The 144,179-nt window shown below is 39.9% G+C and overlaps 1 pseudogene and 3 gene segments (V, D, J or C); 1 reads left to right on the top strand and 3 right to left on the bottom strand.

Moving 5' to 3' along the window:
• Positions 1-29,488: 29,488 nt before the first annotated feature.
• LOC110566547 (immunoglobulin kappa variable 3-15-like) lies at positions 29,489-30,856 on the bottom strand. The segment is given in 3 exon segments: positions 29,489-29,519; positions 30,296-30,605; positions 30,773-30,856. Coding segments are annotated over 3 exon segments (417 nt in total).
• A 24,433-nt stretch (positions 30,857-55,289) lies between these two features.
• Positions 55,290-62,478, bottom strand: LOC110541864 (immunoglobulin kappa variable 4-1-like). The segment is given in 3 exon segments: positions 55,290-55,391; positions 61,918-62,219; positions 62,403-62,478. Coding segments are annotated over 3 exon segments (480 nt in total).
• A 20,627-nt stretch (positions 62,479-83,105) lies between these two features.
• LOC110541862 (RNA guanine-N7 methyltransferase activating subunit-like) lies at positions 83,106-83,462 on the top strand (annotated as a pseudogene).
• An 11,809-nt stretch (positions 83,463-95,271) lies between these two features.
• On the bottom strand, positions 95,272-105,712 carry LOC110543260 (immunoglobulin kappa variable 4-1-like). The segment is given in 3 exon segments: positions 95,272-95,414; positions 105,111-105,452; positions 105,638-105,712. Coding segments are annotated over 3 exon segments (534 nt in total).
• Between the last annotated feature and the right edge of the window lie 38,467 nt (positions 105,713-144,179).

The raw sequence follows: 144,179 nt of genomic DNA, 5'->3' as shown, positions 1-144,179 counted from the left end.
GTTAAATATAATCTCAAAAAATAAGAAGTAATAAAAAGTTGTATCTTACTACCCTAATAGGCCTATTAGTTGCATGTGACTTTATGAGTTGTAATATAACTTGTATGTGTGGGGATATATATATATATATATATATATATATATAATTATATAGCATGCATAGAATTTTCCCAGATGTCATATTTTTTCTTTTTTTTATTATTATTAATTACACTTTATTCATTTTGTATCTCCCCATAAGCCCCTCCCTAATCCCCCTCCCCCTCCCACCCTACCTCCCCTTTCTGCATGCATGCTCCTCCCCACGTCCACTGATGGGGAGGTCCTTCTCTCCTTCCTTCTGATCTTAGTCTATCAGATCATATCAGGAATGGCTGCATTGTCTTCTTCTGTGGCCCGGTAAGGCTGCTCCTCCCTCAGGGGGAGGTGATCAAAAAGCAGGCCAATCAGTTTATTTCTGAGGCATTCCCTCTTCCCATCACTGTGTAAGCCACTTGGACACTAAACTGCCATGGGCTACATCTGTGCAGGGGTTCTAGGTTATCTCCATGAATAGTCCTTGGTTGGAGTATGAGTCTTTGGGAAGTTCCCTGTGTTCAAATTTTCTTGTTCTGTTCCTCTGCTTGTGGAGTTCCTGTCCTCTCCAGCTCTTGCCATTTCCCACTTCTTACATAAAATTCAATTCACTCTTCTCAACAGTTGGCCATCAGGCTCAGCATCTGTTTTGATAGTCTGCATGGCAGAGGCTTTCAGATGCCCTCTGTGGCAGGTTCCTAGGTTGTTTCCTGTTTTGTTCTTCTTCTGATGTCCATCCTCTTTGCCTTTCAGGATGGGGATTAAGCGTTTTAGTTAGGGTCCTCTCTTTTGCTTAGTTTGTTTAGATGTACCGATTTTAGTGGGTTTATCCTTTGTTGTATGTCTATATGAGTGAGTATATACCATGTGTGTCTTTTTGCTTCTGGGACAACTCACTCAGGATGATCTTATCCAGGCCACACCATTTACCTGAAAATTTCATGATTTCCTTATTTTTCATTGCTGAGTAATACTCCATTGTATAGATGTACCACAATTTCTGCATCCATTCTTCAGCTGATGGGCATCTGGGCCATTTCCAGCTTCTGGCTATTACAAATAAAGCTGCTAGAAATATGGTTGAGCAAATGTCCTTTTTGTGTACTTGAGCCTCTTTTGGATATATTCCTAGGAGTGGTATGGCTGGATCTTGCAGAACCTCTATTCCTAGTTGTCTGAGAAAGCACCACATTGATTTCCAGAGTGGTTATACAGTTTACATTCCCACCAGCAGTGGAGGAGGGTTCCCCTTTCTCCACAACCTCTCCAGCCTGTGTTGTCACTTGAGTTTTTCATCTTGGCCATTCTGATGGGTGTAAGGTGAAATCTCAGGGTTGTTTTGATTTGCATTTCCCTGATGGCTAATGAGGTTGAGCATTTCTTTAAATGTTTCTCTGCCATTCCGTATTCCTCTACAGAGAGTTCTTTGTTTAACTCTGCTCCCCATTTTTTAAGTGGATTACTTGGTTTGCTGTTTTCAGCTTCTTTAGTTCATTATATATACTGGATATGAGTCCTCTGTCAGATAAAGGGTTGGTGAAGATTCTTTCTCAATCTGTATGCAGTCGCTTTGTATTGATGACAGTAACCTTTGCTTTACAGAAGCTTTTCAGTTTCAGGAGGTCCCATTTATTGATTGTTGCTCTTAGAGCCTGTGCTGTTGGCGTTCTGTTCAGGGAGTTCTCTCTTGTACCAATGAGTTCTAGGGTATTCCCCACATTTTTTCTAGCCTATTTAATGTGTCTGGTTTTATGTTGAGGTCTTTGATCCACTTGGACTTCAGTTTTGTGCAGGGTGATAAGTATGGATCTATTTTCATTTTTCTACATGTAGACCTCCAGTTGGAACAGCACCATTTGTTGAAGATGCTATCTTTTTTCCATTGTATGGTTTTTGCATCTTTCTCAAAGATCAGGTGTCCATAAGTGTGTGGGATTATTTCTGGGTCTTCTGTTCAGTTCCATTGATCCACCATTCTGTTTCTATGCCAGTACCATGCAGTTTTTATAACTGTTGCTCTATACTACAGCTTGAGATCAGGGATGGAGATACCTCCAGAAGATTTTTTATTGTAGAGGATTGTTTTATTAATTCTTGGTTTCTTGTTATTCCATACAAAGTTGAGAATCTTTCTTTCCAGGTCTGTAAAGAATTGTGTTGGCAATTTGATGGGAATTGCATTAAATCTGTAGATTGCTTTTGGTAAGATGGCCATTTTTACTATATTAATCCTGCCAAGCCATGAGCATGGGAGTTCTTTCCATCTTCTCATATCTTCTTCTAATTTTTTCTTCAGAGACTTGAATTTTTTTTCTTACAAGTCTTTGACTTGCTTGGTTAGGGTAACACCAAGGTACTTTATGTCATTTGTGGCTATTCTGAAGGGTGTTGTTTCCCTAATTTCTTTCTCAGCCCTTTTGTCTTTTGTATACAGGAGTGCTTCTGATTTTTTTTCAGTTAATTTTGTATCTGGCCACTTTGCTTAAGGTGTTTATCAGCTGTAGGAGTTTCCTGGTGGAGTTTTTGGGGTCGCTCATGTATACTATCATATCATCTGCAAATAGTGATAATTTGACTTCTTCTTTTCCTCTCTGTATCCCCTTGATCTCCTTCAACTGTCTTATTGCTCTAGCAAGGACCTACAGCACTGTGTTGAAGAGATATGGAGAGAGTGGGCAGCCTTGTCTTTTCCCTGATTTTAGTGGGATTGCTTTAAGTTTCTCTCTGTTTAGTTTGATGTTGGCTATAGGCTTGCTGTATATCGCCTTTACTATGTTTAGATATGTGCCTTGTATCCCTGATCTCTCCAATACTTTAAACATGAATGGATGTTGGATTTTGTCAAATGCTTTTTCAGCATCTATGGAGACTATCATGTGGTTTTTTTTCTTTCTGTTTGTTAATATGGTGGATCACATTGATGGATTTCCGTATATTGAACCAACCCTGCATAACTGGGATGAAGCCTACTTGGTCATAGTGGATAATATCTTTGATGTGTTCTTGCATTCGGTTTGCAAGTATTTTATTAAGTATTTTTGCATCAATGTTCATAAGGGAGATTGGCCTGAAATTCTCTTTCTTTGTTGAGTCTTTGTGAGGTTTAGGTACCATGGTGACTGTGGCTTCATAAAATGAGTATGGTAATGTTCCTTCTGTTTCTATTTTGTGGAATAGTTTGAAGAGAATTGGTGTTAGCTCTTCTTTGAATGCCTGGTAGAATTCTGCACTGAAGCCTTCTGGTCCTGGGCTTTTTTTTGGATGGGAGACTTTTGATGACCGCTTCTATTTCTTTGGGGGATATAGGACTATTTAGTTGATTTACCTGGTCCTGATTCAGCTTTGGTAAGTCAAATTGATCAAGAAAATTGTCCATTTCATTTATATTTTCAAATTTTGTGGCATATAGACTTTTGAAGTAAGTCCTAATGATTGTTTGGATTTCCTCAGTGTCTGTAGTTATGCCCCCCTTTTCATTTCTGATTTTGTTGATTTGGGTGGTGTCTCTCTGCCTTTTAGTTAGCTTGGCTAAGGGCTTGTCTATCTTGTTGATTTTCTCAAAGAACCAGCTCTTGGTTGCATTGAATTGTTTCATTTGTTTCCAATTGATTGATTTCAGCCCCGAGTTTGATTATTTCCAGCCTTCTGCTCCTTCTTGGTCTGTCTGCTTCTTCTTTTTCTAGGGTTTTTAAGTGAGCCATTAAGTTGCTTGAATGAGCTGTCTCAAATTTCTTCTTGAAGGCACTTAGTGCTATGAACTTTCCTCTTAGCATTGCCTTCATTGTGTCCCACAAGTTTGGGTATGTTGTGTCTTCATTTTCATTGATTTCTAGGAAGACTTTAATTTCTTTCTTTATTTCTTCCCTGACCCAGCTGTCATTTAGTAACAAGTTGTTCAGTTTCCATGTGTGTGTAGGCTTTTTGCTATTTCTGTTATTGTTGAGGTCCAGCTTTATTCCATGGTGATCAGACAAGATACAAGGGATTATTTCAATCTTCTTATATCTGTTGAGGCTTGCTTTGTGACCAAGTATATGGTCTATTTTGGAGAAGGTTCCATGAGGTGCTGAGAAGAAGGTAAAATCTTTTGTGTTTGGGTGTAAAGTTCTGTAAATGTCTGTTAGGTCCATTTGATTCATGACCTCTGTCAGAGACATTGTTTCTTTGTTTAATTTCTGTTTCGTTGACTTGTCATTTGTTGAGAGTGGGGTGTTGAAGTCTCCCACTATTAATGTGTGGGGATCTATATGTGGTTTAAATTTTATCAATGTTTCTTTAACAAATGTGGGTGCTCTTGTATTTGGGGCATAGATGTTCAGGATTGTGATGTCTTCCTGGTGGAATTTTCCTTTGATGAGTATGAAGTTTTTATTTTTTTGGTTGAAAGTCCATTTTATCAGATATTAGAATGGCTACTCCTGCTTGCTTCTTGGGTCCCTTTGCTTGGAAATTTTTCTTCCAACCCTTTACCCTCAGGTAATGTCTATCTTTTTGTCTTAGGTGTGTTTCTTGTATGCAACAGATTGCTGGGTTTTGTTTATGTATCCATTCTGTTAATCTGTGTCTTTTTTTTGGAGATTTGAGTCCATTGATGTTGAGAGAGATTAATGACCAGTGGCTGTTAGATCCCTTGATTTTGATGTTGGCGCAGCCATCTTGCCCCGCCTGCCCAGATGTCATATTTTTAAGTGAACAAAATTTTAGGTACATTCAGTAAAGAAAGAAAGTGAATGACAAAAGATGATTTTAGCCAATTTGAAACACAAATAAACCTCGAAATTTTGCCATCTATCTCCTTGTGTGTGTGTGTGTCAGACTGAAATTAAACCCATATCTCTCGTCTTCGACAAAACTAACTTCACATAGATCAAAGACTTAAATTTCAAAACCTGAAACTATTAGAAAAAAAGACATGGACAATTCACTACATGATATAGGTATAGAAAACGAGTTCTGAGTACACTTGCCAAATAATTAAAGTCAACAATTAACAAGGTATAAAAATAAAAAGTTCCTAGACTGCTAAAGAAAAGATCCACTGAGTCTTTTAAGAAGCCCACAAAGAGAGAACCTTTGCCAGCTAAACACCTAACAGAGGATTAATATCCAAAACAAAGAGATCAAAAAACAAAGAGGAAAAAAGATAACAATGAAACCCAAATAGCGCACTCAAAAAATTGGCTTGTAATGGAAACAGAGACTTCTCAAAAGTAGAAATAACAATGGCTATTTTTTAGCTTTATCATGCCTAACAATTAAAGAAATGCATATCAACACAGTTTTGAGATTTCATCTTACCCCAGACAGAGTGACAATGATCAATAAAACAATTGACCTTAAATACTGGAGAGAATATGGGGAAAAGGAAACTTTTACCCACTGTCACCGGGATTGCAAACTAGGCTACTCACTCTGGAAATCAGTGAGGAGAACCAAATAAAGCTACTGAATAAATCTACATGTGACCCAACTATTCTTTTCCTCCCATATGTCCAAAGAACTCTCTCAATACAAAGCTCCACAGATCCTTGCACAGTCATGTTCCCTGGAAATAACCTGAATGTCATTTAACTGACAGAGGGATAAATACAAAGTTACACATACACAGTGTATAATATTATTCAACTATAAAGAAAAATGACATTGGAAGATAATACAAGGAACAAATAAAGATCATATTGCTGGAGGTAACCTAGACTCAGAAATATAAATGGCACATGTTCTCTCTCATTGAAAACTCATATCTCCAAATGTACATTCAAGTATATAACTCAGAGTAACTGCAGAAACTATGAAGGTAAAAGTAAAAGCTGGAGAGATTGCTCAGTGGTTCAGAGCATTATCTGCTCTTCTAGAGGTTCTGAGTTCAATTTTCTGGCAAATCACAACCATCTATAGGGGATCCTTTGCCTTCTTCTGGCATGCATACATATAGACAGAGTACTCAAAATGCAAATGCATAAATCTTCTGAGAAAAAATGCAACAGATAGGAGAATAGAATGGCATAAGTTACTTCAAGAAAATTAAGTGCTTTATCTAGCTGGGAGTGAGAAAAATATAGAAAGATATCAGAGAGTAACATAACAGTAATGGGTGTCTGGGTCTCTAGAAAAGTCATAAAAACAAATTATTAAATATCTATCTAAAAATAGCTGTAAAACCTATACATAATTTAAGTGACATTTTCCTGTTTAGGTTGATAACCTTCTCCCTAGAATCCATAATCTATTGAAAAAAATATATCAGGAATGAAATGTTCTTTTGTTTTGTTTTGTTTCTCCATTCATTTATTTATTCACTTTACATCTTGATCACAGCACCCCTCCCCTCCTCACAGCCTCCTCACATTCACCCTTCTTTCATATCTTTCCTTCTCCTTTATCTCAGAGGAGGAGGAAGTCCTCCATGGTTATCAACCCACCCTGACACATTAAGTAGATGCAGAACTAGACACATGCTCTTCCAATGAGACCAGACATGGCATCCAAGTTACAGGAGTAAGATCCAAAGGCAGGTATCAGAAACAGAGACAGACCTTGCTCCAGGTATTGGGGGAACCATATGAAGTCCAACCTGTGTATCTGTTACATATGTGCAGGGGCCTAGAACCAGTCCATGCATGTTCTTTGGTTGGTGGTTCAGTTTCTGTGAGCACCCATTGCCCATGTTAGTTGACTCTGTAGATCTTCCTCTGGAGTCTTGTACCACTTTGTCTCCCTTGGTCATTCTCTCAATTCTTCCATAGGATTCACAAAGCAATGTCTAACATTTGGTTGTGGGTCTCTGCATCTATATAGCCTCTCAGGGGAGTTATGCTGGGTTTCTGTCTAAAAGCATAGCAGAGTAAATTAATAGTGTCATGGAGTGGTTCTCCCCCATGGTCTGGTTCTCAAGTAGGGCCAGTCTTTAGTTGGCCATTTTCTCAGCTTTTGCTCAGTCTTTGTCCCTGCACATCTTAAAGGAAGAAAATATTTTGAGTCAAAGATTTTGTGGGTGGGTTTCTGTTCTTATCCCTTCACCAGAAGTCTTGCCTGGCTACAGAAGGTAGCCACTTGAGGGTCCATGTTCTTGAAGCCTAAGCTAGGGTGACCACATAAGCTTCCTGGACCCTCCCCTATGCCAGTTCTCTGGCACATCCCAGAAATGCCACCCTCCTCAGATTTCTTTTCTCTTACACAGGCCTCTCTGTCCTGATCTCCTACTCCTAATCCCCACCCCTGAGCCCTAAGCTTTCCCCTCTACTAGCCAGTTTGCTCAGTTTAATTTCCCCTTCTGAGTGAAAATGAAACATCCTCCCTTGATGCCTCTTTTTTATATAACTTCTTTGGGTCTGGAGACTGTAGCATGATATCCTTTAATTTATGAATAATAAACAAAAAATAAAAACAGAATAGCTAAAACTATCCTTCATTTCAAGCAATAGTAATAATAATAGTAATAGTAATTACGGAGCAATAGTATTAATCTTATGTGGTATTGGCATATAAACAGATGAGTTGATCAAAGGAATCAAACTGACTATCCAGAAATAAACCCACACACGTAAGAAAATTTGATTTTTTACAAAGAAGGCAAAACCATGAAATGGAAAGAAGAAAGCATCTTCAACAAATGCTGCTGGACTAACTGGATTTCTGCATGTAGAAGATTGCAATTCGATCCATATTTATCACACTGCACAAAACTAAAGTTCAAGTGGATCAAGGACTTCACCATCAAACCAGACACACTAAATCTGTCAGAAGAAAACGTAGGGAAGAGCCTTATCTCATTGGCACATTAATAAACACAACACCAACAACTCAGGCACTAAGAGCAACAATTAATAAATAGAACCTCAAGAAACTGAAAAGCTTCTGCAAGACAAAGGACACTGTCAGTAGGACTAAACTGTAGTTAACAAAATGGGAAAATATATTCACCAACACTACATACAAAAGAAGGCTAATTTATAAAATGTATAATGAAATAAAAAAATTAAAAGAAGCTGGAAACAGTACAGATGCCCCTCAACTGAAAAATAGATGAAGAAATTGTGGTACTTCTACACAATGGAGTGTTACTCTGGAATGAAAAATAAGGAAATCATGAAATTTACTGGTAAATGGTGGGACCTGGGAAGGATCATCCTGAGTGAGCTGTCCCAGAAGCAAAAAAACACATGGTATATACTCAGTCATAAACATATAACATAGAATAAACCTACTAAAGCCTGTACATCTAAAGAAACTAATCAAGAGAGAGGACCCTGACGAAAACACTCAATCTCCATCCTGAAAGGCAAAGAGGATGGACATCAGAAGAAGAACAAAACAGGAAACAAGTTAGGAACCTGCCACAGAGGGCCTCTGAAAGTCTCTGCCCTGCAGACTATCAAAGCAGATGCTGAGACTTATGGCCAACCACTGGGCAAAGTGCAGGGAAGCTTATGAAAGAAGTGGGAAATAGTAAGATCTGGAGAGGACAGGAACCCCAAACGGAGAGCAACATAACCAGAAAATTTGAAAATAAGGTCTTCCCAGAGACCCATACTCAAACCAAGTACCATGCATGTAGATAACCTAGAACCCCTGCACAGATGTAGCCCATGGCAGTTCAGAGTCCAATTGGGTTACATAGTAAAGAGAAGAGGGACTGCCTCTGACATAATCTGTTTGGCCTGTTCTTTGATCACCTCCCCCTGAGGGGAGAGCAGCCTTACCAAGACACAGAAGATGACAATGCAACCATTCCTGATGTGATCTGATAGACTAAGTTCAGAGGGAAGGAGAGGAGGACCTCCCCTATCAGTGGACTTGGATAGGGGCATGTGTGAAAAAGGGGGAGAAAGGGTGGAAGTGGGAGGGAGGTGGGAGGGGCTTATGGGGGAATACAAAGTGAATAAACTGTAATTAGTAAAAATAAATAAATTAAAAAACCAACACACCAATTATCCAGTTAAAAATGTGGTAAAACAACCACTCTGGAAAGCAATCTGGCTCATTCTCAGACAACTAGGAATAGTGCTTCCTCAAGATCCAGCTATACCACTCCTAAGCACATACCAAAATGATTCCGAAGTACACAATAAGGACATTTGCTCAACCATGCTTGTAGCAGCCTTATTTGTAATAGCCAGAAGCTGGAAATACCCAGATGCCCCTCAGTGGAAGAATGGATGCACAAATTGTGGTATATCTACACAATTAAATATTACTCATCAATAAAAAAACAAGGAAATCATGAAATTTTCAGGTAAATGGTGGGATCTGGAAAAGATCATCCTGGGTGAGCTATCCCAGAAGCAGAATGATGCACATGGTATGTACTCACTCATATAGACATATAATATAGGATAAACCTACTAAAATCTGTACACCTAAAGAAACTAATCAAGAAGGAGGACTCTTGCTAAAATGCTCAGTCCCTATCCAGGAAGGCAAAGAGGCTAGACATCAGAAAAAGACGAAAAGAGGGAACAAATCAGGAGCCTGACACAGAGGAACTCTGAAAAGCTCTGCCATGCAGACTATCAATGTAGATCCTGAGATTTATGGGCAACCTTTGGGCAGAGTGCAAGGAATCTTAGGAAAGAAGTGGGAAACTGTAAGATCTGGAGAGGACAGGAACTCCACAAGGAGTGCAACAGAACCAAAAAATCTGAGCACAGGGGTCTTTCCTGAGACTGAGTCCTTTCCAACCAAGGCCTATGCATGGAGATAACCTAAGACCCCTGCACAGATGTAGCCCATGGCAGTTCAGTATCCAAGTCAGTTCTATTGTAATAGGAAGAAGAACTGTCTCTGACATGAACTGATTGGCCTGCTCTTTAATTACCTCCCCCCGCCAGAGGGAAGCATCATTATCATGCCACAGAAGACAGCACAGCCACTCCTGATGAGACCTAATTGACTAGGATCAGAAGGAAAGAAAAGAAGTCCTCCCCTATCAGTGGACTTGGGGAGGGGCATGCATGCAGAGGGTGGAGGAAGTGAAGGATTGGCACGGGAGGAGGGAAGGAGCCACAGGGGGGATATAAACACTGAATAAAGTGTAATTAATAAAAAAAAAGGAATAAAACAATCGTTACATACTGATAACAATAAAAAAGATGGGGTACAAAACTAAACAGAGAATTCTCAACAGAGGAATCCCTAATGGCTATGAAACACTTAAAGAAATGTTCAACATCCTTAGTCATCAGTTGAATACAAATCAAAACAACTCAGATTCCTTCTTATACACATCAGAATGAATAAGACTGAAACCCAAGTGAAAACATGCTCACAATGTTGTGAAGAAAGGGGAATACTCCTCCCTTGCTGGTAGGCAGTGGAAACTTGTAAAATGACAATCTATACAATGAAATTTTAAAATGGAATCAATTTGCTGCTTTCTCAGAAAACTGAGAATAGTTCTACCTCAGGACCCAGCTATCCCACTGCTGGGCATATATCCAAAAGAAGCTCCACCATACCACAAGGACATTTTCTCAACCATGTTTATAGTAGCTTTAATCATAACAACCAAAAACTGGAAACAACCTAAATGTCCCTCAAAAAAAATAGATAAGGAAAATGTGGTACATTTACACAATGGAATACTACTCATCTATGAAAAACAAAGATACCATACATTTACAGATGAACGGATGGAAATATAGAAAATATCATCCTGAATTAGGTAACCCAAACCCAAAAAGACATGCATATATATACTCACTTATAAGTGGATAGAAGATTTCTCTTTATACTGTAAGCTACTGTTGTTTCCCTTGTGTGTTACCCAGAGGTAGAAGAAGATAAGTCCCTACTGCAGTTTGGAAAAAGGACCTGGAAGACTCAAGTGAACTTAATATGCATTCTCTGAGGACTACCTTTCATAGGACCAGAAGACACCATACAAGCTTCCAAATGAGGAATGGAAACAATAATTCTTTCCAAGGGGCTGGAGAGATGGCTAAATATTTAAGAGCACTGACTGCTCTTCCACAGGACCTGGGTTCAATTCCCAGCACCCACATGGCAGCTCACAACTCTTTGTAACTCCAGTTCCAAGAGATCTAACACCCTTTCACACACACCCACACATACAAGCACACAGAACACCATTGTACATAAAATAAAAATAAATAAAGAATTAAAAACAATCATTTTCAGTTATAATTCCTATGAACCAAAACAATGACCAGCATACATGAAACCACTAAGGATGGAATAATGACATACATACTCTGATTGAATTTAAAGGCCATTCAAAAAGAGGTAAATCGTGCCTAGTACTGAAAGCCTATGCAACTACCTGGGGCTAGTTAATTCATGGATATTGGAGGAGATACTACCGCCACCACTTTACTAAACCATGTAATTTCTGACTCTATTTTATTATTGGTATTTAAACCCACAGATAACTGCAATTATCACATCTCATTAAGGAATTTTTTCTTTGGAGAATATGGAGAGGCTTTTACAAAAAACCCACAACTTATCAAAAGGCAAATTTCAGGAGGCTAGTCACAATTGACACACCTACAACACAAAACTCCTGCACCTAACCCTAAGAGATAATTTTGAAAGTGAGGATGGAAATATTGGATGAACCAGAGAAATAGGAAGTTTTCAGTGAGATTGTGTCTGCTGTGAATGTCAGAAGAAACACCCATAAACTTATCTAATGTTACCTAAGCTGTGTGTGTGTGTGTGTGTGTGTGTTAGCTAAAAATAAAAGAGACACAAGAGCAAGAATATATAACAGCAGAATAGGAAGGGAACATGAGGAAGGTTAATGGATATTCTCATACTATATGAGACCGTGTTTTGTTGATACCTGAGTACAGTGAGTAAACATCAACAAAGAATTTTAAGGAGCAGCAAGATTGCTCAGAAGGTAACTCACTTGCCATCAAGCCAGAGGTCAGACCTGAGTTTGATTCCCAGAACTCCCATGGCAGAAAGTGAAGACCAATTCAATGCTGTCCTATGACTTCTACAAACATGTGCAACTACACACACACAGTACACACACACTCACACACTCACTCACACACACTCACACACACAAATAATTAACTAAAATGTGATAAAATTTACAAGAATTTATGAAAAGAAAAGAAAAATGGGAAAAAGAACCTGGTAAGAAAGTTTGAAAGCCAAGAATCCTGAGGAGCCACACCTGCCAGAAGACCAGGCAAGATGACCATGGACCTTCTTCACTCTCTGTTCATTCAGACCCACTTCTCAGGGTCACCCTTATCTGTGCAATAGCACACCAGATGCACCCTCCCTTCCCCCATGTCCATGCATCCTTTGGATTCCACAGGCCATCACCTCCTTCCTCCCTTCCTAGCTTATGACACTGTACAAGTCTCTAACTTGGGGAGAAACCCTTGCAAAACCACAGGCATGCTGGCCAGATGAGCAGGTAGGTTTTCTGTGAATACACTCAACTCTCTGTTTCACTCCAATTCTCAGGGTTGCCCCTAGTACTGCAACAGGCCCCATCTCCCCCAAATGCCTCTTCACCTCTCCTCCAACACCAACATTCCTGTGAACACACCAGGCAGAGCAGCTCTGTAAAACAGGCAACACAGTCTCTCTTAAAAATCCAGAGAGAAAGCAGAAATCAAAGAGCATAAAAACTACCCAACAAAGACAAAGCCCAGAAGGTATTTTCAACAAAATTATAGAAGAAAATTTTCCTAGCCTAAAGTAAGATATGGATATAAAGGTACAAGAAACAGGTAGAACATCAAAGAGATTGGACTAGAAGAGAAATTCTCCTTGTCACGTAATAAGCATAACACTAAACGTGTAGAAAAAAGAAAGAACATTTTAAAATACAAAGGAAAAAGATCAAGTAACACAGAAAAGCAGACCTGAATGAGGATTAAGTATCTTCCCTAGGGACCTCCTAATTGTTTAGCTTCTTTTTTGGTTTGTTTGTTTTTTGTTTTGGTTTTTTTTTTGTTGTTTTTGTTGTTTAGCTTCTTTAGGACATTAAATAACTTACTGTAAGAACTTGTAAAAGCCTTTTAGATTTTATTCTGTAAACATATAGTCATCACAATATTTATGTTTACATATTAATTAAAACAGTTTTATCATTTATATGTTTTTATTTAAATAATACATCTTTTATTCATATACCATTTTATTTCATACCATGAAACTTCATAACAAATAATTATTTTATTCTTAGAACATTTATTATCATTGGACTAGGAAAGGTGCATAGGGGGAAAAGCAGGAGGGAAGGTGGGATTGGGAGGAGACTAGGGAGCGGCACACAGCCAGGATACAAATTGAATAAGTTCTACTAAATGATAATAGTAAAAAAAATTTACAGAACATTTATTAAATTTAATCGCATGAAATAGTATAGCCCTTCAGAGGGGAAAGCACAGTCCACAAGAACTGAAACCTTAACTCCTTAGAGGTCCAAAGCCCGAAAACAGACTGGACCTTGCCAAGCTAGCCCTGGGCAAGGACACAACACTAACTTTATCTTTGTCCTTTCTTTTTTTAATTTTTTAAAATTTTATTTTATTTTTTTATTATTAGTTACATTATTATCTCTGTATCCCAGCTGTATCCCACTCCTTTATTCTTTCCCAATCGCATGCTCAGTCCCTCATCTCTTCCCTGCCCTTTTCCAAGTCCACTGATTGGGGAGGACCTCCTCCCCTTTCATCTGACCCTGTTTTATCAGGTATCTTCAGGACTGGCTGCAAAATGCTCCTCTGTGGCCTAGCAGGACTGCTCCTCCCTTGGGCGGGGGAGAGGTCAAAGAGTCTGCCATTGAGTTCATGTCAGAAATAGTGCCTGTTCCCCTTACTAGGAAAAAACCAATTAGTTACTGAGCTACCCACGGACTATATAGGAGCAGAGCTTCTAGGTTAAATCTATACATTGTTCTTGGTGGAGTATCAGTCTCAGAAAAGCCCCCTGTGCTCAGATATATTTGGTGCTTGTGGAGCTCCTATCCTCTCAACGTCATACTAACTCCCCTTTCTTTCATATGATTCCCTGAACTCTGCCCAAGGTTTGGTTATGAGTCTTCGTGTCTGCTTTCATACCCTGCTATGTAGAGTCTTTTAGAGGCCCTCTGTGGTAGGTTCCTGTCCTGATACTTGTTTTCTCCTGCATCCAATGCACATCCCACTTTTCTTTCTAAGTGAGGATTGGTCATCTTACCCCGGGTCTTCTTTCTTCTTTATCTTCTTTAGGTGTATAGATTCCATTATGTATATCATATCTTATAGGTCTGTATAAGTGAGTATATGCCAAGTGTGTCTTTCTCCTTCTGGAATACCTCACTCAGAATGATTTTTTCTAGATCCCACCATTTGCCTGAAAATTTCATGATTTCCTCATTTTTGATTGCTGAGTATTCCATTGTATAGAAATACCACAATTTCTGTATCCATTCCTCAGTTGATGGACATCTGGGTTGTTTCTAGATTCTGGCTATTACAAATATAGCTGCTAAAAACATGGTTGGGCAAATGTCCTTCTTGTGTACTTGAGCCTCTGAATGCTGATGGTGCTGAAACTGAACTCTGTCCTAGATCCAGGAGCAGTCATGATGCCTGGGAGTTATCTAGGTGAACAAATGGGTAGCATTTCTTTGCTTTTGGTGGAATCAGGCTAAATAGCTGGTTGTGAGAGCTGTGTAGGTACCACTGATTTTGCAGCTGATGGTGACCCTCTATGCTGCAGACATGGCCAGGGAGGTTCTCTACTTCCACCAGTTTCCTCCACAAACTGCTCCTCTCTGGTCTCCCCGAGAAGAAGCCTACAGTTCATAGCTCCTCCTAGAGGTAACCAGTGAAAATTATGTTACCTCCAAGCTATGTTAGAGTTTTAATTTATGCACACAATCAACAGTGTATCTATAATTCCAAAACCTGTTGTATAAAAATAAGGCCATAAGCAACAATCAACTCCAATATTATAAGTTTTATTTGCAGGGTGGCTGCTGCTGGTGAGACATGTGATAAAAAATATATTGGCTGGCATTCTTATCCATCTTCCTTAGATTGTTGTTGATTATTTTATTTATCAATGATTTACTTTTAGTTAAACAGTGGATATTCCTAAACCAGCTGAATACTGAAATCATCACACAGAGACTAGGATTTATTTAACTAACCTAGAGCACAATGCTTTGCAATAGCTACTCCATCCCAAACCTCCAAACCCTCATAGTTGTCCTCCCATTCAGATTTTCCACATTATACTTGCTTTTAGTCATATCTTAGGTCTGGTTCATCTCTCTTCATGGTTCCAAGTCCTCTCCTACTGATGGCTCCTCTTTGACTCCTACCACTTGCTTCTTTCTCCTCCCCTCCAGACCAGGATGTCACACCCTACTCTTTCCATTGTTCAGCATTGGCTTATTGTTTCATTGACAATACAGAGAACAAATACTGGCATATTTACACAAGCTTGAGACAGGTGATGCCTAGAATAAACATCACAATGCAATATCCATATTGAAACCAAATAGTAGGGTAGAGAAATCAGTATTTGAATTTGAATGAAGAAGGATAAATTGTCTACTTTCCACAAGAATATTATACCAACATAAGATATTACCCCTCTACCATTATTGGACTTAATTTGCCACATATTGTGGTTTTAAGAGTCACGCCTCTTCCCACTGTGCTGACAGGTGCTTATAATCAGAGATTTGGGAATGCTGACAGAAGAGAAACTGGAATATGCCAACAATCTATGATAAATAGTTTATTCAACACAGAAACACAGCTAGACACCACCTCAAATGTATATATGTACAAACATTTCTGTTTCCCATTGCATAGAGTTCCATTAACATGTACATATGTTTTCATTTATATGAAGTGAACAATTTAATTTCTTATTCTTTACATTGATAACAGAGTAGTTAGAACTGTCTGTCATACAAAAAAACACTAAGGTGATAGAAAATAAATAAGATGAGGGGGGATAAAAGATGGCAATGCCAAGAATGCAGTGTGCCTGATCATGAGTAAAGCACTGATTGCACAATGACCACCAGATCAAACTGTAAGCCCCAAAACACCAGCCATTGTGTTCCCCATGTGAGAGGAAAACAAAATGTGGGAAGCAATCGGCTCTGATCTCCGGTCACCCAGCTAAATCCTGCAAGAATTTCTGAGTTCCCTACAGGTTCCTGGAGACCAGCCCAGAGCAACACACCTGCATGTACAGACTGAGCTGTGGGCCACACAACAATAGAAAGTGGGTTTTCGAGTACAAAAGGAACCCAATTGTGAAAGAAGCAATCTGGCCTAACCAAACTTAGGTCACCCACTCAACCTCTGGAAAAGGGAAAAGCTACTGGGTTCCAGCAGGCACTCAGTCACCAACCCAGAGCCTCACGCATATGCTCTCTACTCCCCATGCCAGACTGAACTATGGGCCCCAAAAAACCAGAGACTGTTTTCCAAGTTGAGAGGAAATCCCACAGTGAAGGAAGCAATCGATCCAACCTCAAGTCAACCAGCCAACCCCGAATAAAAGTTCTCAGGTTCCTGCAGCACTCAGTCACCAGTGCAGAGCAGCACACCTGCACCTACACCTGTACCTGCTCCTGTGCCTACAAACTCTACTCTCCACACAAGACTGCACTGTGGATCCCAAAACACCACAGACTGAATCTACCACATGTGAGGAAACCCCACAGTGAGGGAAACATCAAGTCTGAACCCAGGGCACACAGTTAATTCACAAAATTTCCTGGGTTCCTATAAGCTTGGGGGCTCTAGTATCCAGGCACATACCTGTGTGCTATGCTCACTGGCCACTGATTACCTTGGGTACTGGGGCACAGAGGTACAACTTCTGACCTGCTGATGCCTAGGATCCACAGGATCAGCCCCAGATGCTGCTCCAAATTTCAACCTGTCTCCCTAGAGAAACCGACCAAACCTCACGGTTCCCTGGTTCTTCAAATGGGATGTGCCCAGCAACAACAGTGTAAGAGCAACAGCAGCTCAATAAATTCAAGCAAAAATGCCAGTGACAGGGCAGCTTTCTTCAGACCTCTCCTGGTAAGAAGAGAGGCCCAGGGCTTCCAAAGAGCCAGTGAGCCCACAAGACAATACACCTAAGGAGAGCTGTGGCAATTCCTTGAAAACCTTCTGCCATTTGGGGACAGTACTCAAAAAGCTGAGGAGGAATCCTTCAGGAACTATCTTCCTGCCAAGTGAACATCCCTCAACTCTACCCCCACAACTGCTCAGGCCTCCAACAGTCACCAGATATTAACAGCCAACACCTGAGACACCCAGAATGGGTAAAGGCTAGCTTCAAATCTCAATCAAAAAAAAAAAGGCAAAGTAATTTGGCATCTTCAGAAACGTTATCCAAGAGGAAGCAGCCCTGGATATGCTAACGTAAGTGAAATCGAGGAAATGACCTGAAATCTAGACTTCTGAAGATTGAAGATGATAAAGAAGGAAACAAAATTTGGAAAAGAACACAGGAAGGTAAAGTCAAACAGATTGTGGCCATCTGTAAAGAGAAAAATAAAGGAAGATACAGCCAAACAGACTGTGGCCTTTGCAGAAGAAATAATTAAATCACTGAAAGAAATAGAGGAAAGATCAAACACACAGGTGAAGGAATTGAAGGACAGGCACGAAAATACAAACATGTGAAGGAAAACAACAAAATGCTTCAAGATCTAAAGATGGATATGGACATATTAAAAAACACAAACTGAGGAAATAATGGAGAGAGAAAACTTAGGGAAAAGAACAGGAACTACAGAGGTAAGTATATCCTTCTTATTACAAAAGATGGAAGAAAGAATCTCAGAGGTTGAAAATACAATGGAAGAAATAGATGTATCCACTAAAGAAAATATTAAATCTAAAATATCCCTGACAGAAAACATCCAAGAAATCAAGGAAAACATGAAAAGACAAAACCTAAGAATAATGGGAACAGAGGGGGAAAAAAAGTTCTCCAAATGCCCAGAAAATATTTTCAACAAAATAATATTTCCCGAATTTAAGAAGATGCCTATAAGCATACAAGAAGCCTCCAGAACACCTAATAGATTAGACCAGAAAAGAAAATGTTCCTACCACATAATAAATACAGGAGATCTACAAGGAGACCAACAGAGCTAAAAACTCTGGGCCCAGCACGGCCTATAGAGAACAATATTCCAACTAAGACCAAGCATGGAGAGAAACTAGACTCCCTGCTCAGATGAAGGCCAGAGGATGCTCAGTTTCCAAGCGGGTTTCCTAGTAAGGGCAACAGGGGCTGGAAAACGGTTTTCCATTTAAATGGAACCATAAAGCAAGCAACAGTAGCCATTCTAATATCTAATATAATAGACTTTCAACCAAAATTAATCAAAAGAATGTGGAAGGTCTCCTCAAACTTATCAAAGGAAAATTCAATCAGGAAAACATCTCAGTTTTGAACTTCTAGGTCCCAAATACAAAGGCACCCACATTTGTAAAAGAAATATTAATAAAACTTAAACCATACATAGATCACCACACTTTAATAGGGGAAGAAGTCAACACCACTCTCATATCAAATGAGATGTCAACAAATCAGAAACTAAATGAAGAAACAATGACACTAACAGATGTAAAGAATGAACCAAACAGACATCTACACAACTTTTCACCCAAAAACAAAAGAATTTACCTTCTTCTCAGCAACTCATGGAACCTTTCCAAAAAAGATCAAATAGTTTGTCACAAAGCAAGCCACAACAGGTGCAAAAAGATAAAAATAATCCATTGTAGCCTATCTGACAACCATGGACTAAAGCTGAACTGCAACAACAATAGCAATAGCAAAAAGCACACACACTCGTGGAAACTGAACAGCTTTCTACTCAAAGACAGCTGGGTCAGGGAAGAAATAGAGAAAACAATTAAAGACTTCCTAGAATTCAGTGAAAATAAAGTCACAACTTACCCAAACTTATGGGACACAATGAAAGCAGTGCTAAGAGGAAAGAACATAGCACTAAGTGCCTTCATTTAAAAATTTCCAAACAAGGACCGTGAATGGAGATAACTTAGAACCCCTGTAGATGTAGCCCACCGAAGTCCACTGTCCAAGAGGATTCCCCACAAATAAGAACAGGGACCATTACTGACATGAACTCATGGGCTGGCTCTTTGATCACCTCCACCTGAGGAGGGAACTGGCTTACCGGGCCACAGAGAAAGACAAAGAAGCCAGTACTGATGAGACCTGATAGACTAGAGTCAGATGGAAGGGGAGGAGGACCTCTTTTATCATTGGACTGGGGGAGGGGCATAGGAGAAGGATGGAGGGTGAGATTGAGGGGGGTTGGGGAGGGGGCTACAGCTAGGATACAAAGTGAATAAATTGTAATTAATAAAAACAAAATTAAAATATTTGAAACATTTCATACAAACAGCTTAACAGCTAACCTGAAAGCCCTAAAAAGGGGGGAAAAAAGCAGACACACCCAAGAAGAGCAGAAGGCCGGAAATAGTCAAACTCAGGTTTGAAATCAATAAACTAGGACAAAAAAAAAAAAAAAAAAACAATTCAAAGGATCAACTACACCAAGAACTGGTTCTTGAGAAAATCAAAATATAGACATACCCTTAGTCAAACTAACTAAAAGGGAGAGAGATACTATTCAAATCAACACGTAATGATAATGAGGATATCCAAAAAATTCAATAAATCTAAGTTCAAAAGCCTATACACTGCAAAATTTGAAAATCTAAATGAAATGAATAATTTTCTTGATACATTCCACTTACAAATGTTGAATCAAGATCAGGTAAATAAATTAAATAGTCCTATATCACCTAAGGAAATACAAGCAGTCATCAAAAGTCTCTCATCCAAAAATTCCCAGGACCAGCAGTTTCAGCACAGAATTCTGCCAGACCTTCAAAGAGCTAACACTCTACAACTATTTTACAAAACAGAAAAAGAAGGAACATTACCAAATGCTTCCTATGAGGCCAGAGTCATCTTGATACATAAACCTCACAAAGACCCAACAAAGAATGAGAATTTCAAAACTATTTTCCTTATCAATATTTGAAGCAAAAATACTCAATAAAATGTTCACAAACTTGAATTTCTTCTTGAAAGCACTTAGTGCTATGAACTTTCCTCTTAGCACTGTTTTCATTGTGTTCCACAAGTTTGGGTATGTTGTGCCTTCATTTTCATTGAATTCTGGGAAGTCTTTAATTTCTTTCTTAATTTCTTCCCTGACCCAGCTGGCATTTAGTAGCAAGTTGTTCAGTTTCCAAGTGTATGTATGCTTTTTGCTCTTTCTGTTATTGTGAGGTCCAGCTTTATTCCATGGTGATCATATAAGATACAAGGGATTATTTCAATCTTCTTGTTTCTGTTGAGGCTTCCTTTGTGAGTAACCATATGATCTATTTTGGAGAAGGTTCCATGAGGTGCTGAGAAGAAAGTAAATTCTTTTGTGTTTGGGTGTAAGTATCTGGGAATGTGTGTTAGGTCCATTTGATTCATGACCTCTGTTAGAGACATTGTTTCTTTGTTTAATTTCTGTTTTGTTGACCTGTCCTTTGTTGAGAATGGGGTGTTGAAGTCTCCCACTAAAATGTGTGGGGATCTATATGTTTAATTTTATCAATGTTTCCTTTGCAAATGTAGGTGCCCTTGTATTTGGGGCATAGCTGTTCAGGATTGTGATATCTTCCTGGTAAAATTTACCCTTGATGAGTGTCCTTCCCCATGTCTTTTGATTAATTTTGGTTGAAAGTCTATTTTATCATAATAGAATTGCTACACCTGCTTGATTCTTGGGTGCATTTGCTTCAAAAGACTTCCTCCAGCCCTTTACCCTCAGATAATGTCTATCTTTGTGACTTATGTGTGTTTCCTGTATGCAACAGATAACTGGGTCATGTTTACCCATCCATTCTGTTAGTTTATATCTTTCTATTGGAGAATTGAGTCCATTGATGTTAAGAGAGATTAATAACCAGTGGCTGTTAGATCCTTTGATTTTGATGTTGGCTGTGGTCATAAGTTTGTGTGCTTGTTTGCCTTTTATTTACTGTAGTGAGGTTACTTATTTCCTGTTTTCTCAAAAGTAGCTAGTTTTCTTGGGTTGTATTTTTCCTTCTAGTGTCTTCTGTAATGCAGAATTTCTGTGTAGGCATTGTTGAAATTTGTTTCTGTCATTGAATATCTTGTTTTCGACGTCTATGAGGACCGAGAGTTTTGCGGGGTATAGTAGCCTTGGCTGACATCTGTGTTCTCTTAGAGTATGCATGATATCTGTCCAGCTCCTTCTGGCATTCATAGTCTCTGTTGTGAATTCAGGTGTGATTCTAATGGGTTTCCCATTATATGTTACTTAGCCTTTTTCCCTTGCAGCTTTTAGCATTGTTGTTGTTGTTGTTCTGTATACATACTATTTTGATTATTATGTAGCAGGAGGATTTCCTTTTCTGGTCTGACTTACTGGGTGTTCTGTAGGCCTCTTATATCCTTATTGGTCTCTCCTTCGAGCAACATAGTATTCACCTAAAAACCCTAGAGAAAAAAAAAAGAAGCAAGAAGCAGACACACCAAAATGGAGTGGACAGCTGGGAATAATCAAACTCAGAGCTGAAATCAATCAATAAGAAACAAATAAAACAATTCAAAGAATAAATGAAACCAAGAGCTGGTTCTTTGAGAAAATCAACAAGATAGACAAACCCTTATCCAAACTAAAAAAATGAGAGAGAAACACCATCCAAATCAGCAAAATCGGAAATGAAAATGGGACATAACTACATTCACTGAAGAAATCCAAACAACCATTAGGACTTACTTTAAAAGTTTATATGCCACAAAATTTGAAAATCTAAATGAAATGGACAATTATCTTGATCAATTCCACTTACCAAAGCTGAATCAAGACCAGGTAAGTCAATTTAATAATCCAATATCCCCTAAGAAAATAGAAGCAGTCATGAAAAGGCTCTCATCCAAAAAAAGCTCAGGACCAGATGGTTTCAGCACAGAATTCTACCAGACTTTCAAAGAAGATTTAACTCCAATTCTCCTCAAATTATTCCACAAAATAGAAACAGAAGGAATACTACCAAACTCATTCTAAGAAGCCACAGTCACGTTGGTACCCAAACCTCACAAAGACCCAACAGAGAAAGAGAATTTCAGGCCAATCTCCCTTATGAACATTGATGCAAAAATACTCAACAAAATAATTGCAAATAAAATATGAAAACACATAAAAGATATCATCCACTATGACCAAGTAGGCTTCATCCCTGCAGGAGAGGTTCAATATACAAAAATCCACCAATGTGATCCACCATATTAAGAAATTGAAAGGAAAAAAAAAACACAAGATAATCTCCTTAGATGCTGAAAAAGCATTTGAAAAAAATCTAACATCCATTCATGTTTAAAGTATTGGAAAGATCAGGGATACTAGGAAAATACCTAAACATAGTAAAGGCAATATACAGCAAGCCTATTGCCAACATCAAACTGAATGGAGAGAAACTGAAAGCAATTCCATTGAAATCAGGGACAAGACAAGGCTGCCCACTCTCTCCATATCTCTTCAAAATAGTTCTGGAAGTCCTTGCTAGAACAATAAGACAGTTGATGGAGATCAAAGGGATACAAACTGGAAAGAAAGAAGTCAAAGTATCACTATTTGCAAATGATTTGATAGTATATGTGAGTGATTCCAAAAACTCTACCAGGGAACTTCTACTGCTGATAAACACCTTCACAAAGTTGGCCGGATACAAAATTAACTTAAAAAAAAATAAGTATCCTTCCTGTATACAAAAGACAAAAGGGCTGAGAGAGAAATTATAGAAACAACACCCTTCACAATAGCCACAAAGGACAAAAAGTACCTTGGTGTAATCCTAACCAAGCAAGTCAAAGACTTATATGAAAAAAATTTCCAGTCTCTGAAGAAAGAATTAAAGGAGATATCAGAAGATGGAAAGATCTCCCATGCTCATGGCTTGGAAGGATTAACATAGTAAAATTGGCCATCTTACCCAAAACAATCTACAGATTCAATGCAATTTCCATCAAATTAATGACACAATTCTTTACAGACATGGAAAGAAAAATTCTCCACTTCATATGGAATAACAAGAAACCCAAAATTGCTAAAAAAAAAAAAAAAATCCTCTACAATAAAAGATCTTCTGGAGGTATCTCCATCCCTGATCTTAAGCTGTACTATAGAGCAACAGTTATAAAAACTGCATGGTACTGGCATAGAAACAGAATGGTGAATCAGTGGAATCAAATAGAAGAACCTGAAATAAATTCACATTCTTATGGACACCTGATTTTTGACAAAGATGCCAAAACATACAATGGAAAAAAGACAGCATCTTCAACAAATGGTGCTGGTCTAACTGGATGTCTACATGTAGAAAAATGCAAATGGATCCATACTTATCACCCTGGGCAAAACTAAAGTCCAAGTGGATCAAAGAACTCAAAATAAAACCAGACACATTAAATCAGTTGGAAGAAAAAGAGGGGAAAAGCCTAGAACTCATTGGTACAGGAGACAACTTCCAGAACAGAACACCAACAGCACAGGCTCTAAGAGCAACAATCAATAAATGGGACCTCATGAGAATGAAAAGCTTCTGTAAAGCAAAGGACACCATCATCAAAACAAAATGACTGCCTACAGATTGGGTAAAAATCTTCACCAACCCTTTATCTGACAGAAGGCTAACATCCAGTATATATAAAGAACTGAAGAAGCTAAAAAACAGCAAACCAAGTAATCCAATTAAAAAATGGGGAACAGAGCTAAACAGAGAACTCTCTGTTGAGGAATATCACATGGCAGAGAAACACTTAAAGAAATGCTCTATGTCACTAGCCATTAGGGAATTGCAAATCAAAACAACCCTGAGATTTCACCTTACACCCATCAGAATGGCCAAGATGAAAATCTGAAGTGACAACAGATGCTGGAGAGGCTGTGGAGAAAGGGGAACCCTCCTCCACTGCTGGTGGGAATGTAAACTTGTACAACCACTCTGGAAATCAATGTGGAGCTTTCTCAGACAACTAGGAATAGAGCTTCCTCAAGATACAGCCATACCACTCCTAGGCATATATCTAAAAGACGCTCAAATACACAATAAGGACATTTGTTCAACCATGTCTGTAGAAGCTTTATTTGTAATAGCCAGAAGCTGGAAAGAGCCCAGATGCCCCTCAACTGAAGAATGGATGCAGCAATTGTGGTACATCTACACAATGGTATATCTACGCAATGAAAAATAAGGAAATCATGAAATTTGCAGGTAAATAGTCTGACCTGGAAAGGACATCTTGAGTGAGCTGTCCAAGAAGCATAAAAACACACATGGTATATACTCACTCATATAGACATATAACATAGGATAAACCTACTAAAATCTGTACTCCTAAAGAAACTAATCAAGAAAGAAGACCATGTCTAAAATGCTCAATCTCCATCCCGAAAGGCAAAGAGGATGGAAATCACAAGAAGAAGAAAACAGGAAACAAGTTAAGAACCTGCCACAGAGGGCCTCTGAAAGGCTCTGCCCTGCAGACTATCAAAGCAGATGCTGAGACTTATGGCCAACTGTTGGACAGAGTACATGGAATCTTATGAAAGAAGTGGGAAATAGTAAGATCTGAAGAGGACAGGAGCTCCACAAGGAGAGCAACATAACCAAAAAATTTGAACACAGGGGTCTTTCCAGAGACTCATCCTCCAACCAAGTACCATGCATGGAGATAACCTAGAACCCCTGCACAGATGGAGCTCATGGCAGTTTGCTGTCCAAGTGGGTTGCATAGTAATGGGAAGAGGGACTGCCTCTGATATAATCTCATTGGCCTGCTCTTTGATCACCTCACCCTGAGGGGGGAGCAGCCTTACCAGGCCACAGAAGATGACAATGCAGTCACTCCTGATGTGATCTGATAGCCTAAGATCAGAAGGAAGGAGAGGAGGACCTCCCTTATCAATGGACTTTGGGAGGGGCATGCATGAAGAAGGGGGAGGGAGGGTAGGACCAGGAGGGGAGGAGGGCAGTGCTTATGGGGGGATAGAAAGTGAATAAAATGTAATTAATAAAATTAAATTAAAAAATTAAAATCAAAAGAAATGTTCACAAACAGAATGCAAGATATCATCTACTTTGACCAAGTAAGCTTCATCCCAGATATGCAGGGGTAGTTCAATATACAGAAATCCATCAAAGTAATCTAATACATATATATATGGAAACGAAAAACACCACATTATCATCTTCTTAGATTGTGAAAGAAACATTTGACAAAATCCAACACCCCTTCATGTTTAAGGTCTTGGGAAGATCAGGTATACAAGCCACATAGAAACATAGTAAAGGCAATATACAGCAAGGCTATAGCCATCATTAAATGAAATGGAGAGAAAACTTAAATCAATCCCACATAAATCAGAAATAAGGTAATGCTGCCAACTACCATCATATCTCTTCAACATAGTACTTGAATTCCTAGGTAGAGTAACAATTAAAGGAGATAAAGTGGACTCAAATCAGAAAAGAAAAAATCAAAGTATCACTAATTGCAGATGATATGATAGTATCCATTAGTGACCGAAAGAGTCTACCTGGGAATTCCTACATATGAAAAATATCCCCGAAAAGTGACTTGACACAAAATTGACTCCAAAAAAAAAAAAAAAAAAAAAATAGTAGCCTTCCTGTATACAAAAGAAAAATGGGTTGAAAAAAAACTAGGGAAACAATACTTTTCACAATAGTCACAAAAAAAACATAAAGTATCTTGGTGTAACTATAACAAGCACATCAAAGATTTGTATGGAAAAAAAAAAAACTTCAAGTCTCTAAAAAGAAATTGAAGAAGATAAAAGAAAATGGACAGATCCCCCATGCTCATAGCTTGGTAGGATTAACATAGTAAAAATGACCATCTTAACAAAACCAATCTACAGATTCAAAGCAATTCCAACACAACTTACCAACACTATTCTTACAAACCTTTAAAGAAAAATCCTTAACAGTATATGGAAAAAAAATGGACTAGCTAAACAATCCTCTACAATAAAAGATCTTCTGGAGGTATTTCCATCCCTGATCTCAAGCTGTAATGTAGAGAAACAGAAATCTGCATCATACTGGCATAGAAACAGACTGGTGGGTCAATGTAATCAAACCGAAGACCCAGAAAAAAAACCCAAAAAAACTATGGATACCTAACTTTTGACAAAGATGTCAAAACCATACAATGGAAAAAAGGATAGCATCTTCAAAAAAATGGTGCTGATCTAATTGAATGTCTACATGTAGAACAATGAAATAGACCTATACCTATCACCCTGCACAAAATTAAAGGGCAAGTTGATCAAAGACCTCAAAATAAATCTAGACACACTAAATGTGGTGGAAGAAAAAGCGGAGAAGTGCCTCAAACTCACTGGCACTGGAAACAACTTCCTGAACAGAACACCAACAGCTCAGGCTCTAAGATAAAAAATTAATAAATAGGATCTCCTGAACCCAAAAAGTTTTTGTGAAGCAAAGGACACTGTCAAAAGAATAAAACAGAAGCCTACAGACTTGGGAAAGAGCATCACCAATCCTATATATGACAAATGACTAATATCAAGAATATATAAAAACTGAAGAAATTAGACACCAACAAAAAAATAATCAAAAATTAAAATGGGGTATAGAGCTAAGTAGAGATTTCTAAACAGTGGAATGTCAAATGGTGGTGAAATACTTAAAGAAACGCCAAACATCCCATGTCATCAGGTATATGCAAATCAAAATGTCTCTGAGATTCCATCTTACCACAGATTAGAATGACTAAGATCAAAAGCACAAGTGACAACACATGCTGGAGAGGATGTGGAAAAAGGAAAGCACTCTTCCATTGCTGATAAAAGTGCAAACTTGTACAACCACTTTGCAAATCAATCTGGTACTTTCTGAGAAATTTCGGAATAGTGCTACCTCAAAATCTGGCTATAGCACTCCTGGGCATGAACCCAAAAGATGCCCCACCATACAACGAGGACATGTACTAAACTATGTTCTTAGCAGCTTGACTTGTAATAGCCAGAATCTGAAAACAATCCAGATGTTCCTCAATGGAGGAATGAAAACAGAAATTGTGGCACATTTACACAATGAAATACTACTCAGCTGTTAAAAACAAGGAAATCATGAAATTTGAAGACAAATGGATTGAAATAGAGAAGATCACCCTGAGTGAGGTAACACAGAAACAGAAAGAAGTGAATGGTATACACTCACTTATAAGTGGATACTACCCAGATAATATAGAATAGCCATACTAAAAATCTACATACCCAAGAAGTTAAACAACGAGGAGGACCCTAGGGAAGATACTTAAATCTCACTCAAAAAGGCAAACAGGATAAACACCAGAAGCAGTGGAAGAGAAGGAATAGGGTAGAGGTAATCTGAAAGACTCCACCCAACAGAGAATTTAGGCAGATTCTTAGTATCACAGCCAAATTTTGGGCAGAGAGCAGGGAGTCTACTGGAAGAAGGGGAGAAAGAAGCACATGAGGGGACAGGAGCCCCTCAAGGACAGCAACAAAGCTAAAAAATCCTGAGCCCAGGGTGTCCTGCAGAGACTAATGAACTAACCAAGAACTATGCATGGAGACCAGCAAGACTCCTGCTCTGGTGTAGCTGAGTGGTAGCTCAGTCTCCCTGTCCGTTCCAAAGTAAGGGGAGCAGAGGTTGCCTCTGACATGAACTCCATTGCCTGCTCTTTGATCACTTGCCCCTGGTCATGTGACCTAACTAGGCCACCAACAAAGTGGATCCAGGCTGTCCTGATGAAACTTCATAAGTATGAGGAGATGGGGAAAAAAAAAGGAAAACTCTCTCTTTCAGTAGACTAGAAGAAGGGAATATGGGGAGAGAGAGAGGGAAGGTGGGACTAGGAGGACATGAAGGAGGAGGCTTCAATTGGGATATATAATGAATAAATTGAAATACAAACATAGATAGAAAAAAAGAGCAAGCACAAAGAAAGAAGAAAGAAAGAAAGAAAAGCAAAATACTAGATAATTATAATACAATACTCGCAACTAAAGAAGACAAATGACAAAGAGGACCCTAGAGAAGATGCTTAATTCTCATTCAGAAGGGCAAATATAATAGACACTGGAAATGGTTGAAGAGAAGAAACAGGATGGAAGACTCTCATAAATGTCCTCTGAAAGACTTCACACAGCATTGGATCAAAGCACATTGGGCAGGAAGTCATAGGAAAGAGTGGAGGAATTGAAGGAACCAGAATGGACAGAAGCTCCACAAGAAGACCAACAAAAGTAACAAATCTGAGTTCTAGGGGCCAAAGTAAGGGTTCCCTCTGACATGAACTCAATTGCCTGCTCTTTGATCACTTGCCCCTGGTGAGGTGGCCTAACCAGGCCACCAAGAAAGTGGATGCAGGACACCAAAAGAAACAAACCAAAACGGAGGACTCTTGTTAAAATGCTCAATTCCTATCCAGAAAGTCAAAGAGGATGGACATCAAAAGAAGGAAAATAGAGGAAACAAGTCAGGAGCCTGACACAGAGAACCTCTGAAAGACTCTGCCCTGCAGACTATCAATATAGATACTGAGACTTATGGGCAACCTTTGGGCAGAGGTCAGGGAATCTTAGCAAAGAAGTGGGAAACAGTAAGACCTGGAGAGGACAGTAACTCCATAAGGAGAGCAACAGAACCAAAAAATCTGAGCACAGGGGTCTTTCCTGAGACTGATCTTCCAACCAAGGACTATGCATGGAGATAACCTAAGACCCCTGCACAGATGTAGCCCATGGTAGTTCAGTATCCAAGTGGTTTCCATTGTGATAGGAACAAGGACTGTCTCTGACATGAATTGATTTGCGCGCTCTTTAATTACCTCCCCTGGAGAGGGATGCAGCATTACTAGGCCACAGAAGAATACAATGCAGCCATTTCTGATGAGACCTAATTGACTAAGATAGGAAGAAAGGAAGGAAAAGAAGACCTCCCCTATCAGGGACTTGCGGAGGGGCTTGCATGCAGAGGGTGGAGGAAGTGAAGGATTGGGAAGGGAGGTGGGAAGGAGCCACAGGGGGGATACAAAATGAATAAAGTGTAATTAATAAAGAATTGAAAAAAAAAGAAGACAAAAGGAAGAGTTGGGACCAGGAAGGCTTGCATAAGATAAAGACTATGTCAAGGAATTTTATTAAGAAGTATAGCATCATCTATACTATTGAATGGAGTTGTTGGATCCATTTGAAAAGAGAGTTAAATCAGACACTGTTGGCCACGAACACACAAGATGCCTCAGTCACAAATGCCCTTCAGAGTACAAAGCCCAGTTTCCAAGGACTGAAACCTTAACTCCTTCAAGGCTCAGGCCCCATGTTCAGACTGGACCTGGCCAAGAATACCTTGGAGAAAAACATAGAACAATTATTCTCTTTGTGCTTTCTTGAGGGCCTCAGAGAGAACATTCGGTCCATTTATCTCTCAACATGCTCCCTGGGTTTATTTTTTTTAATTCCTTATATATGTACATGTATTTGAATCTTTAAAAGACACCAAGATCCCATAAACCAGCAAATGTGTCCTAATATTTTCAAAGATTAATTAGCACAAATACTGTAAGCATTTTACAGGAAGAATGCTGACAGTTTTTAAAGGGATTTAATCCTTGCAGCTTGTATAATAAATCTTTGGACAACTCTGAAGGAATTGAAAGCAAGATGATCACTGCCCAGGTCAAAAACCAATTGCTTTTGGATTCTTAATCTAAACTAATAAACTCATGATTCTGTATTCTTTGTAAATGATTTGAAATCCTATCAAATTTTATACAGATTCATTATAACATAAAGGCTTAACATGGAGATATCTAAAGCTGATATGACACTGAAAACTTCACTAATGTTTATTTGCTTGTACTATATCCTCTCAGTGCAACACCACAACTTTTACATCTCTTCAGTTAGCTTCTCCCTTTTTACCAATCAGTACCTGTGTTGCAAACACTATGGAAGAGTGGAGGCCATCACTTTATTAACTTTCTACTGAAGGTTGCAACAATTAGTCATGCATAGCAGATCTCAGGCAGAAGGAGGAAGTGTGCAGAGCCAGGGCTGTGTGTGGTGCAGGCAGCTGGTGAGACTTTCAAGGAGGTTTGTGTTGAAGGCTGAAGCACTGTGGGAGTATAGCTGTTATACTGCTGACAGTAATAAACTGCCAGGTCTTCAGCCTGCACACTGCTGATGCTGAGAGTGAAATCTGTCCCATATCCACTGCCTGTGAAGCGATCAGGGACCCCAGAAGGGCGAGTGGATGCACCATAGATTAGCAGTTTAGGGGGCTGCCCAGGTTTATGCTGGTACCAAGCTACATAATCACTCACACTCTGACTGGACTTGCAGCTTATGGTGATTCTGTCTCCAACAGATGTGGACATGAATTCAGGAGACTGTTTCATCAAAATGTTCCCCTGAGCATCTGCAATCAGAAATAGACCATGAGTATACATATATGCACACAAAGAGTTCCTGATACAAATGTTGGGATCAAAATGCATTTTCTAATGGAATGGATACCAATAGTAAATAGCTGTTTTTCTAAAAATGAATTTTTTGATCATATTTCAATACTCTTTAGTATCTCACCAGACATCCAGAGGAGCAGGAGTATGAAGACCTGCGTGTGTGACTCCATCTTGCTGCCCCTGCTTGTCTGAAGCATTTCAATTGTCACCGCAAAGGCTGGTTTATAAAATATGGGCAACTGGGCTGGCTTTTAGGGACCTATGCAAAGTAGTCACCGAATGAGAAAATAAATAGCCTGGGCACTGAGCTGTGAGAGAATGCAGGATAAATCTACAGCCAAAAATATCATCAAAGCAAGTAAGCAACTTTTGGGGCAAAAAGTCAACATAGAAGCTCAAGGAACAACTTAGAGTTCTCAATCCAAATAAATCAAGATGTACTCATGAGAGACTTTTATTAAAACAATCGAAATCCTTTTTAGCAAGTGAATTGTACAGAAGTAATACTAGAAAAACCTTTGATTACAATCCTGAGGAAACAATAACTATCCTGAACAAAAAAGAAAAAAAAAAAGAAACAGATAGAAACAGGGGAACAGAGAAGAGGAGGTAAGAGAAAGGATAAAAGGAAGATTCTGGGAGAAGTAGAAGGAATTCTGGATAGGGAAAGGATGGGAAACGTGAAGAGAAGAGAAGAAATGGAGAAGATAAAGAAGGATAAACATTAAAACAGAAAGTTTTAGGGGTAGAGTGCCAGATCAGTGGTTAAGAACATTTGTTTCTCTTGTTTCTGGGTCTCTAACTTGAGAGCAGATACAGGGAATTTAGAGTAGTTTGTGATCTATGAAAAAGAGGCAGTGGTGTACATATGTCTTACCAAACATTTATTACATGTAGTCTCTCATTTTTAAATACTATATTTTAAACATGATTCCATAAGCATGAACACAATTGTTATGTGATTGTAGAAGGGGAACTTGGTGAGGGAAGGAAACTTGTGGTAAATGAAACATGGAACAGAGAGAAAGAGGAGGGTAAAGTGTGTGTCTTATTTACAGTCATTATTGATATGAAAAAACATCATGACAAAAAGCAACTGAACTTCTTCCTACACTTTCAGGTAACAGTCCATCACTGAGGTAAGTCAGGGCTGGGATTCAAACAGAGAAGGAAGCCAGAGGCAGCAGCAGCTAAGGAGAGGCCAAGGAGGAGTGATGCTTACTGGATTCCTCCTCATGGCTTGCTCAGGTTGCTCTGTTGTGGAACCTAGGATCACCATCAGTTGCTGGCATTGCCTACAATGGACTAGGTCTTCCCCAATCAATTGCTAATTAACAAAATGCCTACAGACTTGCCCAATGCAATTGCCCAGTAGTACTAAGGCAATTTCTCAATTAAGATTTCTCCTTTTCAGATGTTTCAGGTTTATGTCAATTTGACAGAAAATGTCATTAGTATTGGGTATAACTATGGTTGTAGAGCATAATCTGGAAAGAATATTGTTTTTATAAAGTTCAATGTTATGTGTAATGAGTATAGGCCAGTACAGATACTCTTTCAACAAGGAGAGGATGACAAGCAGGGTAAGTAGACAGGTGCTCTCTGGGGCTCTGCTGCAATCCATGAGTGTTCTCTCCATATGCAGAACACATGAAGATGATTGGATTTAGAAAGATGACTATACACCAGTTTCATTGTTTACTTATTCAGAGTCTGCCAAAAATTTGATGTATTCCTGCCTAGCTCAAGTGTACATTTATGTAAAATAATTCCTTGTGATTTCTATGAGTACTTTCAGTTTTAATAAATAACTCAGACAGAAACAAATCTTATATACAGGTAATATTTATTCATAAATAAATCAGAAGATCAGTAAAGAAAAATAAAATCATAATTGAAATTTAAAGATTATCTATTTAAAGAATAAAGATGATTAATATGAAAATAAAAAAATTTAATTATTTCCAAAGTACTTATTCAACAAATCAATCAATCCAATGAAAATATGGGGTACAGAGCTAAGCAGAGAATTCTCTGTAGAGGAATATAGAATGGCAGAGAAACACTTAAAGAAATGCTCAGCATCCTTAGCCATCAGGAAGTTGCAAATCAAAACGACCCTGAGATTTCACCTTACACCCATCAGAATGGATAAAATCAAAAACTCAAGTGACAACACATGCTGGAGAGGTTGGGGAGAAAGGGAAACCCTCCTCCATTGGTTGGAATGTAAACTTGTACAACCACTTTAGAAATCAATCTGGCACATTCTCAGAAAACTAGGTATAGTGCTTCCTCAAGATCCTGCTATACTACTTCTAGGCATATATCCAAAAGATGCTCAAGTACACAACAAGGACATTTGTTCAACCATGTTCATAGCAGCTTTATTTGTAATAGCCAGAACCTGGAAACAACAGATGTGTCCCTCAGTGGAGGAATGGATACAGAAATTGTGGTACATTTACACAATGGAATACTACTCAGCAATTAAAAATAAGGAAATCATGAAATTTGGAGGCAAATGGTGGGATCTAGAAAAGATCATTCTGAGTGAAGTATCCCAGAAACAGAAAGACACATGGTATATACAAACTTATAAGCAGATATTAGACCTATAAAATAGAAATAAACATACTAAAATCTGAACACCTAAAGAAGATTAACAAGAAGACCCTGGGTAAGATGATCACTCCTCACTTAGAAAAACAAATGGATGGGCATTGGAAGTAGGGGGAAACAAGTAATAAGACAGGAGCCTACCACAGACAGCCTCTGAAAGACTCTACCTAACAATGTATCAAAGCAAATGCTCAGACTCATAACGAAACCTTAGGCAGAGTGCAGGGAATTATATGAAAGAAGGGGGAGTTAGTATGACATGGAGAGAACAGGAGTTCCACAAGAATCAAATATACCTGGGCACAGAGGTCTTTTCTGAGACTGTTTTTTCCAACCAAGGACCATGCATGGATATAACTTAGAACCCCTGCTCATATGTAGCCCACAGCAGCTCAGCCAAGTGAGAAGCCTAGTAAGGGGAACAAGGACTGTTTCTGACAGGAACTCAATGGCTGGCTCTTTGACATTCCCCCACCCCTGTCCCTGTGGGAGGAGCAGCGTTGGTAGGCCATAGAGGAGGATATAGTAACCAGTCCTGAAGAGACCTGATAAGCTAGGGTCAGATGGAAGGGGAGGGAGACCTCCCTAAGAGCAGATGACCCATCCAGCTGGCAAGTTGAACAGGGTCTACCTGAAAGAGGAAGTGGGAATGATAGGGGCATTGACAAGAAGAATGGAGTTAAGACAGGTTTCTGATGAAGACTCGTTTATTTTAAGCACTCTAGCAGCTCTTTTAAAGCAAAAAACACAAGCAACTTTCTCAATGTAACAGCCCATTTGCTTCACTTGGCAAAACTTCCAAGGATTCACTCAAGGTTACACAAAGTTTGCTACCTAATTATCAGGAAGAGAGCACCCTGTTGGAGAAACTGCCAAGGTCAGTATCTAAGAAACTGAACTTTAGATTAAACCCACATCTGCCAAAGCCAAGAGGCAAAATCCATTAACAGATTCCTTCAATTGGACTTAGAGAAGAGCAGGGAGGAGATAAGAGAGGGAGTGTGGGTATAGGAGGGAATGTGGGAGGGGGACAACAGGTGGGATACAAAGTAAATAAACTGTAACTTATATAAAAAATAAAAAAAATTATAAAAGTATAAATAATAAATTAAAACTTTTCAAAGAGAAAAAAGAAAAAGAAGATTATTACTGAATTAAAGATTATCTATTTAAAGAATAAGGATGGTTAATATTAAAAGAAAAACTTTTAATTGTTTCCAAACTTATTCTGCCAATGAACACAGCCATAAAAATGATAATATTTTGTGTCAAATCACTTTTAAAATCATGCTATCAAGATAGGCAAAAGAGGTGGAAATATTTATTTAATTGTGACTCAAAGTAGTATATCCCTTAAAAGATTAAAGGCACACTGGCCTTTGAATGCCCTCCTAGACTTTCAAGTCAAATTGAGTAAGACAAGGCTCATTGATCCTTTTTGGTACTGGCAAAGAAAAAAACTTATGGATCAATGGAATCGAATAGAAGATGCTGAAATAAATCCACACACATATGGACACCTGATTTTTGACAAAGAAGACAAAACTATAAAATGGAAAAAAAGACAGCATCTTCAACAAATGGTGCTGGTCTAACTGGATGTCTACATGTAGAAAAATGCAAATAGATCCGTACTTGTCACCCTGCACAGAACTAAAGTCCAAGTGGATCAAAAGACCTCAATATAAAACCAGACACACTAAACTGCTTAGAAGAAAAAGTGGAGAAGAGCCTTGAACTCATTGGCACAGGAGACAACTTTCTGAACAGAACACCAACAGCACAGGCTCCAAGAGCAATGATCAATAAATGGGACCTCATGAAACTGAAAAGCTTCTGTAAAGCAAAAGATACTATCCTCAGAGCAAAACGACTGCCTAGAGAGTGGGAAAGGATCTTCACCAACCCTATAGCTGACAAAAGACTAATATCCAGTATATATAAAGAACTCAAGAAGTTAAACACCAACTAATCCAGTATCCCATTGAAAATGGAGTACAGAGCTAAACAGAGAATTTTCAATAGAGGAATATCAAATGACAGAGAAACACTTAAAGAAATGCTCAACGTCCTTAGTCATCAGGGAAATGCAAATCAAAACAACTCTAAGATTTCATCTTACACCCATCAGAATGGCCAAAATCAAAACCTCAAGAGACAACACATGCTGGAGAGGTTGTGGAGAAAAGGGAACTCTCCTCCAATGCTGGTGGGAATGTAAACTTGTACAACCACTCTGAAAGCAATGTGGCACTTTCTCAGACAACTAGGAATAGAGCTTCCTCAAGATACAGCTATACCATTCCTTGGCATATACCCAAATGAGGCTCAAGTACACATCAATTACATTAGCTCAACCATGTTTGTAGCAGCTTGATTTGTAATAGTCAGAACCTGGAAACATCCCAGATGTCCCACAATGAAGGAAGGGATACAGAAAGTATGGTACATCTACACAATGGAATATTACTCAGCAATAAAAAATCAGGACATCATGAAATTTGCAGGTAAATGGTGGGAACTGGGAAAGATCATCCTGAATGAGCTATCCCAGAAGCAGAAAGACACACACGGTATATACTCACTCATATAGACATATTATATAGGATAAACCTACTAAAATCTGTACACCTAAAGAAACTAATCAAGAGAAAGAACTCTTGCTAAAATGTTCAATCCCTATCCAGAAAGGCAAAGAGGATGGACATCAGAAGAAGGAGGAAAAAGGGAACAAGTCAGGAGCCTGAAACAAAGGACCTCTGAAAGTCTCTGCCCTGCAGACTATCAAAGCAGATGCTGAGACTTATGGGCAACCTTTGGGCAGAGTGCAGGGAATCTTATGAAATAAATGGGAAACAGTAAGATCTGGAGAGGACAGGAACTAAACAAGAAGAGCAACAGAACCAAAAAATCTGAACATAGGGCTCTTTCCTGAGACTGATACTCCAACTAAGGCCTATGCATGGAGATAACCTAAGACCCCTGCACAGATGTAGCCCTTGACAGTTCAGTGTCCAAGTTGGTTCCATAGTAATAGGAACAGGGACTGTCTCTGACATGAATTGATTTGCCTGCTCTTTAATTACCTCGCCCTGAGGGGGAAGCACCCTTACCAGGCCACAGAGGAAACACATAAACATACTATCACCACCAACTCCACAATAAAAGGAATTAACACTCATTGGTCACTAATATCTATCAACATCAATGGAATGAACCCGACAATAAAAAGACAGAGGCTAACAGAATGGTTGCAGAAATGGATTACAACGATCTGGTGCATTGAAGAAACACAGCTCAGCAACAAAGGTCAGTACTATCTCAGACTAAAGGGCTGGAAAAAGCTTTTCCAAGCAAACGGGGCCAAGAAGCAAGTTGGAGTTGCCATGCTAATATCTAATAAAATAGACTTTCAACTTTAATTAATCAAAAGAGATGGAGAAGGACAGTTCATCCTCATCAAAGAAAAATTTCCCAGGAGGACATCAAAATCCTGAACATCTATGTCCCAAATATAAGGGCACCATCATTCAGAAAAGCAATATTCTCCTCTCTCTTTTTAAAAATTCTTTATTAATTACACTTTATTCATTTTGTATCCCCCCTGTAACTTGGAGTCTGGAATCTTCTTTTTTCATCTTGTTTTATTATCTTTTCATGGTGTCCTTGAATTCTTGGATATTTTGTGTCAAGAACTTTTCTGATTTCATGTTTTCTTTGTGAGCTGCATTGATTTTTTTCAGTTGTATCTTCAACACCTGAGATTCTCTCATCAATATCTTGTATTCTGTTTTTGATACTTTCCTCTTTAGTGCTTGATCTGTTCTCTAAGTTTTCCATGTCCAGGGTTTTCTAGTTTGTTTTCTTTATTTATTCTAATTCTGTTTTCAGTTCTTGAACTGTTTTATACATTTCCTTCACCTGATTGATTGTGGTTTCCTGTATGTTCTTGGGGGCTTCTGTTAGGGCATATTTTCTCGTATCTCTTTAGACATTTATTTGTTTCTCATTTATATGCCTTTAATAACTGCATAATCATAGATCTTGACTCATTTTCCTGTGTTTGACCTGCATTAGAATATCCATTGTTTTTAGGATTTCTGATGGAGCCATGATGTCCTAGTTTTTGTGAATTGTGTTCTTATACTGGCCTTTAATCCTCTGGGTGTCCATAGCCTTACTTGTTTGTTACTTGAACCTGGACCTATGACTGAATCTGCCTGTCTGTGGCGTGTGGAGTACTATTCATGTTAACAAGAGAGGTTCAGGGAAACACCAATTAGTGCTGGTGTTTTGGAAGCAGCCATGCTGGGGTGGGTGTCTCAGAATGCAGGGTTCTCAACATGGGTGCCTTGAAGGGCAGGGCTCAGTTGTCTCAGGTGGTAGCTGAAGGGGCACTGGTACTTCAAGTGGAAGCTGTAGTTGGAGGGAGGGTCCCTCAGGTCGCAAATGCAGAGGATCTGGGGACTCAAAGGCAGCTGTGCTGCAGCTTACAGACCAACCAGACACTGTAAGCCAGTTCTGAAGTTCCACCAGTTCCTTGCTGTGCAGGCACAATCTGGAACAGTAATTGCTAGTGAGGTAACCCATTCCTGGCACTGAAATTCTTCTTGTTGTCTGAGGGCAGTCTCACTCACTAAATTGGGCTACTTCTTGAAAACTCCAATTTTAAACATTTTAATTATAGTGCAGACTGTTAGAATATCACATGTGTTTTATTATATCCTCATATTTTTAACTGTAATTGGAAAAAATCACAGGTTTACAATTACCTTCTTCATCTACACCTTGCTTGGGGTAGGCTTATGTCTGTTCCTTCATTTTCCTATTGCTTCCCTCTACTACTTACTAGAACTCTTCTACCTCTATGTCTTTTTTACTTTCATTTAACCTATATGCTACTCTTTTCCTTCCCTAAATGTATGTTCCACCCAAAAGCCCATTTCTCGTTTTCTAGAAGCTATGTGCACTCCCTGATAACACAGAATACAGAAGGTTTGAAGCTAGGACCCTCATATGAGAGGATTTTACACGTGGGGTTTGTCTTCTGGGATCTTGATGGACTCAGCATAATTTTTTTTTTTCATTTCATGCACTCATTTTAAAATTTCATATCCCCTTTTATTTTATAGCTGAGTAAAAAATGATGCTGCATTTTGAACATAACATGGCTATTGCAAACATTAATTCATAGTAGCTGTTGTTTCCTGCACATGATCAAGCCAGTCAAAATTCTTGTAAGCTGATAAAGTGGTAGCTGATGTCTGCTGAGAGAGGGAGAGTCACTCCCCTTTGGAGGAAGGCTGCTCATGTCTTCATGGGTGGTGACATGACTATACAGACAACACTAACCAGACAGGGGGAATTGTCAATAATAAACAAAAGGGGCATAAACCTGGAAGAATGGAACAGGGAGGAGTTGAAACAAGACAGTGGTATAGAGACATGATCAGTACAATGTATATGAATGCCTGGAACCCTAAAAAATGAAAAAAAAATATTTAAACAAATAAAGGATATTGAGTATTGAGGAGCTGAAAGAAGCATAAAAAAGATGACTACAAATCAAAGTAAAACTTAATAACAAGAGGAACAATGTGAAGCAATTAGCTTTGCATTTCCTGTTCCATAGTCTTCAGGCTGAAAATTCTGGGAGAAGCTACCATGCTAGTACATGTTATAAATTTTATTTGGACATTCTACAGTATACTAGTCACAAACACATCAAAGACCATAAAAGTGTTTAAGCTACTTTAGTCTTTGCAGCAGATGGAAAATACAATAGAAAAGCACAACCAATCAAAGTGCAGAGTCATCAAGCCATGTCCCAATGAAAATCTAAACCAAACAACTCCCTCACCTAAAGCTAACAACGATCAGAAATATTGTAAGAGCAGAGGATCATGAGGTTGTCAGGAGGCTAGTGAGCTCAGAAGCTACTCCTATAATGTCTCCTCAACATGACTGCATAAACACTAGCTGAACAAGAATAAAAACAATGGGCATGCTAACATTATTGGGAGAAATACCACTAGGCCTCTACCTTATACAAAGTACTACAGACAATTAAGGAATGTTAATCGAGAGAGTATTCTCTAGGGAGGAGCACACAAATTGAGTGTCTAATACCAGATGGTCAGTGCTGAAAATATACACATAAGCAACATTAAGCAGACAAAAGAGTTTTGATAGATAGATAGATAGATAGATAACAAAATTAATGAAAAAGAGGCCTTTCTTTTTAAAAAAATAGGAAAGAGTGGTATATGGAATAGTTTATAGGGAGAAGGAAGAAGTAAATTATGTTAAATATAATCTCAAAAAATAAGAAATAATAAAAAGTTGTATCTTACTACCCTAGTATGCCTATTACTGGCATATGACTTTATATATTTATAATTACATATATTATAGAAATATATATATATATAATTATACAACATACACAGAATTTTTCCAGATATCATATTTTAAGTGAACAAAATTTTAAGTACATTCATTAATTAAATAAAGTGAAGGACACAGCCAACTTGAACCACATTCAAACCTCTAAATTTTACCAACTATCTCCTTGTGTGTGTGTGTGTGTGTGCATGTGTGTTTGTGTCAGACTAAAATTAAACCCGTATATACCACCTTTCACAAAACTAACTTCACATGGATCAAACACTTAAACTTCAAAACCTGAAACTACTAGAAAAAAAGGATCAACAATATTGTACATGACATAGGTAAAGAAAAGGAGTTCTGAATAGAAATGCACTTGCCGAAAAATTAAAATCAACAATTAAAAAGGCTTAAAACTAAAACATTCCTAGACTGCTAAAGAAAACATCCACTGAGTTAAGAAGCCCATAAAGAGAGAACCTTTGCCATCTAAACACCTAAGAGAGGATTAATATCCAAAACAAAGAGATCAAAAAACAAAGAGTAAAAAAAGATATTAAACCCAAATAGCTCACTCAAAAAATTGGCTTGTGATGGAAATAGAGACTTCTCAAAAGTAGAAATAACAATGACTATCTTTTAACTTTATCATGCCTAACAATTAAAGAAATGCAAATCAAAAACAGTTTTGAGATTTCGTCTTACCCAAGACAGAATGACAATGATGAAACAATTGACCTCAAATACTGGAGAGAATATGGGGAAAAGGAAACCCTTACCCACTGTCACCGGGATTGCAAACTAAGCTACTCACTCTGGAAATCAGTGAGAAGAACCAAATAAAGCTACTGAATGAATCTACATGTGACCCAACTATTCTGTTTCTCCCACATGTCCAAAGAACTCTCTTAATAAAAGCTCCACAGATCCTTGCTCAGTCATGTTCACTGGAAATAACCTGAATGTCATTTAACTGACAGAGGGATAAATACAATGTTGCACATTCACAGTGTGTAATTATTATTCAGCTATAAAGAAAAATGACATTGGAAGATAATACAAGGAACAAATAAAGATCATATTGCTAGAGGTAACCTACACCCAGAAAAACAAGTGACACATGTTCCCTCTCATTGAAAGCTCATATCTCCAAATGTACATTCAAGTGTATAACTCAGTAACTGCAGAAACTATGAAGGTGAAAGTAAAACCTGGAGCAATGGCTCAGTGGTTCGGAGCACTATCTGCTCTTCTACAGGTTCTGAGTTCAATTTTCTGGCAACTCACAACCATCTGTGATGGGATCCTTTGCCTTCTTATGGCATGCATACAAGCAGAGTACTCAAAATGCAAATACATAAATCTTCTGAGGAAAAAAGCAACAGGTAGAAGAATAGAATGGTATAAGTGAATTAAAGAAAAATTGGTGCTCTAGCTATGTGGGAGTGAAAAAATATAGAAAGAGATCAGAGAGTAACATAACAGTAATGGGTGTCTGCAAAAGTCATAAGAAAACAAATTATTAAATATCTATCTAAAAATAGCTATAAAACCTATACATTGTGTAAGTGACATTTTCCTGTTTAGGTTGCTAACCTTCTCCCTAGAATCCATAATCCATCTAACAAAAAATATGTCAGGCATGAAATGTTCTGCTGTTTTTTGTTTGTTTGTTTGTTTCTGCATTAATTTATTTATTCACTTTACATCTTGGTCACAGCACCCCTCCTCTCCTCACAGCCCACCACACATTCACCCTTATTTCACATCTTTCCTTCCCCTTTACCTCAGAGAAGGAGGAAGTCCTGAATGGTTACCAACGCACCCTGGCACATTAAGTTTATGAAGCACTAGGCACATCCTCTCCCCCTGAGGCCAGACACAGCATCCAAGTTACAGGAGTAAGATGCAAAGAAAGGTATCAGAATCAGAGAAGGCCCTTGCTCCAGTTGTTGGGGGAACAACATGAAGACAAACCTGTGCATATGTTACATATATGCAAGAGCCTAGGACCACTCCATGCCTGCTCTTTTGCTTGGTACTTCAGTTTCTGTGAATACTCATTGCCCATGTTAGTTGACTCTGTAGATCTTCTGGTAGAGTATTTTTAACCCTCTGGCTCCTTCGATCATTCTCTCAATTCTTCCATAGGAATCACAGAGCAATGTCTAATGTTTGGTTGTGGGTCTCTGCATTTGTAAAGCCTCTCAGGGGAGTTATCCTAGGCTCCTGTCTAAAAGCATAACAGAGTAACACTAATAGTGTCATAGAGTGGTTCTCCCCCATGGTCTGGTTCTCAAGTAGGGCCAGTCATTAGTTGGCCATTTTCTCAGCTTTTGCTCAGTTTTTGTCCCTGCACATTTAAAGGAGAAAATATTTTGAGTCAAAGATTTTGTGGGTAGGTTTGTGTTCTTATCCCTCTACTAGAAGTCTTGCCTGGCTACAGATTGTAGGCACTTGAGGCTCCATATGCTAGAAGCCTCAGCTGGGCTGACCCTATAAGCTTCCTGGACCCTCCCCTATGCCAGGTTTCTGGCACATCCCAGAGATGTCACCCTCCTCTGATTTCTTTTTTCTTACACAGGCCTCTCTGCCCTGATCTCCTACTCCTAATCTCCACCCCTGATCCCTACGCTTTCCCCTCTACTAGCCAGTTTGCTCACTCCATGCACATCCACTGACCATTTTATTTCCCTTCTGAGTGAAAATCAAGCATCTTCCATTGATGCCTCTTTTTTATACAGCTTCTTTGGGTCTGGAGACTGTAGCATGATATCCTTTAATTTATGAATAATAAACAAAAGTAAAAACAGAATAGCTAAAACTATCCTGTACAATTAATGAATTTCTGGAGTTATAACCATCCTTCATTTCAAGCAATAGTAATAATAATAGTAATAGTAATTATGGAGCAATAGTATTAAATCTGTGTGGTATTGACATAGAAACAGACTAGGTGATCAAAGGAATCAAACTGAAGATCCAGAAACAAACCCACACACCTACAAAAACTAGATTTTTTACAAAGAAGGCAAAACCATGAAATGGAAAGAAGAAAGCATCTTCAACAAATGCTGCTGGACTAACTGGATGTCTGCATGTAGAAGAGTGCAATTAGATCCATGTTTATCACCCTGTACAAAACTAAATTTCAAGTGGATCAAAGACTTCAACATCAAACCAGACACACTAAATCTGTCAGAAGAAAAAGTGGGGAAGAGCCTTGATCTTATTGGCACATTCATAAACACAACACCAACAACTCAGGCACTAAGATCAACAATTAATAAATGGAACCTCAAGAAACTGTAATGTGGTGGACAAGATGGTGGCACCAGGAGAACACTGCTTCTGAGGTGCAGAACAACATTTTCCATACAGTGACCAAGAGAGTGGACTCTGCACACTAAAACAACAGTGATCCTGTTTCCCAGGTGAGAGGAAATCCCCATGGCGTGGGAATCAGTCAGGTCCACTCTCAGGTCACCCAGCCAGAACCCGGAAGAGATCCCAGGTTGCAAAGGCCATGGATCACCAGACCAGAGCCACATGCCTGCATGTCCTGATCAACTTCCCAGGCTGATAGGTGGGAACAAAAATACCAGAGACTCGGTGTCCCAGTCATGAGAAAAACCCAAAGGGAAGGAAGGAAACAGGAGTGACCACAGGTCACCTAGTCTTTCCCTGGAAAAGGTTTCACAGAAAGGTAGGTGCAAGCTGCCATCACTGAACTGGGCTCCAGCTGCAAGCACGGACACTTGCTGTGCCCCCAGATCTCCAGCACAAACAGAACCGTGTGCCCCAGGGTATCAGAAACTGGGAGTCCCTGTCAGGAGTAAACCCCACAGGGAAGGAAGGAAATGGGACTGACCTAGGGTCACCCAATCTTTCCCTGGAAAAGGTCTCGCAGAAAGGTGGGTGTGAGCCGCATCACTGAACTGGGTTCCAGCTGTGAGCATAGAGACTTGCTGTGCGCCCAGCTCTCTGGCACAGACAGAGCTGTGCACCCCAGGGCAACAAAGACTGGGAGACACTGTCAGAAGTAAACCCCACAGGGAAGGGAGAAAATGCGGATGGACTTAGGCCACCCAGTATATCCCTTGAAAAGGTGCCTCAGACTGGCCCTACCAAGGGACCTGCTGCACACCAGCTAGCCTGCTGCTACCAAGAGTGCAGTACTCACCAACCACAGATTACCACTTGGGTAGTGGGGCAGAGAGCCCCAACCTCAGACCTACAGAAGCTTGGGATCCCCGAGGGCAACTAACCAAACCACAGGACACCCAGGTTACAGCAGCAGCTCACTAAATTTATAACAAGAAACCCAGAATCAGCGCAGCTGTCTCCAGGACTTCTCTGGGTAGGAGGAGAGCCCTCTAAACTAACAAAGACCACAGTTACCACTCAGGTGTCTATGCCTGAGGTGAGCTGTGGCAACTCCTGAAAAACACCTGTCATACAGTGACCATACCCAAAAAGCTGAGGAGGCTTCCTTCAGGAAAAACCACCTTCCTGCCAAGGGGAGTCTAACCACCACAGGATTCCAGGAACAACCAGAAACTAATACCCAACACATAAGATAGCCCAATGGGCAGAGGCCAGCATATAAGCTCAAAAAAAAAAAAAAAAAAAAAAAAAAGACAGTGCAATATGGCATATCCAGAAAGCAATTATCCAGGGGCAAGTAAACCTGGACAACCCAGCATAATTTAAATTAAAGAAGATGACCTAACATCTATGTTTATGAAGAGGATAACAGAGGAAACAAATAAAGGAATAAAAGAAGATAAAAACAGATTATGGCCATGTGTAAAGAAATCGAAGAAGATAAAGAAAAACAGATAAAGAAATACAGGAAGTTGGAGCCAAACAGTGTGTGGCCTTTAGAGACTTAAATCAGTGAAAGAAGTGAAAGAAAGAGAGGATTGTTCAAACAAACAGCTGAAGGAATTGAAGGAAAAACAGGAAAATACAGTCAGAAAGGTGAAGGAAATCAACAAAGCAGCTCAAAATCTGAAAATAGAATTGGAAAAATTAAATAAAACACAAATGGAGGAAATTGTGGAGAGAAAGAACTTAGGATAGAAAACAGGAACTACAGAGGTAAGCATAACCAATAGACTACAAGAGATGGAAGAAAGAATCTCAGGTGTGCAAGATACCATGGAAGAAATCAATGTATCTGTCAAAGAAAATGTTAAATGTAAAAATTTCCTGACACAGACTGTCCAGGAAATTCAAGACAACATAAAAAGACAAAGCCTAAGAATTATAAGAATAGAGGAAAAAGAAGATTCCCTCCTCCAAGGCCCAGAAAATATTTTCAACAAAATCATTGAAGAAAATTTCCCCAAATTAAAGGAGAGGCCAATAAGAATACAAGAGGCCTACAGAACACCCAACAAATTAGACCAGAAAAGAAAATCATCCCATCACATAATAGTCAAAACAGTGAGTATGCAGAACAAAGAAAAAATGCTAAAAGCTGCAAGGGAAAAAGGCCAAGTAACATATAATGGCAAACCAGTTAGAATCACACCTGACTTCTCAACAGAGACTAGGAAAGCCAGAAGGGCCTGGATGGATATCATGCAGACCCTAAGAGAATACAGATGTGTGCTAGTCGCCATTTTTGGCTCTGCCCCCTTTCCTTTTATCTTTTCTCCCCTCTACTCTCTCTGAAGGTGTTGCAGGCGCTTAAGGAATCACAAGAGCTGTTGACGATTGCAGGCGCATATTGTTTTTGCAGGTCTACAGGACTTTGGTGGCTATTCAGCTGGTTTTCTGCCACTAGGGGTTGGATGGCCCATACATTCACTGGCGGGGAAGCCCTGTGTAGTCAGTGCTGCCACTTGCAGACTTGGGATCTGGGGAGGATTGTACTGCATTTCTGAGTCTCTGTGGCTAGCACTCTTTGGGCGTGCATTCTGGCGGGGTGGAGTTTCCAGCAGTGTGTGCACTCTGGCAGGACCAGGTGGTGGTGGTATTAGGAAGTGCGTTCCAAGGGTCCAGAGCTTGGCAAGACGGCACTAGGTGGGGTGTGGACTCGTCAGACATGTGCTGAGTGGTGGCATTCAGTGGGTGGTTACAGCTCTCCGCTGTGGCTGCTGGAAAGGAAGAATTGCCTCTGCCTTCTAGGTCCTAGGCACTGAGCTTTGTGGCTTTGGGATCCAGGAAGGATTGTATTGCAGAACTGAGTATTTGTGGTTGCCACTATGTGGTTGGGTCTGCGCTCTGTCGCGGGCAGTGGGTGGCCTTTTTCCCTTGCAGATTTTAGTATTTTTTCTTTGTTCTGTATACTTATTGTTTTGATTATTATGTGACCGGGGGGGTGTCTTTTCTGGTCTAATTTATTGGGTGTTCTATAACACCCAAATAGTGATACTTTGACTTCTTCCTTTCCAATTTGTATCCCCTTGATCTCCTTTAGTTGTCTCATTGCTATAGCTAGGAATTTTCTATTTTTAGGTAAGTGCCTTATATCTTTAATTTCTCCAAGACTTTAAAGGTTAATGGGTGTTGGATTTTATCAAATGATTTTTCAGCATCTACAGAGATGATCATTTAGTTTTTTCTATCAATTTGTTTATATGGTTGATAACATTGATGGATTTCTGTATATTGAACCACACCTGCATACATGGGATGAAGCTGACTTGGTCATAGTGGATGATTTCTTTGATATGTTCTTGTATTCGGTGTGCAAGTATTTTGTTGAGTATTTTTTATTCTTTATTAATTACACATTATTCACCTTGTATTCCCCCTGTGGTTCCCTCCCTCCTCCCATCCCAATCCCTCCCTTTCTCTACCCTCTGCCTACATGCCTCTCCCCAAGTCAACTGATAGGGGAGGACTTCTTTTCCTTCCTTCTGATCCTAGTCAATTAGGTCTCATCAGGAGTGGCTGCACTGTATTCTTCTGTGGCCTGGTTATGTTGCTTCCTCCTCAGTGGGAGGTAATTAAAGAGCAGGCCAATCAGTTCATGTCAGAGACAGTCCCTGTTCCTATTACAATGGAACCCACTTGGATACTGAACTGCCATGGGCTACATCTCTGCAGGGGTCTTATTTTATCTCCATGCATAGTCCTTGGTTGGAGTATCAGTCTCAGGAAAGGCCCCTGTGTGCATTGTTCATAAGAGAAATTGGTCTGAAATTCAGTTTTTTGGTTGGGACTTTGTGAGAATTAGGTACCAAGTTGGCTATGGCTTCATAGAATAAATTTGGTAGTATACCTTTTGGTTCTATCTTGTGGAATAGTTTGAAGAGTATTGGAGTTAGCTCTTCTGTGAAAGACTGGTAGAACTTGGCACTGAAACCATCAGGCCTGGCCTTTTGGGTAATGGGAGACCATGATGAGAGCTTCTATTTCCTTAGGGGATATAGGAGTATTTAATTGAGTTACCTGGTCTTGATTCAGATTTGGTAAGTGGAATTGATCAAAAAAATTGTTGATTTCATTTAGATTTTCAATTTTTGTGGCATGTAGACTTTTGAAGTAAATCCTAATGATCGTTTGGATTTCCTGTGTGTCTGTCATAATGTCACCCTTTTCATTTCTGATTTTGTTGGTAGTGTTCCTCTGCCTTTTAGTTAGTTCAGCTAAGGGTTTGTTTGTCTTGTTGATTTTCTCAAAGCCCCAGGACTTAATTTCATTGTTTCTTGGAATTGTTTTCTTCCTTTCTAATTTATTGATTTCAGCCGGGAGTTTGATTATTTCCATCCATCTACTCCTCTTTGATGTGTCTGCTTCTTTTTTCTAAAGCTTTTAGGTGAGCCATTAAGTTACTTGAATAAAATGTTTCAAATTTCTTCTTGAAGGCACTTGGTGCTATAAACTTTCCTCTTAGCATTGCTTTCATTGTGCCCTATAAGTTTCAGTATGCTGTGGTTTCATTTTCATTGAATTCTGGGAAGTTTTGATTTCTTTCTTTATTTCTTCCCTGACCCAGCTGTGATTGCGTAGTGAGTGGGTCAGTTTCCATGTGTGTGTAGGCTTTTTGCTATTTCTGTTGTTGTTGAGGTCCAGCCTTATTCCATAGTGATCAGAAAGGATAAAAGGGATTATTTCATTCTTCTTGTATCTGTTCAGGCTTGCTTTGTGAGCAACTATATGGTCTATTTTGGAGAAGGTTCCATGAGGTGCTGAGAAGAAGCTAAATTCTTCTGTGTTTGGGTGAAAGGTTCTATAGATGTCTTTTAGATCCATTTGATTTGTGACCTCTATTAAAGACATTGTTTCTTCGTTTAATTTCTGTTTTGTTGACCTGTCCTTTGATGAGAGTGGGGTGTTGAAGTCCCCACTATTAATGTGTGGTGATCTATGTGTGGTTTAAGTTTTATTAATGTTTCTTTTACAAATGTGTGTGCTCTTCTACTTGGGGCATAGATGTTCAAGACCGTGATATCTTCCTGGTGGAATTTTCATTTGATGAACATAAAGTATCCTTCTCCAACTCTTTTGATTAATTTTGGTTGAATGTCTATTTTAGGAGATATTAGAATGGCTATTCCTGCTTGCTCCTTGGGTCCATTTGCTTGGAAAACCATCCTCCAGCCCTTTACTCTCAGGTAACATCTATCTTTCTGACTTAGGTGTATTTCTTCTATGCTACAGTTTATTGTGTCTAGTTTATACATCTGTTCTCATTGTCTGTGTCTTTTTATTGGAGAATTGAGTTCGTTGATGTTGAGGGAGATTAATAACCAGTGGTTGTTAGATCCTTTGATATTGATGTTGGCTGTGGTAGTGTGTTTGTGTGCTTGGCTATTTTTAGATTTGCTGTAGTGAAGTTATTTATTGCCTTTGTGTTCCTGAAAGTAGTTAGTTTTCCTGTGCATTGTAGTTTTCCTTCCAGTATCTTCTGTAATGCTGGATTTGTGTGTAGGTATTGTTGAAATTTGTTTTTGTCATTGAATATTTTGCTTTCTCCATCTATGAGGACTGAGAGTTTTGCTCAGTATAGTTGCCTGGGTTGACACCCCTGTTCTATTAGGGTCTGCATGACATCTGTCCAGGCCCTCTGGCTTTCATAGTCTCTGTTAAAAAGTCGGGTGTGATTCTGATGGGTTTGCCATTATATGTTACTTGGCTTTTTTCCCTTGAGCTTTTAGTATTTTTTCTTTGTTCTGTATACTTGCTGATTTTATTTTGTGGCAGGAGGATTTTGTTTTCTAGTCTAATTTATTAGGTGTTTTGTAGTTCTCTTGAATTCTATAGGCCTCTTCTTTAAGTTGGGGAAATTTTCTTGTATGATTTTGTTGAAAATATTTTCTGGTCCTTTGAGATGGGAATGTTCTTTTTCCTCTATTCCTAATATTCTTAAGTTTTGTCTTTTCCTGTTTACTTGGATTTCTTGAATGGCTTGAGTCAGGAATTTTTAGATTTTTTATTTTCTTGGATGGATACATCAAATTCTTTTGTTGTATCTTCCACACCTGAGATTCTTTCTTCTGTCTCCTGTAGTCTATTGGTTATGCTTACCTTTGTAGTCCCTGTTTTCTTCCCTAAGTTCTTCCTCTCCATGATTTCCTCCATTTATGTTTTCTTTAATTTTTCCAATTCTATCTTCAGATCTTGCACCATTTTGTTGATTTCCTTTATCTGTCTGACTGTATTTTCGAATTTTTCCTTCAATTCTTTCACCTGTTTGAACATTCCTCTCTTTTATTTCTTTCAGTGACTTAATTATTTCCTTTCTCAAGGCCACAAATTGTTTGGCTGCATCTTCCTATATTTCTTTAAGGATGGCCATAATCTGCTTGACTTTATCTTCCTTTAATTCTTTATGCATTTTATTTCTTTCCTTCATTACCCTCTTCATGAGCATAGATGTTAGGTCATCTTCTTGAATTTCACTATGTTGATGTGTCCAGGGCTACTTGCCCATGGATAACTGGGTTATAGAGATTTCATATTGCTTTGCCTTTTTTTTTTTTGGTTTTGCATTCATGCTGACCTTTAACCATCTGGCTGTCTCAGGTGTTGGCTGTTAATTTCTGGTGCCTGCTAGAATCCTGAGGTGGGGAGAATCCCCTTGGCAGGGTTCTGAAAGAGGCATATTCAGCTTTCAGGATATGGTCAGTAAAATTCTAAGGAATTGCTACAGTTCATCTCAGGTGTATGGATCTGCATGGTAACTGTGGTCGTTGGTTTTTAGGAATGTTCTACTCTCACCAGGAGAAGTCCTGGATACAGCTGCCCTGCCTCTGGTTTTCTTGCTCTGAATTTATTGAGCTGCTGCTACTGCTCTTACGCAGTGTTTGCCTGAAAGAGCCTTTTTGAAGAAGCAGAGAGTTCTACAGTTTCAGCAGTTTACCTAGGGATAACTGGTCAACTTTGGAACAGTATCTGGGAGCTAATCCAGTAATTCTCAGGCTTCTGTAGGTCTGAGGTTAGAGCTGTGTGCCCTAGTATCCTGGGGGTAATCAGTGACAGGTGAGCACAGCACTCATTCATTCAGCAGGAGGCAAAAGCCTGGAGCCTGCACGAACCCAGAAACTTTTCTGGAGCTGGGTGTTCTGAGATTGGACCTTATTTTTCCCCCAATTTTTTGGTATCCTCCCAACAGGGACACCAAGTCTTTAGTGTTTTGTGTTCCACAGTTCTGTATGTCATGGCGAGTAGAACACAAAAGTGAAGGGTCCTGGCTCTGCATTGCTGGGCACTGAGTGCCTGGGTACCTGCAAGAACTTAGATACTTTTCCTGAGAACTTTTCAGGGGTAGGGGGCTAAGTTGAGTGCCCTGGAGCCAGACCTGTTGTTTGTCTGAAATATAGGGTTTCCTGCTGACACAGACATTCAGTCTCTGGTACCCAGGAGCCCACAGTTCTATCTTGGATGGTGCTTCAGGCATGCAGGCAGGTCTCTGGGCTGGCAGCTGAGAACCCTCCTAATACCAGGTTCCTTTTCCAGGGGTTGTCTGGGTGACCTGAGCTCATTCCCCATTGCTTAGTTCACCGTGGAGTTTTCTCTCACCTGGAAATCCAAATCTCTGATGTTTGTGGAGCCCACAGTTCAGTCTGGGGTGGTGTCAGAGCCTACAGGCATGGAGCTCTGGGCCGATGACCAAGTGCCTGCTGGGACCCAGGGAATCTTCTGCGGTTTAGATGGGTGACCTGAACCTGATTGATTCCCACACCGTGGGGTTTGCTCTCACCTGGAAAATATGATGGTTGTTGTTTTAGGGTAAATAGTTCGATCTGTTATTTACTGTGTAGTCCCTACTGTGCTGCTGGTCAGAAACATTGTCCTCCCAGCACCGCATCTTGGTATTTGTGAATAACTTGCCATTGCATTCATGAGAAAACTGCCATAGTAGCAATGTGCAACAGAGTTGACCCATCACCATTTTCTCATGCAAGGGGAAGGGGCCAATGTAGCCTTATCCTTCACTGAAGGTCGATGAGTAAGTAAGAAAAGAGGGTGGGGAGAGTGAGGCGTCATTTTCTTAAATGGTGTAGCCCATGATCCAGAAAATAATCAGAAGAAAAAATAAGGAACAGCAACTTGAAGAAAGAATGTTTTTAGGAAGACATATTCACCAGGAGACAGTGGAGGAATATTAAAGAGAATGGAATGAAATGCTCAAAATATAATTTATACATGTTTAAAATTTCAAATCTAAGTTCTGACTAATTCCCAGTTTCATAAATGCAATTGGCACACAATCAGTATTTGGAAACTTATTCTGATATTATGTAGAAAGAACTCTCAGTTTGCTGACCCAAATATTCCTGAATCTCCATTCAACATACTATCCCCAATATGTGTGGTCAAGCAACAAGGTGCATGTCTCCAAAGGGATTCAGCAGCTATATTACAAAGGAGGACCTCTAGAGTGGCAGGTTACTTGAGTGGATCTGACCAAATCACAGGACCCTTATAACACACACTTAGACAAAAAGAAACATATCAGGAAGAATCATGACATAAACAGGAGTATTCTCTAATACCAACTTTCAATAAAAAAGAACCATGATGAAAAACACACAAAACATGCAATAGCATGTTGCCTAACAGCCACTCATTTTAGACATTGAAAGACCTGATGTGCCATACTTACTCATGTAGAGTACCAGACTCAAAATTGGTGAGCTGCCATATCATTAGCCATTTGTTACTCAAGATAAGGGAAAACAATTTACCACATGCTGTTAGAATATCAGAGACTGATGTGTATACAACCCAAGAAAACTAACTACTTTCAAAAAACACAGGAAATAATTAACCTCATTACAGCCAAACAAAAAGTAGCCAAAGCAACACAAACTTACTACCACAGCCAACATTAAACTCACAGGATCTAACAGCCACTGGTCATAAATCGCTCTCAACATCAATGGACTCAATTCTCAAAAAAAAAAAAGGACAGAATGGATGCGTAAATAAGACTCACAAAGATAGACATTACCTGAAAGTAAAGAGCTGAAAGACAATTTTCCAAGCAAATGGAAACAAGAAGCAAGCAGGAGTAGTCATTTTAATATCTGATTAAATAGCCTTTCAGCCAAAATTTATAAAAAGAGATACAGAAGGACACTCCATACACGTCAAGGGAAAATTCCAACAGGAAGATATCACAATCCTAAACATCTATGCCTCAAATACAAAGGCACCCACATTTGCAAAAGAAACATTAGTAAAACTTAAACCACACATAGATCACCACACATTCATAGTGGTAGAATTCAACAACCGCACTCTCAACAAAGGACAAGTCAACAAAACAAAAATTAAACAAAGAAACAATGTCTCTAACAGAGGTCATGAATCAAATGGACCTAGAAGATATCCACAGAACCTTACACCCAAACACAAAAGAATTTACCTAGAATTCAATGAAAATGAAGTCACAACTTACCCAGACTTATTGGACACAGTGAAAGCAGTACTAAGAGGAAAGATCATAGCACTAAATGCCTTCATAAAAATAAATTTAAAACATGTCAAAAAAGCAAATTAACAGCTAACCAGAAAGCTCTAAAATGAAAAAAAAAATAAAAACTAAAAAAAAGCAGACTCACTCAAGGGGAGTAGAAACCTGGAAATAATGAAACTCAGGGTTGAAATCAATAAACTAGAAACAAAGAAAATAATTCAAAACAATCAACTAAACCAAGATCTGATTCTTGAAAAAATCAACAAGATAGACAAACCCTTAGCCAAACTAACTAAAAGGCAGAGAGATATTATTCAAATAACAAAATAAAAATGGAAAGGGGGACATAATGACAATGAGGATATCCTAAAAATCAATAGGTCTTACTACGAAAACCTATGTACCCCAAAACTTGAAAATCTACATAAAACTGATAATTTTCTTGATAGATTCCAATTACAAATATTGACTCAAGATCAGATAAATGAATTAAATAGTCCTATGTCCCCTAAAGAAATACAAGCAGTCATCAAAAGTCTCTTATTCAAAAGCAACTCAGGGCCAGTGGTTTCAGCACAGAATTTCACCAGACCTTCAGAGAAAAGCTAACACCCTACAAAATTCCACAAAATAAAAACAGAAGAAACATTACCAAATGCTTCCTATGAGGCCACAGTCACCTTGATACATAAACCTCACAAAGACCCAACAAAGAATGAGAATTTCAGAACAATTTCCCTTATCAATATTTGAAGCAAAAATATTGAATAAAATACTCACAAACCAAATACAAGATATCATCAAATATGACCAAGTAAGCTTCATCCCAGGTATGCAGGGGTAGTTCCATATACAGAAATCTATCAAAGTAATCAAATATATAAATAAACAAAAAGAAAAAAAACAACATTATCATCTCCTTAGATTGTGAAAAATCATTTGACAAAATCCAACACCAATTCACATTTAAAGTCTTGGAGAGATCAGGTATACAATCCACATAGAAACATAGTAAAGGCAATATACAGCAAGCCTATAGCCAACATTAAAGAAAATGGAGAGAAACTTAAATCAATCCCACAGATATCAGAAATAAGACAATGCAGCTAACTACCATCATATCTCTTCAATATAGTACTTTAATTCCTAGCTATAGCAATAAGATGATTAAAGGAGATCAAGGGAGCTCAAATCAGAAATGAAGAAATGAAAGTATCACTAGTAACAGAAAATATCATAGTATATATGAGTGACCCAAAAGATTCTACCAGGGAACTCCTACAGATGATAAACAGCTTCAGAAATATGGCTGGACACAAAATTGACTCAAAAGAATCAGTAGCTTTCCTGTACACACACACACACACACACACACACACAAATGAGCTGAGAAAATAATTAGGGAAACCATACTCTTCACAGTAGACACAAAAAACATTAAAGTACCTTGGTGTAACTCTAACCAAGAATGTAAAAGACTTGTAAAAGAAAACAAAAACAAAAACAAAAACAAAAACTTAACAAACAAACAAACAAAAAAACAACTTCAAGTCTGTCGGGAGCCGCATTCGCCATTACGAGATGGCGCTGGCTTCCTGCTTCCTGGTTCTTCTTGCTAGAACTCGCCTTACAGCGGCGCATGCGCCACATGATGCTAATACGGATTTGAGTGCTCTCCCTATCAGAGAACACATGCTAATTGGGTATTGTGCGGAGCACCAATCACAGACGAGCACGCTGCCCTGCAGGCTATTTAAGCAGAGCACGCTTGGGGTTTGGGGTCCTTCTCCATCTACCTACAAGAGCTCTACAATAAAGATTCTGCTGGACAAATCTTCGGTTGCCGCGTCTTCCTTATCGGCGAAGGATTGCACGCGACAAGTGGTGCCGAAACCCGGGAACTCGCCGACCCCGGGCAGAGGAACGACTCGAAGGACCCCCGACTGCTCGTCGGAGGAAGATTCAAGCCAGCAGAGTGAAAAGCTGCAGCACTTTTCAGCAAGGTATGATTTCTGTGGTCTGGTGTATTCCGTTTCTCGTTGTTAGTTTCGTTTTTGTTTTACTGTGTTGTCTGTGTCTTAATTGTGGGAAACGGGATAAAACTTGCATCTGTCCTTTTTGCAATTTTGAATAATTGGCCATAAGACTCAGGTAGATAACTGAGCCGCCGCGCTCTCCCCTGTAGATAAAGGAGCTATGGGTAACCAACCAACTAAACCGATTTTGGAAGCAGCGCAGGCGCTGCTGAAGCAAAAGGATTTAAAAATCCCTGACAGGGTGCTGCGGAACTTTCTTAAGGAGGTTGATCGAGTGGCTCCCTGGTTTGTGGTCTCTGGGTCCCTTTCTAAAGGATCGTGGGATAAATTAGGAGGAGATTTGACACGAGAGAAAGAACAGGGGACCCTGAAACCAGGGGTGTGGCCACTATACAAACTGTTAAAATCTTGCATTAAGGATGAAAGATGTAAGGAAAAAATCAGGGAAGGCCAACGGGCATTATCAGACCATCAAGATAGTCTATCAGAAGCTGAAAAGGGAAAAAAGGCTAAGCAGGAAAGAAAGCCAATAAAAAAGAAAGTAAAAGGTAAAGATAAGCTAGCTGAACTTGAAAAAAGGGCAAAGCAGCTTGCAAAGAAGGAAGAAGAGCTCGAACAGCGAGCAAAAAACTTAAAGCTGCTGCCTGCCTCTGAGAAAGGGGTAAGTAAAGGTGAGGAGGACCCTAAATTGTATCCTCTCCTCACTGAGTTTAAAAATTATACAATATCGTCCTCTTCCGAGGAGGAGACGTCCTCCGAAGGAGAGGATCAGCAAGAGTCATCTGACTCTGAGGAGGAAGCAGGGCTTGATCCTGCTGAACAAGCAGAATTAGATGAGGAAGCGGCCAAATATGAATCAGAAAGATATGGCCCAAACCCTCCTCCGCCTTATGCGCCAGGGTATGGTGCGACAGCGCCTCTGCTTGAGGAGAAGAGCCAGAGTAAAGATAAAGGAAAGGTTAAGACTTCTAACTCGCTGAAAGGCCCGGATCCTATTTTAATAAGATCCAGGGGAGCTGTCTGTGTTTTTCCACAGGAAGAAAACAATCCATTCTGGGTACCGGAGTGCCTCACGCAAAAGCTCGTGACAGCTGAAGATGATCTTTCAACAGACACACCTGCTACTGCTTAAAGAATCAAGGACAGCGAGGAGGACCACTAATTTTACCCTGGGTTTCTTCTGCCTTTTCTTACTTCAGATTGGGTGGGGGTGGGAATGTTTGGAGTAACCTTGGTTGCAAGACTGCTCCTCTGTTTTTGGTTGCTGCGCAAATTCAAAAGACAACAACATGCAAAAAATGTGGCCATCGTTCAGGCTATGCTGGCTGTCGAACAGGGATCTTCCCCTCAAGTTTGGTTAAACATGCTTAGCCGTTGAGACACTGTCAGAACTCATAGCACTCCTGACGGGCACAGGTTCCCATTGCACCGGGATGCTGTTCTGATCAGACCTTTGCATCTCCCAGGGCTCAGGTTCCCATTGCACGGGGTTCAAGGTGCAAAGGGTCTCTTATACTATGTAACCTCCTCGATCGCTTATACTGTTGAGTCAGTGAGCTGATCGGAAATCTCATAGTGTATCGTTTGGCTTTGCTTGTAATTTTTAAGAAAGGGGGAGATGTCGGGAGCCGCATTCGCCATTACGAGATGGCGCTGGCTTCCTGCTTCCTGGTTCTTCTTGCTAGAACTCGCCTTACAGCGGCGCATGCGCCACATGATGCTAATACGGATTTGAGTGCTCTCCCTATCAGAGAACACATGCTAATTGGGTATTGTGCGGAGCACCAATCACAGACGAGCACGCCGCCCTGCAGGCTATTTAAGCAGAGCACGCTTGGGGTTTGGGGTCCTTCTCCATCTACCTACAAGAGCTCTACAATAAAGATTCTGCTGGACAAATCTTCGGTTGCCGCGTCTTCCTTATCGGCGAAGGATTGCACGCGACACAAGTCTCTGAAAAGAAATTGAAGATACAAGAAGATGGAAAGATACCCCAAGCTCATGGCTTGGTAGGATTGACATAGAAAAAATGATCATCTTAAAAAAATCAACCTACAGATGCAATGCAATTACAACACAATTGACCAACACAATTCATTACAGATCTTGAAAGAAAAATTCTGAACTTATATGGAAAAACAAAAAAATCCAGACTAGCTAAATAATCCTCTACAATAAAAGATCTTCTGGAGGTATCTCCATCTCTAATCTCAAGCTATAATATAGAGCAACAGAAATAAAAACTGCATCATTATGGCACAGAAACATACTAGTGTGTCAATGGAATCAAATCAAAGTCCGAAGAATATATCCAAACCCAACACCTATGGACACCTGATTTTTGACAAGATGCCAAAACCATACAATGGAAAGAAATGATAGAATCTTCAACAAATGATGCTGGTATAACTGGATGTCTAGATGTAGAAAAATGCAAATAGACCCATATCTATCACGCTGAACAAAATTAAAGGGTAAATGGATCAAAGACCTCAACATAAAATTAGACACACTAAATGTGTTGGAAGAAAAAGAGGGGAAGAGCCTCAAACTCATTGACAAGGAAACAACTTCCTGAACAGACCACTGGCATCTCAGGCTGTAAGAGCAACAATTAATAAAAAGGACCTAAAGGACCTGAAAAGCTTTTTTGAAGAAAAGGACACTGTCAAAAACAAAACAAAACAAAAAACAAACAAAAAAACACATCAGTCTACAGCCTGAAGAAAGATCATTACCAGTTTTACATTTGACAAAGGCCTAATAAGATATATATATATATATAAAGATCTCAAGAAATGAGACACCAACAAACCAAATATCCAATTAGAAAATGAGGTACAGAGCTAAGTAGAAAATTCTCAACAGTGGAATATCAAATGGCAGAGAAATACTTAAAGAAATCATGGGGGGATAAAAAGTGAGTAAAGTATAATTAATAAAAAAATAAAATAAAGTAAATAAATAAATAAAAAGAAATGCCAAATATCCCAAGCTGTCAGGTCTATGCACATCAAAACGTCTCTGAGATTCCATCTAACCACAAATCAGAATGGCTAAGATAAAAAACACAAGTGACAAAACTTGCTGGAGAGGAGAAAGGAAAACACTCCTCCATTCCTGGTAGGAGTGCAAACATGTACAACCACTTTGGAAATCAATGTGGCACTCAGAAATTTGAGAATAATGCTACCTCAAGATCCTGCTATACGACTCCTGGGCATAAACCGAAAAGATTCCCCACCATACAAGAACATTTGCTAAAGTATGTTCACAGCAGCTTTACTTGTAATAGCCAGAATTTGGAAACAAGCTAGATGTCCCTCAATGGAGTAATAGACACAGAAATTGTGACACATTTACACAATGGAATACTACTCAGCTATTAAAAACAAGGAAACCATGAAATTTGCAGACAAATGGAAGAAAATAGAGAAAATCACCCTGACTGAGGTAACCCAGAAGCTGAAAAAAAGCATGGTATACATTCACTTATAAGTGGATACTAGCTAATAATATAGGATAGCCATACTAAAATCAACAGACCTCCAGAAGGTAAACAACAAGGATTACCCTAGGGAAGATGCTTAAATTTCACACAGAAATGGTAAACAGGATAAATAGAGAAAGTGGTGGAAGGGAGAGAAGAGGATAGGTGTCCTCTAAAAGGCTCTATCCAAAAGGGAATTGAAGCAGATGCCTAAAATCACAGCCAAATTTTGTTCAGAGAACAGTGGGTCTTATGAAAGAAGTAGGGGAAGAGAAGAACACAGAGGAGACAGGAACCCCACAAGGAGACCAATAAAGCAAAGAACCTGAGCCCAGGATGTCCTGCAGAGACTATTGCACTCATAAAGAACTGTATATGGGGAGGACAAAGACCGCCTGCTAAGATGTAGGTGATTGGTAGCTAAATGTCCATGTGGGATTCTTGAGTAAGGGAGCAAGAGCTGCCTCTGACATGAGTTTTATTGCCTGCTTTTTGATGACTTGAGATACAACCTTTTAGACCACCAACAAAGTGGATCCAGGCAGTCCTGATCAGACTTGATAAATATGGGGAGATGGCAGAGGAGCAGAACTCCACCTTTCAGTAGACAAGAAGAAAGGCATATGGAGGAAGGCAGAGGTAGACTGGGACTGGGAGGACTTGAGAGGGGGGCTTCAATTGGGATACATAATGAATAAGTGGAAATAAATAACTATATACATACATACATAGAAAAAAGAGCAAGCACAAAGAAAAAGAAAGAAAAGCAATATACAAGAGAATCATAATACAATATTCATACCTAAAGAAAATAAATAACAAGGAGGACCCTAGGGAGGATGCTTAAATCTCATCCAGAAGGGCAAATATAATAGACACTGGAAATGGTTGAAGAGAAGAAACAGGATGGGAGCCTGTCATAAATGTCCTCTGAAAGACTCCACCCAGCATAGGATTGAAGAATATGCTAAGACTCACAGACACTTTGGTCAGAGCGCAGGAAGTCATAGGAAAGAGTTGAGGAACTGAAGGAACCAGAATGAAAAGGAGCTCTGTAAGAAGACCAACAAAATGCATGAATCTGAGTCCAAGGAGGCCTTCAGAGACTGAAGCACCAACCAAGAACCATGCATGAAAAGGAAATAGACCACCTGCTCAGAAGTAGCCTATGGGCACCTCTATTTCCATGTGGGCTCCCTAGTAAGGGGAGCAGAGGCTCTCTCTTACATAGACTCTGTGGCCAGCTCTTTGATCACTTCCCCTTGGTAGGGGGCATTGCCAGACCAAAGAGAAAAAGATGATGGTAGTCTTAATGGGACTTCATAGGCTGAGATCAAATGGTAGGGGTGGAGGACTCTCCCTTTCTCAGAAATAAAGGAAGAGAATAGAGGAAACAAAAAAGGGAGGGTGGAACTGAGAGGCGACAAGGGAGGGTTTTATAACTGGAATGAAAAGTGAATAATTATAAAAAATAAATTTAAATTAAAAAAATGAGTTAAGACCCACCATCAGAATACAAAACAATCAAGAGAGAATTTCAGGTCTTGAAGACAAGGTAGATTAAGTAACTTTCTCAAAGAAACCACTATGTCTAAAACAATATCCCGACACAAAACATGGGTACACTGTCAAAAGACCAAACCTATGAAAAGTATGGATTCAGGAAAGAAAGGAATCAGGCTAAAAGCACGGATAATAATTTCAACAAAATCATAGAAGAGTATTCCTCTACTCTAAACAATGAGAAACCTGTCAAACAATATATAAGACCCATACAGAATACCAAATAGACTGAAACAAAAAAAAAAAAATTCCCACAACACATAGCAATCAAAACTCTCAACGTTCTGTTGCTCTCCTTGTGCAGCTCCTGTACTCTCCAGGTCTTACTATTTTCCACTTCTTGCATAAGATTCCCTGCACTCTGCCCAAAGTTTGGCTTTAAGTCTCAGCATCTGCTTTGATACCCTGCAGGGTATAGCCTTGCAGAGGCCCTCTGTGGTAGTCTCCTGTCCTGTTCCATATTTTCTCCTTCTTCTGAGTTCCATCCTCTTTGCTTTTCTGAATGGGGATTAAGCATCTTACCCAGAGTCATTCTTCATGACTGGTTCTTTAGGAGTACATGGGTCTTCTCTGAGACTGATACTCCAACCAAGGACCATTCATGGAGATAACCTAGAACCCCTGCACAGATATATCCCATGACATTTCAGTGTCCAAGTAATGGGAACAAGAACTCTCTCTGACAATAACTGATTGGCCTACTCTTTGATCACCTCCCCTTGAAGAGGGAGCAACCTTACCAGGTCATAGAGAAAGACAATGCAGCCACTCCTGATGAGACCTGATAGACTATGATCAGAAGGAAGGGGAAGAAGACCTCCCCTATCAGTAGACTGTGGGAGGGGCATGGATGGAGAAGGTGGAGGGAGGATGAGATTGGGAGGGGAGGTAGGAGGGAGCTAAGGGGGGGTCACAAAGTGAATTAACTGTAATTAATAAAAAAAAGATAACAACACTCAACATATTGAGGGAGGGTTATTAAAGGTTTGAAAAAGAAAGGACAAAATCACATATAGAGCAGGACCATTAAAATAACACCTGATTTCTCAGTGGAGCCCCTAAAACAAAGGTCCTGCAATGATATTCTACAAACTCTGAGGGACCATAGGTTCCAGACAAAACTACTATACTCAACAAATCTATCAATAACAATAGACAGAGGAAGAAAAACATTCCACAGTGACATGACTCTGCAGTTGTAAGGGTCAGGAATGGTCATATGTCAAGTGGAAGAAGCACAGAATTAAGAAGACAAAATTAAAAGTTGGGACAAGGAAAACTTGCATAAGTTGATGACTATGTCAAGAAAGTTTATTAAGAAGTGTAGCATCTTCTATATTATTGAATGGAGGTGTTGGATCCATGTAAGAAGAGAGCTAAATCAGACACTGTTAACAAAGAAAACACAGGATGCCTCAGTCACAACTGCCCTTCAGAGAACAAAGCCCAGTTCCCAAGGGCTGAAAGCTTAACTGGTTTAAGGCTCAGGCCCAATGTTCAAACTGGACCTTGTTAAGAATACCTTGGACAAAAACACAGAACAAAAATTCTCTTTGTCCTTTCTTGGAGACCTCAGAGAGAGCATTGGGTCTATTTGTCTCCCAACATGCTCCATGGTTTCCTTTTTAGATTTTTAATACCAGATGTATGTACATGCATTTGAATAGCTGAGACTTCAAAATCCCATAAATCAGCAAATGTGTCCTAATATTTTCAAAGATTAATGAGCACAAATATTGTATGAATGAACTCTGACAGTTCTTAAATGGATTTAATTCTTGCAGCTTGTATAATAAATCTTTGGACAACTCTGAAATGATTGAATACAAGATGACCACTACCCAGGTCAAAAACCAAATGCTTGAGAATTCTTAATCTAAACTAATAATCTCATGGCTCTGTATTCTTTGTAAATGACTTGAAAGTCTATCAACTTTATATACAGATTCGTTATTGCTTAAAGGCTTAACAAGGAGATCTCTAAACCCAACATGACACTGTAACCTTCACTGATGTTTCTTGCTTGTACTGTATCCTCTCAGTGCAACACCACAACATCCAAATCCCTTAACTTAGCTTCTCACTGTTTACCAATAAGCACCGGTGTTGCAAACACTATGGACGAATGGAGGCCATCACTTTATTAACTTTCTACTGAAGGTTGCATCGATTAGTCATACATAGCAGATCTCAGGCAGAAGGGGGAAGTGTGCAGACCCAGGGGTGTTTGTGGTACAGGCAGCTGGTGAGACTCTCAAGGAGGTTTGTGTTGGAGGCTGAAGCACTGTGGGAGGAGTATTGTCATAGTAATGACAGTAATAAACTGCCGGGTCTTCAGCCTGCACATTGCTGATGCTGAGAGTGAAATCTGTCCCAGATCCACTCCCTGTGAAGCGATCAGGGACCCCAGTGTGCCTAGTGGATACATAGTAGATTAGTGGTTTAGGGGGCTGCCCAGATTTCTGTTGGTACCAAGCTATATACTTATTCACACTCTGACTGGACTTGCAGCTTAGGGTGATCCTGTCTCTTATAGATGTGGAGATGAATTCGGGAGACTGGGTCATCACAATGTTCCCATCAGCACCTGCAACCAGAAATAGACAATGAGTATACACATATACACACAAAGAATTCTTGATACAATGTTGGGGACAAAAATGCCTTTTCTAGTGGAAGTGCCTGCATACTATTGGATACCTATACTAAATAGCTGTTCCCCTAAAAATGAACTATTTTGATGGCATTCTAATACTCTTTAATATCTCACCAGACATCCAGAGGAGCAGGAATATGAAGACCTGAGTCTGAGACTGCATCTTGATTCCACTGCTTGTCTGAAGCATTTCAGTTTTCACTGCAAAGTTCTGGTTTATAAAATATGGGCAGCTGTGCTGGCTTGTACAGACCTATGCAAAGAAGTCATCAAATGAGAAAGTATTAAGCCTGGGTTATATTGTGTGAGAGTATCAAGGTTAAATCTACAGCCAAAAATATCATCAAAGCAAGTAAGCAACCACTGGGGAAAAAAGTCAACATAGAAGCTCAAGGACCAACTTAGAGTTCTCAAATCACAAATATCGAGATGCGCTCATGACAGACTTACATTAAAAATCAAAACCCTTTATAGCAAGTGAATTTTACAGAAATAATACTAGAAAAACCTTTGATCACAATCCTGAGGAAACAGTATTCATTTGTCATCAAGAACAGCAGAAAGAAACAAGGAAAGGCAGAAGAGGAGGTGAGAGAAAGGAAAGAAGGATTAGGGTGGAGAGAAGAAGAGGGAATTTTGGATTGGGGATGGATGGGAAATGTAGAGAGAACAGGAGGAATGGAGAAGATAAAGGAGGATAAACATTAAAACAGAAATTTTTGGCAGTAGAGTGCCAGATCAGTGGGTAAGAAGCATGTGTTTCTGTTGTAAAAAAAAGTACTGAGTGAGTTTTCTGGGACTCTAGATTGGAGAGCAGATAGGGAAAATGCAGAGTGTTTTCTGATCCGTGAGAAACAGGCAGAGGTGACATACGACTTAGTAACAAAACCATTACATGTAGCCTCTCATTTATGAATCCTGTATTTTAAAGATAATTAAAAAACATGAACACTATTGTAGTATTATTATAGTAGGGAAACTCAATGTGGAAAGGAAACTTGTGCTAAATGAAACATGGAACAAAGAGAAAGAGAAGGATAAAGAGTATCTCTTCTTTAGGATTACTATTATTATGATAAAACATCATGACAAAAAGCAACTTAAAAGGATGAGAAAATTTATTCTTCTTACACTTCCAGGTAACAGTCCATCACTGAGGAAAGTCAGGGCTGGAATTCAAACAGAGAAGGAACCCAGAGGCAGAAGCTGAGCAGAGGCCATGGAGGAGTGCTGCTTACTGGTATCCTTCACATGGCTTCCTTAGGCTGCTCTGTTGCAGAACCCAGGGTCACCATCAGTGGCTGGAATCACCTTCAATGAACTGCATCTTCCCCCATCAATTGCTAATTAAGAAAATTCCTTACAGGCTTGCCCAGTACCCAGTAGTACTAAGGCAATTTCTCAATTGAGGTTTGTCCTTTTCAGATGATTCTAGTTTATGTTGCTTTGACATAAAATATCATTAGTATTGGGCATAACTAGGATTGTATAGCATAATCTGGAAAGAAAATTGTTTTCATAAAGTTCAACATTATGTGTAATGAGTATAGGCCAGGACAGTTAATTTATCAACAAGTACAAGCTGACAAGGGAGGTGCTCTCTGAGGCTCTGCTGCTACCCATGTGTGTTCTGTTAATATGCAGTAAACATGAAGACTGATGGATTTAGTCAGGTGAATATGCATCAGTTTCATTGATTGCTGATTCAGGGTCAGCCCAAAATTTAATGAATTCTCGCCTAGCTCAAGTGTACATTTACATAACATAATTCCTTGTGATGTCTGTGAGTGCTTTCAGTTTTAATAAATAACTCAGACACACACAAATTTTATATACAGGTAATATTTATTCGTAAGTAAATCAGAAGTTCAGTAAAGAAAAATAAGACCATTATTGAAATTTAAAGATTATCTATTTAAAGATATGAAGAGAAAAAATTTTAATTGCTTCCAAACTACTGATTATGCCAGTGAACACAGGCATAAAAGCAAGAATATTTTCTGTCAAATCACCTTTGAAATCATGCTATCAAGATAGGTAAAAGTGGTGGGAAATAATTATTTAAACTTGTCTCAAAGTAGTATCTCCCATAAAAGAATAAAGTACCCACTGGCCCTTGAAAGATCTCCTAGACTTTCAAGTCTAGATAAGTAAGGAAAGGCTCACTGATCCTTGGACAGAGAGAAGAATGTTTCTTTTCTGAATGTCAGTGCCCTTGCATTTAGGGCATAGATGGTCAGGATTTTGATGTCCTCCTGGGGGATTTTTTTCTTTCATGACAATAACCTTTCCTTCTCCATATCTTTTGATTAATTTTAGTTGAAAGTCCATTTTATTAGGTATTAACAAGGCAACCCCAAATTGCTTCATTGGTTCTGTTTTCTTGGAAAATCTTTTTTCAGCCCTTTAGTCTGTGTCAGGGAAAAAAATAAAGGAGGAAATGAAAGACTTCCTAGAATTCAATGAAAATGAAGGCACAACATACACAAACTTATGGGACACAATGGAAGCAGTGCTAAAAGGAAAGTTCATTGCACCAAGTGCCTTCAAGAAGAAATTTGAAATATCTCATACAAGCTAATTAAGGCACCTGAAAGCCCTAGCAAAAAAAAAAAAAAGAAGAAGCAAACATACCCAAGAGGAGTAGACTGCTGGAAACCATCAAAATCAGGGCTGCAATCAATAAAATAGAAACACATAAAACAATTCAAGGAATCAATTAAACCAAGAGCTGGTTCTTTGAGAAAACCAACAAGATAGATAAACCCTTAGCCAAACTAACTAAAAGGAAAAAGACACCATTCAAATCAACAAAATCAGAAATGAAAAGGGGTCTATAACAACAGACATTGAGGAAATCCAAACAATCATCAGGTCGTACTTCAAAAGCCTATATGGCACAAAATTGGAAAATCAAATAAAATAGACAATTTTCTTCAACTATTACACGTGCCAAAGCTGAATCAATAACAGGTAAATCAAATAAACAGTCCTATATCCCCTAAGGAAATAGAAGCTATCATCATCACCAGTCTCCCATCCAAAAATAAATAAATAAATAAATAAATAAAAGCACAGGGCCAGATGATTTCAGTGCAGAATTCTACCACATCTTCAAAGAAGAGTTAATACTGATACTCTTCAAACTATTCCACAAAACAGAAGCAACATTCCTAAATTCATTCTGTGAAGCCACATTCACTTTAATAACTAAACTTCACAAAGACCCAACAAAGAAAGAGACTTTCAGGCTAATCTGTCTTTATGAACTGTCATACAAAAATGTTCAATAAAATAATCACAAACCAAATCCAAGAACATATCAAAGATATCATTCACTATGACTAAGTAAGCTTCATCCCAGTCATGCAGGAGTAGTTCAATATACGGAAAATCCATCAATGTAATCCACCACTTAAATAAATTGAAAGAAAAAGACCACATGATAATCTCCTTAATGCTGAAAAAGCATTTGATAAAATCCAATATTCTTTTATGTTTAAAGTCCTGGAGAGATCAGGGATGCAAGGCACTTAGCTAAGCATAGTAAAGGCAATATACAGCAAGCCAATAGCCAACATCAAACTAAACGAAGAGAAACTTAAAGCAATCCCACCAAAATCAGGGACAAGGCAAGGATACCCTCTTTCTCCATACCTTTTTAACAAAGTACCTGAAGTCCTTGCAAGAGCAATAAGACAAAGGAGATCCAGGTGATTCAGTTCAAAAAGTAAGAAGTAAAAGTATCACTATTTGCAGATGATATGATAGTATACAGGAGTGACCCCAAAAATTCTACCGAGGAACAGCTACAGCTGAAAAAACCCTTCAGCAAAGTGGCTGAATATAAAATCTACTAAAAACAAAAAGAAAAAAGTAGCTCTCCTGTATAAGGAAGAATTATATAAAAAAAATTCAAGTCTCTGAAGAAAGAAATAGAAGAAGATATCAGAAGATGGAAAGATCTCCCATGCTCATGGCTTGGCAGGATTAACATAGTGAAAAATGGCCATCTTACTTAAAGCAATCTACAGATTCAATGCAATTCCCATCAAATTACCAACACAATTCTATTCAAACCTTGGAAGAAACATTTTCAACTTCATATTGAATGCCAAGAAATCCAGAATTGCTAAAAGAATCCTCTACAATAGAAGGTCTTCTGGAGGTATCTCCATCCCCATTCTCAAGCTGTACTATAGAGCAACAGTAGTAAAAACTACATGGTACTGGCATATAAACAGAACAGTGGATCAATGGAAAGAAATAGAAGAACTAGAAATAAACCCACATACTTATGGACACCTGATTTTTGACAAAGATGCCAAAATCATACAATGGAAAAAAGATAGCATCTTCAACAAATGGTGCTGAACTAACTGTATGTCTACATGTAGAAAAATGCAAATAGATCTATACTTATCACTCTGCACAAAACTAAAATCCAAGTGGATCAAAGACCTCAATATAAAAATAGACACACAAAATCTGTTAGAAGATAAAGTGGGGAAGAGCCTTGAAATCATTGGCATAGGAAACAACTTCCTAACAGAACACCAACAACACAGGCTCTAAGATCAACAATAAATAAATGGGACCTCATGAAACTGAAAAGCTTCTATAAAGCAAAGGACATTGTCAATCAGAACAAAATGACAGCCTACAGATTGGGAAAGGATCTTCACCAACCCTATATCTGACAGAGGGTGAATATCTAGACTATATAAAGAACTTAAGAAGTTAAACAGCAGCATACCAAGTAAACCAATCAAAAAAGGAGGTACAGCCCTAAACAGAGAATTATCAATAATGGAACATCAAATGGCAGAAAAACGTAAAGAAATGCTCAACATCCTTACTCATCAGAGAAATGCAAATCAAAATGACCCTGAGTTTTCACCTTACACCCATTAAAATGGCTAAGATCAAAAACTCAAGTGACAACACATGCTGGAGAGCATTTGGAGAAAGAGGAACACTCCATTACTGGTGGGTATGTAAACTTTGGAAATAAATCTGTCACTTTCTTAAACAGTTAGGATCAGTGCTACCTCAAGACCCAGGGGTAAGGGTAAAGGCATGCAGTAGATGGAAGGTTGAGGTTAACACCAGATACAGGGGTGACCACAGCCCGCCATACCCTTGCTCAGCCTTCATCCTCATTTAGTTTGCATTAACATATCTCACTGGCCGCTCCCTGTGATCAGAAATTACAAATGGAGCCTATTGTTAGGCCAGAGCATTCTCAGAAGCTTGATAGGCAGCAAGATGGTGGCAGCCCCACTCCTTCTCCTCCTATGTGCCACAACTGAAATAACATACCAAGATGATTTTGACCTCGAGATCATGATCATGTATACTTTGTAAATGATTATAAATTCTATCCATTTTTATACAGATTCATTATATCCAAAAGGCCTAATGTAGAGATATCTAAATCCACCACAACACTGTAAACATCACTGAAGCTTCTTGTTTGTACTGTATCCTCTCAGTGCAACACCACAACTTCTAAACCACTTAAATTACCTTCTAACTTTTTATCTATACACACCTGTGTTGCCAAAACTGCAAAATAATGGAAGCCAACACTTTATTAATTTTCTACTGAACATTGCATCAATTAGTCATGCATAGAAGATGTCAGGCAGAAGGGGGAAATATACAGGCCCCAGAGATGGGTGGTGTAGATAGCTGGTGAGATTCTCAAAGAGGTTTGTGTTGGAGGCTGAAGTACTGTGGGAGGAGTACTGAAACCATTCTGACAGTAATAAACTGCCAGGTCTTCAGCCTGCACACTGCTGATGCTGAGAGTATAATCTGTCCCAGATCTACTCCCTGTGAACTGATCAAGGACTCCAGTGTATTGATGGGACACAAAGTAGATTAGTGGCTTAGGAGGCTGCCCTGATTTCTGTAGGTACCAAGCTACAAAACTACCCACATTCTGACTGGACTTGAAACTTAGAGTGATCCTGTCTCTTATAGATGTGGGCATGAATTTGGGAGAGTGGGTCATCACAATGTTCCCCTCAGCACCTGCAATAAGAAATAGACAATGAGTATATCAATTAACACACACAGAGATCCTGATACAAATGTTGGGATCAAAAATGGCTTTTCTAAAGGCATTGCTTGCATACTATTGTATTCCTTTAGTAAATTTCTATTTCTCTACATATGAAATATTTTGATGATATACCAATAGTCTTTAATGTCTCACCATAAATCCAGAGGAGCAGGAATATGAAGACCTGAGTCTGTGACTCCATCTTGGTGGTACAAGTTGTCTGATGCTTTTCAGTTCTCAATGTAAAGGCCTGGTTTATAAATTATGAGCAGATGGAATGGCTTGTACTGATCTATGCAAAGTTGTCATCAAATGAGACAGTAAATTCCATGGGTAGTAGGTGTGAGAGAATCTAGGATAAATCTGCAGCCAAAAATATCATCAAATGGAGTAACCATTCATTTTAACCATAAAAGTTTAAGGACCAACTTAGTGCTCTCAAACTACAAATATTGAGATGCATGCATGACAGGAATCATTAAAAATAAAAAAAAAACATTTATAGAAAGAGTTTTACAGAAATAATACTAGAAAAACATTTGATCACAATCCTGAGGAAACAATGAATATCCTGATGAACAACAGCGGAAAGACACAAGAGAGGTGGAAAAAATAAAGGAAAGTCTTTCAGAGTTCCACTATGGAAGGCTCCTGTCCTGTTTGTGGTCTACTCCTACTTCTGATGCATGTCCTGTTTGACCTTCTGTGTGAGGTTTCAGCCTCTTCGCTGTGGTTATCATTGTTTAGCCTTTTTAGCATTAGAGATTTTAGTATGATTATCCTATATATTATGGCTAATATCTGCTTATAAGTGAGTACATACCATGTGTGTCTTTCTGCTTCTCAGTTATCTCACTCAGGATGATCTTTTTCTAATTACCACATTTGCCTGCAAATTTCATGATTTCTTTGTTTATAATTGCTGAATAGTATTCCATCGTGTAAATTTACCACACTGTCAGTGTCCATTCCTCCACTGAGGGACATCTAGGTTGTTTTTGGATTCTGGCTATTACAAATAAAGCTGCTATGAACAAAGTTGAGCAAATGTCTTTATTTAATGTTGGGTCACCTTTTGGGTATATGCCCAGGAGTGGTATAGCTGGGCCTTGAACTAATGCTATACCTAATTTTCTGAGAAAGCACCACATTGATTTCCAAAGTATTTGTACAAGTTTATATTCCCACCAACAATAGAGGATGGTTCCTCTTTCTCTACAAACTTTCCAGCATATGTCATCCCTTGAATTTTTGATCTTGGCCATTCTGATGGGTGAGAGGTGAAATCTCAAGGTCTGAAGCAGTTACTGAGATTTGTAACTAGACTTTGGGCAGAGTGCCAGAAATCTTATGGAAGATTTAGACTGTAAGACCAGGAGATGACAGGAATTCCAAGGAGACCAACAGATCTAAAAACCTGGGGCCCAAGGTGTTGTGCAGAGACTAATACTCCAATTGAGTACCATGGATGGAGAGGACCTAGATTCCCTGCTCAGAGGAAGCACATATACTGCTCAGTCTCCAAATGGGTTCCCTAGTCATGAGAGGAGGGGCTGTCTCTGACAAGAACTCAGTACCTTGGTCTTTGATGACCTCCCCCTAGGGAGTGCAGGCTGGCAAGGCTACAGAGGAAGATGATGCAGCCAGCCTTGATGATACCTCATAGGCTAGGGTCAGATAGAAAGGTAGGAGGTCCTCCCCTATCAGGGGACTAGGGAAAGGGTATAGAGAGAGAAGAAAGAGGTTGGTTGGGACTAGAGGAGAGTAAGAAGGCAGCTACAGTGGGGATACAATGTGAATACATTGCGATAAATTAATTAATTAAAAATAAAAATAAAGTTTAAAACTATTAAAAATAACAAACAAAACAATAAAGTAAAGAAAGACAGGAAAAGAAAAGAGGAGAGAAAAACGGAAAAATGAACAGATGAAGAGAAGATGGAATTCTGGATTGGAGAGGAATTGGAAATATAGAGAGGAGAGAATGGATGGAGAATAAAAAGGAGGACAAACATTAAAACATAAATGTTCAGGGATAGAGAATCAGGTCAGCAGCTAAGAACATTTGCTTCTCTTGTAAAGGACTCACATTTGATTCCAAGCAATTGTTTGCTGATTCTCAGCCATTTATACTTCCAGTCATGGCACACACATGCTACACATACATACATACATACATATATATCTTACATATCTTACATATCTTACATACATACATACATGAAACGGAAAAGCTTCTATAAATCAAAGGACTTTGTCAGTTAGAACAAAATACCTGGCTACAGATTGGGAAAGGATCTTCACCAACACTATAGCTGACAGAGTGTGAATATCCAGATTATATAAAGAATTTAAGAAGTTAAACAGCAACATAACAAATAACCAAATAAAAAAAATGGGTACAGAGCTAAACAGAGAATTATCAATACAGGAACATCAAATGGCAGATAAACTTAAAGAAATGCTTTTCAGCTTCTTTACTTCTTTATATATATTCTTTATATATATTAGTCCTCTGTCAGATAAAGGGTTGTTGATTCTTTCCTAAACTGTAGGCAGTCATTTTGTTTTGATGACAGTGTCCTTTGCTTTACAGAAGCTTTTCAGTTTCGTGAGGTCCCATTTATTGATTGTTGCTCTGAGAGCCTGTGCTGTTGGTCTTCTGTTCAAGAAGTCGTCTCCTGTGCCAATGAGTTCAATGTTCTTCCACACTTTTTTTTTTCTAACTGATTTAATCGATCTGCTTGTAGATTGAGGTCTTTGATCCACTTGGACTTCAGTTTTGTGTAGAGTGGTAAGTATGGATCTATTTTCATTTTTCTACATGTACACATCCAGTTAGACAAGCACCATTTGTTGAAGATGCTAACTTTTTTCCATTGTATGGTTTTGGTATCTTTGTCAAAGAACAGGTGTCCAAAAGTATGTGAGTTTATATCTGTGTCCTCTGTTCGGATCCATTGATCCACCATTCTGTTTCTATGCAAGTACCATGCAGTTTTTATAACTGTTGCTCTATAGTAGAGCTTAAGATCAGGGATGGAGATACCTCCAGAAGATCTTTATTGTAGAGGATTGTTTTAGCAATTCTGCGTTTCTTGTTATTCCATATGAAGTTGAGAATTTTTCTTTCCAGGTCTGTAAAGAATTGTGTTGGTAATTTGATGGAATTTCATTGAATCTGTAGATTGCTTTTGATAAGATGGCCATTTTTCCTATGTTAATTCTGCCTGGCCATGAGCATGGGAGGTCTTTAAATCTTCTGATATCTTCTTCTAATTCTTTCTTCAGAGACTGGGAAGTTTTTTCATACAAGTCTTTGACTTGCTTGGTTAGGTTCACACCAAGGTACATTATGTCATTTGTGGCTATTGTGAAGGGTGTTGTTTCTCTAATTTCTTTCTCAGCCCTTTTGTCTTTTGTATACAGGAGGACTACTGATTTTTTTCAGTTAATTTTGTATCCAGCCACTTTGCTGAATGTGTTTATCAGCTGTAGGAGTTCCCTGGTAGAGTCTTTGGGGTCACTCACGAATACTATCATATCATCTGCAAATAGTGATAATTTGACTTCTTCCTTTCCAATTTGTATCGCCTTGATCTCCTTCAACTGTCTTATTGCTCTAGCAAGGACTTCCAGCACTATGTTGAAGAGATATGGAGAGAGTGGGCAGCCTTGTCTTGTCCCTGATTTCAGTGTGATTGCTTTAAGTTTCTCTCTGTTCAGATTGATGTTGGCTATAGGTTTGCTGTATATCGCCTTTACTATGTTTAGATATGTTCCTTGTATCCCTGATCTCTCCAATACTTTAAACATGAATGGATGTTGGATTTTGTTAAATGCTTTTTCAGCATCTAGGGAGATTATCATGTATTTTTTTTCTTTCACTTTGTTAATATGGTGGATCTCATTGATGTATTTCCGTATATTGGACCACCCCTCCATGACTGGGATGAAGCCTACTTGGTCATAGTGGATGATATCTTTGATGTGTTCTTTTATTTGCTCTGTGAGTATTTTGTTGACTATTTTTGCAACAATGTTCATAGGGGAAATTGGCCTGAAATTCTCTTTCTTTTTTGGGTCTTTGTGAGGTTTACTTACCAAGGTGACTGTGGCTTCATAGAATTAGTTTGGTAATGTTTCTTCTGTTTCTATTTTGTGGAATAGGTTGAAGAGAACTAGAGTTAGCTCCTCTTTGAAGGTCTGGTAGAATTCTGCATCTGAAACCATCTGGTCATGGACCTTTTTTGGATGGGAGACTTTTGATGACTACTTCTATTTTCTTGGAGGATACAGTACTATTTAGTTGATTTACCTGGTCTTGATTCAGCTTTGGTAAGTTGAATCAATCAAGAAAATTGTCCATTTCATTTAGATTTTCAAATTTTGTGGCATATAGACTTTTGAAGTAAGTCCTAATGATTGTTTGGATTTCCTCAGTGTTTGAAGTTATGTCCCCCTTTTCATTTCTGATTTTGATGATTTGGATGGTGTTTCTCTGCCTTTTAGTTAGTTTGGCTAAGGGTTTGTGTATCTTGTTGATTTTCTCAAAGAACCAGCTCTTGGTTTCATTGATTGTTTGAATTGTTTTATTTGTTTCTAATTGATTGATTTCAGCCCTGAGTTTGATTTTTTCCAGCCATCTACTCCTTTTTGGTGTGCCTGCTTCTTCTTTTTCTAGGATTTTTAAGTGAGCCATTAAATTGCCTGAATGAACAGAGCTAAACAGAGAACTCTGTGTAGAGGAATATTAAATGGCAGAGAAACACTTAAAGAAATGCTCAATGTCATTAGCAATTAGGGAAATGCAAATCAAAACGACCCTCAGATTTCACCTTATACCCATCAGAATGGCCAAGGTGAAAATGTCAAGTGAGATGACATGCTAGAGAGGTTGTGGAGAAAGGTTAACCCTCCTACACTGCTGATGGGAATGTAAAATTATACAACCACTCTGGAAATCAATCTGGGGCTTTCTCAGACAACTAAGAATAATGCTTCCTCAAGATCCAGCTATACCACTCCTAGGCATATATCTAAAGGGGTTCAAGTACACAATAAAGACATTTTTTGTGTACTTGAACCATGTACTCAACCATGTTTGTAACAGCTTTTTTTGTAATAGCCAGAAGCTGGAAATAACCCAGATGCCACTCAACTGAAGAATTGATGCCAGAATTGTACATCCACACAATGGATCCACATTCTGCAATGAAAAATAAGGAAATCATGAAATTTGCAGATAAATAGTGGGACCTGGAAAGTATCATCCTGAGTGAGCTGTCCCAAAAGCAGAAAGACACACACAGTATATACTCACTCATATAAACATAACATAGGATAAACCTACTAAAATCTGTACATCTAAAGAAACTAATCAAGAGAGAGGACCCTGACTAAAATGCTCAATCCCCATTCTGAAAGACAAAGAAGATGTGTATCAGAGGAAGAAGAAAACAGGAAATAACCTAGGAACCTGCTACAGAGGGCCTCTGAAAGTCTCTGCCCTGCTATCAAAGTAGATACTGAGCCTGATGGCCAACTGTTGGGCAAAGTACAGGGAATCTTATGTAAGAAGTGTGAAATAATAAGATCTGGAGAGGACAAGAACCCCACAAGGAGAGCAACATAACCAGAATATTTGAAGACACAGGGGTCTTCCCAGAGACTCATACTCCAATGAAGTACCAGGGACGGAGATAACCTAGAACTCCTGCACAGATGTAGTCCATGGCAGCTTAGTGTCCAAGTTGGTTACATAGTAATGGGAAGAGGGCCAGCCTCTGACATCATCTAATTGGCCTGCTCTTTGATCACCTCCCCCTGAGTGGAGAGCAGCCTTACCAGGACACAGAAGATGACAATGTAGCCATTCTTGATGTGATCTGATAGACTAAATTCAGAAGGAAGAAGAGTAGGACCTCCCCTATCACTGGACTTGGGGAGGAGCAGGCATGAACATGGGGGAGGGAGGGTAGGACTGAGAGGGGAAGGGGGAGGGGTTTATGGGGGGATACAGAGTGAATAAACTGTCATTAATAAAAAAAGAAAATAAAAAGGAAAATAAATAAATAAATTTAATTATAAAAAAAACTTAAAGAAATATTCAACATCCGTAGTCATCAGGGACATGCAAATCAAAATGACCCTGAGATCTCACCTTACACACATAAGAATGGCTAAGATCAAAAACTCAAGTGACAACACATGCTGGAGAGCACGTGGAGAAACAGGAACACTACTTCATTACTGGTGGGAATGTAAACTTGTACAACCACTTTGGAAATAAATCTGTCACTTTCTTAAACAGTTAGGAACAGTGCTACCTCAAGAACCAGTTATACAACTGCTAGGCATATATCCAAAGATGCTCAAGAATATAACATGGATATTTATACAACCATGTTTGTAGCCACTTTATTTGTAATAGCCAGAAGCTGGAAATAACCCAGATGTCCATGAGTTGAAGAATGGATACAGAAATTGTGGTACATTTACACAATAGAATACTGCACAGCAATTAAAAAAAAAGGAAAATATGAAATTTGCAGGAAAATAGTGGGATCTAGAAAAGATCATCCTGAGTGAAATATCTCAGAAGCAGAAAGACAAAAATGGTATGTGATCATTAATAAGTGGATATTAGACATATATTATAGGATAATCATACTAAAATCTGTAAACCTAAGGAAGGTAATCAAGAAGGAAGACACTGGATAAAATGCTCAATCTTCATTCAAAAAGACAAATGAGATGGGCATCAGAAGACATAGAAAACAGAGAACAGGACAGGAGCCTATCATAGAGGACCTCTAAAAGACTCCACCCAGCAGGGTATTAAAACATATGCTGGGATTCATAGCCAAACTTTGTGTGGAGTGCAGGGAATCTTATGAAAAAAAGGGGGATAAAGAAAGACATTGAGGAAACAGGAGCTCCACAATGAAAACAAAAGAAAAAAATCAAAAAATCTGGACACAGAGGTCTTTTCTGAGGATGATACTCCAAACCAGGACCATGCATGGAGACAACTTAGAACCCCTGCACAGAAGAAACCCATTGCAGTTCAGTGTCCAAAAGGTTTCACCAATATTAGGAACAGGAACCATCTATGATATGAACTCTTGGGCTGGCTCTTTGATCATCTACCCCTGAGGAGGAAGCTGCCTTACCAGTCCTCAGAGGAAGACAAAGAAGCCAGTCCTTATGAGACCTGAAAGACTAGGGTCAGATGGAAGGGAAGGAGGACCTTCCCTATCCAAGGGCTGTGGGGTGGTGCATAGGAAAAGCAGAGGGAAGGAGGATGGGATTAGGAGAAGATCAGGGAGGAAGCTACAGATGGAGTAAAAAGTAAATGAACTGTAATTAATAAAAAATTTCTTGCCTAGATGAAAAGTACTTTAATGAAACTTCTCCAGAATGAGTAAGATATGGAAAACAAAACGAAAAACTACCTACACTATAAAAATCATTTGATATGCATGTGGTAAAGTCACTGAAATGATAACTGTATCAAGAAAATGTAGAAATGATTTGAAACAATATGTTAGGCATTGATTAAGAGGTCCAAAAATTGAAAGTCTTTATTGTAAACCATGCTTTTATTATAAAAACAGTGTACACATGATAATGAAAATACAGTAAATAAAGGAAGAAAAAACATATATCTCTAAAAAGAATGTTTTTTTTTTTAATTTTAAAAAATTTAAAAGAGTAAAAATAAAAAAAAAAAGAAATAGTAGCTAGATTCCTGAGTTGTGAGATTAGTTGTACTTAGCCACACATTAACACATTCCCAGATAAAGGATGGGCACAACATTCCAGAACAGCAGAGTCTGGTCCCACATCACAGGAGCAACTGAGCTTTGTCTGAGACCTCACCAGAGCAGCCTTGGGCCTTATACTTCAGTCACTGTTGCAGCTAATGTCTGCTGATGGCCCCACTCTGCAGAGGTGTTAATTCCTAAGAGCAAACTCCCAGGGACACAGAATGCTGTTGACCCTGGAGGTGGCAGTGGCTGTCACACAATAAGCACAGCACCTGTGGCACTACCAGAGGAAATCCTCAGGGATAATGGTAAGGGCAGGCAGTAGATGGAAGGTTGAGGATAGCAGCAGAAACAGGGGTGACCACAGCCCTCCATACCCTTGCTCAGCCTTCATCCTCATTGAGTTTTCATTAACATATTTCATTGGCCTCTCCCTGTGATCAGGAATTACAAATGAAGCCTTTACTTGGGCCAGAGAATTCATAGAAGCTTGAGAGCAAGCAGCCCCCTCCTCCTCCTTCTACTCCTATGTGCCACAAGTGAAATAACATGCCAAGATGATTTTGATCTCAAAGATGCTTTGGAAATTAGTAAGGAGTAAAAGCCATTTGCAGCACAAGTCTGTCAGGTCCTGGCCTCCTGATAGTGGGAACCTCTGCTCTAACATCTCACAAACTCTCTGTATCCCCGTGTGCCTCTGATTATAGCTTATAATGGGCATATCATGGTCATCCAGTCAGCAGAGTCCCTTCAGGTTTCTCCAGGAGAGAAAGTCTCCATCATCTGCAGGGCCATTCAGAGCCTCCTCTACACAGATGGTACCTGTTCTGGGACCAGCAGAGTGCAGGACAGACCATCAAGGACCTCACTTACCACACTTCAGTCAAGATTAGCTGAGACCCCACCAGATTCATTGCCAGCAGATCTGGGACAAACTTCACCCTCATTATTGCAAAGTCTCAGCCTGAGTATTGTGCATTTTATCCCTGCCTTGAAAGACTGTAAAGGCCTCCCATAGCGAATGAGTCCTGAACAATAACTCATCACAAACCAGCTTTACCCACCTTCACCTGACTCAGGGATTCCTGTGAGAGAAACAGCTGAGTACTTGGTGTGTGGACAGTGAAAAACACATTAACAGCACCAACTCAGACTACTGCAAGGAGTTGTCTTGTCTCCTTAGTCTCCTCTGTGGTCTTTAGTGTTTTTCACAGAAAGACATGTGATCAAAATAACTAAAAAAAATGAGAGAGAGAAACAGAGAAAGAATAGGAAAAAAGAGGGTTGGATTAATTCAAATTCATTCTCTTTCACTCTCTCCACCATTGTTCCCCTTCCTCTCACACAGGTCTTTCTCTTTTAATCTCCTCTGGACACTGGGGCATCTCCACCTCACAGTCTCTTTCCAGCTTTTCTCAGCCACTCACTTCAGAAGGATCTTCTTTACCTGAGGGTTTTGTCCTTCATGATGTTGCATCCTGATGGAAACCTGTAAAGCCACAACTCAGGAATAAGAAAACCATATCCACAATGCAGTATTCCTCAGAGTAATAGAAAATCTTCTGTACCCCTGAGTCTTCTACACAGTAAAGGACTTTAAAGTAGAGAGGAGGGGAAAATATACATTATCACAGGAATAGTAAGTATTACTACTAGCATAAAAAAAGCTCAACAAAGAAGTCTACAATAGGAAATTCTGCAAGGTTCTCATCATGAGGAGCACACGAACCCTTATATTGGGGATGAATTCAGTGAGATTGAGCCATGTCTGCTGACTTCACACTGGACTTATATATTTAGGGATACAGTTACTCTCTGTGCTATCTATGTACTATTTAGTATTTTTTGTCAACTTGACACAAGAAAGGAAGAAGAACCTTAATTGAGGTATGGCTTCCATGAGATTGCACATAGACAAAACATTTTTAATAAATGGTTGTAGTGGAAAGGAACAGGACGCCATAGGTGAGGACATTCCTCAGAGATGATGATGACACTTTGAAGAAAGCAAACTGAGCAATTCATGGAGAGCAAGCCAGTAAGTATGTTTCTTTCATACTTCCTGCCTCTGCTCTTGCTAGGAGTTCCTGACCTAACTTCCCTCAATGAAGAACTGTGATCAGGACTTGTAAGTCAAATAAGGCTTTTCCTCTCCAACTTGCATTTGGTCCTGTTGTTTATTACAGTGATAGAAAGCAAGCTAGGACACTATCCAAGGTAGAGTCCTAGAAGGCAGCCTTCTTATCTGTCTTTCTCCTTGTTCTATCATGGATACATTTTACTTTTCACTGGTTCATCTGAGTTCTATAAGCAAATACTCTCTCCAGTCTCTTCATCCTTGCTCCACCTCAAGTCCTATCTCTTACATAGAACATTAAATTGCTATAGTTGTTCTGAGATCCATCCATCTTCCACAGGTCAAGTCAGAACCTCCTGCATAGTGAAGAAAACACTAGCAGCATAAATTCTACACATATCTTGTATGAACTAAAATACATAGGAAGCATTGTGATCTCAAAGGTGACCTATGACCTGTTTTCGTTCCTCATTTCTCTTGTCCTTACCAAGAATCAAGAGAATCAACAGTCCCAAGATATTAGGAGAAAACCAAACTTAGTATGGGAAGCTCAATTTCCAAGCAGTGGAGGTGAAATTAAAACTGAATTTTTTGGTTCTGAATTTTTTATTAATTTAATAATTTTACATATCCATGGTAGCCCTCTCCATTGTCGCTTCCAGGTCCCATCCTACCTTGTTCATTTCCCTATCCCCCTCCTCTAGCCCCCAGTAAGGGAGTGCCCTCCTCTCTAACCAATTGACCCCAGACTATCAAGTTTTTTTCAGGACTGCCTGCACCCTCTTCCTCTGTGGCCTGCCAAGTTCACCTTACCCAAGGAAAGTGATCAAAGAGCAGGCCACAGAGTAAAACTGAATTTTTATCTGAAGCCTTTCAAAAGTGGAGTGGGCAACCTATACTTTTGAAGAAAGCCAGTGGACAGAAAGTTCATTGCTGCCTGGAGCATCAGACAGAAGTTCACAAGGAAAGTTAGAATCTGGTGGAAATATATGATACCATGACCCTGGAATCCTAACACAGCATTGGGGCCAAGGACATAGAAATGTAAATGCAGTTCAGTCTCCAGGAGGAAAATAGACATGCTCTTCACTTCCTTTCTGCTCACACAGATGATATAACCCATGTAGAAGTAGTAAGCTTCATTGTTTTCTGAATTTATAGCGCAGAGTGGGTCTACTCTGTACATCACTGGTACCTCTGACACAAGGCAAGCTATAAGAATTCTAGAAACAAACAAACAAAAAAAAAGTAATTCTAGAGACTGCCCAGGCAAAAATGACCTGCACTTTTGGGGACACTAGGTGATGAAAAAGCTGTCCAGGGCAACTGGACAACACTACAAAGAAGGAAGGTGTGATCAACAGGCAGGAAAGATGGAAGAGAGAATCGGTGCTTGTGCTGTGGAGAGTGGTAGAACTGAAGTCCTGAGGGAGGTGAAACATGTGAGAGAGGACTGAGGTCCACAATAGAACATGTCCTTGACCAGTGGTTTTGACCAGGTGGTATGCAACAGCCTTAGGCCTGCACAGATGCAGACCCTGGTTCCAAACACAGGATCTTCCTAACTCTGAAAAATGCCAGAGGCTAGAGATTAGGAATAGTATACTCCTTGAATGACTACTATGGTTCTTAGGTCCAGTTCATCTCTCCTCATGGTTGCAGGTCCTCTCCTCCCAATTTCTCCTCTCCAACTCCTCCCACTCACTTCCTTCTCTCCTCCCGACCAGGATGTCCTACCCTATTTTCTCCATTGCACAGCACAGGCTGAATGTTTAATTGAAAATATAGAGAACAAATGCTGGAAAATTTATAGAAACCTGAGACAGCTGATGTTTAAAATATGCATCACAATGCAATGTCCAGATTGAAAACAGATAGTGGGGTAAAGAAATCAGCATTTGAATGAACAAGAGTAAATTGTGTACATTCCACAAGAACATTATACCAACAAATAACCATACTAAAATCTACAGACCTCAAGAAGCTAAACAAGAAGGACCCTAGGGAGGATGCTTAATCATCATTCAGAATGGCAAACAGGATAACACTAGAATCAGTGGAAAAGGGGGAACAGGTCAGCAGCCTACACTAAATGACCTCTGAAAAGCTCCATCCAACAGAGGATCAAAGCATATGTGAAGACTCATAGCCAAACTTTGAGCAGAGCACAGAGTGTCCTGTGGAAGAAAAGGGATGTAGAAGGACCTGGACACCAAAGCTAAAAAGTCTGGGCCCAAGGTTGCTTGCAGAGACTGATGTACCAACCAAGGACTATCATGGAGAGGACCTAGACACCTGGCTCAGATGTAGCCAATGGACACATCAGTCTCCATGTGGGTCCTTGAGTGAGGGGAGCAGGGACTGCCTGTCATGAACTCGGTCCCCTGCTCCTTGATCACTTCTCCCTAGTGATTCCGGCTTACCAATCGATAGAGGAAGAGGACCCAGGCAGCCCTGATGAGACTTGATAAGCTAGGGTCAGATGGCAGTGGAAGAGAACTCCCTTTTCAGTGGACTAGTGGAAGAAAATGAGGAGGGGAGCTATAGGGAGGCTGAGACTAGAAATAGATGAGGGACAGGGCAACAATCAAGATATAAAGTGAATAAATTATAAAAAAATAAGAAAAGAATGTCCAAGATTGTCTTATCAGTTTTATTTTTTGTTATTTTTTTTTAAATTTAAGGACATACTTTTCTTTTATTTAAAGGTTTATTTATTTATATATTATGTATACATATTTCTGCCTGCATGTACACCTGCACGACAGAATACGACACCAGATCTCATTATAGATGGTTGTGAGCCACCATGTGCTTGCTGGGAATTGAACTCAGGACATTTGTAAGAGCAGTCAGTGCTCTTAACCTCTGAGCCATCTCCCCAGCCCATCTTTTCAGTTTTAATATCAAGCTAAAATGTGCCTAAAGAGGAAATGATCAGACTTGTTGCTGTTTAGCGGTCAGACATCAACTGTTCTAACACATTCCACTGAGGGAACACATTCTCCCTGGGTAAGTAAAAGACTTGAAATATCATAAAAAAATAATAAAATTATCATTGTCCCCCTTCCTCTGATGATCTGTTTATCCTTCAAACTGTTTTGAAATCCTTTACCTTTCATGCAGTGATCCAGTTTCAGCATTGCAGAATCTCTCTCAGTATTTTAGAGTATTAAATATATGGCATTAGACTGACTTCATTTATCCCATTATTGAATCTACACATGAAAACAGACTCACGTGGTGGGGTGGGAGTGAAAGGTCATTTGTTTAGGTCATCAAGTTTGAGTCCTAGTGCTTCCCCGACCTGACTCCACCACTACAACCCCTATTCAGCCCTATCTACACTCCACCACCTGACACAGCTGTTCTGCATGTTACAGCATGCAATGATCCTGGACTCATTTTTATGATTACAGTTTATTCACAGTATATCCAAGCTGTAGCATCCTCCTATCATCTCCTCTTATCCCACCACCCTCACTATTCACCCTCAGTGCCTTTGCTCTAGTCCACTGATAGGGGAGGACCTCCTCCTCTTCTATCTGACCCTAGCCTATAAGGTCTCATCAAGACTGGCTATGTCATCTTCATCTGTGACCTGGCAAGGCTGCACCTGTGAGGGAGAGGTTATCAGCCAGCCACTGAGTTCATGTCAAAGACAGACTCTGCTCCTCTTACTAGGGAACCCACTTGAAATTGAGCAGCTTTTGGGCCTCATCTGAGCAGGGACTCTATGTCCTCTCCTTGCATGGTCCTTGGTTGCAGTATCGGTCACTGCAAGCATTCCTGGGCCCAGGTTTTTTTACTCTCTTGGTCTCCTTGTGGAGCTACAGTCCCCTCTTCATCCAAAAGGTCGCAAAAACTCTTCCTAAATTTGACTATGAGTCTCAGTATCAAATAGCAGAGACACACTTAAAGAAATGTTCAATGTCCTTAGTCATCTGAGAAATGTAACACAAAATGAACCTGAGATTCCACCTCACAGCCTTCAAAATGGTAAGCTCAAAAACTCAAAGTATGGCACATGCTGGAGAGGTTCTGGAGACAGGGAAACACTTCTGCATTGATAGTGAAAATGTAAATTTGTACAACCATTTTGGAAATCAATCTGGTGCTTTCTCAGAAACTTAGGAATTGTCCTACCTCAAGATCCAGCTATACCAGTCCTGGGACTAGATCTGAAAGATTCAAAACCATACAACAAGGACATTTGCTCAACCATGTTCATAGCACCTTTGCTAGTAATAGCCAGAATCTGGAAACACCCTAAATGTCCCTCAATGGAGGAATAGATAAAGAAATTGTGGCACATTTACACAATGGAATACTACTCAGCAACTAAAAACTAGAAAATCATGAAATTTTCAGGCAAATGGATGGAATTTGAAAAGATCATTCTGAGTGAAGTATCCCAGAAGCAGAAAGGCACAGGTTATATACTGACTTATAAGTGGATATTATCCAGATAATATAGAATAAACATACTAAAATCTGTACACCTAAAGAAGCTAAACAAGGAGGACCCAATGGAAGAGGCTCAAACCTCATTCAGAAGGGTAAATATGATAGACACCAGAAGTAAGAGAAGACAGGGAATAGGACAGGAGTCTTCCACAGGGGCCCTGTGAAATATTCTACCCATTAGGTTATCAAAGATCTTGGATGTTCACTATGAGTTTCTGAAGCTAATCTCAGCCTATGCGCTGACTACACCTAGTGGAGGGAACAGGACATGAACTTACACAGAACCAACTTATTTGCCACACCATAAAAGTCCTTAATGGGCTAAGCATTTGGTTACCTAGGACAGCCGTGTGGGGTGTTGTTGTGTGAATACCCCTGATCACTCCTGTGCATCTCGAGGAAGGATCCTAAAAATTGTATAGAATTTCAACATGAGTGAAACTTCTGAAGTGATTCCAAGTTTTGAAGAGATGTTTGCAAGCAAACTCACACAAGATGACAAAGAGTAATGGGAATTCTTGAAATATCCTCCTGAATAGCCTCCAATGTTGAGGAATGGAATAGCAGAGCTGGTGGTCAACAAAGAAATAGAGCCAACTGGCTGCAAGACAACAGTCAGTTTAGAGGTAGGTATAACAGACGGGGATGGCCAAGTGACAGTGGATGGAATGAGTGGCATGGATGATCATGGGGTAACATCTTCCCACAGCAGAGACCAGAGCCTTACTGTCAACAACAGTGCAGAACAATATGGTGATAACAAGCAGCCTCCATACGGTTACTACTGACAGATGTCAGCAGTTTTTAACAAAAGAACATTGATTTTGACAACGTGCTAACTGTTGGTCTTCTTTTTGTCATAGCTTTTCACTCTATTTTAGAGAATGAGTTGTAAATTATTTAGAAATTAAGACTCGAAAAAAATTATTTTTCTAGGGGTATAATGATTGATGTAATAAATCTACCAAGTGTAAATTACATAGCTTGACATTATATTAAATACAGGTTTGTTTATGATTTCGCAATGTTTGAGTTTGGTCTGTTTTCCTTATTTGGCCTCTAGGGGTTCTGTGTATGTCATGGAAATAAATGTTTTTAATTAAAAAAAAAAGTCCTTAACCAAAACTTCCTTATTCACAAAATAAAACACTAAATTATCTTTTAATATTATATTAAATAGCATTCATCTGAATTATGAATTTATGATTACCCCTTTAAGTGACTAAAGCAAATTCTTTGGCAGGAAATTGATGGTTGGAGAAGTTATGGAATTTACCTATGTCACACACAATCCAAAAGATGCACAATCAATAATCTAATCCGATGCCTGAGTTGTATTGTGGTTTTGTTCATCATCCCAGCTTCCTACATCTAGAAAAACATGCTGGTTGGGAAATGCTACTGAAAATATACTCCTCATTAGGTTTCTGGGTGTGAATAAGGACATTAGCATGTGGGTGGCATGCAGATGAGTCCATTCCAGTCTAAAAACAGCATCGAGGTGCTTAAGAACACACAAGCCTACAGTATGATCTTGACTGTGTGAATTTGCCAAGACTGATCCCTAAGAGGTCATTTTTTGCTAACATACATCCTGGCCTGTATGCTCCCCAGTCCACACACCAGCCTGGCTAGCTCTCTGACTCTGCTCATGATCACTACATATATAAACAAGAGTTGTGTTGATAAAGCTGACTTAGACAGGGTTACTATTGCTATGATGAAATCTCATGAACATATAGAAGAAAGCATTTAACTGAGGGCTTGCTCAGAGATTCAGAGGGTTAGTCCATAGCCATCATAGACAGAGCATGGTGGAAGGCAGGCAGGAAAGGTTGCTAAGAACATAATCTGATCCACAGTCAACAGGCCAAGAGAGACACTCTGGGTATGACAGTGGGTTTTTGAAACTGCAAAACCCACTCCAAATGGCACATCTCTTCAAGTCCATACCTCTCCTCAAAGGCACACCCCCCTAATCCTTCTTACACAGTCCACCAAGTGCAAAACAAGACAATTCATACATATGAGCTTACTGGGAAGGTGGCTCTCTCATTCAAATCACTCAAATTCTTTTATATTTTCCATGAAATTATTGTGATGGCTCCTGGTTGGTTTGTGCAGACACTCAAGGTCTTCTTGTGGTTCTCTCATTTAAAAATACTTTCCTTGTTGGGATCAGTAACCAGGAATTTCTGAGGACAGCTCCAAGGGACCTGACCAACCGGTTATCAGGCATTTGCAAAGCCACCAAGAAGACCACCAAGAAGATCACCGAGAACCACCTGCGCATGCTGGGGGTCATCTTATAAGAGAACTGGCAGAGCCTCCTCTCTCTCTTTCTCTTTCACCTCATCTCTCTGCGACCTCCTTTCCCGTCCCCTAATAAACCTCCCACATGTAACCAGTCTCGTGGTGTGATTTGTGAACCCGCCCTGTAACCTTCACAGCCGCACGTTTCCTAACATTACTCATGCCCCTTCACATAGCAACTTCAAGTTTGTCTTAGAGATTGTTATCCTGCCTGCAGTAATCAATAAATCATTTGATTATAACTGAAATGAGTCTGCTCTCTTGTACCAAGGATCAGAAACCCTGTAATACTGTTACATAGAATAGTGCCCACTGAGCATCTCCCATGAGATGTCTCACAGAAAAAATTATCTTTAAATTTCATGCTAGGAAGTTCTCTAATGAAACCTGGAAGCTGGAAATTCCCCCATAAGAAATTTATGACTTATTAACTTCTTTGAATTGGCCTCCAGAGTTCACTTTCATGTTCAATCACAATTTTTTTAATATATTTTCTGAGCGAATAAGGTAGAAATCAGGTAGAATACTATTTTGTAAGCCAGGCTGGCCTCAAACATGCATTCTCCTGCTCAGCTTCTCAAAAGTTGGGGTTACAGTTATGCACCTTTATGTCATACTAAAAAACAAAACCACCTTGTAAAGTATATAAGTTTATGTGTTTGGAAAAGTGTGTTGCTATGTATCCAAAACTGTATTCAATATATAAGCCATAGGAGCTGTCCCAGGATGGCAATGACCAGCAAACACTGTATCTGAAGGGCAAAGGAAGCAAAACTCCATCCTTTGCCCAGAGGGGCAGCTGAAGTGAGAACATCCACATTGAGGCTTCCTGGGGGAGAGGAGACAACTTGTGAGCTGGCCAGTTTGGATCCGTGAGTTCATGGACATCTCCAGGGACTGAAAGTGGTGCATATTCAACACCACTGCACTTTCCCTTGCCCCAAGAACAGGTCTCCCTGTTCAGAAGAGGTGGGCCTCGCTGCTCAGCTGAGCCTCAGTGGGTGCCCCAAGCACGATGATCTCCCATGCTCAGTGACTGAATCACTGAAATGGCACAGGCAGGCCTCGCAGGGCTGCAGCTGCAGCAGGATGGCAGCTAGTTCAAGCATGAATCTCTGCATTCTGGCACTCCATGAGTGAAACAGTACAAATGGGCCTCCCAGAGGTGTGGCTCCGTCAGGGCAGCTGATATTCCAAGCATGAACCTCTGCACTTGGTGACTGAGACTGCAGAGGCAGCTACCCCAAGTACAGGCCTCCCTGAAAGAAGACAAAACAGTGGACACCAATGAGCCCATAGAGAGTCTACACTCTCATTGGCCCCTGCGGACCCAAATCTGAGAGTAGAGAACAGGGAGATCCTTTGTGAACCTTTAAGTAAGTGCTTTCAGAACCCCAGATCCAGGGTCTCTTTATGATAGCAGCCAGACATCTGATCCCTCCCACTCACACAACCACTATGGACAACATAGGGATCACTGAGACAGCATTCTAAACACTAAAGTCCCTCTTCCATGGGTCTGCCAGTGGAATCTAGGCAAACCAGTAAAATCAGAAAAGTCCCAATCACAAAACATCCAAGAAATCAAGGATGCCATGAAAAGACAATTTTTTTGTTTTTTATTAATTACAATGTATTTACTTTGTATCCCCCCATAAACCTCTCTCTTGTCCCCTCCTAGTCCCACCATCCTTCCCCGTTCTCCATGCATGCCCCTCCCCAAGTCCATTGATAGGGGAAGTCTTCCTCTTCTTCCTTCTGAGCTTAGTTTATCAGGTCTCATCAGGTATGGCTGCATTGTCTTCCTCTTTGGCCTGAAAAGGCTGCTCCCCCATCAGGAAGAGGTGATCAAAGAGCAGGCCAATCCGTTCCTGTCAGAGGCAGTCCCTGTTCCCATTACTATGGAATCCACTTGGACACTGAACTGTCATGGGTTACATCTGTGCAGGCATTCTAGGTTATCTCCATGCATGGACCTTGGTTGTAGTACCAGTCTCAGAAAAGATTCCTGTGCCCAGATTTTTAGTTTTGTTGCTCTCTTTGTGGAGCTCCTGTCCTTTCCTGGACTTACTATTTTCCACTTCTTTCATAAGATTCCCTGCACTCTACCCAAAGGTTGGCCATGAGTTTCTGCATCTGCTTTGACACCGGGCAGGGTAGAGCCTTTCAGAGGCCCTCTGTGGCAGGCTCTTGTCCTGTTCGCTGGTTTTCTCCTTCTTCTGATGTCCATCATCTTTGCTTTCTGAATGGATATTCAGCATTTTAGCCATTGTCCTCTGTCTTGATTAGTTTCTTTAGGTGTACACATTTCAGTACACATTATTATATTATATGTCTAATATCCACTTATGAGTGAGTATCTACCCTGTGTGCCTTTCTGCTTCTGGGATACCTCACTCAGAAAAAGACAAATTTAAGAATAATAGGAATATACAAAAAATAAGATTCCTAGATCCAAAGCCCAGGAAATATTTTCAAGAAAATCATAAAAGAATATTTTCCTAACTTAAATGATGAGATGTCCATTAACACACAAGAGACAAATAGAACACCAAATAGACTAGACCAGAAAAGGAATTCTTCATGTCACATCATAGTCAAAACTCTAAACCTACAGAACAAACAAAAAATATTACAATCAGCAAGGGAGAAAGTCCAAATAACATATAAAGGTACACCTATCAGAATCATACCAGATTTCTTAACAGAAACCATGAAAGTCAGAAGGGCCTGGGCAGATGTTATACAGACTCTAAGAGACCTGAGATACCAACCCAGATTACTATACACAGCAAAGATTTTAATCAGCAAAGCTGAAAAAAAGAAAATATTCTATGACAAAACTAAACTTAAACTATATCTACACAGCAACACAGCCCTACAGAAGATAACTGAAGAAAACCTCCAATCCAATGAAATCAACTACACCCAAGAAAACACAGGATATAGATAATTTCACACACAAAAAAAAAAAAAAAATGTAAAAAAGCATTGAAACACATTAACACCACCAACTCCACAATAAAAAGAAATAACACTATTTGGTCACTATTATCTATCAACATCAAAGGCTTGGACTCTCCAATAAAATGAAACAGAATAACAGAATGGTTGCTGAAACAGGATCCAACATTCTGCTGCACTCAAGAAGCACACCTCTGCAGCAAAAACAAACATCTCAGAGCAAAGGAAGGGCTGGAAAAATGTTTTTTCAACCAAACGGACCCATTAACCAAGCTTCAGTAGCTAATTTAATATCTAATAAAATAGAATTTCAACCAAAATTAATGAAAAAAATAAGAGGTCGGGAACTTCATTCTCATCAAAGGAAAAAATCCATCAGGAGCGCATCAAAATTATGAACATCTATGCCACAAATACAAGAGCACTTGCATTTGTAAATGAAACATTATTAAAGCTTAAATCACACCTCGATCCCAACACCATAATAGTGGGAGACTTCAACAGTCCACTCTCACCAAGAGAGATATCATCTAGACAGAAGCTAATGAAGAAAATAATGACACAGATATCCTAAATCAAATGGACCTAATAGAAGTCTGCAGAACTTTGTAAACAAACTCAAAAGACTATACCTTCTTTTCATCACCTCATGGAACCCTCTCAAAAATTGACCATAGTATCAGGCACAAAGTAAGCATCAACAGATACAAGAATATCAAAATAATTCCTCATATAGTATCAGACCACCACGGCCTAAAACTAGAACTCAATAACAGCAGAAACAACAAAAAGCCTATATACACAAGGAAATTGAACGATTCTCTAAATGACAGCTTGGTCAGGGAAGAAATGAAAAAAGAAATTAGAGACTTTCTAAAATTCAATGAAAATGAAGGCAAAACATACCCAAAATTATGGGATATAAAGAAAGCAGTGCTAAGAGGAAAGTCCATAGCATTAAATGCCTCAAAGAAGAAGTTTGAGATATCTCATACAAGCAATTTAACTGAACAGCTAAAACCTCTGGGAAAAAAAAGAAGCAGACAAAGGAAAAAGAAGTAGACAATTGGAAATAGTCAAACTCACACCTGAAATCATTGAGTTAGAAACAAAGAAACTAAGTGAAAGAATCAATGAAACCAAGAGGTGGTTCTTTAAGAAAAACAACAAGATAGACAAACCCTTAGCCAAACTAGCTATAAGGCAGAGAGAAACTATACAAATCAGCAAAATCAGAAATGAAAAGAGAGATATAATTACAGACACTGAGTAAATCCAAACAATCATTAGGTCTTACTTCAAAAGCGTAAATGCCAGAAAATTTGAAAATTAAATGAACAATTTTCTTGAGAGATTCCACTTAACAAAATTAAATCAAGATGAGGGAAATAGATGAAATAGTACTATATCCCCAAAGAAATAAAACCACTCATCATAAGTCTCCCTTCCAAAAATAAATAAATAAATAAATAAACAAATAAACAAATAAACAAATAAATAAATAACAGGGCCAGACAGTTTCAGACCTGAATTCTACCAGACCTTCAAAGAAGAGCTAACACCAATTCTCTTCAAACTATTCCACAAAATATAAAAAGAAGAAACATTACCAAATTCATTCTATGAAGCACAATCACTTAATATCTAAACCACACAAACCCAACAAAGAGAACTTCAGATCTCTCTCTCTCTCTCTCTCTCTCTCATGAACATTGATGCAAAAATACTCAATAAAATACTTGCAAACGGAATCCAAGAACATATAAATATATAATCCACGATGACCAATAGGCTTCAACCTAGGCATACAGGGGTGGTTCAGTATATAGAAATCTGTCAATGTAATCCACCATATAAACAAACTGAAAGAGAAAAACCACATGATCCACTTCTTAGATGACAAAAAAGCATTTGAGAAATTGTAACACCCATTCATGTTTAAAGACTTGGAGAGATCAGGGATACAAGGCACATACGTAAATATAGTAAAGACAGTATAGAGCAAGCCTATAGCCAACAAATGGAGAGACACTTAAATCAATCTAACTGAAATCACAGACAAGGCAAGGCTGCTGACTCTCTCCGCATCACTTCAACATAGTACTTGAAGTTCTATCCAGAGCAATAAGACAAATAAAAGAGTTCAAGAGGATAAAGATCAGAAAGGAAGAAGTCAAAATATTATTATTTGCAGATAACATGATAATGTACATTAGTGATGCCAAAAAATCAACCATAAGGATAGGAGTTTCACAAGGACCAAATATATCTGGGCACAGGGGCCTTTTCTGAGACTGACACTCCACCAAGGACCATGTATAAATATAAAACCTAGAACCTCTGCTTGGATGTAGTCCATGGTAGCTCAATAACCAAATGGTTTTCCATAGTAAAGGGAACAGGGACTATTTCTGACAGGAACTCAAAGGAAGGCTCTTTGACCTCTCCATTCTCCAGTCCTGCTAGGCCACAGAGGAGGACTTTGCAGCCAGTCCTGAAGATACCTGATAAAACAGTGTCAGATGAAAGGGGAGGAGGTCCTACCCAATCAATGGACTTGAAAGGGGCAGGGAGGAGATGAGGGAGGGAGGATGGGATTGGGGGAGAATGAGGGAGGGGCATACAGCTGGGATACAGAGTTAATAAAATGTAACTAATAATAAAAATTACATAAATAAATAAAAAAATTCAACCATAGAACCCCTTAGCTGATAAACACTTTCAGCAAACTGGCTGCATAAAAAATTAACTAAAAAATTAAAAAAAAAATCAGTAGCCCTCTTGTATGCAAAAGGCAAAAGGGCTGGAAATTAAATTAAGGACACTATACCTTTCTCAATAACCACAAATAACATAAACTACTTTGGTGTGACTCTAACCAAGCAAGTAAAAGATCTTTTTGAAAAAAAAAAAAAAAAAAAAAAAAACTTCAAGTCTCTGAAAAAAGTAATAGAAGAGGATATCAGAAGATGGTAAGATCTCCCATACTCATGAATTGGTAGTATTAATGTAATGAAAATGGCCATCCTGCCAAAAGCAATCTACACATTCAATGCAATTTTCATGAAAATACCAACACAATTCCTTACAGAACTTGAAAGAAGAAATCTCAACTTCATATGGAAAAAAAACCCCAAAATTGATTTTAAAATCCTGTACAATAGATTCTGAGGAGGTATCACCATCCCTGATCTCTAGCAGTACTACGGAACATTAATTAAAAAAAAGAAAAACTGTACGTTACTGGCATAGTAACAGAATGATAGATCCTTGAATCAAATTGAACACCCAGATATAAACCCATACACCAACTGATACTGATTTTTGACAAAGATGCAAAAACCACAAAATGGAAAAAAAAAAAAAAAAACATCTTCAACAAATGGTGCTGGTCTAACTGGATGTCTACATGTAGAAAAATACAAATAGAAACATATTAATCACCCTGCACAAAACTAAAGTCCAAGTGGATCAAAGACCTCAACATAAAACCAGACACACTAAATCTGTTAGAAAAAAATTGGGGAAGTGCATGGAACTCACTGGCAAGAGACAACTTCTTGAACAGAACAGCACAGGCTCTAAGAACAACAATCAATAAATGGGACCTCATGAAACTGAAAAGCTCTGTAAAGCAAAGGACACTGTCATCTGAGAAATGGGGCCATCCCAAATTAGAAAGAAAAACAACTGGACCTTGAATAAGGGCCAGCTAAAAAGAAAGAGCAAGTCAGGCAATTTAGGGGAGGACTGTCCTTGAAGCTGTAAGCGGCCTGCTACAGAACTGAGAGATGGGAGAAGAGGGGAGGACTTTCCTTGGAGCTGTGAGTTCCCCGCTACAGCTGCCAACCGCATAACTGCTATCTTTTCTGCTAACTAATCAATGTAAAGGCCTGAAATAAAAACTCTGTGCTTTGTATGCTCGGGGTTGTCTACTGCTTTGAAGGGACGACCCCCATCGCGATTGGAATAAACTGCCTCTTGCTTTTGCATCAAACCTCGGTCTGTGAGTCACTTTGGGGGAGGGAGCGGTATGGACCCTGCACCGGGAGTGCAGGTTTTGTATGTGGTGCGAAACCAACTTGACCCTTCCCCAACCCTCACCAGACCGAGTTCGGAGGTCAGGTTGAAACAGGTTAGTCATTTTGTTTGTTTGACCTCAGGTTTCTGCAGATTCTGTTTTGTTCTGTTTTTCTGGTTAGGCGCCTGTCTGAACCGTCTTGGTTGTCTGATTAGGCTATTTCGATTGACGGGCGCGTCAGATAGTCAAAAAGCCAGGAAGATGGAGGACGCTCCAGGTTCCGTTTGTTGGGAGGTTGGATCAGAGACGGTCCTCCTCCCGTCTGAGTCTGATTTTCGTAGGGACCTGACGGGAACTGTTCCGTTAGGGCACTGTGGTATCACCCACAAGGGCGTCCTTGTCTGATTGCTTGTTTGGTTCTTTTTGTCTCTGTTCTTGTTGCCTCTCTGACTTTTCTGACGGAAGATTTCATTATGGGGCAGACGGTGGCTACACCCTTATCTCTCACCCTTGACCACTTCTCAGAAGTGAAATATAGGGCACATAATCTCTCAGTGAAAGTTAGAAAAGCAAAGTGGCAAGCCTTTTGCTCCTCGAAAGGGCCTGCTTTTCAGGTTGGATGGCCACCGGAGGGCACCTTTCACCTTGACACGATTCTTGCTGTTAAGACCAAGACTCTCCAAGCGGAGGGGGGCCATCCTGTTCAGGTACCTTATGTCCTAACCTGGGAGGATATTGTTCGCCATCTACCCCCCTGGGTGCGCCCCTTTGTTCTCCCCACAGAGACTTTTGTGCTGTTAAGGAAGAGGAGAAAAAGAAAGTGCTCACTTCTCCAGAAGCAGACCTCCTCCTTTTTGACCTCCCGCCCCCTTATCCGCCAGCCATGGCCCCTACCCCTGCCAGTTCCCTGGCTGGTTCTCCTGCCAGACCTCCAACCGTTTCCCCTGTCAGTCTCCTGGAGGCTGTCAGTTCTCCCTGGGGCCTAAGGTGGGGCTAGCATGCAACTTTCCTAGTCCCCTCACAGGTCCCTCAGCAGGAGCTGTCGGTCCCTCAGCGCTGCCGCCACAGACACCATCGGTGTTGCAGACACCGCCAGAGGTCCCGCTGCACTCACCAGCTGACCCTGCTCAGAATAAAAGGGGCCCAGCAGCTGAAACACGAAGCCGCAGAACAACCCAGCTGGACTCGGTGGCTCTCCCATTGAGAGCCTATGGATTTCCAGAGGGGGATGGGCAATACCCCCTTCAGTACTGGCCTTTTTCCACAGCTGATCTCTACAATTGGAAGGCTCGCAATCCCCCTTTTTCTGAGAACCCCCAAGCCTTGACTGACTTGTTTGAATCTGTCCTTTTCTCTCACCAGCCCACTTGGGATGATTGCCAACAGCTTTTACAGACACTCCTGACTACCAAGGAGAGGGGACGAGTTCTTCTAGAAGCAAGGAAGAATGTTCCAGGGGCAGATGGGAGGCCTACAGTTCTCCCCGACGGTGGAGTGAGGAAGGGAGTAGAACAGAGTCTCCCGGCATGGCACGGCACAGCTGAAAAGCCAGCCCACACGATATGACCTGACCAAGCTGCCTCATTTCAACCTGAGCCTGGAGAGGACATTTTATATTTAAATCACAAGAAACGGAGAAACCACCAAGGCACTGGGCTTTCTGGGGAGAGCTGAACTGGGGGCCAAGAAGGAAGCCTGAGATCTCTCACTGGACCCCTAGAAAAGATTGGAACAATCCATTTTGTTTGTTTCAAGATAGGGGTCTCATGTAGCCCAGGCTGGGCCAGAGCTCAAGGATGACCTTGACCACCTGATCCGACTGTCTTGCCCTCAAAAAACTACTGAGATAACAGGCATGTGCAAACAGACACAGTTTACAGTGGAACGTTTTCAAATCTATCCAGAGCGCAAGGACCCAGAACCTGGTGAAAATGCAGATGCCAGGGCCCCTCGCTGGGAATTCCAAGGGGTGAGAGGCTAAAGGGTCAAACTCAACCTCCTGAGTCCTGGATAGGAGGCCACGGGTCCAGGAAGTGTGAACACAACTGTTTCCCTGACGAGATTAATAATGGGTTTCTTCTCTCTCGTCCTGATTGGGATTACAATACACCAGAGGGTAGGCAGCACTTGAAGGTTTACCGCCAGACTCTAATGGCAGGTCTCCTTGGGGCTGCTGGAAGACCCGCCAATTTGACTAAGGTAAGAGAAGTGGTCCAGGGGCCGGAGGAATCTCCTGCAGCCTGCTTAGAACGGCTGATGGATGCGTTCCACCGGTTTACTCCCTATGACCCTGCTTCAGATGAGCACAGGGCAACAGTAGCTGTATCTTTCATAGATCAGTCAGCTAGGGATATTTGTAGGAGACTTCAGAAATTAGAAGGTCTGCAGGATAAGTCGTTAAAGGATTTAGTGCAAGTAGCAGAAAAAGTCTTCTATAGTCAAACAACAAAAAAAGAAAAAAAAAACCAAAAAAAAAAAAACAGGAGATAAGAGAGAGAGAGAGAAAGACAAGAGGCAGAATAAAAAATTGACTAAGATTCTGGCCACGGTAGTTCAGGAAAGTCGTACTGAAAGGGAGAGAGTTCCTGGCAACCGTAAGGGCCCTTTGTCTGAGGACCAGTGTGCCTACTGCAAGGAGACGGGACACTGAAGGAGGGATTACCCCAAAAGGAAGAAGAAGCAGCTAAATTCTCGAGCCACAGGGACCAGGGTCCTGACCTTAAACAATGACAGCGATTAGGGAGGACGTGGTTCGGTTCCCCTCCCCGAACCCAGGGTAACCCTCAAGGTGGAGGGGAAGCCAGTCCATTTTCTAGTGGATACTGGCGTTCAGCATTCAGTTCTGTTGCAAGACTCAGGGGCTAAGAAAGAAAAAAAAAAATCATGGGTTCAAGGGGCCACTGGATGTAAGCAATATACATGGACTACCCGAAGAACAGAAGATCTTGGAGTGGGCCGGGTATCCCACTCGTTCTTAGTCATGCCTGACTGCCCATACCCATTGCTGGGATGGGATATCCTGACCAAAATAGGAGCCCACATCTATTTTAACCCAGAAGGCCCACAGGTTACAGATAAAAGAAGGGATCCTATTCACATGCTTACAATTCACTTGGAAGATAAATACCGGCTATTTAAAAATTTAAAAGAGGGAGAAAAAGACATTGACTGGTGGGTAAAAAAATACCCTGAGGCCTGGGCTAAAACAGCTGGCTTAGGGAAAGCAAGAAAGCAACCGCCAGTCCAGATAGAGCTAAAACCTCAGGCAGCCCCAGTTGCAGTGCGGCAGTATCCAATGTCTAAGGAAGCTCATGATGGGATTTGCCCTCATATTCAGCGACTCCTTGACCTAGGGGTTTTAAAAAGGTGTCAATCTGCTTGAAATACTCCATTACTGCCGGTCCAAAAGCCTGGGAGCAACGATTATCGGCCTGTGCAGGACCTGAGGGAAGTTAATAAACAGGTTATGGACTTACATACAACAGTCCCCAACCCATATAACCTGCTGAGCTCCCTTCCCCCTGACAGAGCCTGGTATACTGTTCTAGACCTTAAAAATGCATTCTTTTGTCTTCAACTTAGCCCTGCCAGCCAAGACATTTTCGCTTTTGAATGGAAAGATCCCAACTCCGGGGTCTCGGTTCAACTAACATGGACTCGACTTCCCCAAGGATTTAAGAATTCTCCTACCATATTTGATGAAGCCTTGCACCGAGACCTGGCACACTTCCAGGCCACAAATACTCAGGTAACTCTTCTCCAGTACATGGATGACATCTTACTAGCTGCAGATTGTCAAAAAACCTGTCTCAAAGCCACTGGCCAACTGTTACAAGAATTGGGCGAAATCGGCTATAGAGCATCAGCAAAGAAGGCCCAGATATGCCGGAAACAGGTCAGTTACCTGGGGTATATACTAAAAAAAAATGGTTATCGGAGGCTAAAAAAGAGACTGTGTTTCATATTCCCCCTCCACGAACTACAAAACAACTGAGGGAATTTCTTGGTACAGCAGGGTTTTGCCGATTATGGATTCCTGGGTTCGCTGAAATGGCAGCCCCTCTGTATGCCCTTACAAAGGGCAATGACTCTTTTTCCTGGGGAAAAGATGAACAGGCTGCATTTGATATTATTAAACAGGCTTTAATGTCAGCTCCAGCCTTGCGACTTCCTGATGTCACTAAACCTTTTCATCTCTATGTGGCCGAGAACCAGGGAATGGCTAAAGGGGTGTTAACTCAAAAAATTGGAGCCTGAAAGAGACCGGTAGCTTATCTATCTAAAAAGCTTGATCCAGTAGCAGCAGGATGGCCGACCTGCCTTCGGATAATAGCAGCAGTCCCCGCATTGGTAAAGGATGCTGACAAGCTGACCTTGGGACAAGATCTTACTGTTTATGCCCCTCATGCCCTTGAGAGTGTTGTCAGACAGCCACCTGATCTCTGGCTCACGAATGCGCGCATGACTCATTATCAAACTTTGCTTTTAAATAATGACAGGATTACTTTTGACCCAGCAACGGGGCTAAACCCTGCCACCCTGTTACCAGATCCAGAGATTCAGCCCCCAGAGCATGATTGCTTGCAGGTGTTGGCGGAAGAACAGGGATGGCAAAAGGACTTAAAAGACCAGCCTCGAGCCTGATGGGCAACTGTTGGGCAGAGTGAACGGAATTTTAGGTAAGAACTGGGAAATAGTAAGAGCTGGAGAGGACAGGGTCTCCACAAGGAGAGCAACAGAACAAGAAAATTTGAACATAGGGAACTTCCCAGAGACTCATACTCCAACCAAGGACTATTCATGGAGATAACCTAGAACCCCTGCACAGATGTAGCCCAGGGCAGTTCAGAGTCCAATTGGGTTACATAGTAATGTGAAGAGGGACTGCCTCTGACATAATCTGATTGGCCTGCTCTTTGATCACCTCCCTCTGGGGGGGGGGGGAGCAGCCTTACCAGGCCACAGTAGAGGACAATACAGCCACTTTTGATGTGAACTGACAGACTAAGATCAGAAAGGAGAGGAGAACCTCCCCTATTAGTGGACTTGGGGAGTGGCATGCAAGCAGAGGGAGGAGGGAGGGTGGGATTGGGATGGGAGGAGGGAGGGGCTTATGGGGGGATGCAGAATGAATAAAGTGTAATTGATGAAAAAATTAAGAAAAAAGGGAAAAAAGTAATTTAAGAACCTTAAATGACTTTCAAAATTGGAGGAAAACATGGAGTTAGTCAATTGGCATGGAGCACGTCTCGCCCCTGGGGGCAATGGTCTCCTGAACCTACTCAGACCTCGGACACCACCACTGCTAGTTCTAGAACTGACGCAGGATGTTCCAACGAGGGGTTAAGGCTTCTCATAATATTTCCTATAAGCCCACACCTGTTTGTCTATATCCCCATTTTTATTCATTATTAGCCAGATAGAGCCAAGTAATTGTGGAAATGATACATGCTTTTTTGCCCAATGCTGGAATGCTAGTAAAGTTAGGTATGCCCTGGTTACTCGCATGCCTCACTGGGTGCCTATGCCCATTGATGCCCCTCACGCTATGACTCTCTTCAGACAGAAAAGGGATCTTGGAACTACAGCCACCATTGTTACTACCATCTCATTGACGGCTGTTGGAGCTACCACCAGGGCATTAGCCATGAGTCATACTGGGCAGACTGCTCAAACCCTGAATAATCATTTAGCCAATGTAGCTCATGCCTTAGTTGTACATAAAGGAATTAATGCTCAACTAAAAGGAAGCTTGATGGTGTTCAATCAGAGGATTGACTGCTTGCAGGAGCAAATTGATACCCTATGGCAAATCGCTCAACCTGGCTGTCAATGAAAGTATGCTGGACTTTGTGTCACTAGCATATAACATGAGAATTTTTCCTGTGCTGCAAATCTGTCTAAACAATTGTCGAGCTATATTTTAGGTAATTGGACTGGAGAATTCGATACTACGATGGAGCAGCTGAGAGTGGCCATTGTCACAGTAAATTCTACCGGAGTGGACGCAGGACTAGCCACAGGATTATCAACATGGATTGCTGCAGCCATGAATCATCTGAAGGAATGGGCGGGCATGGGAGTGTTAGCAGGCCTTCTGGTGTTGGTCTCCTTGGTTTGCCTGTGGTATATATGCAAGATTAGAGTCTCACAACAGTGTGATGCAGCCATGATCATTCAGGCCTTTACAGCCATTGAAGCAGGACATTCTCCCCAAGCATGGTTGGATACCATAAAAAGCTAAAATGATACGCTCAGGATGCGAGGCTAAGCATTGCACTCAGGGTCAGCCGCTTTGGACCCAGAGAAGAGCATGTCTGATTGCATGCGGGTTGATGCCCCAGGTCCCGCCTCTGAGAAAAAGGTATCGGATGGTCTGATGCTCTTTGGGTGGATGACACCTAAATGAACATCTGTACAAAGTCCCAATTTATTTCTAATATCAGAGATCAGACCTCTACTCTTGCCTGATGCGTCTAAAACAAAAAGGGGGAACTGTAGAGAGCTGCGGAATGCTATGCCTTAAAGATGGAGCTGGTTTCCGCCTTCCACCTTCCCGATGGTGAGTGCTCTCTGTCACGAACAACTCCACATTTGGCTAAGGCCAAGGATCTGGCTTGCTTCCATGTATGTGGACCTATCTGCATTGCCCCCGTGGCACGCCTGGGTTGGCTACCCAGAGGCTATTTAAGCTGTGGGCTGGCTTTCCCCGGGGTCCGAGGATTGTTCAATGTTCCTGAATAAACTGCATTGAAAAAATAAATAAATAAAATAAAAATTCAAAAAAAAAAAAAAAAAAAAAAAAAAAAAAAAAAAAAAAGACCAGCCTCTGCAGATGCTGAGGTGACATATTACACAGATGGGAGTAGCTTTAAAAAAAAAAAAAAAAAAAAAAAAAGCAGGAGCAGCGATGGTGGATGGACACAAGGTAATATGGGCCCAAGCACTGCCTAAAGGCACCTCTGCTCAACGAGCAGAACTGATTGCCTTAACTCAAGCGTTAACTTTGGGGAAAGACAAAAAGATAAACATCTACACTGACAGCAGGTATGCCTTTGCTACGGCCCATGTGCACGGGGCCATCTACCAGCAGAGAGGCCTATTGACGTCAGCTGGTAAAAAAATTAAAAATAAAAATAAAATCTTGGCCTTGCTCAATGCCTTACTACTGCCCACCAAGGTAAGCATAATTCACTGCCTGGGACATCAGAAGGGAAATTCCAAGGCAGCAAAGGGAAATAACATGGCTGATCAGGAGGCTAAAGCAGCTGCTAGAGAAAGTCCTGCTCCAATGATATTAACTACTGAATTGCCAGAGAAGAAACAGCTAAAATACTCAGAGGATGACCTGGAGCAAATACAGAGAAAACAAGAGACATTTGATGCTAATGTGGGAGCATGGATTGACTCCAAAGGTAAGGTCATTCTGCCACAAAAAGATGCTAAGAGACTAATAACACAAATGCATCAATGGAATCATTTAGGGGCAAGGAAATTGACTAAAATTGTTCTCCAATCTCCTTACCAAATACTAAACCTCACTGCTCTAACCGAAAAAGTGACTCAGACATGTATCCCTTGCCAAAAGGTAAACGTAGGGAAGAATTTCCAAAGCTCGGGAAAACGGTTAAGGGGAACTAGACCTGGAATGCATTGGAAAGTGGACTTTACCAAGATCAAGCCAGCCAGGTATAAAAATAAATATCTTCTAGTCTTTGTAGATACCTTCTCAGGATGGGTGAAAGCTTTTCCCACCAAAAAAGAGACTGCTCTGGTTGTAGCCAAAAAGATTTTAAAAGACATTTTTCCCCGGTTTGGAGTTCCAAAGGTAATCGGGTCAGACAATGGGCCAGCGTTCGTTGCTCAGGTAAGTCAGGAGGTGGCCAGATTTTTGGGGACTAATTGAAAATTACATTGTGCATATAGACCCCAAAGTTCAGGACAGGTAAAAAAAATAAATAAAACTCTAAAAGAGACCCTTACTAAATTGACCATGGAGACTGGCGGTGACTGGGTGGTACTCCTCCCTCTGGCTCTTTTTAGGGTCAGAAATACTCCTTCCTTGTTAAATCTCACACCTTTTAAACTATTGTATGGAGTTCCTGCTCCCTTGACTCTCCTGGGAGACCCTCTTGACATAACTAGTGGTAACTCTGACTTGTTGTCCAGGTTAAAGGGACTGCAGCTTATTAAAAAAAAAAAAATCTAAAACAAGGTTGGCAGTGCATATGCGCCAGGATCCTTAGAGGTACCACATCAGTTCCAAGTTGAAGACTTGGTTTATGTACGGCGACACCGTAATCAAAATTTGGAACCCCAGTGGAAAGGTCCTTACTGCATCCTGCTCACCACCCCAACGGCTGTAAAGGTAAAAGGCATTGCTGCTTGGATCCACGCATCACACGTCAAACCTGCTCCAGAGGACTCCACTTCTGACTGGAAAATCCAGCCCAGTGACAATCCCTTAAAACTTAAACTTGTTAAGAATGTTAGCCGTGAGTGATATCCACAAACTGCTGGTGCTTTTGGCTCTGTTAAGCACTTACAATACTTGCTTGGGCTCCAGTCCTCACCAGCCCAAACTTTTGACTTGGGAAGTAACTAATCAGAGACATATTATAATTTGGTCTGTTTCAAAGATAGCCCTACCCTTCACATGGTGGCCGTACTTGTACCCTGACCTTTGTAAAATGGCTCTAGGAGCACCTGCTAACTGGGATTTGCAAAGCCACCTAGACCCCAACGTGGTTCCTGGGGACCATAGACGTGGGTCTTTTAGTGAGAGAAGGGGCTTAGATCCCTGGGGGGGGGGGTTGTGGGACCACCAACCACCACAGTATGCTGCGAGTCCTAACCTTTTATGTATGTCCAGGACCCCACCAGCAACCTAAAATGATAAACAAATGTGGGGGGAGAAATGACTTCTACTGCAAAAATTGGGGGTGTGAAACCACTGGTGATACTTACTGGAAGCCTACCTCCAGTTGGGATTACATTGTTGTTAAAGCTAATTACAGTCATGCCCAGCCCCCAGACCGGGGACCAAACAATAGGTGGACTAATCAGCCAATATGTACCACCTGGTGCCACCCCCTGCTAATCCGGTTCACAGACGCTGGAAAACAGATTTCAACTAACTGGGTGACGGGGTTCACTTGGGGCCTACGAATATATAAGGAAAGATATGATGATGAGTTACTTTTCACCATCAAATTAAAAATAACAGCCCCATCTGCTGAAGTAGGGCCAAATAAAGCTGGCCCTCACTTGGTTCCCCCAGTGAAAGCGGACCCCCAGACTATAGCCCCATGTCCAGCAACCCCCTCACTGACTCCTAACTCAAAAATGGGTAAAGATTCTTCTTCCCCTAAGCCTCCTGGACCATACATTACTTCCCTAGCACAGGGGGCCTTTCAGGCCCTAAATAACACCAACCCCAAGGTTACTGAGTCTTGTTGGTTATGCTTTGGAATTGCTCCCCCATATTATAAAGGAATTGCCTTTACAGATGAGATAAGTAACTCCCAAGAGGCGACAGCCTGCCGTTGGACGCAAAGGGAGGCTAGACTTTCCCTGTCTGCCGTTTCAGGGCAAGACTCTGTGTAGGTAAAGTCCCCCCCAGTCATCAGTTTTTATGCAACCAAACCTATGATGTTGCAGGTCTGTCTGGATCCCTCATACCACCAATGGATGGATGGTGGGCCTGTGCGACAGGGATCACTACTTGTGTCAGTACTCAGGTGCTTGTCAATTCATCTGACTACTGTGTCCTGGTCCAGGTAATCCCCCGAGTCACCTATCACCCATATGAAGAGCCCTTCCAATACTGGGACTCTATGAGGGAACCGCTGATACGAACAAAAAGAGACCTGGGAATTTCCTTAGCTATAAAGCTTGGGGTCGGGCTAGGAGCAGTAGGGACAGCAGCTGGAGGGTCGGCTATAGCCCTCCGACATAGCGGGTTAAATGAGCTTAGGACAGCTGTTAATGAGGACATAAAAAGATTAAAAAACACAATTAGAGAGCTCAAAGATTCCTTACAGTCATTATCAGAGATGGTGTTACAAAACAGAAGGGGCTTAGATTTATTGTTTTTACAACAAGGAGGTTTATGCGCGGCCCTAAAAAAAAAAATGCTGTTTCTATGTCGACCATACTGGAGTTGTCACTGAGACCCTAGATAAGGTCAAAGAGGGCTTAAGAAAAAAAAGCAAGAACGAGCCCAAAGCCTAGGATGGTTTAAAGGATGGTTTAATTCCTCTCCATGGATGACCACTTTAATCTCCACCTTGCTAGGCCCTTTGCTAATTCTTCTCCTGATTGTAACTCTTGGGCCCTGCATTCTTAATAAGCTAGTCAATTTTATGAGAGAACGGATCAGTACCGTTCAAGTCCTTATGCTTCGATAGCAGTATCAGCAATTAGAGATGCAGGCTGAATCTAGCCTGTAATTTTAGGGTTAAAATTATGCCAAAGAAAAAGGGGGGAATGAGAAATGGGACCATCTCAAATTAGAAAGAAAAACAACTGGACCTTGAATAAGGGCCAGCTAAAAAGAAAGAGCAAGTCAGGCAATTTAGGGGAGGACTGTCCTTGAAGCTGTAAGCGGCCTGCTACAGAACTGAGAGATGGGAGAAGAGGGGAGGACTGTCCTTGGAGCTGTGAGTTCCCCGCTACAGCTGCCAACCGCATAACTGCTATCTTTTCTGCTAACTAATCAATGTAAAGGCCTGAAATAAAAACTCTGTGCTTTGTATGCTCGGGGTTGTCTACTGCTTTGAAGGGACGACCCCCATCGCGATTGGAATAAACTGCCTCTTGCTTTTGCATCAAACCGTGATCTGTGAGTCACTTTGGGGGAGGGAGCGGTATGGACCCTGCACCGGGAGTGCAGGTTTTGCACATCAAAACAAAGGGATAACCTACAGACTGGGAAAGGGTAGTCAACAAACCTATAATGGCAGGGGGCTAATCTCCAGAACATATAAAGAAGTTAAAAAGCAATAAATTGAGTAATCCAATTTAAAAACAGAGTACAGAGCTGAACAGGATTCTCTATAGAAGAGAAACCCTTAAAGAAATGCTCGATGTCTTTGGTCATCAGGGAAATGCAAATCAAATTGACCCTGAGATTTCACCTTACAACCAAAAGAATGGCTAAGAACAAAAATTCAAGAGAAAACACTTGCTGGAGACAGGGTGGAGAAAGGGAAATCCTCCACCACTGCTTATGGGAATGTAAAATTGGACAACCATTTTGGAAAACATTCTGACACTTTTCTGAGAAATTAAGAACAGTGCTTCCTCATGATTCAGCTTTAGCACTCCTAGGCATATACCTAAAATATGTTCAAGCACACAACAAGAACATTTGCTCAACCATGTTCATAGCAGCTTTATTTGTAATAGGTAGAATCTGGAAACATCCCAGATGTCCCTCAACTGAGGAATGGATACAGAAATTGTGGTACATTTACACAATGGAATTTAAAAAAAGTTAAAATAAGGAAATCATGACATGTGCATGCAAATGGTGGGAACTAGAAAAGATGATCCTGAGTGAGGTATCCCAAAAGCAAAAAGACTTATATGGTATACACAAACTCATAAGTGTATATTAGACTAATAATATAACATAAACATAATAAAATCTAAGGAAGCTAAGCAAGAAGGAGGACCCAGGTTAAGCTGATGAATCCTCACTCAGAATGGTAAACAGTACAGACATCAGAAGATGGAGAAAACAGGGAACAGGACAGGAGCCTACCACAGAGAGCCTCTGAAAAACTCTACTCAGAAGGGTATCAAAACATTTCCTGAGATTCATAGCCAAACTTTGGGAGGAGTGCATGGAATCTTATGAAAGAAAGGGAGATAGTAAGACCAGGAAGGGGCAGGAACTCCACAAGGAGAAAAACAAAACCAAAAAATCTGGGCACAGGGTACTTTTCTGAGACTGACTCTCCAATCAAAGTTCATGCATGGAGATAACTTACATGCACAGATGTAGCCAATGTCAGCTCAGTCTGTAAGTGGGTTACCTTGAAAGGGGAACAGGAGGTATCTCTAACATACACACAGTGGCTGATGCTTTGATCACCTTCCCCTGATGACAGAGCAGTCATACCAGGCCACAGAGTAAGACAAAGCAACCAGTCCAGATGAAACCTGATTAGTTAGGGTCAGATGGAAGGGGAGGAGGTCCAAACCTATCAGTGGACTGAGGGAGGAACATGGGAGAAAGAGAGAAAAAGAGTGAGATTTGGAAGAGACAAGGAAGTAGAACATAGCTCAGATAAAAAAATGAATGAATTGTAATAAATTAATAAAAATCAGATACATATATGCAATAGACAGATAGACCAAACAGACATATAGAACAAAGCATACAACATGGGCAGTTGCCCAAAGTTCCTCATCTTTCTGTGTGCTAATAATGCAAACTGGGTCTTTCAAATTTATACAGCCTTCTATAATTGCAGCATTAAACTATTTATTATATGAAAAAAAAATTCAGACATTCAAAAGAAACCAAGAGCTGGTTCTTTGAGAAAATCAACAAGATAGACAAACCCTTAGCCAAACTAACTAAAAGGCTGAGAGAAAATATACAAATCAACAAAATTAGAAACAAAAAGGAGGCCATAATGACAGACAATGAAGAAATTCAAAGACTCCTTAGGTCTAACTTCAAAAGACAATACACCATAAAATTTGAAAATCTAAATGAAATGGGCAATTTTCTTGATAGATAGTTACCAAAGGTTGAGGATTCTTAATCTAAACTAATAATCTCAGGATGATGTATTCTTTGTAAATAATTTTAAAATCTGTCTTATTTTATACAGATTCATCATAGTCTAAAGCCATAACAAAGAGATATCTAAAGTCAGCATGACACTATAAACTTAACTGATGCTTCTTGCTTTTACTGTATCCTTTCAGTGCAACACCACAACTTCTAAATCTCTTAACATAGCTTCCCCCTTTTGTCTATACACACCAGTGTTGCCAAAAATATGGAAGAAAGGAGGCTATATCTTAATCAATTTTCTACAGAAGGTTGCATCAATTAGTCATGCATAGCACATCTCAGGCAGAAGGGGGAAGTGTGCAGGCCCAGGGCCCTGTGTGGTACAGGCAGCTGGTGAGACTCTCAAGGAGGTTTGTGTTGAACGCTGAAACACTGTGGGAGGAGTATAGTCATATTGCTGACAGTAATAAACTGCCAGGTCTTCAGCCTGCACACTGCTGAGTGTAATCTGTCCAGATCCACTTCCTGTGAAGTGATCAGGGACCCCAGTGTATCTATTGGATGCACCATAGATTAGCAGTTTAGGAGGCTGCCATGGTTTCTGCTGGTACCAAGCTACCCAACCACTCACACTCTGACTAGACTTGCAGCTTAAGGTAATTCTCTCTCCAACAGATGTGGACATGAATTCAGGAGTCTGGGTCATCACAATGTTCCCCTCAGTACCTGCAACCAGAAATACACAATGAGTATACACAGAAGGAATTCCTGATACAAATGTTGGCCTCCAAAATGCCTTTTCTAATGGCATTGCCTGAATACACTTGGTTTCCAATAGTAAACAGCTGTTTTTTCTACAAATGAACTATATTGATGATATTCTAATACTCTAATACTCTTTAATGTCTCACCAGACAAGCAGATGAGCAGGAATATGAAGATCTGGATGTGTGACTCCATCTTGGTTGCCCAGGCTGTCTGATGCTTTTCAGTTCTAACTGCAAAGGCTTGGTTTATAAATTATGGGCAGCTGGGCTGTCTTGTAGGGACCTATGCAAAACAGTCATTACATGAGGAAGTAAATAACCAGGGTACTGGGCTGTGAAAGAATCCAGGTTAAATCTTCAGCCAAAAATATCATCAAAGTGAGTAACCAATCACTGGGGAAAAAGTCAGCATTGAAGCTCAAGGACCAACTTTGAGCTCTCAATCTGAAAATATTGAGATAGATGCACTCATGACAAGCTTCCATTAAAAATTGAAAACATTTAAGTAAAGTGAGTTTAATAGAAATATACTAGAAAACCTTTGATTACAGTCCTGAGGAAACAATAAATATCCTAATCAACAACAGCAGAAAGAAACAGGAGAAGCAGGGAGAAGAAAGAAAAAAAAAAAAGAAGGGAGAGTAGAAGAGTAGGTGAGAGAAAGGAAAGAAAAGAGAGGATGGAGAGGAGAGGGAAATCTGGATTGGAGAGGGATTGGAAATGTCGAGAGGAGAGAAAAGTTGAGCAGATAAAGGAAATACGTATTAAAACAGAAAGGTTTGGGAATAGAGTCAGATCAGCAGTTATGAGCATTTCAACTCTTATAAAACGCTCATGTTTGATTCCAACGAATTGTTTGATGATTCTCAGTCATCTGTAATTCCAGTTATAGCACACACAAGGTACACATACATACATGCATACATACATACATACACATCTAAATAGATACATATTTTTGAGATGTGAGCCCTGAGCTTCTGCTCAACTTAAAACAAGGTTTGCCACCTGCAGCCTTCAACTGCTATCACGGATTCTAGTTCTCTGAAAGAGCCAATAAACATTTTCTTGAAAAGTGGCTTTGGTCATGTTTTTTTTTTAATTAAATTTTTATTTTTAACATTAATTATATTTTATTTGCTTTGTATCCCAGCTGCAGTCCCTCCCACATCCCCTCCCAATCTCACCCTCCCTCTCTCCTTCATCTTTTCCCATGCCTCTCTCTAAGTCCACCAATAGGGGAGGTCCACCTCCCCTTCGATCTGACCCTAGCTATTCAGATCTCATCAAGACTGGCTGCATTGTCCTCCTCTGTGGCCTAGTAAGGCTGCTCCTCCCTCAGGGATGTCGAGAGGGGGGTCAAAGAGACAGCCACTTAGTCCATGTCAGAGACAGTCCCTCTTCCCCTTAATAGGGAACCCATTTGGATACTGAGTTTCCATGGACTGCATCTGTGCAGGGATCTAGGTTATAGCCATGAATGGACCTTCGTTAGGCTATCGGTCTCAAAAAATGCACCTGAGCCCAGATATTTTGGTTCTGTTGCTTACCTAGTGAAGCTACTGTACTCTCCAGGTCTTACTAACTACCTCTTCTTTGATATGATTCCCTGCACTCTGCCCAAAGTTTGGTTATGAGTTTCAGAATCTGCTTTGACACACTGCTACACAGAGACTTTCAGAAGTCCTCAGTGGTAGGCCCCTGTTCTGTTTCTTGTTTTCTCCTTCTTCCAATGTCCATTCTATTTGTCTTTATAAGGGAGATTGATCCTCTTACACCGGGTCTTCATTCATGTTTAGGTATACGGATTTTAGTATGTTTATCCTATTTTATAGTCTAGTATCCACATATAGGTGAATGTATTTCCTTGTTTTTAATTGCTGAGTAGTAATCCGCTGTGGAAATGTTCCATAATTTCTGTATCCATTCTTCAGTTGATGAACGCCTGGGTTGTTTCTAGGTTCTGGCTATTACAAATAAAGCTGTTACAAACATGGTTGGACAAATGTCATTGTTGTGGACTTGAGCAACTTTTGGATATATGCCTAGGAGTGCTATAGCTGGATCTTGAGGAAGTGCTTTTTCTATGTGTCTGAGAAAGTGCCTCATGTGTTATCACTTGAGTTTTTGATCTTAGCCATTCTGATAGGTGCAAGGTGAAAACTCAAGGATGTTTTGATTTGCATCTCCCTGAAGACTAAGGACATTGAGCATTTCTTTAAGTATTTCTCTGCCATTCAATGTTCTTCTATTGAGAATTCTCTGTTTAGCTCTATACACCATTTTTTCTTTTTTATTTTTTTTTTATTAATTGCACATTATTCACTTTGTATCCTCCATAATCCCCATCCAGATCCCATCTTCCCTCTCCCTTCTTCATGCATGCCCCTCCCCAAGTCCATTGATAGGGGAGGTGTCCTCTCCATCCTTCTGATCTTAGTCTATGAGATCTCATCACGAGTGGCTGCATTGTCATCTTTCAGTAAATGGGACCTCATGAAACTGAAAAGCTTGTTAAGCCAAGGATACCATCATCAAAACAAAATGACTGCCTACAGATTGGGAAAGAATCTTCACCAACCTTTATCTGACAGAGGAGTAATATACAGTACATATAAAGAACTAAAGAAGCTGAAAAGCAGCAAACAAAGTAATCCAATTAAAAAATGGAGAACAGAGCTAAACAAAGAATTCTCTGTGGAGGAATATACAATGGCAGAGAAACACTTAAAGAAATGTTCAACATCATTAGCCATTAGGGAAATGCAAATCAAAACAACCCTGAGATTTCACCTTACACCCATCAGAATAGCCAAGATGAAAAACTTGAGTGACAACACATGTAACCCATTTTTTTCATTGGATTTTTAATTGGGTTAGTGAAGATCTCTTTCCAGTCTGTAGCCTGTTGTTTTGTTCTGAAGACAGTATCTTTTGCTTTACAGAAGGGTTTCAGCTTCATGAGGTCCTATTTATTCATTGTTGCTCTTAGATGACATTTGTTAGCATATTGTTTACATGGGTGTCATGGGTTTCCAATTCGTAATGTTAAATTTACTCATAAATATGAGATAAAAGCCTGGAAGGTAAAGTCTATCAAGACACAGTCATACTTCTTTAGTATAGAGTGAGGTTTCCAGGTCTCTATATTTGAGAGCAGTTTAGGGGAATTCAGAGTGGTATGTGACCCATGATGAAGAGGTAGAGGTGGACATGTAGCTTAGAAACAAAATGATTACATGTACTATCTTATTTACAAATCTTATATTTTAAACATGAATATTTAAACATGAATTCACCTATAGTGAATATATAGAAAGGGAACTAGGTGAGGGAAAGAAACTTGCAGTAAATGAATCATGGAAAAGAGAGAAAGAGAAGGGTAAAGGGTATGTCTTTTTAAGAATTATTATGGCTATGATAAAACGTCATGACCAAAAGCAACATAAAAGGATGAGAAATTTTGTTTTTCTTATACTTCCAGGTAACAGTGCATCACTGAGGAAAGTCAGGGCTGGGATTCAAACAGAGAAAGAACCCAGAGGCAGGAGCTGAACACAGGCCATAGAGGAGAGATGCTTACTGGATTCCTCCTCATAGCTTGCTCAGTTTGCTTTGTTGGGAAACCCAGGTTCATCGTCAATGGCTGGAATCACCTACAATTTACTCCATCCTCCCCTGTCAAATCATAATTAATAAAATGCCCTACAGGCTTGCCCAATGCCCAGTACTACTAAGGCTTTTTCTCTATTGAAGTTTGTCCCTCTCAGATTATTTTAGTTTGTGTTTATTTGTCATAAAATCTCATCAGTATTTGGTATAAATATGATTATATAACATAATCCTGAAAGTAGATTGCTTTTATAGGATACAACTTTATGTATAATGTGTATATTCCAATACAGTCAATTTTTCAACAATGACAGGATAAGGAGCAGGGTGACAAGTCAGATGTTCTCTGAGTCTCTGCTGCTGCACATGTGTTTTCTGTCCATAGGTAGAACACATGGAGACTGTGGAATATAGACAGGTGAATGCACAAAGCTTTCATTGTGTTCATATTCAGTGTCTGCCAGATAATTGATGTATTCCTATCTTGCTGTAGTGTTTGTTTATGTAAACTAATTCCTCATGATATCTGTAAGTACTTTCATTTTCACTAAATAACTAGAACAGAAACTAATAGATAATATAAGAAATTTTATAAAGAGAAATAATGTCAGTACTGGAATTTAAAGATTATCCATGTTAAAGATATGGATGATTAATATGAAAAGAAATGTAATTATTTCTAAAATACTTATCCTGCTAATCATCACAGCCATAAAAATGAGAATTTTTTGTCAAATCACCTTTAAAATCATGCTATCAAGATAGGCAAAAGTAGTGGAAAATATTTATTTAATCTTCACTCAAAGTAGTATCTCCCATAAAAGATTAAAGGACACATTGGCACTTGTATGCTCTCCTAGACATTCAGTTTGTATTTTACTAGGGCAAGGATGTCTAACTGACCATTGTACTGATAGAAGAAAGATTACTAGGCTATATAAAGATTAAAAAAATGATGCCTCAGACACTGGATGTCAGGCTGGGCTCTAAAGGTGTCTTTATTACAAGCTAATGCACTGAGGAGGAGGCTGAAACACTCTTCATAAAAATAACCTGTAACCTGAAATCTGTGCATCTAAAGAAACTAAGCAAGAGAGAGGACCCTAAGTAAAATGGTCAATCCCCATCCTGAAAGGCAAAGAGGATGGACATCAGAAGAAGAAGAAAACAGGAAACAACCTGGGTACCTTCTACAGAGGGCTTCTGAAAGCCAGAAGAAGAAAACAGGAAACAAACTAGGAACCTACCACAGAGGGCCTCTGAAAGCCTCTCCCCTACAGAGTATCAAAGCAGATGCTGAGCCTGATGGCCAACTGTTGGGCAGAGTGAATGGAATTTTATGTAAGAAGTGGGAAATAGAAAGAGCTGGAGAGGACAGGGTCTCCACAAGGAGAGCAACAGAACAAGAAAATTTGAACACAGGGAACTTCCCAGAGACTCATACTCCAACCAAGGACTATTCATGGAGATAACCTAGAATCCCTGCACAGATGTAGCCCACGGCAGTTCAGTGTCCAACTGGGTTACATAGTAATGGAAAGAGGGACTGCCTCTGACATAATCTGATTGGCCTGCTCTTTGATGACCTTCCCCTGAGGGAGCAGCAGCCTTACCAGGCCACAGTAGAGGACAATGCAGTCACTTCTGAGGAGAACTGATAGACTAAGATCAGAAAGGAGAGGAGGACTTCCCCTATCAGTGGACTTGGGGAGTGGCATGCATGCAGAAAGGGGAGGGAGGGTGGGATTGGCAGGGGAGGAGGGAGGGGCTTATGGGGGGATACAAAATGAATAAAGTGTAATTAATGAAAAAATAAAAAAAAAATAACCTGTAACATCTTCATTCTGAAGGCTCATGGTGATGAAAGTGAACTCTGTCCTAGATCTAGGAGCAGTCAAGATGCCTGGGAGTTACCGAGATATAACTCTGCTTTTGGTGGAATCAGGCTAACTAGCTGGTTCTGAGAGCTGTGCAGATACCACTGATCTTGCAGCTGATGGTGACCCTCTATGCTGTAGACATGGCCAGGAAGGATCTCTACTTTGACCAGGTTCCCCCACAAACAACTTCTCTCTAGTCTCCCCCAGAAGAAGCCTACAGTTCAAGTTCCTCCTAGAGGTAACCAGTGGAAATTATGTTAGCTCCATGCTCTGTTACACTGCTTTAATTTATGCACACAATCAATAGTATAGCTAGAATTCCAAAACTTGTAGTATAAGATGGGGCTGTGAGTTACAATCACTTCCAATCTTATTAGGGCTTACTAGAAGGATGGCTGCTGGTCTTGAGACATGTGATAAAAAATGTTTTGGTTGGCAATCCTAGCCATCTTGCTAAGATATTATCCCTACACCATTATTGGCCTTAATTTGCCACATATGATGGCTTTAAGAGTCACACCTGTGCCCAGTTTGGTTGACGAGTGCTTATATTCTGAGAATTTAGGTTGCTGGCAGAAGAGAAACAGGCATATGCCAACAACCTATGATAAATAGGTTATTGACACAGAAACACAGCTAGACATCATTTCAAATGTATGTATGTACACACTCTCCTGTCTCCCATTGCACAGAGTTTCATTAACATGTACGTATGTTGTCATTCAAAGGAAGTTAACATGCAAATTTCCTATTCATTTACACTGATGAGAGAGTAGTTAGTACTGTTAGTCAGAAAAAATACTAAGGTGATAGATGATAAGATGAAAAGTGAATGAACTGGTGGGAGATGCAACAGAAATAAAGGGAGAGGAATGCCATCTTCAGAAGCAGGTACTTGAGAGCAGGCCTGATGGAAGAGATTTGTCTGGTCAAAGTGCAGAGTGGAGACCTTTACCTATGCATAGGGCTCTGTGTTCATGAAAGGCAGAAGGTCTTAAATGCACAGAGCCTGGGAAAGCTCATCCTTGTAGAAACAAATAAAATGGCTTATTCATAGAGGCCAGCATATAACTGAGACTGCCTGACATGGGAAGTCTCTTAGTAATTTTGAGGTTAATGCTAAGGGCAATGAGAGCCTGTGAGACAATGGTCACAGTGAGGACATGTTTTCCCTTGATACATTTTATTCAATGTTGTGTTGACACACAAAGGAGAAGAAAATGTGGGGACTGTTATCATTTTTGTGTGGAGATAGAAAAACTGTTGCTTCAGACAGTGGCTGACAGGCTGAGCTCTAAAGGGGGGTTGTATTAGAGGCTCGCACACATAGGAGGGCTCTACAGATTAACTTTTAGGAAGTATTTCCCGTCCTTACATGAAACCTAGGGAATGAAATTAATGGTAATGACTAGAAATGCAAACATTTTCAAGAAATTATGCGGGTGATGATCTTTGAACCAAGAAAAAAAAGCTCCCATTGTTTGTTTTATATTGTTTTGTGATTGGACAAGCATCACACTGCTTTCACATCCTTATATTTGAGCACATAAAATTATGCTATTCTTAGCATTCATCTTAAAACCTTCTTCTTACAGTACAAAGAAGGTAAGAGAGAAGCTCACAATTGGTCAAAGTACAGAGAACATGTAACTGTGGAGTAGTCATATTAAAGAGAATGTCTCTGACCCCAAGTCTTGGGGATGTTCACGGAGAATAAACAGAATCCACATATAGAACAGACTCTAAACAAGGGCTGCAAGACAGTGCCTTTTTATATATATTTTTTTATTAATTACAGTTTATTCACTTTGTATCCCATCTGTAGCTCGGTCCCTCTTCCTCTCCCAATCTCATCCTTCTTCCCTCTTCTCCATCCATGCCTCTCCCCAACTCCAAATTTAGGAGAGGTCCTCCTCCCCTCCCATCTTATCCTACTATATCAGGTCTCATCAGTAGAGGCTGCATTGTCTTCCTCAATGGCCTGGTAAGGCTACAAATCCCTGAGAGTGGGGGAGATAAAAAAATAGGCCAAACAGTTAATTTCATAGACAGTTCCTGTTCCCATTACAAGGCAACCAACTTGGACACTGAACTTCCATGGGCTAATTCTTTGCAGGGGTTCTAGGTTATCTCCATGAATGGTCCTTGGTTTGAATATCAGTCTCGGAAAACACCCTTTGTGTTCAGATTAGTTGTTTCTGGTGCTCTCCTTGAAGCTCCTGTCCCTTCTAGGTATTTCTATCTCCCTTTTCTTTCATAAGATTCCTTGCACTCAGCCAAAAGCTTAGCTATGAGTCTCAGCATCTGCTTTGGTACCCTGCAGGGTAGTCTTTCAGAGGCTCTCTGTGGTAGGCTCCTGTCCTGTTCCAGTTTTCTTGCTCTTCTGATGCCCATCCCATTTGCCTTTCTGAATAAAGATTGAGCATCTTACCCAGAGTCCTCCTTTTTGATTAGTTTCTTTAAGTGTACAGATTTTAGTAAGGTTATCCTATATTACATGTCTAATATCCACTTATGAGTAAGTATATATCCTGTGTGTCTTTCTGCTTCTGGGATACATCACTTAGGATGATCTTTTCCAGTTACCACCAATTACCTGTAAATTTCATGATTTCCTTGTTTTTTATTGCTGAGTAATATTCCATTCTCTTTTCTTCATTCCCTTCTCTTCATAGTTTAAATGAAAGCTCAGTTCTGCTCTTGCATTTACTCTCATTGCCATTCATTCTGAAAATGAAGTTCCTGCTACCTAGCCTGGGGTGCTAATGCTCCTGATCCCAGGAGAGATCAAGGAGGAAGGACAGCTGGTACTGTATATGCTCTGGGGTTGTGCTGCCTTCCATGCTTCTGCTCAACTATGAGATGACCAGGATTTATTCTGAAATTATATGGAGTGAAATCCTCCAGGAAAGACCATATACTCTATTTAAAGTGTATTTAACTGACTTTGGGAGGGGGTATTTATTTATGTGTTTTTAGGGTTTTTTTTTGGTTTTTGTTTTTGTTTTTTTTATTTTAAATAGATTCTCTTTCAAGACAACATATCTTGATTATAGTTTCCCATCCCTACACTCCTTCCAGATCCTCTGTGCAGCTCCTCCTCAGGATCCACTCCCTTTCTGACTCTTATTAAATAAAGGAAAACAGGTTTCTAAGAGATAACAACCAGACATCACAAAAATACATACATACATATATATATATATATATATTTAATAAAATGAAACAAAAACTATCATATCAAAGTTGCATATCAGAACAAAAGAGAAAGAAAAGAGTTCTTAGCATGGACATAAGATTCAGACTCACTCATTATCACTACAGGAGTAACATAAAAGTTCTAAGCTTAAAGCTGTAATATATACACAGAAGCCATTCCTCAGGCCTTTGGAGGTCCAATGCTTGCCCTTTTCATCTCTGTAAACTCATGTAAGCATTGCTTAGTTGATTAACAGGGCCTTGTTCTCCTGGTGTCCTGCACCCACTCTGGCTCTTAAACTGTTCTTAGAAATCTCTGATATCTGAATAAATGGGTTTGATGGAGACCTCCCATTTACACTCTCTCTGCATAATGGCTGGCTGTGATTCTCTGCATCTCTTCACATCTATTGCTGGAAAAAGCCTCTCTGATGATTTGTGGAAAAGGTACAGCTCTATGACTATAGCAGAATATCATTCAAAGTCATTGTATTGATACTTTTTATGACAAATAGGGTTTGGTTTTATCCTCATTGTCTGAGCTGTATAGTCTAGTTCTTGATTACTCTAGCAGTGTTGTTTATGGGTTCTCTCTTGGGAATTGGGGCTTGAATCAAATGAAACATTGGTTGGCTACTTCTACAAGTTCCATGCCAACATTATTTTAATAACTGAGTCATACTCAATTGTAAATGTACCACAATTTCTATGTCTACTCATCAGTGTAAGGACATCTACATTGTTTCCAGAGTCTGGATATTATGAAGGAAGCCACAGAGAACATGATTCTGTAAACGTCCTTGTGATCAGATTCAGTATCCTTTGTGTATATGCCCAAAAGTGGTAGAGCTGGTTCTTGATGTGGATCAATTCCAGTTTTCTGAAGAACCACCATAGTGATTTCCACGGTGGCTATATAAGTTTTCACTCCAACCAGCAACAGGGGATTGTGTCCCATGATCTACATTCCTCACCAGCATGAACTCATTTGTGTTATTGATCTGAACCATTCTGACAGGTGCAAGATAGAATCTCAAAGTAGTTTTGGTTTGCTTTTTCCCAGTGACTAAGGACGTTGAACATTTCTTTTAGTGTTTCTCAATCTCTTGGGTTTCCTCTATTGAGTATTCTTTGTTCAGGTCTGTACTGCATTTTTAATTAGATTGCTTGGTTTGCTTATGTCTAATTTCTTAATTTTTTACGTATGTTGGATATCAATCTGTATTCTATTGTTTATGAATCTTTTCTTATTCTATAGGCAGCTGCTTTAAAAATTGATAGTGTTTCTTTGCCTTAGAAAAAAAATTTCTCTTACTTGAGGTCCCATTTATCAATAGTTGATCTTACTGCCTGTGCTACAGCTATTCTTTTCAGACAATCATCTCCTATAGGAATGCTTTGGAGGCTATAACCCAATTTGTCTTCTTTGTGCTCAGTGTATCTGGTTTCTGCTGAGATCTTTCAGTCACATGGACTTGAGTATTGTGTAACATGATAAGTGTGGATGTATTTGTATTCTTCTATGTGCAGGCATCAGTACAACCAGCAACAGTTATTGAACATGTTGTTTTCCAATATGCATTTTCTGTTTGTTTTCTAAGAATATGATATCCATACCTGCATATGTTTATGTTTATGTTATGGAATCAGCTTTATTCCATTGATCAATGTGTCTTTTATGCTAATGTCATGCAGTTTTATTACTATGACTCTGTAATACTACTTGAAATCAGGAATGGTGACACCTCCAGTTCTTTTATTATAGACAATTGTTTTAGCTATCCTGGGTTTACGTTTTTCCAAATCAATGTCCCACAAGCACATGCACTTGGGAAGAGATGAATGTCATACATACATACACATTTCCTATGGTAATATGTTGAAGGCTGTTTCACAGTTTATTTTCCATTGGGAGGAAACAAAAAAAAAATCAGGACAAAAGCACAGAGAATACTTTCAACAAAATCATAGAATATTTCTCTAATCTAAACAATGAGATGCCTGACAAGCAATGTACAAACCCACACAGTATATCAAAGAGAATGTAAAAAAAAAAAAGAAAGAAAGAAAGAAAATTTCCACAACACATAGCAATCAAAATACTCAACATATATGGGGAGGATTATTACAGGATTCAAGGGGAAAAGACAAAGTCACATATACAGCAGAACCATCAAAATAACACCTGATTTCTCAATGAAGCCCCTAAAACAAAGGTCCTGTAAGGATGTTCTACAAACTCTGACTGACCACAGTTTCCAACCAACATTATTATACTCAACAAACCTATCAAAAACAATAGACAGAGGAAGAAAAACATTCTACTGTGACATAAAGCTGAAGATATAAAGGTCAGGAGTTATGAGATGTCAAGTGGAAGAAGGACAGAAAGACGAACTAAGAAGAAAAAAGGAAAAGATGTGACCAGGAACGCTTGCATACCTTGATGACTATGACTAGCAAGTTTATTATGAAGTGTAACATCTTCTAAAGTATTTAAAGAGAGGTGTTGGATCGAGGTGAGAGGAGAACTAAATCAGCCAATTTAGCAAAGAAAACAAACACAGGATATGCCAGTCACAACTGCCCTAGGACTGACAACCATGGCCCTTCAGGAGTAAACACCCATTTCCCAAGGACTGATACGTTAACTCCTTCAAAGCTCAAGTACCATGATCACAACAGACCTTGCCAAGACTACTTTGGACAAGAATACAGAACAAAAATTCTTTGTCCTTTACTTTTTTGTATTTTTATTTTTATATTTATTAACTAGAGTTTATTCACTTTGTATTCTGCCTCTTCCTCCCTCCCTCTGCCCCTCCTGATCATGCCATCCCTCACCCTTCTCCATCCAGCCCCTCCCTGAGTCCTTTGATAGGGGATGTCTTCCATTACTTCCTTCTGATCCTAGTCTATCAGGTTTTATCAGTAGTGGCTGCATTGTCTTCCTCTGTGGCCTGGTAAGGCTGTTCTCCCCTAAGAGGTAGGTGATCAAAGTGCAGGCCAATTATTTCATGTCAGAGGCAGTCCCTGTTTCCATTACTATGGAACCCACTTGGACACTGAACTGCCATGGGCTACATCTGTGCAGGCATTCTAGGTTATCTCCATGCATTGTCCTTGGTTGGAGGATCAGTCTCTGAAGAGACCCCTGTACCCAGATTATTTGGTGCTGTTGCTCTCCTTGTGGAACTCCTGTCCTCTCCAGGTCTTACTCTCAACTCCTTCTTTCCTGAGATTCCCTGAACACTGCCCAAAGTTTGTCTCAGTATCTACTTTGATACAATGCTAGGTAGAATCTTTCAGCAGCCCTCCTTGGTAGGCTCCTGCCCTGTTTCTTGTTTTCTCATTCTTCCAATGTCTGTCCTGTTTGCCTTTCTAAGTGAGGATTGATGATCTTACCTAGGGTCCTCCTTCTGCCACACTTTCTTTATGGGTACAGATGTTTGCAAATTTATTCTAGATTATATATCTAGTATCCACTTATAAGTTCGTATATACTGTGTCTGTCTTTCTGTTTCTGGGATACCTCACTCAGGACAATCTTTTCTTGTTCCCACCATTTCTTGAAAATCTCATAATTTCCTTGTTTATAAATGCTGAATAGTATTCCATTGTGTAAATGTACCACAATTTCTATATCCATTCCTCCATTGAATGGATATAGAAACATCTGGGTTGTTTCCAGGTTCTGGCTATTACAAATAAAGCTGCTACCAACATGGTTGAACAAATGGCCTTTGTTGTGTACTTGAACATATTTTGGATATATGCCTAGTAGTACTAGAGCTGGACCTTGAGGAAGTAACTGTCTGAGAAAGAACCAGATTGATTTCCAAAGTGGTTAAGCACATTTACATTCCCACCAGCAAAGAAGGAAGGTACCTCTTTCTGTACATCCTCTCCAGCATGTATTGTCACTTGATTTTTTGATCTTAGCCATTCTGATGTATGTAAGGCAAAATTTCAGAGTTGTTTTGATTTTCATCTTCCTGATAGCTAAGGATGTTGAGCATTTCTTTCAGTGTTTCTCTGTCATTCTATATTCCTCTACAGAGAATTCTCTGTTTAGCACTGTAGGGCATATTTTATTTGGATTACTTGGGTTTGTTGCTTTTTAATCTCTCTAGTTTTTTTTTTATATATTCTGGATATTAGCCCTCTGTCAGGCATTTGGTTGGTGAAGATCCTTTCCTAGTGTGTAGGCAGTCTTTTTGTTCTGACAACAGGGATTCTCTGTGCATTCTGATTAGGCCTGCTAGCAAGTGAGTGCACCTTTAAGTGAGTGCTTGCAGAGCCCCAGATCCAGGGTCCCTCTACGATAGCAGCCAGACATCTGATCCCTCCCACCCATACACTCACTGTGGGCAACAAAGCGATCCTTGAGACAGCATTCTCTGTTCCATGGGTCTACCAGTGGAATGCAGACAAACCAGTAAAATCAGAAAAGTTCCAATCACAACACATCCAAGAAATCAAGAATGCCATGAAAAGACAAAATCTCAGAATAATAAAAAATATACAAAAAATAGGATTCCTGGCTCCAAAGAAACTCTTCAGGTCACTTCATAGAGAAAACACTAAACCTACAGAACAAACAAAAAATATATAAAAATCAGCAAGGGAAAAAGGCCAAGTAACAGATGAAGGTAGACATATCAAAATCATACCAGATTTCTTAACAGAAACTATGAAAGCCATAAGTGTCTGGGCAGATGTAATGCAGACTCTAAGAAACCATAGATGACAACCCAGACTACTATACACAGGAAAGATTTTAATCAACATAGCTAAAGAAAAGAAAATATTCTATGACAAAACTAAACTTAAACAATATCTACACAGCAAAACAGCCCTACAGAAGATAATTGAAGGAAACCTCCAATCCAATGAAATCAACACAACCAAAAAAATACAGAATATAAATAATTTCACAACAACAAAAAGAAAAAAAAAGAAAGGAAAAAAGCATCTAAACACAGTGACACCACCAACTCCACAATAAAAAGAACTAACACTCATTGGTCACTATTATCTATCAACATCAATGGCCTCAACTCTCAAATAAAAATACACAGACTAACAGAATGGTTGGTGAAACAGGATCCAACATTCTGCTGCATTCAAGAAACACACTTCTAGAGACTACTCTGTGGGGCCAAGATGGCTGCGCCAGGAGAACACTGCATCTGAGGAGCAGGACAACACTTTCCATACAGTGACCAAGAGACTGAACTCTGGGACCTAAAATAACAGCAATCCTGTTTCCCAGGTGAGAAGAAACCCCAACGGCATGGGAATCAGTCAGGTCCACACTCAGTCCACCCAGCCAGAACCCGGAAGAGATCCTGGGTCACGCAAGCACTAGGTCACTGGACCAGAGCCACATGCCTGCATGTCCCAATCACCTTCCCAAGCTGAATGGTGGGCACAAAAACACCAGAGATTGGGAGTCCTAGTCGTGAGAAAAACCCAAGGGGAAGGAAAGTAGCAGGACTGGCAATGGGTCACCCAGTCTTTACCTGGAAAAAGTCTCCCAGACCAGCTGGTACGGGCGGCCATCACTGAACTAGGCTCCAGCCACCAGCATGGAGAAGGGCTACATGCCCAGCTCTTTGGAACAGACGGAGCTGTACTCTCCAGTGCAAGAGAAACTAGGAGTCCCTGTTGGGAGAGGGACCCACAGGGAAGGAAGGAAACAGAGCTGACTTGGGCCACACAGGCATTGCCTGGGAAATGTCTCGTAGACCTCCAGGTATGAGGCAGCATCAATGATCTGGGCCCACGAAGGGAGCACAGAGAGTTGTTGGGCACCCAGCTCCCGCAGACAAGCAGGTGTGGGTGCACCACCAGCCCAAAGACCTGTTTTGTACAAACTATTCCTCACAGTCAGAACTGTACGCCCAGGACACCAGAGATATGGAGGCACTGTCAGGAGAAACCCTCACAGAGAATGAAGGAAAGGGGACTGACTTAGGCCACCCAGGATATCTCCAAAAAATGTCCCACAGACTGGCCCAACCCAGGGGCCTGCTGTGCACCAGATAGCCTGCTGTAACCAGGAGAACAGTAATCAACCACAACAGATTACTGAATGGGTACTGGAGAACAGAGACTCAACCTCAGATCTACAAAAGTCCGGGATCCCCAAGATCAAACCCCAAATACTGCTCCAAGGGGCAAGCAGTTATCCCAAACAAAACTGACCAAACCACAGGACACACAGGTTAAAACACAAGATCACTAAATTCACAACAAGAAATAGGGCAGCTGTCTTGAGGACTTCTCCAAGTGAGAAAAGAGCCCTCTCGACTAACAAGGACCACAGCTACCACTCAGGTCTCTATGCCTGAGATGAACTGTGGCAACTCCTGAAAAACACCAGCCATACAGTGACTATACCCAAAAAGCTGAGAAGGCTGCCTTCAGGAAAAACCATCTTCCTACCAAGGGGATTCTCTCCACCACAGGATTATAGGAACCACGAGAAACTAACCCCAAACACCTAAGATAGCCCAATGGGTAGAGGCCAGCATAAAAGTTCAAGCAACAAAAGTCAGAGCAATATGGCATCTCCAGAAACCAGTTATAGTTATCCAGGGGCAAGGAACCCTAGACATTCCAACATAATTGAAATTCAAGATGACCTAACATCTATGATCATGAAGAAGATAACAGAAGAAACAAATAAAATGTGTAAAGAAATAGAGGAAGATAAAAAACAAACAGATTATGGCCATTCTTAAAAAAATACAGGAAGTTGAAGCCAAACAGTTTGTGGCTGTCAGAGAGGAACTGCTTAAAACACTGAATGAAAAAAAAAATAAACAGAGGATTGTTCAAACAAACAGCTGAAGGAACTGATGGAAAAATAGGAAAATACAGTCAGACAAGTGAAGGAAATAAAAAAAAAAACGGCTCAAGATCTGAAGATAGAATTGGAAAAAATAAAGAAAAGACAAAAGGAGGAAATTGTGGAGGGAAAGAACTTAGGGAAGAAAACAGGAACTAGAGAGGTTAGCATAACTAATAGACTACAAGAGATGGAAGAAAGAATCTCAGGTGAGGAAGATACAATGGAAGAATTAGATGTATCTGTCAAAGAAAATGCTAAATCTAAAATATTCCTGACACAAACCATCCAAGAAATCCAACATAACATATAAAGTCAACACCTAAGAATAATAGGAATACAGGAAAAAGAAGATTCCCTGCTCCAAGGTCCAGAAAATATTTTCAACAAAATCATTGAAGAAAATTTCCCCAACTTAAAGGAGAGGCCAGTAAGAATATAAGAGGACTACAGAACACCCAATAAATTAGACCAGAAAAGAAAATCCTGCCGCCACATAATAATCAGAACAGTAAGTATACAGAACAAAGGAAAAATACTAAAAGCTGCAAGGGAAAAAGGTCAAGTAACATTTAATGGCAAACCCCTTAGAATCACACCTGATTTTTCAACAGAAACTATGAAAGGCAGAAGGACCTGGACAAAACCATGCAGACCCTAAGAGAACACAAATATCAGCCAAGGATACTATACCAAGCAAAATTCTCAGTCTTCATAGATGGAGAAAACAAGATATTCAATGACAAAAACAAATTTCAACAATAACTACACACAAATCCAGGGAAAATACAACACAAGAAAACTAGTTACTTTCAAGAAAACACAGGAAATAATTAAACTCACTACAGTAAAACAAAAAGAAAGCAAAAACACAATTTTATGACCACAGTCAACATCAAAATCAAAGGATCTAACAGCCACTGGTCATTAATCTCTCTCAACATCGATGGACTCAATTCTCTAATAAAAAGAGAAACAGCCTAACAGAATGAATACATAAACAAAACCCAGCAATCTTTTACATACAAGAAACACAAGTAAGTCACAAAAATAGACATTACCTGAGGGTAAAGAGTTGGAAGAAAGCTTTCCAAGCAAACGGACACAAGAAGCAAGCAGGAGTAGTCATTCTAATATCTGATAAAATAGTCTTTCAACCAAAATTAATAAAAAGAGATGGGGAAGGACACTTCATACTCATCAAGGGAAAATTTCACCAGGAAGACATCACAATCCTGAACATCTATGCCCCAAATACAAGGGCACACACATTTGTAAAAGAAACATTGATAAAACTTAAAACACACATAGATCCCCACACATTAATAGTGGGAGAATTCAACACCTCACTCTCAACAAAGGACAGGTTAACAAAACAAAAATTAAACAAAGAAACAATGTCTCTAACAGAGGTCATGAATCAAATGGACCTAACAGACATTTAGAGAACCTTACACCCAAACACAAAAGAATTTACCTCCTTCTCAGCACCTCATGGAACCTTCTCCAAAATAGACCATATGGTTGTTCACAAAGCAAGCCTCAACAGATACAAGAAGATTGAAATAATACCTTGTATCTTGTCTGATCACCATGGAATAAAGCTGGACCTCAACAACAGCAGAAATAGCAAAAAGCCTACCCACACATGGAAACTAAATTACTTGCTACTAAACGACAGCTATGTTAGGGAAGAAATAAAGAAAGAAATTAAAGTCTTCCTAGAACTCAATGAAAATGAAGACACAACATGCCCAAACTTGTGGGACACAATGAAAGCAGTGTAAGAGGAAAGGACATAACACTAAGTGCCTTCAAGAAGAAATTTGAGACAGCTCATTCAAGCAACTTAATGGCTCTCTTAAAAACCCTGGAAAAAGAAGAAGCAGACACAGTAAAAAAGGAGTAGTTGGCTGGAAATAATCAACCTCAGTGCTGAAATCAATTAGAAACAAATAAAACAATTAAAAGAATCAATGAAACCAAAAGATGGTTCTATGAGAAAATCAACAAAATAGACACACCCTTAGCCAAACTAACTAAAGGCAGAAAGACACCATTCAAATCAACAAAATGAGAAATGAAAAGGGGGACATGACTACAGACACTGAGGAAATCCAAACAATCATTAGGACTTACTCCCAAAGTCTATATGCCACATACATTGAAAATCGAAATGAAATGGACAATTTTCCTGATCGATTTGACTTACCAATGCTGAATTAGGACCAGGTAAATCAATTAAATAGTCGTATATCCCCCAAGGAAATAGAGGAGGTCATCAAACATCTCCCATCCTAAAAAAAAAAAAAAAAAAAAAAAAAAAAAAAAAAAAAAATCCCAGGACGAGATGGTTTCAGTGCAGAATTCTACCACACCTTCAAAGAAGAGCTAACTCCAATTCTATTCAAACTATTCCACAAAATAGAAACAGAAGGAACATTACCAAACTCATTCTATGAAGCCACAGTGACCTTGGTACCTAAACCTCACAAAGACCCAACAAAGAAAGAGAATTTCAGGCCAATTCCCCTTGTGAACATTGATGTAAAAATACTCAACAAAATACTTGAAAACCAAATACAGAAGCACATCAAATATATCATCCACTATGACCAAGTAAGCTTCATCCCAGGTATGCAGAGGCGGGCCAATATATGGAAATCCATCAATATAATCCACCATATTAACAAACTGAAAGAAAAAACCCACATGATAATCTCCCTAGATAATGAAAAAGCATTTGACAAAATCCAACACCAATTCATGTTTAAAATACTGGAGAGATCAAGGATACAAGGCACCTATCTAATCATAGTAAAAGCGATATACAGTAAGCCTATAGACAACATCAAACTCCAACTGAAATCAGGGACAAGACAAGGATGCCCAAGCTCTACATATCTCTTCAACATAGTTCTGCAAGTCATTGCTAAAGCAAAAAGACAGTTGAAGGAGAACAAGCGGATAAAAATTGGAAAGGAAGAAGTCAAATTATCACTATTTGCAGATGATATGATAGTATACATGAGTGACCCCAAAAACTCTACCAGGGAACACCTACAGCTGATAAAAACCTTCAGCAAAGTGGCCGGATACAAAATTAACTCAAAAAAATCAGTAGCCCTCTTGTATACAAAAGACAAATGGGCTGAAAAAGAAATTAGGAAAATAATACCCTTCAAAATAGCCACAAATACATAAGGTACCTTGGAGTAACCCTAACCAAGAGTGTCAAAGACTTGTATGAAAAAAATTTCAAGTTTCTGAAGAAAGAATTAGAAGAAGATATGAGACGATGGAAAGATCCCCCATGCTCATGGCTTGGCAGGATTAACATAGGAAAAATGGCCATTTTACCAAAAGCAATCTACAGGTTCAATGCAATTCCCATCAAATTACCAACACAATAATTTACAGACCTGGAAAGAAAAATTCTCAAATTCATATGGAATAACAAGAAACCCAGGATTGCTAAAACAGTCCTCTACAATAAAAGATATTCTGGAGGTATCTCCATCCCTGAACTTAAGCTGTACTATAGAGCAACAGTTATAAAAACTTTATAGTACTGCCATAGAAACAAAATGGTGGATCAATGAATCCAAACAGAGGGCCCAGAAATAAACCCACACACTTATGGACACCTGATCTTCGACAAAGATGCCAAAATCATACAATGGAGAAAAGATAGCATCTTCAACAACTGCTTCTTGTCTAATTGGATGTCTACATGTAGAAAAATGAACATAGATCTATATTTATCACCCTGAACAAAACTAAAGTCTGAGTGGATCAAAGTCCTCAACATAAAACCAGACACATTAAATCGGCTAGAAAAAGTGTGGAAGAGCCTTGAACTCATTGGCACAAGGGACAACTTTCTGAACAAAACACTAACAACACAGGCTCTAAGAGCAACAATCAATAAATGGGACCTCATGAAACTGAAAAGTTTCTCTAAAGTAAAGGACACTGTCATCAAAACAAAATGACTGCCTACAGATTGGGAAAGAATCTTCACCAACCCTTTCTCTGACAGAGGATTAATATCCAGTATATATAAAGAACTAAAGAAGCTGAAAAGCAGCAAATCAAGTAATCCAATTAAAAAATGGGGAACACAGCTATACCACTGCTAGGTATATACCCAAAGTTCACTCAAGTACACAAAAGGGATACTTGCTCAACCATGTTTATAGCAGCTTTATTTGTAATAGCCAGAACCTGGAAACAACACAGATGTCCATCAATAGAGGAATGGGTACAGAAATTGTGGTATTTTTACACAATGGAATACTACTCAGCAATCAAAAAGGAGGAAATCATGAAATTTGCAGGCAAATGGTGGGATCTAGAAAAGATCATTCTGAGTGAAATATCCCAGAAGGAGAAAGACAAACATGGGATATACTCACTTATATAGACCTATAAGGTATGATAAACATAATGAAATCTATACACCTAAAAAAGATAATCAATTGAGCGGACATGGGGCAAGATGATCAATCCTCGTTTAGAAAGACAGATGGGATGTGCATTGAACTTATGACAGGAGTCTACTGAGCGCATCTGAAAGACTCTAACTAGCAGTGTTTTCAAAGCAAAGACTCATGACCAAACCTTTGGCAAAGTACAGGGAATCATAAGAAAGAAGGGGAAAGGATAGGAGCTCCACAAGGACCAAATATATCTGGGCACAGGGTCTTTTCTGAGACTGACATTCAACCAAGGACCATGTATGGATATAACCTAGAACCTCCACTCAGATGTAGCCTGTGGTAGCTCAGTAACCAATTGGTTTCCCAAAGTGATGGGAACAAGGACTATTTCTAACAGGAACTCAATGACTGGCTCTTTGGCCTGCCCATCCCCAAGGGAGGAGCAGTCCTGTTAGGCCACAGAGGAGGGCTTTGCAACCAGTCCTGAAGATACCTGATAAAACAGGATCAGATGAATGGGGAGGAGGTCCCCCCCTATCAGTGGACTTGGAAAGGGGCATGGTGGAGATGAGGGAGGGAGGGAGGGAATGGGAGGGAATGAGGGATGGGGACACAGCTGGGATACAGATTTAATAAAATGTAAGTGATAAATAAAATAAAAAATTAAAAAAATAAAAATAAAAATGGGGAACAGAGCTGAACAGAAAACTCTCTGTAGAGGAATATCGAATGGCAGAGAAACACTTAAAAAAATGCTCAACCTCATTAGCCATTAGGGAAATGAAAATCAAAACGACCCTGAGATTTCACCTTACACCCATCAGAATGGTCAAGATGAAAAATTCAACTAACAACACATGCTGGAGAGGTTGTGGAGGAATGGGAACGAACACTCCTCCATTGCTCCTGGGAATGTAAACTTGTACAACAACTCTGGAAATCAATATGGCATTTTCTCAGACAACTAGGAATAGCACTTCCTCAAGATCCAGCCATACCACTCCTAGGCATATATCCAAAAGAGGCTCAAGTATACAATAAGGACATTTGTTCAACCATGTTGGTAGCAGCTTTATTTGTAATAGCCAGAAGCTGGAAACAGCCCAGATGTCCCTCAACTGAAGAATTGATGCAGAAATTGTGGTACATCTACACAATGGATTATTACTCAGCAATGAAAAACAAGGAAGTCATGAAAATAGATCAGGAAAATATACCTACATATCTTAAAGGAAGAAAATATTTTGAATTGGAAGACTTTGTAGATAGATTTGTGTTTTCACCCTTCCACTGGAAGTCTTGCCTGGTTACAGAAGGTAGGCATTGAGGTTCTATATGCTAGAAGCCTCAGTTAGGGTGACCCCATAAGCTTCCTGGACCCTCTCCTATGTCAGGACTCTGGCACATCCCAGAGAAACCACCTTCCTCTGTTTTCTTTTCTCTGACCTAGGCCTCTCTGAATTGTTCTCCTAATCCTAATCTCCACCCATGCTCACTAACAATTCTCCCTCCTATCCAGTTTGCTCACTCCATCTACTATTTTATTTCCCTTTCCAAGTGAAAATCAAGCATCTTCCCTTGCTACCTCCTTTTTACATAGTTTCTTTGGGTCTAGAGACTGTAGCATGATATCCTCTAATTTATTAATAATAAAAAACAAACAAAAACAGAATAGCTAAAACTATCCTGAACAATCAATGAACTTTTGGGAGTATAACCATCCCTGATTTTAAGCAATAACAATAATAGTAATAGTAACTTCAGAGCAATAGTAATAAAACCTCTGTTATATTTGCATATAAACAGACAAGTTGATCAAAAGAATCAAACTGAAAATCCAGAAATAAACCCACAAACCAATGACAACTTGATTATTTACAAAGAATGCATAACCACAGAATGGAGTGGAGAAAGTATCTTCAGCAAATGCTGCTGGACTACCTGGATGTCTGCATGTAGAAGAGTGCAGTTAGATCCCTCTTTATCACACTGCACAAAACAAATGTCCAAGTGGATCAAAGACCTCAACATCAAATCAGACACACTAAATCTGTCAAAAGAAAAAGAAAGGAAGAGCCTTGATATCATTGGCACATTCATAAATACAACACCACCAACCCAAGAACTAAGATCAACAAATAATAAATGGGACCTCATGAAAATTAAAAGCTTCTACAAGGCAAAGGACACTTTGGACTAAATGGTAGCTAAGAAAATGGGCAAATATCTTTACCAACCCTTTATCCAAAAGAAGGATAATATATAAAATGTATAATGAAATCAAAAATTAAAAACCAACAAACCAAGTAATCCAATTAAAAATGGGGTATAGAACTAAACAGAGAATTCTCAACAGAGGAATCCCTAATGGCTGTGAAACACTTAAAAAAAATGTTCAGCATCCTTAATCATCAGAGGAATCCAAATCAAAACGACTCTGAGATTCCATCTTACACCCATCTGAATGGCTAAGATCAAAAACCCAAGTGACAGCACGTGTTGGCGAGGTTGTAGAGAAAGGGAAATACTCCTCCACTGCTGGTTGGGAGTACAAACTTGTACAATGACTGTGAAAATCAATCTGTTTTTTTTTTTTCCTCAGGAAATTGAGAATAGTTCTACCTCAAAACCCAGCTATACCACTCCTGGGCATATACCTAAAAGAAGCTCTACCATACCACAAGGACAGTTGCTCAACTGTGTTCATAGTAGCTTTATTCAAAAACTGGAAAAACTCAGATGCTCCTCAACCAAAAAAAATAAATAAATAAATAAAGGAAATACAGTACACAATGGAATCCTACTCAGTTCTTACAAACAAAGATCAAGAAATTTGAAGATGAACGGATGGAATTATAGAAAATATCATCCTGAGTGAGGTAACCCAAACCCAAAAAAGATATACATGGTATATACTCACTTGTAGAAAATTTCTCTTTATACTGTAAGCTACTGTTGTTTTCCTTGGATGTCTCCCAGAGTCATAAGTCCCTATTGCACTTTGGAAAAAGGACCAGGAGGACTCAAGTGACCTTAATATGCACTCTCTGAGGACTATCTTTCATGGTACCAGGAGGCACCATACAAGCTTCCAAATGAGGAATGGAAGCAATGATCATTTCCATATAAACAGGGGGCTGGAGAGATGGCTCAGTGGTTAAGAGCACTGACTTCTCTTCCAAAGGACCTGGGTTCAATTCCCAGTTTCCACATGGCAGCTCACAACTCTCTATAACTCCAGGTCCAGGATCTCTAACACCCTCACACATACATTCTAGCAAGCAGAACACCAATCTACATACAATAAAAGTAAATAATAAAATAAATAATAATAAATAAATAAATAAATAAAAATTATCAGTTCCACTTATAATTCCTATGAACCAAAATAATGAGTAGCATACATGAAACCACTAAGGGTGGAATAACTGCACACATACTCTGATTGAATTTAAAGTCCATTCAACAAGGGGTAAATCAAGCTTAGTTCTCAAAACCTATCCAACTACCTGGGGCTAATTAATTCATGGATGTTGGAGGAGAACATCCAGGCACAACTTCTTCTCAAACTGGGAGGAAAATCAGCAAGTTGAATGCAGAAAAGAGAGAAGCCCACCTAATCATCCTCTTCTGAGACAACCTGTGACATCCAAGGATGCAGAGAGACAGAGTGAAGAGCAAGTGCTTTACACCAAGCCAGCATTACCAGAGGAGACTAGGAAACATGAAAATAACATTATTCAACAGTTTCTTACAAAACTGAGCGATTAGCTAATTTCACATTGAAGTAAGGGGAAATAATTGATCAGTGGAAATGAGTCCCACAGGGAACTATGATGATTATTTTGTCGGGTTCCACTTTATTATTTCATCTCATTAAATGAAAAACTTTACAGACCATGGCTTAAACCCATCCCGGGGTTTAACTAAGAAAGAGTATCCAGCTTCCTGAGTTGTTAGATTAGTTGTGTCTGGGTCACAGCTTAGCACATTCCCAGATAAAGGATGGGCACAACGTTCCAGAACTTCAGAATCTATGCCCCACAGTCACAAGAAGAACTCAGCTTTGACTGTGTACTCACCAGAGCAGCATTGGGCTTTATACTTCAGTCACTGTTGCAGCTAAGGGGCTGCTGATGGCCCCATACTGCAGAGGTGTTAATTCCTAAGAGCAACCTCCCAGGGCCCCAGACTGCTGTTCACCCTGGAGGTGGCAGTGGCTGTGACACAATAAGCACAGGACCTGTGGCACTACCAGATCTTCAGGGATAAGGGTAAAGGCAGGCAGTAGATGGAAGGTTGAGGATAGCAGCAGTTACATGGGTGACCACAGCCCTCCATACCCTTGCTCAGCCTTCATCTTCATTGAGTTTGCATTAACATATCTCACTGGCCCCTCCCTGTAATCATGAATTACAAATGGAGCCTTTTGTTGGGCCAGAGAATTATCAGAAGCTTGAGAGCAAGCAGCCCCCCTCCTCCTCCTCCTACTCCTGTGTGCCACAGTGAAATAAAATGCCAAGATGACTTTGACCTCACAGATGCTTTGGAGAAAAGGTAAGGAGGAAAAGCCATTTGCAGCACAGGTCTGGTAGGTCCTGGCCTCCTGATAGTGGGAACCTCTGCTCTAACATCTCACACATTCTCTGTATCCCCCTGTATCTCTGATCACAGCTTCTAACGGGCAAAACATGCCCACCAAGTCAGCACATTCCCTTCAGGTTTCTTAAGGAGAGAAAGTCTCCATCATCTGCAGGGCCAGTCAGAGCCTCCTCTACAGAGATGGTACCTATCCTGGGACCAGCAGAGTCCAGGAAAGATCATCAAGGCCCTCATTTACCGCACTTCAGTCAGGATTAGCAGAGTCCCCACCAGTTTCTTTGGAAGCAGATCTGGGACAAAATTCACCTGGTCATCATTGCAGACTTTCAGCCTGAGTATTGTGCAGTTGAGCACTGTCTTGAAAGACTGAAAAGCCCTCCCACAGTGATTGAGCCCTGAACAATAACTCTCCACAAACCTGCTTTACCCACCTTCCGTGGACTCAGGGACTCCTCTTAGAGAAACAGCTGAGCACCAACACAAACTACTACATGGAGTTGTCTTCTCTCCTTAGTCTCCTCTGTGGTCTTCAGTGTTTTTCAAAGACAAGACATGTCATAAAAATAACTAAAAAAAAAAAAATGAGAGAGAGAAACAGAGAAAGAGAGAGAGAGTAGGAAAAAAGCGGGTTGGATTAATTCACATTCATTCTATTTCACTCTCTCCACCATTGTTCCCCTTTCTCTCACACAGGTCTTTCTCTTTTAATCTTCTCTGGACACTGGGGCATCTCCACCTCACAGTCACTTTCCAGCTCCTTTCAGCCACTCTCTTCAGAATAGGTCTTCTTTACCTGAGGGTTTTGTCCTTCATAATGTTGCATGTTGATGGAAACCTGTAAAACCACAACTTGGGAATAAGAAAACCATGTCCAGGATACAGTATTCCCCAGAGTAATAGAAACTCTGCTGTTCCCCTGAGTCTTCTACACAGAAAAGGACTCCAAGGTAGAGAGGAGGAAAGCTACAAAACCCAAAAAATCTGAGCACAGGAGTCTTTCCTGAGACTGATACTCTAACCAAGGACCATGCATGGAGATCTAAGACCCCTGCAAAAATGTAGCCCATGGCAGTTCAGTATCCAAGTGGGTTCCATAGTAATAGAAATAGGGACTGTCTCCAACATGAACTGATTGGCCTGCTCTTTGATCACATCCCCTGAGGAGGGAGCAACCTTACCAGGCCACAGAAGATGACAATACACCCACTCCTCATAAGATCTTATAGACTAAGTTCAGAAGGAAAGAGAGGAGGACCTCACCTATCAGTGGACTTTGGGAGGGGCATGCGTGAAGAAGGGAATGAGAGAGGAGGATCAGGAGGGGAGGAGGGAGGGACTTATAGGGGGATACAAAGTGAATAAAGTGTAATTAATAAAAAAAAGCATGAGCTTGGCCAGTTTGGATCCACGTAACTCATGGACATCTCCAGGGACTGGGAGTGGTAAATATTCAACCCCACTGCACTTACCCTTGACCTAAGAACAGGTCTCCCTGCTCATAAGAGGCAGGTTGCGGTGGCTTGGGCCCCAAAGAAGGACCTCCCTGCTCACCTGAAGCCTCAGTGGTTGCCCCAAGCATGATGATCTTTCATGCTCAATGACTGAAATACTGAAATGGCACAGGCAGGCCTCGCAGGGCTGCAGCTGCAGCAGGATGGCAGCTAGTTCAAGCATGAACCTCTGCAGTCTGGCACTCCATGACTGAAATGGTACAGATGGGCATTCCAGAGGTGTGGCTCTGGCAGGGCAGCTGATCCTCCAAGCATGAAGCTCTGTGCTTGGTGACTGAAACTGCAGAGACAGCTATCCCAAGTACAGGCCTCCCTGCCCGAAGACAAAACAGTGGACACCAATGAGCATATGGATCTTCTACACTCTCATTTGCCCCTGCAGACCCAAATCTGAGAGTAGAGAACAGGGGGATCCTCTGTGAACCTTTAAGTGAGTGCTTGCAGAACCCCAGATCCAGGCTCTCTCTATGATAGCAGCCAGACATCTGATCCCTCCCACCCACACACCTACTATGAGTAACACAGGGATCATTGAGACAGCATTGTAAACATGGAAGACCCTCTTCCATGGGTCTTCCAGTGGAATCCAGGCAAACAAGTAAAATCAGAAAAGTTCCAATCACAAAACATCCAAGAAATCAAGGGTGCCATGGAAAGACATTTTTTTTTTATATATCATTTTTTTATTTATTTTATTTTTTTTATCAGTTACATTTATTAACTAATTTTTATGTTTTCTTATTAATTATACTTTATGTACTTTGTATCTGCCCATAAACCTCTCTCTCCTCCCCTCCCAATCCCACTCTCCCTCCCCATTATCCATGCATGCCCCTTCCCAAGTCCACTGATAGGGGAAGTCTTCCTCTTCTTTCTTCTGATCTTACTCTACCAGGTCTCATCAGGTTTGGCTGCATTGTCTTCCTCTGTGGCGTGGTTAGGCTGCTCCCCTCTCAGGGGCAAGTGATCAAAGAGCAGACCAATCATTTCATGTCAGAGGCAATCCCTGTTCCCATTACTATGGAATTCACTTGGACACTGAACTGCCATGGGCTACATCTGTGCAGGGGTTCTAGGTTATCTCCATCTTTGGTCCTTGGTTGGAGTATCAGTCTCAGAAAAGAACCCTGTTGCAAGATTTTTAGGTTTTGTTCCTCTCCTTGTGGAGCTCATGTCCTTTCCAGTACTTACTATTTCCTACTTCTTTCATATGATTCTCTGCACTCTGCCAAAAGGTTGGCCATAAGTCTCAGCATCTGCTTTGATACCCTGCAGTGTAGAGCCTTTCAGAGGTCCTCTTGTGGCAGGCTCTTGTCCTGTTGCGGATTTTCTCCTTCTTCTGATGTCCATCCTCTTTGCCTTTCGGGATGGGGATTGAGCATTTTAGCCAGTGTTGTCCATCATGATTAGTTTCTTTAGGTGTAAAGATTTTAGTACACACTTTTATACTATATATCTAATATCCACTTATGAGTGAGTATATGCCCTGTATGTCTTTCTGCTTCTGGGATACTCAGGAAAGACAAAATTTAAGAATAATAGGAATATACTTAAATAAATCTACACAGCAACCCAGCCCTAATGAAGATACTTGAAGGAAACCTCCAATCCAACAAAATCAACTACACCCAAGAAAACACAGGATATAGATAACTTCACAACAAAAAAATTAGAAGGAAAATAAAAACCACTGAAACACATTAACACCACCAACTACACAATAAAAAGAACTAACACTATTTGGTCACTATTATCTATCAACATCAACGGCATCAACTCTCCAATAAAAAGAGACAGACTACCATAATGGTTTCTGAAATAGGATCCAACATTCTGCTGCACTCAAGAAAAACACCTCTGCAACAAAAATAAACATGTTAGAGTAAAGGGCTGGAAAAATGTTTTGTTTTTCAACCAAGCTGAGATAGCTACCTTAATAGCTAATAAAATAGAATTTCAACCAAAATTATTCAAAAGAGATGAGGAGGGGCACTTCATTCTCATCAAAGGAAAAAAATATCCAACAGGAGGACATCAAAATCATGAACATCTATGCCCCAAATACAAGAGCACTTGCATTTGTAAATGAAACATTATTAAAGCTTAAATCACATATCGATCCCAACACCTTAATAATGGGAGACTTCAACACTCCACTCTCACCAAGGGAGAGATCATCTAGACAGAAGCTAAATAGGGAAATAATGACACTTACAGATGTCCTAAATCAAATGGAACTAATAGAAGTCTACAGAACTTTGTACACAAACTCAAAAGACTATACCTTCTTTTCATTACCTCATGGAACCCTCTCAAAAATTAACCATATAGTCAGGCACAAAGTAAGCATCAACACATACAAAAAAGATCAAAATAATTCCTTGTATAATTCCACCACACCTAAAACTAGACTCAATAACAGCAGAAATAACAAAAAGCCTGCATACACATGGAAATTGAACATCTCTCTACTGAAAGACAAATTTGTCAGGGAAGAAATGAAAAAAGAAATTAGATGAAATTAATTCATTGAAAATTCAATGAAAATGAAGTCACAACATACCCAAAATTATGGGACACATAGAAAGCAGGACTAAGAAGAAAATCCATAGCCCTAAGTGCCTCCAGAAAGAAGTTTGAGATATGTCATACAAGCAACTTAGCCGAGCAACTAAAACCTCTAGGAAAAAAAAAAAAAGCAGACAAACCAAACAGAAGGAGACAATTGGAAATAGTCAAACTCACACCTGAAATCATTGAGTTAGAAACAAAGAAACCAATTCAAAAAGTCAATGAAACCAACAGCTGGTTCTTTGAGAAAATCAACAAGATAGACAAACCCTTAGCCAAACTAACTAAAAGGCAGGGAGAAACTATCCAAATTAGCAAAATCATAAACAAAAAACAGAGACATAATGACAGACACTGAGGAAATTCAAAAAATCATTAGGTCTTAATTCAAAATATACCACAAAATTTGAAAATCTAAATCAACTGGACAATTTTCTTGACAGAATCCACTTACCAAAATTAAATCAAGATCAGGGAAATAGATGAAATAGTCCTATATTCCCCAAGGAAATAGAACCATTCATCAAAACTCTCCCATCAAAAACAAAAACAAAAAACAAAAAACAAAAAACAAACAAAAAACAAAAACAGGGCCAGACAGTTTCAATTCTACCAGATCTTCAAAGAAGAGCTAACTCAAATTCTCTTCAAACTATTCCACAAAACATAAAAAGAAGGAACATTCTATGAACTACATTCGATGAAGCCACAGTCACTTGGTATCTAAACCACACAAAGACCCAACAAAGAAAGAGAACTTCAGACCTCTCTCTCTTATGAACATTGATGCAAAAATACTCAATAAAATATTTGTAAACAGAATCCAAGAACACATAAAAGATATCATCCACGATGACCAATAGGCTTCAACCCAGAAGGGTATCAAAACATATCCTGAGATTCATAGCAAAAATTTGGGAGGAGTGCAGAGAATCTTATGGAAAAAAGGGGAGATGGTAAGACCAGGAAGGGACAGGAACTCCGCAAGGAGAAAAACAAAACAAAAATATCTGGGCACAGGGTACTTTTCTGAGACTGATTCTCCAACCTAGGTCCATGCATGGAGATAACCTAAAACCCGTGCACAGATGTAGCCCATGGCAGCTCAGTCTCCAGGTGGATTACCTAGTAAGGGGAACAGGGGCTGTCTCTAACTGTGTATACATTGCCTGACTCTTTGATCACCTTCCCCTGAAGGGGAAGCAGTCTTACCAGGCCACAGAATAAGACAAAGCAGCCAGTCCTGATGAGACCTGATTAGCTAGAGACAGATGGAGGGGAGGAGGTCCAACCCTATCAGTGGACTGATGGAAGGGCATGGGAGAAGGAGAGGAAAGGAGAATGGGATTTGGAGGAGACAAGGAAGGGGGCATGGCTGGGATACAAAGTGAATAAATTATAATAAATAAATATCAGATGTATATATGCAGTAGACACAGACATATAGACCAAAGCATACCACATGAGCATTGGCCAGAGTTCCTCATCTTTCTCTATGCTGATAATGCAATCCGGGTCTTTCATATTTATACAGCCATCTATACTTGCAGTAATTAACTGTTTATTATATGAAAAAAAAAAAAAAACAATTCAGAGACTAAATGAGACCAAGAGCTGGTTCGTTGAGAAAATCAACAAGATAGAAGAATCTTTATAAAGAGCTGGTTTTTGACAAAATAAACAAGATAGACAAATCCTTAACCAAACTAACTAAAAGGCAGATAGAAAGTATACAAATCAACACAATCAGAAACAAAAAGGAGGCCATAATGACAGACACTGAAGAAATTCAAAGATTCGTTAGGTCTAACTTAAAATCTCAATACACCCTAAAATTTGAAAATCTAAATAAAATGAACAATTTTTTGATAGATCATTTTCCAAACTTTGAGGCTCGTTAATCTAAACTAATAATCTTTGGATGATGTATTCCTTGTAAATAATTTTAAAGTCTATCCCATTTTATACTGATTCATCATAGCCTGAAGGCATAACAAAGAGATATCTAAAGTCAGCATGACACCATAAGCTTCACTGATGCTTCTTGCTTGTTCTGTATCCTCTCAGTGCAAAACCACAACTTCTAAATCTCTTAACTTAGCTTCTCCTTTTTATCTATACACACCAGTGTTGTCAAAAATATGGAAGAAAGGAGGCTATCGCTTAATTAATTTTCTAGTGAAGGTTGCATCAATTAGTCATGCATAGCAGATCTCAGGCAGAAGGGGAACTGTGCAGGGCCAGGATTGTTTGTGTTACAGGCAGTTGGTGAGACTCTCAAGGAGGTTTGTATTGGAGGCTGAAGGATTGTGGGAGTACAGTTGTTATACTGAAGACAGTAATAAACTGCCAGGTCTTCAATCTGCACACTACAGATGCTGAGAGTGTAATCTTTCCCACATCCACTCCCTGTGAAGCAACCAGGGACCCCAGTGTATCGATTGGATGCAGAGTAGATTAGCAGTATAGGAGGCTGTACTGGTTGCTGCTGGTACAAAGCTACGTAACCAATCAAACTATGACTGGACTTGCAGCTTAGGGTGATTCTGTCTACAAGATCAGTATCTGTCTCCAGATACTGCTTCAAGGGCAACCAGTTATCCCTAACAAAACTGACCAAACCACAGGACACACAGGTTACAGCAGCAGATTACTAAATTTACCACAAGAAACCCAGAAGCAGGACAGCTGTCTTCAGGACTTCTCCGGGTGAGAGGAGAGCCCTCTTGACTAACAAGGACCACAGTTACCACTCAGGTCTCTCTGCTTGAGGTGAGGTATGGCAAATCCTGAAAAACACCTGCCAAACTGTGACTATACCCAAAAAGCTGAAAAGGCTTCCTTCAGGAAAAAACATCTTCATGCCAAGGGGATTTTCTCCACTACAGGATTCCAGGAACCAACAGAAACTAACTCCAAACACCTAACATAGAGCAATGGGTAAAGGCCAGCATAAAAGTTCAACCAACAAAAGACAGAACAATATGGCATCTCCAGAAACCATTTATCCAGGGGCAAGTAGCCTTGCACACCCCAGGATAATTGAAATTCAAGAAGATGACCTAACATCTATGCTCATGAAGAGGATAACAGAGGAAACAAATAAAATGCATAAAGACCTAGAGGAAGAGAAACTCAAACAGATTATGGCCATCCATAAAGAAATGGAAGAAGAAAAAAAACAAACACATTATGGTCATCCATATAGAAATACAGGAAGTTGCAGCCAAACAGTTTGTGGCCGTTAGAGAGGAAATGCTTAAAACACTGAAAAAAAGAAAAGAAACAGAAAATTGTTCAAACAAACAGCTGACTGAATTGAAAGAAAAACAGGAAAATACAGTCAGATAGGTGAAGGAAATCAACAAAATGGATGAATATCTGAAGATAGAATTGGAAAAATTAAAGAAAACACAAATGGAGGCAATTGTGGAGAGAAAGAACATAGGGAAGAAAACAGGAACTACAGAGGTAAGCATAACCAATAAACTACAAGAGATGGAAGAAAGAATCTCAGATGTGGAAAATACAATGGAAGAAATAGATGTATTTGTCAAAGAAAATGTTAAATCTAAAAAATTCTTGACACAGACCATCTAAGAAATTCAAGACAACATAAAAAGTCAAAACCGAAGAAAAATAGGAATAGAGGCAAAAGAAGATTCCCTGCTCCAAGGCCCAGAAAATATTTTCAACAAAATCATTGAAGAAAATTTCCCCAACTTAAAGGAGAGCCCAATAAGAATACAAGAGGCTGACAGAACACCCAATAAATTAGACCAGAAAAGAAAATCATCCCACCACATAATACTCAGAATAGTAAGTATACAGAACAAAGAAAAAATACTAAACCATGCAAGGGAGAAAGCCAAGTAACATATAATGACAAACCCATTAGATTCATACCTGACTTTTCAATAGAGACTATGAAAGCCAGAAGGGCGTGGACTGAAATCATGCAGACCCTAGGAAAACACAGAGGTCAGCCCATGCTACTATACACAGCAAAACTCTCAGTGTTTATAGATGGAGAAAACAAGATATCCAATGGCAAAACAAATTTCAACAATATCTACACACAAATCCAGTGTTACAGAAGACACTAAAAGAGAAAATACAACCCAAAAAAGTAGCTGCTTTCAAGAAAACACAGGAAATAATTAAAATTACTATAGTAAAACAAAAAGCAAACAAGCACACAACCTTGTGACCACATCAAAATCAACATCAAAATCAAAAAATCTAACAGCCACTGGTCATTAATATCTCCCAACATCAATGGACTCAATTCTCCAAAATAAAAAAAAAGACACAGAATAACAGAATGGATACTTAAACAAAACCAAGCAATCTTTTGCATACAAAAAACACAAGTAAATCACAAAAATAGACATTACCTGAGGGTAAAGGGTTAGAAGACAGCTTTCTAAGCAAACGGACACAAGAAGCAAGCAGGAGTTGCCATTCTAATATCTGTTAAAATAGACTTTCAACCAAAATAATAAAAAGAGATGGGGAAGGTCACTTCATACTCATCAAGGGAAAATTTCACCAGGAAGACATCACAATCCTGAACATCTATGCCCCAAATACAAGGGCACACACATTTGTAAAAGAAACATTGATAAAACTTAAAACACACATAGATACCCACACATTAATAGTGGGAGACTTCAACACCCCACTCTCAACAAAGGACAGGTCAACAAAACAGAAATTAAACAAAGAAACAATGTCTCTAACAGAGGTCATGAATCAAATGGACCTAACAGACATTTAGAGAACCTTACACCCAAACACAAAAGAATTTACCTTCTCAGCACCGCATGGAACCTTCTCCAAAATAGACCATATACTTGGTCACAGATTGAGCCTCAACAGATATAAAAAGACTGAAATAATCCCTCTTATCCTATCTGATCACCATGGAATAAAGCTGGACCTCAACAACAACAGAAATAACAAAATCCTACACACACATGGAAACGAATAACTTACTATTAAATGACAGCTGGGTCAGGGAAGAAATAAGCAAAGTTATTAAAGTCTTCCTAGAACTTAATGAAAATGAAGGCACAACATAAACAAACTTGTGGGACACAATGAACCAGTGCTAAGAGGAAAGTTATAGCACTAAGGGCCTTCAAGAAGATTTGAGACAGCTCATTCAAGCAACTTAACAGCTCACTTAAAAACCCTAGAAAAAGTAGAAGGAGACACACGAAAAAGTAGTACACAACTGGAAATAATCAAACTCAGGGCTGAAATCACTCAATTAGAAACAAATAATACAATTCAAAGAATGAATGAGACCAAGAGCTGGTTCTTTGAGAAAATCAACAAGATAGACAAACCCTTAACCAAGCTAACTAAAAGGCTCACCATCCAAATCAACAAAATCAGAAAGGAACAGAGGGACATAAATACAGACACTGAGGAAATCCAAACAATCATTAGGACTTACTTCAAAAGTCTATATGTCACAAAATTTGAAAATCTAAACAAAATGGACAATTTCCTTGATCAATTCTACTTTCCAAAGCTGAATAAGGACTAGGTAAATCAATTAAATAGTCCTATAACCCCCAAAGAAATAGAAGTGGTCATCGAAAGTCTCCCATCCAAAAAAAGCCCAGGACCAGATGGTTTCAGGGCAGAATTCTACCAGACCTTCAAAGAAGAGTTAACTCCAGTTCTTTTCAAACTATTCCACAAAATAGAAACAGAAGAAACATTACCAAACTCATTTTACGAAGCCAAAGTCACCTTGGTACCTAAACCTCTCAAAGACCCAACAAAGAAAGAGAATTTCAGGCCAATCTCCCTTTTGCACATTGATGAAAAATACTCAACAAAATACTTGAAAACTGAATACAAGAACATATCAAAGATATCATCCACTATGACCAAGTAAGCTTCATCCCACGTATGCAGGGGTGGTTCAATATATGGAAATCCATCAATGTGATCCACCATATTAACAAACTGAAAGAAAAAATCCACATGATAATCTCCCTAGATGCTGAAAAAGCTTTTGACAAAATCCAAAATCCATTCATGTTTAAAGTATTGGAGAGATCAGGGATACAAGGCACATATCAAAACATAGCAAAGGCAATATACAGCAAGCCTATAGTCAGCATCACACTAAAAAGAGAGAAACATAAAGCAACCCCACTGAAATCAGGGAAAAAGCAAGGCTGCCCACTCTATATCTCTTCAACATAGTTCTGCAAGTCCTTGCTAGAGCAATAAAACAGTTGAAGGAAATCAAGGGGATACAAATTGGAATGGAAGAAGTCAAATTATTGCTATTTGCAGACGATATGATAGTATACCTGAGTGACCCCAAAAACTCTACCAGGGAACTCTTAGAGCTGATAAACCCCTTCAGCAAAGTGGTCAGAACCAAAATTTACTCAAAAAAATCAGTAGCCATCCTGTGTATAAAAGAAAATAGGGCTGAGAAAGAAATTAGGGAAATAACACCCTTCACAATAGCCACAAATGATATAAAGTACCTTGGTGTAACCCTAACCAAGGAAGTCAAAGACTTGTATGTAAAAAATCTCAAGCTTTTGAAGAAAGCATTAGAAGAAGATATCAGAAAGATATAAAAAGATCTCCCATGCTCATGGCTTGGCAGGATTAACATAGTAAAAATGGGCATCATAACCAAAAGCAATCTACAGATTCAATGCAATTCCCATCAAATTACCAACAAAATTCTTTACAAACCTCGAAAGAAAATTTCTCAACTTCATATGGAATAACAAGAAATCCAGGATTGATAAAACAATTCTCTACAATCAAAGATCATCTGGAGGTATCTCCATTCCTGATCTTAAGCTGTACTATAGAGCAACAGTTATAAAAACTTTATAGTACTGCCATAGAAACAGAATGGTGGATCAATGGAACCGTACAGAGGATCCAGAAATAAACCCACACACTTAGGGACAACTGATCTTTGACAAAGATGCGAAAAACAAACAATGGAAAAATATAGCATCTTCAACAAAAAGAGCTGGTCTAACTGGATATCTACATGTTGAAAAATGAAAATAGATCCATACTTATCACCCTGCACAAAACTAAAGTCCAAGTGGATCAAAGACCTCAACATAAAACCAGACACATTAAATCAGGTAGAAGAAACATTTGGGAATACCCTAGAACACATTGGTACAGGAGACAACTTTCTGAACAGAATACAAACAGCAGAGGCTCTAAGAGCAACAATCAATAAATGGTACTTCATGAAACTGAAAAGGTTCTGTAAAGTAAAGGACACTGTCATCAAAACAAAACAACTGCCTAGAGAATGGGAAAGAATCTTCACCAACCCTTTATCTGACAGAGGACTATCCATTATATATAAAGAACTAAAGAAAATGAAAAGCAGCAAACCAAGTAATCCACTTAAAAAATGGGGAACAGAGCTAAACAGAGAATTCTCAGTAGCAGAATATTGAATGGCAGAGAAACACTTAAAGAAATGCTCAACCTCATTAGCCATTAGGGAAATGCAAACCAAAACAACCCTGAGATTTCACCTTACACCCATCAGAATGGTCAAGATGAAAAATTTAAGTGATAACACATGCTGGAGAGGTTGAGGAGAAACAGGAACCCTCCTCCACTGCTGATGGGAATGTAAACTTGTACAACCACTCTGGAAATCAGTCTGGCACTTTCTCAGACAACTAGGAATAGCACTTCCTCAAGATCCAGCCATACCACTCTTTGGCCTATATCCAAAAGAGGCTCAAGTACACAATAAGGACATTTGCTGAACCATGTCGGTAGCAGCTTTATTGGTAATATCCAGAAGCTGGAAACAGCACAGATGCCCCTCAAAGGTAGGATGGATGCAGAGATTGTGGTACATCTACACAATGGAGTATTACTCAGCAATGAAAAATAAGGAAATCATGTAATTTGAAGGTAAATGGTGGGACCTGGAAAGGATCATCCTGAGTGAGCTGTCCCAGCAGCAGAAAGACACACAGGGTATATACTCACTCATATAGACATATAACATAGGATAAACCTACTAAAATCTGTACATCTAAAGAAACTAATCAAGAGAGAGTACCCTGATTAAAATGCTCAATTTCCATCCTGAAAGGCAAAGAGGATGGACATCAGAAGAAGAAGAAAACAGGAAACAACCTAGGAACCTGCAACAGAGGGTCTCTGAAAGCCTCTGTCCTGCAGACAATCAAAGCAGACGCTGAGACTTATAGCCAACTGTTGGGCAGAGTGCATGGAATCTTATGTAAGATGTGGGAAAATGTAAGAGCTGGAAAGGACAGGAACACCACAAGCAGAGCAAGAGAACCAGAAAATTTGAACAAAGGGAACTTCCCAAAGACTCATAGTCCAACCAAGGACTATTCATGGAGATAACCTAGAACCCCTGCACAGAAGTAGCAAATGGCAGTTCAGTGCCCAAGTGGGTTCCATAGTAATGGGAAGAGGGACTGCCTCTGACATAATCTGATTGGTCTACTCTTTGATCACTTCCCCCTCAGGGGGGAGCAGCCTTACCAGGCCACAGAAGATGACATTGCATCCACTCCTGATGTGATCTGATAGACTAAGATCACAAGGAAGGAGAAAAAGACTTCCCCTACCAGTGGACTTGGGGAGGGGCTTGTGTGAAGTAGAGGGTTGGAGAGTGGGATCCGGAGTGGAAGAGGGAGGAACTTATGGGGTGATAAAATGTGAATAAATTATAATTAATAAAAAACATAAAATAAAAAATAAAAGACGGAAAATTAGGAAGAGCCTTTATCTCTCATTGGCACATTCATTAACACACAGCAACAACTCAGGAACTAAAACCAACAATAAATGGAACCTCATGAAACTGAAAAGCTTCTAGAAGGCAAAGGACACTGTCAAAAGGACTAAAAGGTAGTTACCAGAATGGGCAAACATCTTCACCAACTCTTTATCCAAAAGAAAGTTAATAAATAAAATGTATAATGAAATGAAAAATTAAAAACCAACAAACAAAGTAATTCAGTTAAAATAGTGGTACAGATCTAAACAGAGAATTCTCAACAGAGGAATGCCGAATGGCTGAGAAACACTTAAAGAACTGTTCAGCATCCTTAGTCATGAAGGGAATGCAAATCAAGGTGACTCTGAGAGTCCATCTTATACCCATCAGAATGGCTAAGGTCAATATCCAATGTGACCAAGATGGCAGCGAACATTGCACACTGTTTTGGACAGGCAGAGGACCTGAATCTCCAAAATTGGTGTTTGGAGGGACAATCGAAGCCAGAATTTAGATGTTTTGGCTTTCTGAAGTAGAGGGGACACCACAGAAGCAAAAATCACTTATAGATTCAGATCAGGCTCAGACTTCTCTGGGAATTGAGAGGGGTACTTCCCTTGTCCTGCCCTCCCTTCACCTCAAGGGAGCCTACACACAGCACCAGTGAGCTGAGCACAAAATTTGCTGGAGGCCTGGTGACTGGGAAGCAGAAGAGGGGCTTTTAGCTCCTCAGCCGTGGTGGGGAGCCCACTGAACACCATCCCTAAGAGCACATATCCAAGGAGCCCCTGCCATGCCAAGAACCTCTTGCTGATCTCCCAGTGGGCTGAGGGGGGCCCCTTCCCCATTTCCGGAGACCTCACCACATGGAGCGCCTACCCCTCCAGAGATTCTGCACAGTGAAGCTCCTGCCACTCAGGAGATCCCAACCAGAAGAGTGCCTGCCCAGCCATAGTGCAAGCCCAATGAGTGCCCACCAGATTCTCAGATCTGCAGTACAATCCTTCCCGAATCCCAAGTCAAGGAGCAGCAGTACTGACTCCACAGGGCCTCCCAGCCAGTGACTGCACCAGCCATCCAACCCCTCAGTGGAAGATAGCCAGTTGAACAGCTACCAAAATCCTGCAGACCTGCAAAATCAATCCTTGCCCACAATCATCAACAGCGCTTGCTATATCTTAAGTGCAACTCCCTATGTGCCTGCAAGACACCCCTCTCTCACA

Source organism: Meriones unguiculatus, chromosome 5 (genome assembly GCF_030254825.1).
Source record: "Meriones unguiculatus strain TT.TT164.6M chromosome 5, Bangor_MerUng_6.1, whole genome shotgun sequence".
Classification (NCBI taxonomy): Eukaryota; Metazoa; Chordata; class Mammalia; order Rodentia; family Muridae; genus Meriones; species Meriones unguiculatus.
The sequence above is the reverse complement of the archived record's forward strand: the minus strand, read 5'-3'. Positions and strand labels throughout refer to the sequence as shown.